Raw genomic sequence first — 120,631 nt, forward strand, 5'->3', positions numbered from 1 at the left:
TTTTATATAGTTTCTCCCCTCTTTTCACTCTCTTAATTCTATTTTATTTATTTCATCTTAATTTAAATCATTATACTTATATCCTTTGTCTGTCCTGTTTCAGCTGTCTATTATCTTTTCTCATTAACACAAAATTTATCCTGTTATCAGTGATTGGAATATGACGCCTTTATATCTTTCCCCTAAATTTAACACTTAATATAATACATAACTTTCATTCGGATTCTGCTTAGTACATTCTAAAACTATTTTAATATAACTATATAGTATAATTAAAACAACAATCCATACCAATTGAACTCTATCATTAAAATTAATATTCATTTAAATCTTAAACATTTTACACATTCCTTTTCAAATAGGTATCATGCTTCTATGGGAACAGTTATAAATTTTACGTAGTTACTTCCCCCCCATTTCATTTATATTTTAAAACATTATGTAATTAAAATGTTCCCATTCCTTCTTAAACCAATTCTCTCATATTTCATTTCATTTATTTTGTTCAAGAAAAAAAAAGTTTCACTGAATTACATTGAATATTTTATCCCATTTTATAATCATATGTTATTCCAATTTTCTAACATTATTTTTAATACAAATACAACAATACAGTCTTATGTACCTTTGCAGAATCTCATTTTCAGTTATATTTTACCCATTATCTCTAAATAAATCCTGTTTCTTTACATCTTGTTTCAAACCTTTGTAGCTTCTCTTCCCATCCTTCCTCCCTTGCTTCTTCATTCTGCCCTTTTTACCCCCTTGTCTCTCCATCTCCATTTCCCTCTTCTGTATTCCTCTTTTCTGTTGCATTCTAACATTATATCCACTTCTCACCTTATTTTTCCCTTTTTTGGTTGTTTTTTTAGGTCTTAAATTCTCCATTCTCTTTCCCCCCTTTCCCCTTTCTTCCCCAGATAACGTTACTTGTTCATTAAAGATGGCTTCTTCTTTGTCCCAATCTTCTTGTTCTTGTAGTTTCTCATATGTAGAAATCACCATTTCTAAAAAATAAAAAACGGAGCCAAAAGAGCCCTTCCCTTCTTGTTCCTCTTCTTTATATTTTTTGAATTCCATTTTCAGTTCATCCACAAGTGATACCATTGTAAAAAAAAAATTAAACAACCACCCAAGTGTTTTTAATCATTGAAATATAATTTCCAAAAGTCCCAGAGTCACCAAGCAGTCCAAATACACACAAGCTGTTTCATTTAACACTTTCTTCTTTTTTCACATTCTCTTCCTGGGGCTACAATTCAGTTACAAAGTTCCAATTAAAATGTATCTTTTAGAAGTCTTGTTACAATTTAACTTTAGATTCTTTTAAAATTCCAAGCAGTCTCCTCCAGCCAGATCTTACTCTTATTCTTTTCCTCTCCCTTCCCACTTACAGCAAGAAACATTTTTTTCAGTGATCAGAAATCTTTATTGTCCCCTTGGCTTTAATTTTCCAGTTTAATTACCTGCTGTTGCCAAAGCGGGTTTTTCCAATTTCTCATTCATCTGCTGTCACCGTAAGGAAGGAGAATGAGAAAAAACAAACTTTCCCTTTTCACTTTCATTCGCTGCTTCCGGATCTTTGGGAGCGATGTATCCTATTTTAAAATTTAAATTCCAGGGTATCTTGAATGTTGCTTCTTATCCCGGTCAGCCAAAACTTTCACTTCTTAGCTTCCTCCTGCACATTCTTTTCCGGATGAGTGCTTCTTTGTGGCGGCCATTTCTGACCGCTGCTCTACCGCCTTCGGAAAAGGGAGTTAAGCCAGCTGGGGAGGAGAGGTTCGGCTCCCCTCAAGCCTTGCTGGGTCTCCCCTATCTTCAGTCACCTCTACGGGGTGACTTAGCCCCGAAGCCGGGTGGCTCGGGGCACTCCAGCGGCAAGCGCAAGCAGAAACCGCGCACGATCGCGGATTCCTGCTGCCGCCGAAGCCCTACAAACCGGAAGTCAATTCATGCATGCAACTTCTTGTTACACTGATGTTGCTATATATTGATTTAAGCAGAAACAGATAATGTATAACAACAATGTAAAAAGAAGTTACCTGTCTCATTTTTGGTAAGTTGTTTTTTTATTTATGTATTTATTTATGATACGAAAAAAATAAAAAAAAATAAAAAGCAACTTACCAAAAATGAGGCAGGCAACTTGACTAGCCAGCTACGCCGGAGTCCTCCTCCTTAGTCTTCAATGAAGACTAAGGACTGGCTGGCCCAGGAGTCGGCACTCAACCAGGCGGTAGTGGTGGCAGGAGAAGGTAGGTGACCAGCGGGGCTTGCTGCTTTGCTTCCTCATTTACCAATTGGGGATGGGAAGGCAAGGCAGCAACCCTTGGGCCATGGTGGGCAAGGGAAGATGGTGCCAGCCTAGCCAAGATGGCAGCCGCCATGTGGGCAAGGCAGCAGTGGCCGGCCCAGGAGTTGGTACTTGACTGGGCTGGTGGCGGTGGCAGCAGCAGCAGCAGCAGGAGGTAGGGGACCAGCAGGGCTTGCTGCTTTGCCTCTTCACTTACCAATCAGTGGTGGGGAAGACAAGGCAGCAACAATGGAGGGCCATGGTTGAGGGAAGATGAGGTGAAGCGGGTGAGGCAGGGGGCGTCAGCGAGGGTGATGGGCATCCCGGGAGTCAGCACTCAACCGGGACTGGTGGCGGCAGGTAGGTGCCCGGGTTGGAGGTCGTACTTACCAATCCGTGTCTTTGGAGGCTGGGGTAGGTAGTCCGAGTGGGCGAGGACAGCTAGCAGCGGTGGCAGCCAGGGCTTATGTCGTCTTTAATGGCAGCCAGCGCGGCAGTCCAGGCAAGACAGACAGGCTGGCCTGGGAGGCAATCCAGGCAAGGTACAGCCTGGGAGGCAGACTGGCCAGGCGAGGGCGGTTAGCGGCGGTGGCAACTAGGGCTTGCGGCTTGCCCTCACTCACTCAGCAGGGAGGCAGAAGGCAGGCAGCGACGGCTGGCTGGCTGGCTGGCTGGCTGGCTGAGCTGCTGTTGCTGCTGCTAGTGGTGGGAGCGATGGTGCCGGGCAGGAAAATTTTTGTAGGTAGCACACATGCGCTATATGTCAGGGCGAGCAGGGGGAGAATGAGACAAGGATTTTTGTGCATGCGCAGTAAAAAATTCAGGGTTTTTTAGTGTAGGAGCGGTGGATAGGGATGGGGGGACGGGGATAGTGAAGGGAGGGGCGGGTGGGGGAGAATGAGGCAATGATTTTCACTCACGTGCGAAAAATGTTGTGCATGTGCAGTAAAAAAAACACGGTTTTTGGCCCATAGGAGCGGCAGAGAGGGGCAGGGCCAGGCAGGGGTAGGTTTTACTAGTTCTTACAACTAACATTAACAACCGGTTCTATAGAACCAGTGCAAACCGGTAGAATCCCACCCATGGCTACTTCTCCATACATGATTAACAATCAGTTGGACCATTCTGAAGTTACAGGCAGTTTGCATCTCCCTCATCTTGAGGAAGCTAGGCTGTCTCATACATCGTTCTAGTTGGCTGAGATGACTATGCAAACCAGCTGGCTGGTACAACAGAATGGGTATTCTAAATAGCACAAACCATTTTATGGAATCTAAATTGCTTTCCTAATCTTTTCTCCAAAAGTTAAGAGTTTTATTGCAAGGAAACACTTCATAGCAAATAACACAATTTGGATTCTAGCTTTGGTTGTTATAGCAACAAATGATGTGGAAGAAGTCTTTCCTTCCACTTTTTGGAATTGTGCTGAAACAGTCACCTCACAGCTAGCCTTTTTTGAACAAATTATTTCAATGATCCTATAAGTAAGTTCTGCATTTATGTTTCTCTCTTTGAGGAAGATGGACTGTCTACAAATATGAAAAATAAAATAAATTGATGCAGTCAACAAAACTGGATACAGAAGCCAAACAACTCTCAATGCATTTGAAAAATTAAAACTGTTTCAGAAATCTCTGGTTCATCTACCGATCATAAAGTTATCAAATATCTACACTGTTCAAAAAAACCAACAAAAATACATTAGGTACACAACGTACATAATGAAAAGGAAGGGGTCAATGGCTAACAAAATCGCTTAGATATTTCTGTTTTCCTACATGGTACCAGGAAATAAAGTTTCAGAATGACCCACAAAGGCAGAAATCTGCTTTTATATGTTACATTCAAACAAACTAACAAAAATATTCTTGTCAAAATATGTTCTTTAGGCAGGCTCTGTTACAGCTGTAAGTTATTCAGTGGCTTTAAGTGCAAAACTTTGGCAGTGTGAAAAATACAAAAATTTATCAATACTAGAAAGTGATAATAATGTGAAGTCTGATCCTGCAAGCAATGTGGTATACACTGATTTCATTGCAAAAGGTCAGATATTTAATTACTGTCTGTGTGATATGTATATTATATACAATATAAACATATGGTATCAACACACAGAAAGCATGTCCAACTTCTAATATATGTATATAGAATGGCTCTTCAATAAACTTGAGTTTTTCATTTTGAGGTACATTATTTACAAAATGCAGCTTTAATAAACAAGAAGACAATCACATCTGAAGATTAAATAATGCATCTATTTAATGCCTTTAGAAAATGGGTATTTGAATCCAGGTGAATTTAGCAATGACTCTTCCAGAGGGGATTAAAGTACATCCACCCATCGCCCTGAAAAAAATTACAAAAATTGCAGATAAGCATCTATATTAACGTAAGAACTTGTCAAAAATATAATAAAATATAATAAGATCTCTGTTAAGAAAATATCGACATCCAAAATATTTTTTGACATTATTTTGGCAATACTTTCTCATGAAGTAAATTGAACACACTACTTAGTTTTAAAAAATTCAGATTTTTGTTTTTGATTTAATCTTTTTAGCATCATCATCTTAACAGAAAACTTAAAAAAGAAAGTAGAAAAAAGAAATCTAGATGTTCAGCATAATTATAATAATGACTAATAATACAGCCTGCTTTAAAAAATCTTAATATAAAAATAAGCTGCTATACTGGAAGTATACTCCATGAATACAATCCACTACAGAACAATATCTTAGCTTTTCATATTTCACTTTTGCTTCTCTGAATTAAAGATACTCCACTGTTTCATCTTAAGCTACGACTGCTAGATGTAGGTTATACAAAAACTGGATGATTGGTTCATTTCTTTACTGTCATTTAATGGCTGTTGAAAGTTGTGTAGTCTGGCTCTCATAGACCAATTTAAACCTTAATGTTCTGGATTTAGTCCAAATTTAGATGTAGGATGTTCCCAAACTTTTTCAGTCCACCGCCCCATTGGTGCTACAAACTCATCCTCAGTGTCCCCCACCCGGGTGTGGGATTCAAATTTCTGTGGGCATGGCCTAATTTGAGGGTGTGGCTTGCTGGTCATGTGACTGGGTGGGCGTGGCTTGCTGGTCATGTGGCTTGCTGGTCATGTGATTGGCTGGCGTGGCTTGCTGGCTCGGCATGGCTTGCTAGTCACATGACTGGGTAGGTATGGTTTGGTGGTCATGTGACTGGGTGGGCATGGCCAGGTGACTGGCAAACAAGTGGTCCTCACTTAATGGCCGGTTGCTTAGCAAGTGTTCTAATTTATGACTGGCCTCCCCAGAGCTACTTGACCTGTTTTTGGAGTTTTGACAGCCATGCACACACATACACACACATTCCCTTCTAACCCTTCTAACCCTGCTGGAGCAGGTCTTTGGACTAGAATCGACAAACCATCTCTGATTAGATTCTAGTAGTGCCAATTCTTGCTGATTTGTTTTATTTGTATTTCTTTATTTTATGTTGCTGAATTGCATTGCCATGTGTGTCCCTTCTTGTGCACAACCCAGAAGCTTTTGTGATTCTTTGCAACAAAAATTACCGACCTCTGGCTTTGCTCTACTTTTCAAATGTGCCGCCACTGCCGTGTTCTAGGTGCCGGCCCCACAGGTCCACCCCATTGAGCCCGCTGCACCGGAGGGACCTGCCCAAGCAAGTCCGAGCGGAGCAATGCACCAAGTCAATGGGGTGAGCCTGAGAGAGGGAAAGAGAGAGAGAGAAAAGAAAGAGAGAGAGAGAGAGAGAAGGAAAAAAAGAAAGAGAAAAGTGGAGATTTCCGGTTTGCAGTGCTTCGGGGCAGGCAGGAATCTGCGATCGTGCGCGGTTTCTGCCTGCGCTCGCTGCTGGAGTGCCCTGAGCCACCTGGCTTCAGGGCTAGCCACCTCCGTAGAAGGTGGTGAAGACAGGGGGGATCTGGCAGGGTCGAGAGATATCGCACCTCTCTTCCCAAGCCGGCTAAACTCCCTTGTCCGAAGGCGGTAGAGCGGCAGTCAGAAGTGGCCGCCACAAAGAAGCGCTCAGACGGAAAAGAAAGTGCAGGAGGAGTTAAGAAGAAGTGAAAGTTTTTTTGATGACTGGGACAAAGAAACAATGAAGGTACCCTGGAACTTAAAACTTGCAAAAGATACATCGTTCCCAGAGATTTACAAGCGGTGAATGAAAGTTAAAAGGGAAAGTTCTATTTTTTTCAGTCTCCTTCCTAACGTTGACAACGAACAGAAAAAAAAATCTCTTTTGTTCTAAGTGGGAAGTGAGAGGAAAAGAACTGGAGCAGGATTTGGAAGCAAGGAGATTGCCTAGAATTTTAAAGAATCATTAAATACTAACAAGACTTCTAAAAGATACATTTTAACTGGAATATTGCAACTAAACAGTAACCCCAGAAAGAGAAAGTGAAGAAAGAAGAAAGTGCTAAAAGAAACAGCTTATTTGGACTGTTTGGTGACTTTGGGACTTTTGGAAATTATCTTTGAAGGACTAAAAACACTTGGGTGGTTGTTTTGAAGAAGAAAAAATTTTCTCTCTACAATGGCATCACTTGTGGATGAATTGAAAATTGAATTCAAAAAATACAAAGAAGAGGAACAAGAAGGGAAGTACTCTCTTGGCTCTCTTTTTCAATTTTTAGAAATGGCGATTTGCACCTATGAGAAACTGACTGCGCAACAAGATGATTTGGACAAAGAAGAAGCCATCTTTGATGAACAAGTAACTTTATTTGGGGAAGAAAGGGAGAAGGAGGAAAAGAAAAAGGAGACTTTAAGACTTAAAAAAACAACCAAAAAAAGAAAGAGAAAAGTGAAAGAAAGAAAAAGGGACAAAGAAAGAGAGGGGGATGGAAGGAAGCGACAGAAAGAAAAAGAAATAAAGATGGAGGGAGGGAGGGAGGAGAAAGATAATGAGATATCTATTCTAGCCCAATCACCTGCTCCAGCAGGGTTAGAAGGCAGTGTGTGTGTGTGTGTGTGTGTGTGTGTGTGTTCTTGTAATTTACCAGTACATTTTGGTTTTTTGCCTTCTTCAGAATTGGCACTGTAATACATTGGGGCAAAGCAATTTTTAGGGTGGAGATCTGGTCCAATGGATCCTGTTTAAAGCCTCAACAAAATGTGAGATCTCCCTGATAGTCTTGACCATGTTTTGACAATTATTTCATTGGAGATGGATCATGCTGACTATTATTTAAGATTCCAAAACATTGACGAAGAAATGGGGAGAAACCTAGCAGAACTAATGGTAGACTTGCTGGTAAGGGCCTTGGAGGTGACCAAAGAAAAGTGATGACTGATATAGATGAAATATTTAGAGGAGAAACCAGATATGCATTGAGGAATAAGCTACCAAGAGAGGTATATGTTAGGTTCACAAAGAAAGCCATAAGAACAGAAATCTTGCAGAAAGAGAGATGATCCATTGAAATATAAAGGGAAAGGAATAACAGTTTTGAAGCAAATACCAAGAAAAGTAAGAGATTTGAGAAGGAATACAGTTGGTGGCAAAATGTCAAATTAAAAGAGGGATCAACTTCAGATGGTTGATATCAGAGGGAACAATGGTGACATGGCAGAAACAGAGACACAGAGACACAGATTAGATTCCATAGAGAAAGCGCATCATTCGAGAGGAAGAGGAAGAGAAAATGAGGGAAACAGAAGAAATTAAGAAGCAGCAAGAGAGAGGAATTGACGACAGCGGAGAGGAAAAAGAACAAGAAGAAAGAGTAAGAAGAGAAGAAGTGAGACCAAAGGAAGCATAAGACATAAGAATGACAAGAGCAACTAAACCCTATTATAAATAAAGACATAGGAGAAGAAATAAAGAATGTCAATTAACATAAATGGACTGAATTCAGCAATAAAAAGAAAAAGGATATTTAACAAACTAGAGAAACTAAAACTGGATATAATTTGTTTACAGGAAGTACATATTAAAAAGCAACACAATAAAGTATTGGACTATCCTAAAAATGGGAAACTATAACCTCCCTAGCACAACAAAGCAAAAGCGGCATAGCGTTATACATTAATGACACAATAAAAACTAAACAAATCTTTCAATATTATGAGGGAAGGGTGTAAATGGTTGTTATGGTTAGCTGGCAGCAGTGAGGAGGAGGTTCCTGAGGAGCCTGTGCTAAGTGCGAGTGAGTGCAGGATGATTCACAGAAAAGCAGCAGAGGGCCACTCAGGAGTAAGAATGCCAATTAATGGCCCCTCCCTTCAGGGAATATAAGCCTGGTTTCAAAGGGTTTTTGCTCTGTAGAAGGCAAAAACGTTCTAAGACGCTCTAAGGACCCAGCATTGTGTGTACAGATACTGGCTTATCTGAAGAATTCTGTCAAGGCTTTTCTGGTTGGACTAATTGGCTGCCAGCCATCTTTTATCTATCTATCTATCTATCTATCTATCTATCTATCTATCTATCTATCTATCTATCTATATTTATTTGATTTGTCAATCGCTTACAAGATACAGGTATAAGAATAAACATAGTTTTGAATACATGAGATAGATACTTATATAAGAAAAATAAAAAGAAACAATAGGACAGGTATGGTAGGCACGATTGTTGTGCTTATGCACGCCCCCTACAGTCCTCTTAGGAAGGGGGTGAAATCAATAGTAGACAGACTCGGGTTAAAGTTTTGTGGTTTGGGGAAGAGTCAGGTAGAGTATTCCAAACATTGACCACTCGTTGCTGAAGTCGTATCTTCTGCAGTCAAGTTTGGTGCGGTTAACCTTGAGTTTGTATCTATTGTGTGCTCTTGTATTGTTATGATTGAAGCTGAAGTATTCATTTGCAGGTAGGACATTACAATGTATGATTTTATATACTATATTTAGATCGGACCTGAGGCAGCGTAGTTCTAAGTTTTCTAGGTCTAGAGTTTCAAGTCTGGTGGCATAAGGTATTCTGCAATGAGTAGAGGAGTGGAGAACTCTTCTTGTGAAATATTTCTGGACTTTTTCAATCAGATACATGATATGGCTTCCAGATTGATGAGCTGTATTCAAGTATAGGTCTAGCAAATGTTTTGTACGCTCTAGTTAGTGTGATATTACCAGAGAAGAAGCTACGTAGGATTAGATTAACAACTCTTAATGCTTTTTTGGCTATGTAGTTACAGTGGGCTCTAGCACTTAGATCAGGGGTGGGCAAACTTTTTGGCTCGGGGGCCGCATTGACTTTTAAAATTTGACAGACGGGCTGGGTCAGCACAAGATTTTTTGGGGAATCGCCCCCACCCTTTCCCCTCTTCTCCTCCTTCCTCCCCTCGGAGGCCCCCTGAGTCAGGAGTTGCTACCGCGCGCACGGCTCCACGCGGCTCCAGTCCCACGTTGCCTCGGGAAGGGAAAGGCAAAAAGGAAGAGCCGCGGTGGTGCTTTGCAACAGCAGCAGCGGCACCGGAGGCTCAGGCTCAGCGGCTCCTGCTTTTGCCTTTTCCTTCCCAAGGCAATGCGGGACTGGAGCCGCGCGGAGCTGCGCCGGCGGTAGCAACTCCTTATAGCCCCAGCTGGACACCTGAGCGGAGCCCGGGCGGAACTGCCTGTTGCTGCTGCCGGAGCACCGCCGGGTTGCCTCCCTCCAAGCAGCCCGCCCGCCCGCCAGGCTTCCCTCCGCTGCGCAGCTCGGGGCCAGGCGCAAGCGCCCATGAGTTAAAAGGAAGCCGAAAGTTCCTGGGAAGTTGCTCGGGTTTCCGGGGCTTCCAGGCTTCCAGGCTTAAACTTTGCACAGGCAAAGTTTGCAAGCAGGAGCGTCTTCCCGCCGAGGAGCGGGAAGGATTCTGCCTGGCGGGCAGGTGGGCGGGCTGCTTGCAGGAGGTGACCCAGCGGTGCTCCGGGTTTCCCCTCCGCCGTGCGGCTAGGGGCCAGGCACGAGTGCCCGCGAGTTAAAAGGAAGCTGAAAGTTGCTGGGAAGTTGCTCGGGTTTCCGGGCTTCCAGGCTTAAACTTTGCACAGGCAAAGTTTGCAGGCGGGGAGCGTCTTCCCGCCAAGGAGCGGGAGAAGGTTCGCCCGGCGGGCGGGCGGGCTGCTTGGAGGAGACGACCTGGCGGTGCTCCGGGTTTCCCCTCCGCTGTGCGGCTCAGGGCCAGGCGTGAGCGCCCGTGAGGAAAAAGGAAGCCGCAAGTTGCTGGGAAGTTGCTTGGGTGCTGGGAGCAGGCTTTTAAAGTGCCGCCCGAGCAGGACCACCGAGCCGGGAAACGGGGCACCAAGGCAGGGCAAGGCTCTACCAGCAGCAGCCTAACTTTAGGTGGCTCCAAGCAGCCCGGCTCCAGCAGCCCGCCCGCCGCCGGGCGGAACCCTTCCTCCTCGGCTGGAAGACGCCCCACCTGCAAACTTTGCCTTTGCAAAGTTTAAGCCCGGAAAAAAAAAGGGGGATCGGCGGAGACTCACCTTTGGAGAGGTCGCACTCGAGGGTGATTTCGAACTCCCAGCCGAGGCCTTTGCAAGGTTCTTCTTTTCTTTCCTACCCCGAGAACGCTTTGCACTGTTTTCCAGCTTTGGGGGCCACACGGCGCAGGGCCCAGGGGCGGGCCAGATTGGACAGACCAACGGGCCGGATGTGGCCCGCGGGCCGTAGTTTGCCCACCCCTGCCTTAGATCATACCATGGCATTCTATTGCATCAACATTAGTCATGCTAGTGTGGGGCAGTCCTGAGGATTAGGAGTAGCAGTGGGGATACATCCAGGTTCATGTCTTCTCTCAGTCATGGAAATGCTCACTAGATAATTGATCCAATTTTTTTGGGCAATATGTAAGACAGAGCATTTATTGGTTGAGATTTGAAGTTGCCATTTGATTAACCATTCTGATACATAGTCGAGGTCTTTTTGAAGGGTAGTAGTATTGTCTGTGGTGTTGAATAGCTTTACATCATCAGTGAAGAGAACGCAGTTGCTCTTAATATGATCACAGAGGTCATTTATATAGAGTATGAAGAGAGTTGGTCCTAAAACACTACCTTGGGGGACACCACTGTTGACAGGTACAGAATTTGATAGGACACTCCCCAATTTCTACCATTTGTTGTCTGTTTGACAGGAATGTTTCTATCCAGTTATGCAGTTGTCCAGAGATACCATAAGATTTTAGTTTTAGTAGTAGTTTGTCCTGTACCACTGAATCGAAGGCTTTACAGAATTGTAGATTGCATCTATTGCTTTGCCTTGATTGAGTTATGTTTTTGCAGTGTAAGAGTTGCAGATTACAGGATAATTTTTTTCTGAAACCAAATTGTTTATTAGAGAGTAGGTTGTTTGCCTCTAAGTGGAGGATAATGGATTGGTTAATAATTGATTCCATGACTTTACAGGTGACGCAGCATAAAGAGATTGGTCTGTAATTTTCAACTAGGCTGGGGTCTCCCTTTTTGAAAATGGGGATTACCATGGCTTGTGATCATAGGTTTGGCAAGGAGCTGGTCCTGAGAGATTTTTCAAAGATTATGCTTAGAGGTTTGGCTATGGCAGTGGATAGCTTTTTTAAGAAGTAGGCACATATTCCATCCGGTCCAATAGATAGGGATGGTTTTAGATTGCGCAGTGCTTTTTCAACAATGTCTTCTGTAAAATCGATATGTATTAGATCATTGTAGTTGTCTGTGGTTTGACTAGGAAGTACTGGGCTTGATCCATTGCTGTTTACAAATACTGAGCCAAAGAATGTGTTCAAGAGGTTTGCTTTGATGGTGTCGTCGTTGCAGTCTTTTCCATTAGGTCCTTTCAGGGGTGGGATGGACCTTGAGTCTTTCAGTTTGTTGTTTACAAAATTGTAGAAAGTGCAGGTGGAATTTGTCCGTAGAAGGTTTTCCTCTTGTTTAATGTGATAATTAGTGCATTCAGTTTTCATCTGGTGGCATAGATTTTGAAGTTGGCAATGTGACCAGATTTGTTTTTTCGCCAAAGTGATCTCTTTTTGGATTGAAGCTACCTTATTGTTATGGGTAATCTGTTTATCCTGGTTTTGGGAGTTGTTATTGGTACATATAGTTTGATGGCTCTTTTGATTTCTAGTAAGAATATGTTGTAATGGTCTTCAACAGTATTGCATCCAGTGAATAGAAATTTCCAATCAAGGGAAGAGAGATAATTGATTATAAGATCATAGTTGCCTTTTTTGAAGTTATAATTGGGGATTTTGTCATTGTGATGATTTTTGTGTGGACGTATGTTGAGACAAAAGTCAATCGTGTTGTGGTTCATGTTGGAAAAGGGTTTTTTAATTTGTATTCTGTAAATTGAATTTAAACTATTGCAGAAGATGAGATCAAGGCAGTTGTTTAGCCTAGTATTGTTGGTTACTAGTTGTTCCAGTCCCAGATTTGTTACAGCATTGTAGAAAGTTGCATGTATGGGTTCAGTTGTCCATTCGTTTAGGGTCCAGTTAATATGAGGTAGATTGAAGTCACCAAGAAAGAAAAAAAGTGTGTGGGCAGGATGCTGCCCATGTTAGTAGTGTATTTAGCTTGTTTACATGTTCGATGTCATAATCAGGGGCTCTGTAACATAGTAAGAACCAAAATGTGATATTTAAGGTCAGTTCACAGATAATGGTCTCAGGAAGAGCAAGCTCCTGGGTAACTTGGATGTTTTTTAGATGTAAGGACTTTTTATAGAAGATAGAAACCACCTCTTCTACAGATTTCATGATCAGATCGGTAAACATGATAGTCTCTTAATGAGGTAATGGAGTCAGGGAGAGATGCGTTGAGCCACGTTTCACAGACAAATATGATGTCGAATTTAGCCGTATTTAGTAAGAGGAGAAATTCAGGTATTTTATTTACAAGGCTTGTTGCATTGAGTAGATTGCATTTAAGGCCAGTTGTAGTTTGAATTGAGGTAATTGGGGGTGTGCATGCCTAGTCTTGGGTGGTGGTGGATTGGTTGAAGTAAGGTTGGATACTGACTTGTTGGTTGTGTGACTTTCTTTTGATACTGTCTGCATGGTAATCAATGTACAGGTCCTTCTCTCCATTGTCTAGACGATTTTTGTGTTCTGTGCGTAGTATACGGGAGCGGGCACATTGCTGTAAGGTTAGGTCAGGATGAGATCAGAGGCTTTTATGGTTGGTGTTGTTTTTGGCGAGTGAATTTATAGTATAAATGAATTTACATTTGCTTAATTCATTTTTGCAAATGACCCTGCAGAAATGTGGAGCCACAGAGCCATCTCTGTTTTTGAGCTCTCGGCCAATGCGGGAAATGTCAAGTATTTCATCAGGGGAGATGGTTTATGCCTGATAGTCACTGATGATGTTGTGGACAATTGTGATATCATCGTTATTGATGTCCTCTAGACCAAATAAGATGGCATTGGGATGCTTTCGTTCGCGTTCAACAGCTTCTCTGACGAGGATTGGGATATCATTATTTGTTGGATTTATGTTTTTTGTGGATTAGGTTGCAGTTGTTGGTTTGTAGCTATTGGATGTTCAGGTTTGTGTGTTTGTCTTTTTTTTTTTCAAGGTTAGTTAATCTTTCATTTAAAGTATTCAGGGATGCTACTATGGTGTCAAGGGATGATATTCACGTTTCTATGGAGTCAACTCTTTCAAACAGGGCTATAAGTTTGTCCAGTTTGGGTTTGCATGGTGGGCAGAAAAATGGAAATGCATAATTGGATGTTTCTAGGAATTGAGTCATTTGCTTGAGTAATTCCAGACAGTCATGATGAGCATATTTTTCACATAGAGAACATTTGATGGAATTTTCATTAACCTTTAGAGTTACAAAGCATATAAAGCATGTGCAGGAGTCTTGTGGTTCATTGGTGGGGATTTTTTTTTCTTTAGGTTATGATTTGGTATTGGATTTCTTTACTGGCATGGTGGGTTTGTTGAGATAGTATGTTGATTAAATTGCTTAATAAAACAATTTTGGGTAATCCATATAGCCAATATCACACCAATTAATCAATTACAATAATCTCTCTAGTCAAGTAATTATGCTAAGCAATAATCAGCCTAATTAATTAATTACACTAATTGTTAAATACACTGTTCAATTAAATTCACTGAATCACTAATTTACTAATCAATTAAATTACATTAAGCCTGATTTTTTTTACATTAATCAGTAATCACACTATTTGCATTAAACACTCTAATCACACTGATCAATTAAAACAATAAATCAATTAAACAATTGATAAATTAATTATTTTTAGAAATTGATTATCTAATCATTGATATAGCTATGGAGGTAGAATTAGAAAATGCTTTTTTTTAAAATCGCTGGTTGAATGTTGAAATTCTCTCTTTAGGGGGGGGAAAACACAGCCTATGGAGATGGCTGATTTAAAGTGTTTGCTGGATTTGCATTTTGTCATCAAAAAGGGGTGAATCACAGCCAGTTTCTTCCTCTCAAAGATTAATGACTTTGGAGCTTTTGAACAGTTTATATTTTTACTATGTAGACTCAGATTTGTATTGAGCATTCACTCCTGGCTTCAATATACTTCTGCTTCTATCACAGGAAATAAAATCGGTTCCAATCTTCACAGGAGTTCAGTTATAACAGTACTTCCCTACTTATTGGAAGTCCAAAGTTACTGTCCTTTTAAAGACGGTGTCCAGAATAGCAATTTGGTGAAGAGGGAAGAGGGAAAGAGGGGCAGTGGGGGGGAAGCAGTCTGCTTCACCTGGCTGCAAACATCTGAAGACCGACTCACAGCTCTCAGTGCTCACTGCCCTGCAAGGATGGGATGTATCTCACCGTCTCACTGCCCTGCAAGGATGACTGTAGAGCCCCCGGCACTGGAGAGCCCCACCGCCTTACATTCTAGCAAGGATGGGTCGAATTGCAGATCGTTGAGTGCTTTTGAATAGACTGCTTTTGAATTTAGCGCTTTCTGAGGATTGAGCTCTCCTCTAGCATGCTGGTCAAGGATGGGAAGAATCGGAAATAGCCGAGTACTTTTGACTTGAGCATTTACTGAGGAATGGAGCTCCCTTCTGGCTTGCTGGCAAGTCTCGGGCGCTAGGCTTTCCACCTTGCCGGCTGGACCTGCAGGGATTAGAAAGCTTGTCGCCTGGAGCTGCCCATGCCCGCTGGAGCTCCTCAAGCTGCTGCTACTGTCGCCGCCATCTCTGTTTCAATCTACAAATCTACAAAGAAGTTTATTTGTGGATTAAAGCTGTGAAGGTTTGAGTTACTGAGTTTGTCTGTGTTTGCTCTCTGGGAACCTGGCTGAGTCAGAACAATGGTGGAAATGACGATGAATTGTAAGCAGACACTACTAGTGGCAATATACGCACCAAATGAAAATCAAGAAGAATTTTATGATAAATTACACAAGAAAATATTGGAATTTGAGGACGAAAGTATATGTATTTTGGGAGATTACAATGCAACAGTCGATGCGGAAATGGACTATAAAACACAAAAAATGAACAAAAAAATGAAAACACTACCAAGATCTTTCTTCAAGATGATGGAGGAATTAGCAATCCAAGACGCATGGTGAGAAATACACCCAAAAAACAATCAATATACATTTTATTCAAATATATATCTGTTTTGGTCTAGGATTGATATGGTGCAGGCATCTACAGATTTCATTACTAATATACAAGAAATAAGTATTGAAACGAATATCTGGCCAGACCACAATCCGATAAAAGTAATATGAAAGGGACAACAAAAGAGGTCAAGGTGGACAATGAATAACCTAATATTGAAAGAAAAAGAATTTATAAGATATATGGAAAAAGAGTTGAAATTTTTCTTAAATGAAAACAAAAGAGAAAAGACTTCACTACAAAACGTACTAACTATAACATATGTGGGAAAGAGAAATAGAAAAAAGAGGCAGACACAAAAGACTTTAGAAGAAAAATATAAAAAATTGGAGAAGAAATTGCAAAGAAGCCCACAAAGAAAGGACGTACAAAATAAGATGAAATTAATTAATATTTGTCCATATTACCCTCATATCCAAACAGGTTACTCTAAACAGTTGTATAATTATGAAAGACCTTCAAAACTCAAAACTGAAATGTCATAAAGATATTCAGATGCAATGACTGAACATTTCTGTTGCCTATTATCTTTCCCATTACCTCTTTGATAAAATATTTTGGTTTCCAAAGTGTGTTGGTTGTTCCTCGTTGCCTCTCCTCTTTTCGTTGCTTCTCCTCAAGGACCTGCTTATGTTCTGTTGCCGCATCAATGTTACCTTCCTTCAGGGCAGCAGTGACATGTTGCCATAAATGCCTTAGATAGAGAAAGAAGGAGAAGGCTTGATTTGAAAGCAAACCTGTTGTAAAAGAGCTATAATCTTGCCTGTTGATTTGTATGGAAGGAAACTTGTTGACAAAGTCCACTGAAGCCCTGAGGAGATAGGATAAAGCCAAAACTGCCAGTGTGGAAACACTTTTTCAGAAAAGTTCAATTAAGCACAGCACTCCAACAACTTTGTAAAAAAAAATCAAATTTTATATGGTTGGACTTCTGCTTATCACAATTTTTATTTACTTATTTAGGAGGTATATATGCCAGCCTATTTTACATAAGTATCTGAGCAGCTAATAATGGAAAACAAAAGCATTTAGTTAATTTAATTTAAAAAGCCCCTTTTCTTTTCTTTGAACCAAAATGTTTAAGAGTAGATACTAACTCAAGAGACTTCTACAACATTTTCCAGAACTATTTCTTTTTTCAAAAGTTTTTTTGAGAATCAAATAAGATATAGCCCTCAGCTTTACCATCTGGAGCACCTAATAAAAATAGAGAACATGAATGTAAGAATAAATAAAGTCTTATATCTGCTTGCTACAATCTGAACATTTACAAACTATTCTGTACATTGGTGATTAAAATGAACTACAAGAAATTAATAAACTGTATAAATCATGAACAATACTTATATTGAAAACATACAATTAGAAAAGGCTAAATGTTTTCCCTTATCAACTGTTTTATTTAGAACTGTCATAATTCTGTTCCCTCTGGAAACTTCATACAATCTTTTGACACTTTGATATGGCTCAATTTATTCCATAGCAATTAATAAAAAATATTATCAATTCACCTACAATTAGTTCAGCATGCTCTTATGTATTTTTTAAATTCCTTATGAGTTGCCCTTACTCATAAAAAAATCCACAAGAAAGTAACACTGAGCCATTTTGGCTTAGAGCATGGACAATTCTCAATACTATTCAGCATGCAGCAATTGTGTATATCTGGCAAAACAAAGGAACCCACTTTTTGATCACTAGTTGCCTTAAATACAATTAAATACAATTTGATGAGATTTCACCAAAATAGTTCCACCTTGATTCAAAGGGGCCTTGTTTTGATATTGGTCTGATCTTCTTCCGGATTATGGGTAATTTGGTGATATCAATTATTTTGGTTTCACCATTGCTATATGTGAATTCCAGAATGCCATTCCACTCTCCTTGTGCTTTACACACTATGGTATTGGTTGGATTGTGCTTCACCTCTGCTGTAACCCTGGTATAAATAATAAAGATTTAAGGTTACTGACATTTGAATATACCTAAATACTTCACCGTAAAACATTCAGAGAGGTGAGCATAGTTGCTTATTATGATTTTACTTTTTAAAAATATATGCCACATATACTTTTGAAGTAGACAGCATTCTTAATATAAGTTCAGTATGATTTAACTTAAATAAAAAAACAGAAACAACTCTTCATTCCAAAATATTGATTACATAGTGATCTAATGCAATGGAAAACAGAACAATGAGTTTCACACTTCACAGTATTCTGGTTCAATTGTGTCTTTACTTCACATCCATGCACATTTATATATAAAAAAGTTTTTAATACACTACTCAAAAAAATAAAGGGAACACAAAAATAAGACATCCTAGATCTGAATGAATGAAATATTCTTATTAAATACTTTGTTCATTACATAGTTGAATGTGCTGACAACAAAATCACACAAAAATTATCAAGGGAAATCAAATTTACAACCCATGGAGGTCTGGATTTGGAGTTACACTCAAAATTAAAGTGGAAAAAAATACTACAGGTTGATCCAACTTTGATGTAATGTCCTTAAAACAAGTCAAAATGAGGCTTAGTAGTGTGTGTGGCCTCCACATGCCTGTATGACCTCCCTACAACACCTGGGCATGCTCCTGATGAGGTGGCGGGTGGTCTCCTGATGGATCTCCTCCCACACCTGGACTAAAGCATCCCCCAACTACTGGACAGTCTGTGGTGCAACATGGCGTTGGTGGATGGAACGAGACATGAGGTCCCAGATGTGCTCAATTGGATTCAGGTCTGGGGAACGGGCGGGCCAATCCATAGCATCAATGCCTTTGTCTTGCAGGAACTGCTGACACACCCCAGCCACATGAGGTCTAGCATTGTCTTGCATTAGGAGGAACCCAGGGCCAACCGCACCAGCATATGGTCTCACAAGGGGTCTGAGGATCTGATCTCAGTACCTAATGGCAGTCAGGCTACCTCTGGCGAGCACATGGAGGGCTGTGCAGCCCCCTAAAGAAATGCCACCCCACACCATTGCTGACCCACTGCCAAACTGGTCATGCTGGAGGATGTTGCAGGCAGCAGAATGTTCTCCACGGCGTCTCCAGACCCTGTCACGTCTGTCACATGTGCTCAGCGTGAACCTGCTTTCATCTGTGAAGAGCACAGGGCGCCAGTGGTGAATTTGCCAATCTTGGTATTCTCTGGCAAATGCCAAACATCCTGCACGATGTTGGGCTGTAAGCACATTTGTGGCTTGCTGGAGGTCATTTTGCAGGGCTCTGGCAGTGTTTCTCCTGTCCCTCCTTGCACAAAGGCAGAATTAGCGGTCCTGATGCTGGGTTATTGCCCTCCTACAGCCTCCTCTACGTCTCCTGATGTACTGGCCTGTCTCCTGGTAGCGCCTCCATGCTCTGGACACTATGCTGACAGACACAGCAAACCTTCTTGCCGCAGCTTGCATTGATATGCCATTCTGGATGAGCTGCACTACCTGAGCCATTTGTGTGGGTTGTAGACTCCATCTCATGCTACCACTAGAGTGAAAGCACCACCAGCATTCAAAAGTGACCACCATCAGCCAGAAAGCATAGGAACTGAGAAATGGTCTGTGGTCACCACCTGCAGAACCACTCCTTTATTGGGGATGTCTTGCTAACTGCCTATGCTTTCCACCTGTTGTCTATTCCATTTGCACAACAGCATGTGAAATTGATTGTCAATCAGTGTTGCTACCTAAGTGGACAGTTTGATTTCACAGAAGTGTGATTGACTTGGAGTTCCATTGTGTTGTTTAAGTGTTCCCTTTATTTTTTTGAGCAGTGTATTTTAAAAAATCACAATTGCAGAATTGTAAGCAATAAACAATAGACCAATCTATATTTTGTGCCTTACTATTTTAATAGTTTAATTCAAGGAGAGAGCAAAACTTAGTTTTGATACCTGTGTAGTTTTCCTCCATAAAATGGCTTGGTGTGGAATGTGACTGTAGCAGAATAACCACTCTTGGCACAGTGAATATTAACTTTGCCTCCAAGCTCCACCCAAGGAATAGTAAGTATAGAACGCGCATAGGCACAAGGTAATGTGAATATATATTCTTCCCCATGTTCCAAGAGATAAAGAATGCCTATGGATATGAAGGGAAAAGAAGAGATTAGCATTCAGAAATTTGGAGAAGCATGATCATTGTTAAAATGTATGCTTAAACAAAACAGTTTGAGAAAGATGAAATATTAATCTTCCTTCTAACTTCTTTCAAGAAGGAAAAGACTGGTGCAGGTAATGATAATGAATTTTTGCAATTGAGGTTTTGTTGATTCAACTTTAGCTATTGTGCTAACCATTCAATCACACTACTACAATGAATGGTGGTTACATGGATTTGCAGAAATCAAGGGACTGTAATATGACAGCTTTGGAATTTTGTCTATCATGGTTGAATAACATTTTATAATCATATGAATATCCATTATTAGGATGTAATATCATACATGACATAGGACAGGGATGGGCAATTTATATAAATATCTAAAGAGCATCAGCTTGCACATCCTTACAATAGGAAATTCAAAGGAGATATCTTGAATATTAGAATCAATTTAACAAATTAGAGATACTATCAATCCTATAGGGCTAATTAATCTCAGAAGGTACTGCTGGATATTTAAAGACTATCCTTCTGTGAGGTATTAGAAAATTTCATCTTTTCCCCTTTGCAAACTATAAATGAAATTACTCATACTACTTGGAGGACCCTGAATAGATTGAAAATTGGAGTGCCTAAATGTAAAATCAACATGCTAAGTGGAGATTCTGAGAAGATAATGTTATCTATGTGGAGATTCTTAGCAGATAACAATGCTATGTTAATGTGGAGAGACATGGAGCCTAATTCATCTGCTGGTGTGTCAGCTACTACTAAAAATATGCACCAAAAATGACTTTTTTAAGTTTGATCTAGACACAGAAGAAGAGGAATATAAGAGGAGGTGCACTATATATAAGAAATAATTACGATACACCTTTATAGAAATGCAACAGAATGATGAAAACTTCTTGAATGCATTTGGATTAACTTAAAAGGAAAAGGGAATGACATTGCCATAGGTGCATGCTACAAACCACCTAACTAAACAGAGGAAATAGATGAAATATTAGCTAATCAGTTAGCCACAATGTGAACAAAAGACACCTCAATAGTAATGGGACACTACAACTACCCTGATATCAACTGGGAAACATCAACTCTGCAGCTAATGAAATATCAAATAGGTTCCCAACGAACCTAGCAGACAGCTTGTCTCCCAAAAGGCAGAGAAGGAACTAGAAGGTCAGCCACACTGGACTTAATTTTCACTAACAGAGATGAAATGATAGAAGCAGTCGAAGTTATAGGAACCTTAAGTGAGAATGACCATGCAATATCAGAAATTAACATAATGCAAGCTCAAGCAATAAAACAAAGTCAAACTAGAGTCTCGGACTTCAAGAGAGCTGATTTTAATAAACTTAGAGAGTGCTTGGGAGGGATTCAGTGAATGAAAATCCTCAAGAGGAAAACAATTCTCATGGGAAATTTTGAAAAGTGAGGTTATAAAAGGCCAGTCCAACACAACATCAATGAAGAAGGATAAAACCAGCTTGGCTGCACAAAGGATTATCTGATAAACGAAAAGACCAAAAAAAAAATGTAAAAAGTAGTAAGAGAAGCACATAATTAAGGCAGAATATCAGTATACAGCCCACACCTGCTATGATGAGGTCAAGAAAGCCAAGGCTCAGAAGGAACTAACGCTTGCAACCAATGTAAAATATAATACAAGAAGTCCTTTTCAACATGTAAAAAGCAAGGAAAAAATCAAGGAAACAATCAGTCACTAATGGGAGAAGATGGCAAGGATAGAAGCAATGGATGCAAACTACTTCAAGGAGAGATCCAACCTAGAAATAAGGAGAAATTTCCTGGAAGTTAAAGCAATTCATTAATGGAGTTGTTAATGCTCCATCTCTGGAGGTTTTTAAGCCAAATTGGATAACCATTTGTCTGGGCTATGGACCGGTACCAGTCTTCAGTCCATTGAAAACTGGGCCGCACAAGTGGTAGGCAAATATGGAAAGCTTCATTTGCATATGAGCAAGAGCTAGGCTGCACATGCGAAACCATCCCTCCCTCCCCTCCCCACTGTTGCCGTCACTTCTACTGCAGCCAGAACAGTTCGGAACAATTAGTATAAGCTCCCCTGTTTGAGCAGGGGGTTGAACCAGACTCCAAGGTCCCTTCCAATTCTGTTACTCCATTCTCTATAATGTTTTACATATATCTACACATTTTTTTAGAATTGAATATTAACACAAACTGTACATCTTATTCACTGACAAAACAAAGCACAAATCAATACTTATCCATTTTTCCCTTTTCTGACTATACATTCAATATATTCCCACTCAACTCTTATCTAAATAGCATTTCTATTAATTTTTGTGTTTGGAGGCTGAATGTTTTGCTTCTTTTATTCTAAATAAATTGTACGGAAGGGGGAATAATAAGAAATCTTCAGGTTTTCCTTTATGTCTTTTTAATAAATAAGCATGCTATATAAAATGTAATCTGTTTGTGACACTTCTTACCTTCACCTACCATAGAAACACCTACAGACATCCCCATGAATTTGCTTTTGGTCCATACGTGAACATTCACACATACTTTCCTCTCTTTGCACTCGCAGTAAAAACTGGTTACTGGTGGATGATGGGACACTTGTTCAGCTACAAATCTTAGCCTATAACCTTCTGATGAAGCTTTCCCCTTGAGACCACAAGAGGCAGTGTTTGCTCTCACTGGTTTTACTCTGTCCTTTGGCACATTCCAAGAACAATGAAATGTTTCTCCAATTATTGGATTATATGGCTTCTTGGCAACAACTCCTTTTCGGCCTTCATAAAAGGCTGTCAAATAGTACTCCACAAAGGAGATGATTCTTTCCTCAGGAGTGGTTCCGCACGAAATTGATAAAAACAGGTCTGGATGGGCCAAGAAGTTTGCAAACATCTCCAGCAGAGACCTCTTCTCTAAAATAAAGACTGGAAGGACTACCTATATTGAACACAGTAAAAAGAAAGTAATCATTTCATCATAACTACATGAGGAAAAGATCAAGCTAGCAGCAATTCTTTGCAGAATGCAAACATCAATCTTTTCTCCCCTTTTCAGAATTCAAGAATAAAGACAAAAGAACAGCTCCTGTGTTATAACTAGACAATTATGCAAATCAGTCTATTTCTCCAATCCTTACTAGACCCTCAAATAACAAAATTATATTATTCAAACTGCCTATTTTTTTTGCTACTTTTCCACTTAAGTAGCGAATTAGACAACTACAGGTAGTTCTCAACTTACAACAGTTCACTTAGTTACCATTCAAAGTTACAATGGCACTGAAAAAATTGACTTATGACCATTTTTCACACTTATGACCATTGCACCATCTCCATGGTCAGACATTTGGCAAGTGGTTCATATTTACTTATTTTATTTTATTTGTCAAACATGTACAAGATAATAAGTATAGGTATGAACATAAACATGAACAATGGAAGTAAATACAGATAAATGGGGACAATAAGACAGGGATGGTAGGCACGCTGATGCGTTTATGCACACCCCCTTTATGGACCTCTTAGAAATGGGGTGAGGTCCACAGTAGAGTATGCGATTGAAGCTGCAAGGGTTTGAGGCTGTAACAACAGAACCGGGTAGAGCATTCTAGGCATTGACCACTCTGTTGCTGAAGTCATATCTTCTGCAATCAAGTTTGAAGCAGTTTACCTTGAGTTTGTATCGATTGTTTGCCCGTGTATTATTGTGGTTGAAGCTGAAGAAGTCATTGACAGGCAAGATGCTATAGCAGACAATTTTGTGAACTATGCTTAGATCGGACCGCAAGTGCAGATTATCCAGGCCCAAAATTTTGAGCGTGGAGGCATAGGGAATTCTATTGTGAGTGGAGGAGTCAATTCAAATACCTCTGAATCCTCTCAATTATGTTAATGTCCGATATACAGTGCAGGTTCCAGGCAGATGAGCTGTATTTGAGAATTGGTCTGGCAAAGGTTTTGTGTGCCCTAGTTAACAATTCAATGTTGCCGGAGAAGAAGCTTTGCAAAATAAGGTTAACAATTCTTAAAGCCTTTTTGGCAATGCTGTTACAGTGAGCTCTGGGGTTTAGATCGTTTGAGATAAGTACTCGTAGGTCCTTAACAGAGTGAGGGTAGTCTGCGAGATTACTTCTGCCTAACTTGTATTTGGTGTTCTGATTTTTTGCGGGCCAATGTGTAGGACAGAGCATTTATTAGTTGAAATTTGGAGTTGCCAATTGCATGACCATTCAGTCAAGGTTGCTTTGTAAAGCAGCAGCATTGTTGGTGGTGTTAAATAATTTTACATCATCAGCGAAGAGGACGCAGCTGATTTTAATGTTGTCACATTGATGTAAAGCAGAAAGAGTGTGGGTCCTAAGAAACTGCCTCGGGAGAACCACTATTAACTGGTGCTGGATTTGATAGGGCCTTCCCTATTTTGACCATTTGTTACCTGCTGTAAGAACTAAGTTTCAGCAGTAGTTTGTCGTGCACCACTGAATCAAAGGCTTTGCAGAAGTCTATGTAAATTGTGTCTATTGCTTTACCCTAGTCTAGATGTGTGGTCCACATGTTTCTGCAGTATAGAACTCCTAGAAGATTACAGGATACATTTTTCCTGAAACCCAACTGCTTGTTAGAAAGTAGGTTTTTGTTTCTAATGTAGAGTGATGGATTGGTTTATAATTGATTCCATGACTTTACAGGTGATGCAACACAGTGAGATTGGTCTGTAATTTTCTATCAGACTAGGGTCTCTTTTTTAAAAAATAGGTATGACCATGGCTAATGACCATAAGTCCAGCAGGGAGCTGGTTCTAAAAGATACCTCATAGATTGTGCTTAGAGGTTCGGCTAGGGCAGTGGCAAGCTTTTTCAAAAAGTAGGCACATAATCCATCAGGGCCAATAGATAGGGATGACTTTAGGTTATGTAGTGCTGTTTCAATGTTAACTGCTGCAAAGTCAATATGTAATAAGTCATTACAATTTGTTGTGGTGCAACTAGGAAATGGGGGCAGCAGCCATTGCTGTTGACAAAGACTGTACTGAAGAATGTATTAAAGGGGTTGGCCTTTGTAGCTTCATCATTACAGTCTTCCCCGTTAGGCCCTTTTAGGGGTGGGATAGATTTTGAGTCTTTACGTTTGGCATTAACGAAATTATAGAAGGCTCGGGAAGAGTTCGAGTTTAACAACTGTTCCTCCTGTTTGCAATGATGATGGTACATTTGACTTTTATCTGGCAGCATAAGGTTTTGTACCAGGTTTTAAAGTTAGCTACATAGCCAGTTTTGTTTGCTCACCAAAGAGACTTTTTCTTGGATTGTAGCTTTCTTATTGGTATGGGTAATTTGTTTTTATTTTTGGCTTTAGGGGTTATTTTTGATACGTATAGATTAATGACTCTATTGACTTCGAGCAAAGAAGTGTTATAATGGTCTTCTGCAGTATTACAACCTGTCACATCCACCTCCCTGAAGCTTAGCATTGGTTCCCCACAGGGCTGTGTGTTCAGTCCCTACCTGTACCCACTGTACAAACATGACTGTGTATTGTCTGACCCATCCACTGTGATCATTAAGTTCACAGATGATGCTACTGTATTGGGTTTCATTACAGGTGGAGATGAAACAGCGTATGGGGGGAGGTTCAAAAATTATCCTCATGGTGCCTAGAAAACAACCTGCACCTAAACATCAGCAAGACAAAGGAGATGGTGTTAGACTTCCAGAAGAAGAGAGAGGAACCCACCCCACTTTACATCGAGGGGGGCTGTGTGGAGAGAGTTTCCTTCTTTAAATTCCTGGGAGTCTACCTAAGTGAAGATCTCACCTGGAAAATCAACACAATCCAGGTGGCCAGAAAGGCCCAACAGACTCCATTTTCTTAGAATCTTGCAAAAGAATAAAGTGGAACAATGACTGATGACCTCCTTTTACCAGTCCACAATAGAAAGCGTCCTCACATATTGCATTACGTTGTGGTGTGCTGGCTTGACAGCCATGGATAGAAAGACATTACAGAGGGTGGTGAGCACAGCACAAAACATTGTGGGCTGTTCCCTGAGACCACTAGATGACATCGCTAGGGCTCGCTGCCTTAGAAGAGTGAGGAAAATTCTCAGAGACGACTCACATCCGGGTCAGCACTTCTTCACTCTCCTACCATTAGGTAGGAGATATAGAAACATAGCCAGCCGCATCAACAGGCTGAAGAACAGTTTCCACCCGTGGGCTGTCAGACTTCTGAATGGAAAATAACTTCATGTCAACATAGTATGACAGACTTGCGAGGCCAGCGCGTTGTACAACAAGATCACATAGTGTAATAAGATTGGGACTGGATTAGGGACTTCTGTCCTCACTGTGAGTTCTATTGATGGGGGTGCATGAAGGGAGGTTCAGCCAATCTCATTGTACACATTGTACAATAAAGGTAACAATAATGGTAACAATAAATAAAACTTGTGAAAAGGAGGTGCCAATCAAGAGATGTGAGGTCAGCAGTTATGAGATCATAGTTGGATTTTTTATAGTTATAATTTGGAGTCCCATCATTATGATCCTCTTTGCAAGGACACAAGTTGAGACAAAAATCAATCATGCTGTGATCACTGTTGGAAAAAGGTTCTTTAACTTGTAGGCCATAAATTAAGCATATGCTATTGCAGAAAATGATATCTAAACAATTGTTGAGTCTAGTATTGTTCGTTACCAACTGCTCCAGCCTCAGAGTTGTAACACCATTGTGCAGGGTTACATGTATAGGTTCAGTTGTACATTCATTTAGGGTCCAGGTAATAAGAAGCAAATTGAGGTCACCAAGAAAAATAAGGGGGTGAGGGCAGGAAGCGTTAGAAGTGCAGTTTGCTTGTTTGTATGACCAAGGTTGTAATTAGGGGCTCTCTAACTTAGCAAGTGTGGTATTTAGGGACAGTTCGCAGACAATGGTCTCAGGAAGAGCAAGCTCCTGTGTATCTTTTTCAGACCTAGGGACTTCTTATAGAAGATAGCAGCACCACCCCCTCTACGATTATCACGGTCAGATGATAGTCACTTACTGTAATAATGGAGTCTGGAAAGGATACATTCAACCATGTCTTACAGACAAAAATAAGTTTGAATAGGGCTGCATTTAGAAGCAGAAGGGATTTGGGCATTTTGCATTCAAGGCTTCTTGCATTTAGTAATTTACATTTTAGGCCAGTAGGGGTGGACCTGAAGGAAGTTGGGGTATGCATGCCTAGTTTTGATTGTTGGGGGGGGCAGCTGTTGGGACGTGGGCCACTGTCCTGCATTTGATACAGTCGGTGTGGTAGTCTATGTACAGATTAATTTCTCCTTGGTCCTGGTATTGTTTGAGCTCTGAGCTGAGCTCACAGGCGCGGGCACATTGCATTATGGATAGGTCAGGCCACAAACAAATTTTCCTATGGTTAGTGCTACTTTTGGCGAGCGAGTTTATTGTGGAAATGAATTTGTGTTTGCTGATTTCACTCTTGCAAATGACTCTGCAGAAACGTGGGGCCACCAAGCCATCACTGTTCTGCTGTCGCGGGAAACATCAATGATTTCATCAGGAGCGATGGTTGATGCCTGGAAGTTACTGATGATGTTGCGAACCTTTGCAATGTCGTCGGATTCTTTGGTGTCCTCAAGTCCAAATAAGATAGTGTTGGGATACTTCTGTTCATGTTTAATCATGTCTTTAACAAGGATGGAAATGTTACTTGCAGGGTTAGTGGTTTCCAGCAGCTTGGGTTGTTGGGCTGTGTCATGATTCTGGGATACTGGTGCTTCACTTTTCTGCATTTTTTCCTTTTCTTCAAGGGATGCAAGACATGTTTCTAAAGTGTTCACCCGTTCAAGCAAAACAATAAATTTGTCAAGTTTGGGCTTGCAGGATGGGCAGAATAGTGGAAATGCAAACTGGGAGCTTTTTAGTGATGTTAATTGAAGAAACTGGGCTATGCCTTTGGTTAACCCAAAGATGTTTTATTTATGAATGGCTGCAGTCATGTGATCCCTTTTAGCAACCTTCTGACAAACAAAGTCAATTGGGAATCCATATTCACTTAACCATCATATTACTAATTTAACAAATGCAATGATTCACTTAACAACTGTGGAAAGAAAACTCATAAAATGGGGCAAACTTAATAAAAGTCTCACTTAGCAACACAAATGTTGGGCTCAACTGAGGTCATAATTCAAGAATTACCTGTAATGAATTCTTCTTAGATAAAGAAGAACATGTATGGCTCAACATGTATATGCTGAGCACTGATGATGTTAGCTAGTTTGGGTAATGAAATGTCTGCAAGAAAACAACCAAGCTGAAAGATGCTAAGAATTTGACAACTGTTTACTGATCACATTTATAATTGTCCAAAGTAACAGAACAGCTTGATTTAAGTTAATTAAATTTCAGAAGAACCTGCCAATTCCAGCAGGTTGGCAGGATGGATGTTTTCAAGAAATCTGTTCATCAAAGAATGGCAAATAGGTGCAGTGTTTCATTACTGAGAAAAAATCAGTTGACTGTAGTGTCCAGGAATCTCCAACCTTTCCAGTTTTGCGGACCAGTGGTGGGGAGAGGGGATGGTTCTGCATAAGCAGCAAGTGAGCGCACTTGCACAGCTCCATTTACACAAGCGGCAGGTTCATACACCCACACAAATAGAGCTTCCCACACGAGAACAAGGGTCTGCCACTTGCGCAAAAGGAGTTTCCCATACAAGCACTAGCAACCATCACTCCCACAAGTAGAGCTGAGGGCAGTGTGCCCACCATTTGTGCAGACCGGTTCCAAACAGGCCGTGACCCAGATTTTGGGAATCCCTGGCTTAGATGATTCAGTTTGTTCAATAACAAATATAGGCTTTTTTAAAATAAATAGAGATTTCAGCTAATACTTTACTTTCAGATTTTTAGTAATCAGTTACTATACTTTCAGATTTTTAAAAAACAATCTAATTATTACAACGAAAATATTAATAAGCGCACATAATTAGCTAAGTATATTTAAATCTATTAGTGAGATAATTAAAATTAATTCTCACTCTGTTGCTACCATATTATTCATTCTGATTAAGATGTTAACAGATAATAGATTAAGTTGGAAGGGACCCTGTAGGCCATCCAATCTAACCCCCCGCCCAAGTAGAAGACCCTACATCATTTCTAACAGATGGCAGTCCAGTCTCTTCTTGAAAGCCTCCAGTGATGAAGCCTCCCACAACTTCTGAAGTTGTTCCATTAATTGATTGTTATCACCATCAGAAAATTTCTCCTTATTTCTGGGTTGAATCTCTCGATCAATTTCCATCCACATTCCTTGTCTGGCCTTGGGTGCCTTGGAAAAAGACCCCTTCCTCTATGTGACAGCTCTTCAAGTATCGGAACACTGTTATCATGTCTCCCCTGGTCCTTCTCTTCACTAGACTAGCCATGCTCAGTTCCTGTAATTGTTCTTCGTGTGTTTTAGTCTTCAGTCCTCTAATCATCCTCTTCTCTGCACTTTTTCTAGAGTCTCAACATTTTTTTTATAGTGTGGTGACCAAAACTGGATGCAGAATTCTAGGTGTGGTCTTACTAAGGCTTTATAGAGTGGTATTAGGTCTTCACTTGATCTTGATTGTATCCCTGTGTTAATACAACTGAGGATTGCATTGGCTTTTTTGGCTGCCGCTGCACACTGTTGGCTCATAATTAATCATAATTAGTGGTTGTCCACTAAGATTCCAATATTCGTCTTACAGTTACTGCTATTAAGCCTGGTTTCACTCAGTCTGTATGTGTATTTTTGGTTTTTCTTGCCTAAGCGTAAGACTTTACTTGTCTCTACACTGAATTTCAAGTCTGTCAAGATCAGTGTTCAAGTCTGTCAAGATCCATCTGGATCCTGAGTCTATTATCTAGAGTGTTAGCTATTTCTGCCAGCTTAGTATCATCTGCAAATTTGGTAATAAGTTCCCCTTCTACTCCTTCATCTAAGTCATTAATGAAGATATTGAAGAGTACTGGGCCTAAACAAACGTTGTGTACCCCACTGCTTACTTCCCTCCATGTAGATGTAGACCCATTAAGGATTACTTGTTGAGTACGGTTTGTCAGCCAGTTATGAATCCATCTGGTGGTGATGCTATCTCACTTCTTCCTAGTTTGCCAAGAAGTAAGTTGTGATCTACTTTGTTGAATGCTTTACTGAAATCTAAGTATATTATGTCCACAGTATTTCTCTAGTCTACTAATTTAGTCATGTTTTCAATCCTGTCCTCAATCAGCTAATAATATTTAAATATTATTTTATTCCAGCATGTGTAAGCAAAATTACACATGTTGTTTATGTCTCTACTTCAATTAGCCCTTTTCTATTAAATTCATTATATGAGATCAAGCCAATGAGCTCTTTCTTTTCATGCATTATTCAGGAAAGTGGTCTCAACACTTTTGCATTCAATTTCTTCACTGATCAAAATAAATTATTTGCTGACCTTTCAATATTCCAAAGCATATTCAAGGGAACAGACCAATAAAATGAGAGCTTTTTTCAGTACTCTATTTTTTTTTGTAAAAATTTTATTTGGGTTTTCACAAAACATAATACAAATAAAATATCTTTTTTTGAGAATAGCATGGTCCCGGGTTATCACTTCTCCATACAGACACAAAGTCAATTTCATATTCGTCTTTGTGTTCTATTCCATATCTTATTACTATTTTAACATTTTCTCAATAATTTTTCCCTTCCCTTAGTTTTCTCAACCTTGCTTTTAATTATCTCATTCCTTTCTAAATTCAATTATATATATATCTTTTTCTAAGTTTCAATATCTTTCTAATCATAATATTTATACTTTTTTCTGTCCTGTTTCAATTTCATATTTTCTTTTCTCATTAAACAAAATTTTCCCCTGTAGTTACTGATTGGAGTATGACACCTTTGTATCTTTTAATTTTTGTCCATTCAACTCTTATTTAAACTTCAATTTATGCCTTTACAATTATAATATTCAATATAACACATAACTTCCAGTCAAATTCTGCTTAGTACATTCTTAAAATACACACCAAGTTCTTAAAGAGAAAGTATATTTTTAACAATAATAAATAAAATACTTATTCTATTCCAATTCAGCTCTATCATTAATGTTAGTATAAATCTTTGACATCTTTAACATTCCCTTCAATAGGATATCATACTTCTAGGAACACTTATAATATTTCCATAATTTTTTCATATTTCTTTCATATTCCTCTTCACTTAAATGTTTATAACTCATTAATAATAATTAAAATGTTCCCCTTCTTTCCTAATTTCATTCTCTCATTCTCTTTATTTCATTTATTTATTAAACATTCCATTCCATTACAATGAGTATTTTATCTATCATTTTAATCAAACTTGTTTCATATTTTCTAAGTTCATTTCTAATTCTAATATAACAATACTATCTTATGTACCCTTGTAGAATCCCTCTTTCAATTAAATTTTCACCCATTATCTCTAGGTCTTCTAAATAGGCTTATACCTTTAATCCTTGTATGTTTTCCCTGTTTCTCTATATCCTGTTTCTGTCCTTTATAACTTCTTTTCCTTTCCCTCTTCCCCCTCTTCTTCTCCCTCCCCTTTTGACCTCTTGTCTCTCTAATTCTAATTCTCTCTTCTGTAATCTCTCTTCTGTTTCTTCCTAATATTGTAATTACTTTTCAAACTATTCTTTTTTGGTTTTTTTTCAGATCTTAAATTTTCACTCTCTTCCCCTTTCCTTTCTTTTCCCCACATAGAATTAGTCATTGAAGATGGCTTCTTCTTTTTCCTGCCCTTCTTGTTCTACAGGCATTTCTTGTTGTTTCTCATAGTTCAGGATCTCCATTTCTAAACATTGAAATGCGAAGCCAAAAAAAACCCTCCTCCTCCTTGTGCATCTTCTTTCTGTTTTTTAAGTTCCATTTTCAGTTCTTCCAAGAGTGATACCATTTTAAAAACTTTTAAACAACCACTCCTTTGATTTTAGTCTTTTAGATCCAATAACCAAAAATTCAAAAATCACCAAGTAATCCAAATAATCCAAAGCTGTTTCTTCTTGCTTCTTTTTTCCACATTCTCTTCCCGGGGTTCTATTATCTTGTTACAAAGTTTCAGTTAGAATGTATATTTTAGGAATCTTGTTAAAGTTTCACTGTTAATTCCTTTTACTTCCAGGTGGTCTCCTCCATTTTTCCAGATCCCACCCTTTTGTTTTTTCCTTTTCTCTCCTTTCCTTCTTTTAAAAGTTTTGAAAACCCAGAAGTCTTTATTATCCCTTTGACATTTTATTTTCAGCTTAAATGCCTGTTAATGTCAAAGTGGTTTTTGTCAGTTTCTTACTTAAATCTCTTAGTTGTCAATATGGGAAGGAAAGAAAAAAAAAATCCTTTCCCTTCCCTCTCTCATTTCAGCTTAAATGCCTGTTAATGTCAAAGTGGATTTTTGTCAGTTTCTTACTTAAATCTCTTAGTTGCAAATATGAGGAAGGAAAGAAAAAAGAAAACAAATCCTTTCCCCTTCCTTCTCTCATTCACTGCTTCAAAATCTTCTTTGGGAGCAATGTTATTCTTTATAGTTCAAATTCCAGGGTACCTTATGTTGTTGTTTTTCAGTTCGACCCGGTCAGCCAAAACTTTCTCTTCTTATCTTCCTCCTGCACATTCTTTCCGGTCCCAGTTCTTTCTTGAGGTGGCCATTTCTGACCACTGCTGCAACCGCCTTCGGGAAAGGAAGTAATGGCCAGCTGGGGAGGAGAAATGCGCCTCCTCAACCCTGCTGGCAGTCTCCCCCACTTCACCACCTCTACGGGGTGGCTTAGCCCCAAAACCAGCTGGCTTGGGGTGCTCCAGCAGCGAGCATGGATCGAAATGGCGCATAATCATGGATTTTGATCCGTCGCCGAAAAAGCTCAAACCGGAAGTCTCTTCAGTACTCTATTATTAATGCACAGATTAAATGCTAGGCTTCTAATTCTTTATCTCTTACTTTCTAATATATAAGACATTTTTCCAATAAAATATCAAAATTAAAACATTTTAAAATATATGAAAACTAGACAAAATATATGTTATTATTTTTATATTTTATATAAATAGCTAATGTAGAAAAATTATATGAGTAGTCAATAGGCAGACTAGTTAATCACAGCTAAGAATTGCATTTGGTTGCCACTGTAGCAACTCTTATTGATTGGAAAGATACATATGAGATCATAGCACAAACATAAAGCTATCCCAGTCCTGAATCCTCTGGCAATTGTTGAGGAAAAGGAATATTTTTTTAATGTATTCAAGTTCTAATGAATGTACCTTTATCTCATTGTTTCTGTTTTTGGCACAAAGAGAGAAGATTAGTATTCAAAGAATTCACCCCAAACTACATTTTTACAGGCTTTCTGGCTCAAAGAATTGGGATGTGTGTAAATTTTGATGCAAAGTAATGATTTTGATCATGTGTGAAGGATGACCACATGTACCTTACTCTGAGTTCTTGTCTTCTATGGATCAGATTTAGATTGTTTTCAAAGGTTCAAGTTCACTGTGTCTCTGGATAAATTTTTATTCTATGTATCTTGGATGTCTTCAAGCCTCTCGTTGAAAAATCATAGAAGTTTAAAAACAACTTTCTAAATCAGTAAAAATTGTGAATTTGAATGATCTGACTTTTTAATAAAACAAACTGTTATTAGTTTAATTAACCATCTCATGGCTTTGAACATTCTTCTTTGACTATGAACTTAAATGTTCAGTTACATATCATTGGTAATCCAAAGGGTTAAAATAAAATTTTCACATGTCTAGCAAGCTGAAAAGATACAAAGTACATATGGAACATTTACACTATATAAGCGTATAGATTAACAATGAGGGAATTATCAAAAGCTACAAAATTAGAAGTGTATTCTATAGAAAAACAGTTTTCTTCATTTCCCACAAATAACGTGTTTCATTACTTCTTCTTTTTTAAGCAGGAGTTCAACAAGCTAGTTTACCATTTTCTGTGATTTTTTTCCCCCGTAGAAGTGGGTATATCTCAATAGCAGGGATCCAGCTATTTCCCAACAGCAACTGGAAACAGATACAGTATACCAGAAATATTAAAATATTTTAAAAGCCAGTTTTGATTCTCGGACTGTTAATTATGAAGAAGAATGATTACTTTCACATTATAATGAGACTAAATGTAAAAGCTTTCTATCCCTGAAAAATACATTACCTGTTTAAAAAGTTAAGGTTTTGTAAATATACAACTGAAGCAAAAATTGGGAAAGCAGTAAATATCATGATAGCAAGTATCACAGATACAGAATAAAGTCAAAAAAATAAAGTCATTTAATTACTAAAATGGTCCAAGCTACATACCCTAGTTAGATCCATCCCAAGTCTCAATTGTGAGATAATATGAAGGATTATACTACGCTGATCATCCAAGTCTCCTAAATCATCCTCTTCATTATCTTCGGTGTCTGTCACCTCATCTTCAACCAGAATCACTTCACGAGCTGTATGCTAAAAAATAGAATATAGTTAGTATTCTGGACATAAATAGAACAATATGGCATATATTCAAATAAGCTTATTGTGGCATTCTTTAAAAACACTAAGATTCTTTCTAAATAGTCATGCAAAACAGAGCTCATGCTTTCTATATATATGGAATGGGACTACAATATGTTGACCAAAAATCTTAGAAAGTGTGATTCCAACATATTTTAAGGAAATATTTTAACTTCAGGAAAGGTTAATTAAAAATGCCCAAGAATATTAATAGTTTCTATGCTATAGGGCAGGTGTGTCATACTCAAGGCCCAGAGGCCGGATCTGGCCTGTGGGGTGCTTAGATCTGGCCCATGAGGTTGCCACTGTAGCAACTCTTATTGATTGGAAAGATACATATGAGATCATAGCACAAACATAAAGCTATCCCAGTCCTGAATCCTCTGGCAATTGTTGAGGAAAAGGAATATTTTTTAATGTATTCAAGTTCTAATGAATGTACCTTTATCTCATTGTTTTGTTTTTGGCACAAAGAGAGAAGATTAGTATTCAAAGAATTCACCCCAAACTACATTTTTACAGGCTTTCTGGCTCAAAGAATTGGGATGTGTGTAAATTTTGATGCAAAGTAATGATTTTGATCATGTGTGAAGGATGACCACATGTACCTTACTCTGAGTTCTTGTCTTCTATGGATCAGATTTAGATTGTTTTCAAAGGTTCAAGTTCACTGTGTCTCTGGATAAATTTTTATTCTATGTATCTTGGATGTCTTCAAGCCTCTCGTTGAAAAATCATAGAAGTTTAAAAACAACTTTCTAAATCAGTAAAATTGTGAATTTGAATGATCTGACTTTTTAATAAAACAAACTGTTATTAGTTTAATTAACCATCTCATGGCTTTGAACATTCTTCTTTGACTATGAACTTAAATGTTCAGTTACATATCATTGGTAATCCAAAGGGTTAAAATAAAATTTTCACATGTCTAGCAAGCTGAAAAGATACAAAGTACATATGGAACATTTACACTATATAAGCGTATAGATTAACAATGAGGGAATTATCAAAAGCTACAAAATTAGAAGTGTATTCTATAGAAAAACAGTTTTCTTCATTTCCCACAAATAACGTGTTTCATTACTTCTTCTTTTTAAGCAGGAGTTCAACAAGCTAGTTTACCATTTTCTGTGATTTTTTCCCCGTAGAAGTGGGTATATCTCAATAGCAGGGATCCAGCTATTTCCCAACAGCAACTGGAAACAGATACAGTATACCAGAAATATTAAAATATTTTAAAAGCCAGTTTTGATTCTCGGACTGTTAATTATGAAGAAGAATGATTACTTTCACATTATAATGAGACTAAATGTAAAAGCTTTCTATCCCTGAAAAATACATTACCTGTTTAAAAGTTAAGGTTTTGTAAATATACAACTGAAGCAAAAATTGGGAAAGCAGTAAATATCATGATAGCAAGTATCACAGATACAGAATAAAGTCAAAAAAATAAAGTCATTTAATTACTAAAATGGTCCAAGCTACATACCCTAGTTAGATCCATCCCAAGTCTCAATTGTGAGATAATATGAAGGATTATACTACGCTGATCATCCAAGTCTCCTAAATCATCCTCTTCATTATCTTCGGTGTCTGTCACCTCATCTTCAACCAGAATCACTTCACGAGCTGTATGCTAAAAATAGAATATAGTTAGTATTCTGGACATAAATAGAACAATATGGCATATATTCAAATAAGCTTATTGTGGCATTCTTTAAAAACACTAAGATTCTTTCTAAATAGTCATGCAAAACAGAGCTCATGCTTTCTATATATATGGAATGGGACTACAATATGTTGACCAAAAATCTTAGAAAGTGTGATTCCAACATATTTTAAGGAAATATTTTAACTTCAGGAAAGGTTAATTAAAAATGCCCAAGAATATTAATAGTTTCTATGCTATAGGGCAGGTGTGTCATACTCAAGGCCCAGAGGCCGGATCTGGCCTGTGGGGTGCTTAGATCTGGCCCATGAGGCTGCCCTGGAAACATCAGACCAGCCCACGGTGACTCGGCCTGGCCCTCCTGAGCTCCATTTTTGGTGGCAGCATGCTGGAGCAGGTCGTCACAGCCAAAAATGGAGCTCAGGAGGGCTGCCTGTGCCCTTTCCAAGCTCTGTTTTTGTTGGCAGAGTACTGCAGGAGGCTGTCACAGTGCAAAACAGAGCTCGGAGGGCTGCCTGCGTGGAGAAGGGGGTAAATGCAGCCAGGCACCCCTTTGGGGAAGTGGGGCTGGGCTCAGCTGGGCTGTGGGATCCCAGTGCCCTGGAAGTTCATGGGCCAGGCTGGGCATTGGCCCTCCACTGCCTAGGGCTCTGGACAGTCTGTGCTGTCATCCAGGGGTCCTCCACGTGGCCTGAGAGGGACAGTAAGAGTCTAGAGAACAAGGGTTTGGCACTCTCCCTGGTCTTGCCTTCCTCCACTGGAAGACAGTGGATCCCCCCAGCCCTACCTGGACCAACAAAGTGCACCTGACATGATTTTAACATTGAGCTGGCCACACCCACACTGGCCCCCCAAAGTCAAACACAACCCGGATGTGGTCCTCAATGAAATCGAGTTTGACACCCCTGCTATAGGTTCATAAAAAGAATCAACAGAATGGATCTGAGCTTTACTAATAAAATCATCAAACCTCTAAAATAAATAATTGGATTCATATCAATAAGTATAAATATATTTTTCCTTCTAAACTATCTGAGATGAAATTAATATACTATATAAAGAACCAAATACCTAAAATAATAGAAAAAATGAATTTGTTATATTTCCTTGAAAAAATAAACTTAAAAATAAACAGAGAGGGCGGAGCTTGCGTCGCAGCGGTACAGCATGCAATCTTTAAGCTCTAAGATCACTGCTGATATCTTCATTGCAGAACGGTCCCAACGGACATAAATCATCCCGTAGAGACGGTGATAGAGGAGGGCACATCCTGTCGATCCCAGGGGCATTGCAAAGTCCCTGGTAGATCCTGGAGAAGCCCTTTTTCCCCACAGTGGAGAGGCAGCCATTAAAGCTGCTGAAGCTGGGACTGCTCCGGAACGGAAGAAAGCTGGAAAGACAGTGTGTCAGTTTGGTGAGATAATTTTCTACTTATTTTTTTCTGGAGAGAACACCATAAAAGACTAAAAATTAAATTTAAAAGTGAAGATAAAAGAGCTCAAGCGGCGAGATTAAGCACAAATTAAACCTGAAGTTTTTTTTTTCTTTTTATTGGAACTTTGGATTTTGTTAAAACTTTTTAACTTTTAAATTGGGCTGGTCTTCCCTTTTTAATTTTTATTTTTTTCCCTTCAAAACAACTCTTTGGAAAAGTTTTTATTCTATTGCTTCTTCTTTTTAATAATTTTAGATTCTTTATATTTTTTATTATTCCTGATTTTAATATTAGAGGGGAAGGAAAAGGGAAATAAGTAGTGCTGCCACCTGGAGGCTTGGATACATTGTTTTCTTTTCTTTCTTTCTTGTTGATACATTTGCTGTTACATTCAAGGACTCTGTGCTTTTCATTGAAAAGATAGTGGGAAGAGCATGTAGATTGTTTGCAGGTGCTCTTTTGTGGAACTACTGATAGCTGGAGTCTGGATTTGAAATTGAAGAAAGAAGATTGAAGTGACTTTGAAAAGAGAACTGGAAATTTTGTTTTTTGATTTAGTAAAGAGCCTTGAACATATAGTGGCAGTGCTTTGCTTGTTGACAGAATTGCATTTTCTCTTCCCTTTTTTTTCTATTCCCCCCCCCCCGTTGGATTTTTAAGACTACTTCCCCCCCTCCCTTTGTTTTACCTCTTTGGCAAGGGGAATATACAGATCTCTGTCTTTTTAAATCTTTTCTTAATTTTTTTATTTTTTCATCCTTTTTTCATTTTATATTTTTTTCCCTTTTTTCCTACATAATTGGAACCAATTGGATTAAGGTATTCAAGTGCCTGAAGATTTTTCACTTCCCTCTTTTATATTATTATTATTAATATTATTATTATTATTATTATTATTATTATTATTATTATTATTATTATTATTATTATTATTATTATTATTATTATTATTATTTACTGGAGTGGCAATTGGCTGCTCTTGCTTTTTCTTTTCAATTTTTCTATTGTACTTTAAGATGAACTGAAAAATACCAGCCTCAGCTTTTTCAATCCCGAATTCTTCTTCCCCACCATCTGGAGGACAACGATCAATACAGGGGATGTTACAACAAGAGAAGGAGAAAGAAGTGACACTGCAGATTATTATGCAAGGAATTCAAAAGATACAAGTAAAAACAAATAATATTGAAAAGTGAACAGAGAATATTGAGCAAAGAACAGAAAAGACGGATGAAAAAATAGAAAATATTCAACAGATGATGATGCAATACGAGGACAGAATTAAGAAAATTGAAGAACAAGATGTACAAAGAGATAAGAAGATTGGAGATATGGATACCTGATTGAGTGAAGTGGAAAGAGATAAGGGCAGATCTCTGCAATCATTGGGATGGGAAATTGATAGATCAGAATTCTATCTTAGATTTCAAAATATAGAAGAAGAAAAGGGTGAAAACCTTGCTGAAATGATGACAGAAATCCTGGCAGAAACATTAGAGGTAACTAAAGAGAAGATGATGGATGGAATGGACGAGGTTTTTCGTGTTTATACAAGATATGCAATGAGAAATAAACTGCCAAGGGAAGTTCATATCAGATTTACTAAGAAAATAATAAAATCACAAATACTGCAGGCGGTAAGAGAATAAACACTAAAGTACAAAGATAAAGAAATAGTGGTACTGAAACAGGTACTGAGAAGAGTGAGAGAGATAAGAAGAGAATATTTATTTTTGACCAGACTTACTTAAGAGAGGAATAAATTACAGATGGCTGATACCCGAAGGTCTCATGTTTACCTGGCAGGAACAAAGACACAGAATTGATACAGTTGAAAAAGCGGAGTTATTCTATCTAGAATATTTTAGAGGAAGGGAGGAAGATACAAGAAAAGAAGAGTCGTTAATTGAATTTCAAGAGGAATGTACAGCAGTAATTGAAAAAGAGAAAGGAGCCGTAGGTGGTGTACCCAGAGAACAACGAGAACCAAGATCTACTAGAGCAACAAATCCTTCTTACAAAGTCTAAAATGGATGAGAAAAAATTGATTACAATTAATATAAATGGGTTTAATTCAGCTATTAAAAGAAGAAAAGTATTTCATAAGTTAGAGAAATTAAAATTTGATATAATCTGCCTACAAGAAGTGTACATATTAAAAAACAACATGATTATATATTGAAACAACAAAAATTAGGGAAATTATTTACAGTGTTAACACATTGTAAAAAGAGAGGAGTGGTGTTATACATTAGAGATACAATCCCTGCAGAACAAACCTATACAGATGATGATGGAAGGATTTTGATGGTGGAGATAATGGACAATAATCTAAAGACACTTTTAATAGTAATTTATGCTCCAAATGATAATCAAGAAGATTTTTACAGGAAATTACATAAGAAAATTATTGAACTGGACTATGTTAATATCTGTCTGATGGGAGATTTTAATGGAATAATAAATAACAAAAAACAGCAAAGAAAACTAGAAAGACATTGCCAAAATCCTTCTTTCGAATGTAGATGAGATAAACTTAAAAGATGCATGGAGAGAGAGAAATGCGGGAAATAAACAATATATCTTTTATTCAAATAGACATGCATCATGGTCTAGAATAGATATGTCAACAGAATTGCTTTCTAATATACAAGACATTGAAATAGAAGCAAGTACTTGGGCAGATCACAATCCAATAATACTTGTATGGAAAGGACAAAAAAGGAGATCTAGATGGACTTTAAATAATACGATATTAAAGGAAAAAGACTTTAAACAGAAAATTGAGAATTTACTTTTTTCTTTAAAGAAAATACAAAAGAGGATACATCATTACAGAACCTCTGGGAAATGATGAAGGCTTATACAAGAGGTTTGATAATGGACTATACAAGGAAAAGAAATATAAAACAGAAAAAAATATTTAAAATATTGGAAGATGACTACAAGGAGTTAGAAAAAGAACTACAAAAATTTCCACAAAAAAGGACATTAAAATTAAAATGGACATAACTAAGCATAAAATGGGGCTAATGGAAAAAGAAGAAATAGCAAAAAAATAGAAATGCTAAGCAGAACTATTTTGAAGATGCAAATAAACCAGGCAGATGGCTAGAATATAAATTGAGAAAGGAAAGAGACTCGAGAAGAATAAATCAATTGATAAACGAACAAGGACATGTATGCTATGGAAATGCGGAAAAGAAAAAAAATATTCAAGATTACTATGGAAAACTGTACCATCAAGAGAATGTTCAGGAAGAAAGAATTCAACAATACTTACAGGAAGCAAATTTGCCCCAGATACCCAAAGATATTGAAACAATGTTAGAAAGTAATATAACAATGATGGAATTAACAGAAGCTTTAAAAAAGCAAAACATCGGGAAAGCACCAGGTCCGGACGGTATGCCAGTGGAATTTTCTAAGACATTCCAGGAAACATTGAATCTTCACTTATTAGAAATTATGAATGAAGTTATGACAAAGAAGAGAATACCTGAAACATGGTCAGAAGCATATATAACACTTGTACCGAAGGAGGACACAGACCCACAGCAAGTTAAAAATTACAGACCTATATCACTATTAAATTCAGATTATAAAATTTTTGCTTCAATTCTGGCAGAAAGACTGAAAAGATATTTAAACAATTGTATTCATCCTGATCAAAATGGATTTCTGCTGAAGAGACAGATTAAAGATAAGATGAGAATAATTTTAGATACACTGGAATACTATGAGGCACATCCCGAAAAACAAATGGCTCTGATGTTTATAGATGCACAAAAAACCTTTGATAATGTGAATTGGCATTTTATGCTGTTATAATTGGACCAAATGGGCTTTGGTAAAAAATTTACTCAAGCCATCGAAACGATATATCATAAACAAACTGCAAAGGTTATGATAAATGGAGAGTTAACAGACTTTATAGATATAAGAAAAGGGACCAGACAAGGCTGTCCACTGTCACCTCTGTTGTTTGTGTTAACACTGAAAGTGCTGAATAGGAACATCGGAGAAGAAAAAGAAATAAAAGGAATGAAAATTAAAAAAGAAGAGTATAAATTTCAAGCTTTTGCAGATGACCTGGTATTTATATTAGAGGATCCATTGGAGTCTGCACCTAAACTGATAGAAAAGATAGAAGAGTATGGGAAAGTAGCAAAGAACATGTTAGTAAGACGAAAGAAAGAATTGGAGGAAGTTTTGGGGATCCAGGTCACAAACAAGGTTAAGTATTTAGGGATACATATAACACCAAGATGTAGCACACTTAAGGAGGACAATTATCTCAAACTTAAACAACAGATTGCGACAGACTTGATAACATGGGAAAATTTACAATTATCACTGATTGGGAGAATATCTACAATTAAGATGAATGTATTGCCCAGAATCTTATACTTATTCCAGACAGGGAAAGAATTTTTTGAAGATTTAAACAAAATAGTGCTAAAATACATTTGGCAGGGGAAGAAAGCGAGAATAAAACTTAAATTGTTACAAGATGCAAGAATAAGAGGAGGATTTGCTTTGCCCAATTGGGAATTATGCTACCAAGCAACAAGTCTGATGTGGGTAAAGGAGTGGATAACATTAAAGAATACTAGACTTTTGAATTTAGAAGAACATGACTTGCTGTTAGGATGGCATGCCTTCCTCTGGTATAAGGGAACTAAAACGCAGGGGTATTTTAGAAGACATTATATTCGAGAAGCATTGTTTCTAAACTGGGAGAAGATAAAAAAGCAATATTATTTAAAAATTCCACTATGGTTATCTACTATTGAAGCTTTTTCCTATCCAGTAATATCTAAAAAGGAACAAACAGTTAGATATGGTGAGATATTGAATGAAAAGGGTGAACTTAAATCTATGCAACCGTTGGAAGAACAAGGTGTAAAAATGAATTGGTTTTCATATTTGCAAATACAATCTAGATTTAATAAAGATGTTAAAACAGAAGGTATCTATGACAAGTTGATTTAGGTAAAATTTTGACAGGTACTGATGAAAAAGTAATAAAAAAACTTTATGGACATTTGCTAGAGTTTAAATTAGAGGAAGAACAAGTAAAAGAAACAATGATTGCGTGGGGGAAAAATTTCGGATATGGGATTGACTTAGATAAATGGCAAAAATTGGTCTCAAAATTATAAAATGACAATGTCAATTGCGTATACAGAAAATTTGTATAAGTTGTTTTACAGGTGGCACTTACCCCTGATGAGAATTGCGAGGATGTTCAAGAATAAATCGGATAAATCTTGGAAATGTCATCAGATACCTGGTTCATATTACCACATGTGGTGGACATGCTCGGATGCAAAAAGATATTGGACTATAATCCACACGTGGTTGGAAAAAATGACAAAACAACACATAGACTTTAAACCTGAGATATTTTTATTGGGAATTATACTGGAAATATATTGTAAAGAATTGAAATATTTGATTGTAAATGTTTTAACAGCGGCTAGAATTGTATTTGCTAAGAACTGGAAAAATTAAAAAATACCTATGCAGGAGGAAATTATTAAGAAAATCATGGACTGTGCTAAAATGAGTAAATTGACATTTAAAATTAGAGAACAAGAGGATAAACAATTTTATATGATATGGGATTTGTTTTATCAATGGTTAGATAAAAAGACATGGTAAAGAAATAGACTAGTAAGCCTTACAATAAAAGTTAATAGATTGATATAGAATACAATATAAAATATATAACCATTGTATGAATGTATAAGATTAAATCATAATGAAAATTAGAATATCTCATATAAAATGATGTAAAAATAGTCAAATGAATGTTTAATAATTGATATTATATAAGCACAAGCTAGATCGATAAGGTGAGAATTTATATAACTTGTGAGTAATGGTAAAAAAAGGATAGCACAAAAGATTGTAACCAACTGACATACTGTATGTATATAATTGAAAGATGTTTTTATGTTTTTATGTTTTGTTCATATGTTTGTTGTAAAAAAATAAAAACTTTGTTTTAAAAAAAATAAAAATAAACTCAGCTGTGTTAAAAATAGACCAATACCAGGCATAAGATTGTAATGTACTCTTTTGTCCTATATTGAAAATAATGAAATGCATATCTATTCAGTTTTCACAGGCTAGTGTCCCATATACTAGGTTGATTGCAGTATTTTTAGAAACGTGCTTATTCTGTCAACCTATCCAACTGAACAATCAAATAATTGACGGCTTGAATATTTCTGAATAATGATTCTGATCTTGGAATGGAAATTCCAAATTTATAAATTAGACTTACTTTTAAATAACATTTATTGCTTCTTGATGACAAATTTTATGTATGACTTCTTAAAGTAATTATAAGGCTGCCATGCAGAGGAAGGCAGAGAGTCCTCGACTTATGACAACAATTGAGCCCAAAATTTTGTTTGCTAAGCAAGAGCGTTGTTAAAGTGAGTTTCGATGCATCTTACTCAATCCATCCTCTAACAGTGGATGTCAATCACTGTGGATCACATTGAGATTTTGAGAGCAGAGGCCTGCCAGATTACTGGTGATTGACACACTCATAAGGGAAGGGTAAGAGTATCTCTCGACTTACTGTATGTCCACCATTGAGCTTGAATCTCCATTGCTCAGTGAGACAGCTATTCAGTGAGCTTTCACCTACTTTATGACCTTTCTTGCCACTGTTGTTAAGTGAATAGTTGCAACTCTTAAGTAATTCACATGGTCGTTAAGTGAATCTGGCTTCCCTATGGACTTTGTTGGTCAGGTCGCAAAAGGGGATTACATGATTCTGGGACACTGAGACCGTCATAAGTCAGTTGCCAAGCATCCAAATTTGGATCACCTGACCATGGGGATCCTGCAACAGTCATTAAGTGTGAAAAGCAATGCCAGAATTCACACAAGACTTGGAGAAGTAATAATAGAATCAATGAACACTTCTGATGGTTGGAATGTCCTGGGGTCACGTGACGTGACCTCCCTTTTGTGACCATCTGACAAGCAAAGTCACTGGGGGAGCCAGCTTCGCTTAACTATTGTCTGACTGACTTAAACAACGATCCACTTAACAGCAGTGTTAAGAAAGCTTGTAAAATGGCTCCAAGCTCTCTGAACAGCTGCCTCTCTTAGCAACAGAGATTCAGGGAAGCCAGATTCACTTGGTGACTGTGTGACCAACTAGCAACCATTCAAGTTAAAACCTCACTGGAAAAAGGGACTTATTATTGTTTTTCACTGAATAATACTTAGAAGGGATTTTGGAGGGGACTCTATACCATTTCAGAGAAATGGCTATCCAGTGTTTTCTCAAAAATCTCCAGTGTTGGAGCACCCAGAACTTCTTGAGACAAGCAGTTCCACTGGTTAATTGTTCTCACTGTCAAGAAATTTCTCCTGAATTTTAGATTGTTTCTCTCTTTGTTCAGTTTCCATCCGTTGCTTCTTGTTTTGCCTTCTGGTACTTTGGAAAATATATTGCACCCCCTTCTTTCTGGCAGCCCCTTAAAAGCCTGTTGCCTATCACACCCAGTCACATGTCCACCTAGCCATGCCTACCCAGTCATATGACCACTTAGCCACGACCACCTAGCCACAACACAGAACCAGTAGTAAAAAAATTGAATTTCATCACTGGACAGAGGGATATTCTGTTAAGCTTTCAAGATTCTATTACTATACTCTATTATAATAATAGAGTTCCAAACATCCAGAAAATGTCTGTTCAATGCTAGGCTGGCAGGAGACTGGAGGAGGGTAAGGGTAAATAAGGGAAAGGTAAGGGAAAGGGAAAAGATAAGGGAAAGGGAAGTTCTACTTAATTCATTGAATTTCTCATTGTCATAAACTTTCATCTTCTTTACAAAAGAATAAAAAGGTCACATGGTTAGCTCCACACACCACCAAGTGATTACCTAACTGATACCTAGAAGTTATCCTGAGAACCATCATACATAAACTCCCAGATGTAATCTGATTTAAGAATTTCCACATTTATACATATTAACCATCCATTACTAAAATCCAGTAATTATAGCAGGTCTTTCTTCCATAACAATTTTATGTTCCATAACATAAAATTTGAGTGTAGCATTGTCATATCACAGAATATAGAAATTAGAACTTTGACTCCTGTACAAATTACAAACTAGGAGTTAATTTTTAAAACATCTAAATTGATTAAGAATATAAAAACAGATTAAATAAAATTTACTTAGTTTAATATACTTGCAATACTAGTTTGCTTTGGGTAATTTTACAAACATTTTGGAATTTATATATATTAAATATATAAAAATCATCTTAATGGTTTGGGGCATCATGCTTTCATAATCTTACATATGTGTGTGTGTGTCTGTCTGTGTCTGTGTGTTTACATATTCCATAACTCTGGAACGTCTCGAGCAATTTCAACCAAACGTCGTAGACAGATAATAACTTACCCTCTGGAAAAAAATACTGTGGGGGTAAAACACCCCTAACACCCCCTGGTGTGTGTGTGTGTGTGTGTGTGTGTGTGTGTGTTCCAGCATAATTCTGGAACTCCTGGGCTGCTGAAATGAAAAGGAATGAATTATATCTATAGTGTCAAATCACAGTACTTTTGACATGATAGTTGCATTTTGGATTCAAGTTCTGTTAAGATACAGCCTGTTGTGCCTTAAAATAGCTTCTACTGTACAGCACAGTGGAGTTGCCATGGTAATGGCTTCACAGTACTCCACAAGGGGAATCCCTCTAGTAAGGGGGGATTGGTTCTTAAAAAAAAAAAAAAATAAAGGAACTTCCTCTGGTAAGGGAGATTGGTTCTTTAAAAATAACACCCTAGACCCTCAGCTTGAAGCAAAGAGGGGAAGTTGTCAGGAAGGTGCCTGCTAATGCAGATAATCACCTCAAAAGCTGTTATCTGTAGAATTTTTCCAAGGCTGTTGGCTAGGGCAATTAGGTCTCCAATTCTCACCACAGAGGTTGAGGTAACAGGGCAAGGCCCAAGTGTCTTTTTCTTACATTTATTTTATTGTATTCCATAATAATATATTTCATTGCTGTAAGGATGCCTCTAAGGAAATTGGCCAAGTGCAATCAAAGGCTACAAAAAGAAAACACCAGTGTAGAAAAGAAACTCCCGAGGAGAGGAATAGAAGATTTGCGACGCTGTGCGCAAGAGCTGCTAAATCTAGAACTTCAGAGACAGTACAACAGGGTGAGGCCTGACTAAATAATAAGTGTCATGCCCTTGTTGGAGTCTGATTCTGAGGGGGAGATTGAGCAGCTGACAGGGAGTGGGAGTGTGGCTCTGGTGGCTGTGGAAGAAATGGGGGAATGGCACAGTCTGGCTGGGCATTCAGAGGAAAACCCAGGACCATCCCCTCTTCATCCTAGGGCATGCAGGGAGGAACGAAGAAGGGAGCAACGTGGCTTATGAGAGAGAAGAAGGCCCTGATCCCTTTCATTAATTGCAGCTGGGAGAAGAGGATATAAGTGGGGCATTTGCACACAGCTCCTTGCTGGGAGCAAAGCATGCATTATCTTGGCCAAGGCTTATCTGAGTTTTGGTGTCTTCCCAACTGTGGGTGCTGCATTATCCTTTGAAAGTCTGCAATTTATCATCCTGGCCTGCTGTGTTAATTACTTCAGTGTGTTTTATGTTGGTTTTTTAATTTCTAATTATATTTACTTTGGGATTTGGACTGCATTTCTGCCCTTCGTAGACTGTTTTTGAAGAATTTGTTATCCAGCCAAGGAAAATTGGACATTGGGGCCAAATTGGAGGCATTAAAGGGAAATTATTCTACTTTTGTGACTTAGTTATTTTTGTGTCACGCCCCAGGTCATCACAATAAGAGAGATAGAGTTACTACTTCTAGAGCTTCAGACAGTACAACAACGTGAGTCCCGACTACAGGATAATTGGGACAACGGGAAACGCTCGGTTATCAGCTATTAGAAAATAAAAACAGAAAAGTATCCCTAAAATAACTATGCAAGCAAGATTATAATAGTAATTTTAGTTGCAAACTACAAATGTCAAAATTAAATTATATAATGTGATTTCTACCAGCAGATGTGCAGCTATTTAATATAATTTAGCTCTACTTTTAGTTTAATTGACTATGAAATCATTTTCACAAAACACATCTTTCCCAGGAACTTTTTAATTGACTATGCAAATGTTATGTTTGATTGCTCCAAATAGCAATAAATTGAGAGCAGTATCATCCTGCCAAGTTATTTATTTAGCTGTCAGTTGCAGGGTAACAGCATCTCACGAGTATGTTGCCCATAAAGGATTTCATCTCTCAAACAATAGCAGAAAAGATAAGTAAGAAAGCCTTTTATATCTGTTAACAATCAATGTACCATGCTATTTAATCTTCTCAGATACACACTGTTGACACAATATGTTTATTATTTAATTTGCTATAAATGTTTGTTTTTATTAATTACAAAGCACAACAAAATACTGATTCACACAATCCTCTGCTTAAAAATGCATATAACTTAGCAGTGAAGGTTCTTTGACACTTTAATTTACTTAATTTAAGGGTTCTTATTCTTTTGATTAGACAGATCAAAATAAAACCAGACTGGTTTAGATATAAATTATCAGTAAATTTAAATGAGTCTTTCTCTTTTTGTTATTTTCCTCTAAATATTAGAAGACAGAACAATGCAATCATACCTAAGAACAACACAGCTATACTACTCACCTGAGCAGAATATGGAGGTGTCCCTGGGAGAGAACTTGAATGGCAAGAGGCCATATAAAACTCTAACACCATCAGGAAGAAGACTGCGCTAAAATGCTTTGGCCTGATGTACTAGGATTATCCCACATTATTTTTGATCCCTTGGAAAATTGGTTGGGCTCTAACAATGAAAGCAATGCCTGCAATCCTGACCAAGTAGATCAAAACAGAAAGTTACAAATGTTTCAATAAACTGACAAAGCAGAAGAAAACAGGTAAAGAACAAGGACATCAGAATAATTAACACAGAAATTAAAGCTACAGGTTTGATTAAGAAGCTAAATGATTTTGCAATGATATGAGAAACAATGATGAAATAAAGGAGAAAGGGATGACAAATTATAGGGGGAGGAATAGGAAAATTAATTTTAAATGACTGCTAGAATAAAAAGCAGAGCAAGACAAAAAGTTGAGCTAAGATATGAAAAGAGAATAATAGTCACACTGAGAAGCTGGTCTGTTTAAAAACAAAAACAGGATACTTTTATGGGCAGGATGAGTTGCATTTATGCTGTCATAATCATCTACAATGATGTATGCAAGTCATAAGTCATTAGTGTTTCTTGTTCAGGATTGGATCTGTTGGTTAAATTGTATATACACACAAACAGGAGAAGATTGAATTTTAAAAAGTAGTTTTTTTCAGAAGAAGTGCTATGGAGAATAGAGAAACCATAACATATTTAGAAATTATTGGTAAGATAATGGGTAATAAATAGAAATTTATTTATAATACACCATTGCAAATGTGATCCAATCACAAAAATAGCATATAAATAGTAATCACAACTATAATTATAAAAATAAATAATACACAAGAAAAATAGCACTGTACAAATGGTAAAATCTTAGATTTATTAACATGATATCCCTACTGTCTAACTTTTCTAATAAAATTTATAAAATCACTTTATGATCCAACTTTGCTAATTATCATTCTCAATTACTGCTCATAAATGCTTCCACTAATTCGACTTTTGAATTAAACTATAGTTTAAGTATAGGTATAGTTTCAAAAAGATAAAAAAGCATCTATGCAAATATTTTGTAAATACAGAATAAAACTAATGCACTAAAAAGGGGGGGAGGGGAACAGCACTGGATAAGGAAACAGGATTTGTCTAGTGGTTTTTTTTAAAAAAAAGGAAAATATGTCTGAAATTTGAAAATGGTTTTTCTGTTTTTTCCAAACTCTTATTTTCAATCTAAAAAGCAGAAGAGAACCATCAACACAATTTAGCATCCTAAAAGCATTTTCTTTTGCAAACATTGTCTCATTTCAGCTGCACATATCTTGTGATTACAGTTATTTATTCAATGTTTGCTAAAATAATTATTTAATGAAATATCTGCATCAGTGCTTCTCATCATTACCAACTTTAAAATGTTGGAACTTCAACAGTATAAGAAATTCTGGTGGGGAAAAAAGGGCAGAGCTGATGTCACAGCAAGAATGGCGAGCTTTCACAAGACTCTGTGTTAAGCCACCATATTCTACCTGACAGGAAATCCAATTGAGTCCAAACCACCTAGGAGAGATGGTGGAGGCAGAGGGGGAAGTTTCACCGATCACAGGGAGTCTGCAAACTCACTGTTTGATCCTGGAAAACCTCTCGTCCTGACAGGGACGGCCATTAAACTAGACGGACCAAGGCTGTGACAGTTCCGATGAAAGAGCAATAAAGGAGATGAGCAGAAAACAGCATATGTGATCTGGGTTAGCTACTGTTAACTTCCAATTCCTGTTGAGGAATTTACCCCAGAAATTAACATCTTTCTGAGGACAAGACTCTAAAAGAGAGGAGGTGGTTTTTATTCACCTCTCTGGAATGGCGGCAACTAAATACATGAGCTGCTGACAGAAAAGAAAGTATTTGGTAAAAATAGATAATTAACGGGTTGGAGTTCCAGGTGGCTTGCTTGTGGACATCTTGCTAGGTTTTTTTTATATTTAAGATACTTTTTGATACTTAGTATATATTGTAATCCAAAAGAACTTTGCAGAAGCTATGTTTGACGTAGATTCAGGTGAAAATGGAGAGAGTAAGGACACCATCTGCTGGTGGAACTGCTCAAGCACAGGGAGAAGATTTTGAACAGTCTGATGCAATACAAAAAGCTTGCGTTCCTTGGAATTAAACTGAGCTGAAAAAACTAATTGGGTGTTGCCCTGTGGAATTAACATCTGCAAACTGTTTTCACTGGATACTTAGAAACAGACAGGGAAAATATAGAAACTTGTCCTTGAGATCATCTGACTTTTTGGGGATTATGAATACATTGGACAGTGAAATGTGGACTTAACTTGAAGCTAATTGGAGACTTTTTGAACTGCTAAACAGAGGAGACATGCAACTACTGTTTTTTTGTGGGCATTGTGGATTACCAATATCATTTCCTATAAGAGGAATATATGATTGAAGAGACTATTTAGACATTTTAGACATAATCTGTGTGGACTTTAGAGTTAAAACTAAAGATAAAGATAGTGAAATTAGGATTAAAAGGGAAGGAAAAATTGTGGGGAAAAGAGCATTACTGGTTAATATTAAAAAGGGCATGAAGAGGGAGTGAAAAATCTGGGAGAAATTTGAAGGGTGGCAGGGTACACTATAGAAAGTTGCTGATATATTGATAAAATTCAAAATGTCAAATTAAAATCTAACTGGATTAGGGAAAAACACTGAATCAGCTCCATCATCTTCCCCATCATCCATCTCATCATCAGCAACATTAAACCCTTCAAGCCAAAGTTCAATAAAAAGCTTAATTCAATAGGAAAAATGAATACAACTCAAAAAGAGATGCAAACATTGTTCCAATCATTACAAGAGGTCATAACCAAGAACCATACTGAAATAAGGACTGTGAGATGAGAACTGAGATGGGAGAGATTAAGGGAAAAATGCAAAGTATGGATGAAAAACTGGGGACTTTTCAACAAATGTTACCCAAAAATGAGGAAAAGATTAAAATAATTGAAGAAAAATTAGAACAAGCAGAAAAAAACCCAGAGAAAATTAATCAGAGACTAACACAGGCCAATAAAGAACTCGAAGGACCAGCCATTCAGTTGCAAATGAAAAAGGCTGAACACTTCTTGAGGTTTCAGAATATCAGGAAAGGGGAATAAGAAAATATAGCTAAGTTGATAGTAGACCTCTTGGCTCAAACATTACAAATAACAATACATGAGATGAGGGTGGAGATAGACCAAGTGTTCAGAATCCACACTCGCTATAATAAAAAGAACAAACTCCCAAGGGAGGTACACGTAAGATTTGTGAAAAAACAATAAGAGCAGAAATTCTCAAAAAAATAAAAGAAGAAACCCTGAAATATAAAGGAAGAGAGATTGTGGTGCTAAAACAAGTACCCAGAAGAGTTAGAGATCTGTGGAAGCAGGACAGTTGATTAAACATCAAGTAAACTTTAGATGGTTGATTCCAGAGGGAATTTTGGTTACCTGGAATGATAGAAGACACAGATTGAACTCCCTAGATAGTACATATGAATTCTACAACTATTACTTTACACCACAGGAGCAACAAACAAGAATAGAGGAAGAAGAAAATAGAGGACAAGAGATTTAATGACAGATGAAACTACGATTAAGCAACAAGAAAGAAATGAAGTTGAACAAAAGAAACAAGTAGAACAAGAAGGAATAAGAACAAAGGAGCAGAGACAAACAAGAACAACTAGAATGGCAAAACCAACTTATAAGTGACACAATGAGAGAAGAAACACTATCAATTAACATTATTGGACTAAACTCTCACATGAAAAGGAGACTTTTTACAACAATGCAAAAAATTGACTTAGATATAATTTGCTTACAAGAAGTACATATCAAAAAGACAATACAATAAACTCTTAGAGTACCCCAAAATTGGGAAACTATACTCATTGGCAAAAGAGTGGGGGGTGGTCTTATACATCAAAAAACAATAAAAGCCAAATCTGTATATGCAGACAAAGAAGGGAGAATATTAATGGTGGAAGTAACAATAAATTACAGATACTTTTGACAGTAATTTATGCACCAAACAACAAGCAAGAAGATTTTTATGGGAAATGCCAGGAGAAAATTTACAGAAGATTACATCCCAGAGTTTTAAAGGAGCTGGCAGAAATAATCTCAGAACCACTGCACCATATCTTTCAAAAATCCTGAAGCACCGGGGAACTACCCGAGGACTGGAAAAGAGTTGATGTGGTTCCTATCTTCAAAAAAGGAAAAAAAAAACAAATCCAGGAAACTATAGACCAATCAGCCTAACATAAATACCTGGGAAGATACTGGAAAAGATAATTAAAAAACAGATCTGCCAACATCTAGAAACAAGTAAAGTAATAACTAGCAGTGAGCATGGGTTTGTTAAAAACAAATCATGCCAAACCAATCTTATTTCATACTTCAATGTAGTGACTAAATTAGTACACCAGTGAAATACTGTGGACATAATATATTTAGATTTCAACAAGGCATTTGACAAAGTAGACCACAACCTACTTCTTGGTAAGCTAAAAAAAAAATGGAATAGATAACACCACCACTAGATGGACTCGCAACTGGCTGATAAACCATACTCAACGAGTAGTGCTTAATGGGTCTAAGTCTACATGGAGGGAAGTAAGCAGTGGGGTGCCACAAGGTTTTGTCTAAGGCCCAGTACTCTTTAAAATCTTCATGAATGACTTAGATGAGGGAATTAGAAGGGGAATTTACCAAATTTGCAGATGATACTAAGCTGGCAGGAATAGCTAACACCCAAGAAGATAGGCTCAAGATCCAGATGTATCTTGACAGACTAGAACACTGGACCATATCTAACAAAATGAAATTCAATGTAGAGAAAAATAAAGTCCTACACTTAGGCAAGAAAAAACAAAAGTAAACATATAGACTGGGTGAAACCAGGCTCAATAGCAGTAACTGTGAGAGGGATCTTGGAGTCTTAGTGGACAACCAGCTAAATATGAGCCAGCAGTGTGCAGCTGCAGCCAAAAAAGCTAATGCAATCCTAAATTGCATTAACAGAGGGATACAATCAAGATCAAGTGAGGTACTTGTTCCGAACTAGCAGGCTCGTAAGCCTGCAAACCTGACTGGCCCATCCACAGCAGGCTCGTAATCCTGCATACTTGATTGGTCCGTAAACAGCGGGTCGTGATTGGTCACTCCGGGCTGATCCGATTGGCTAGCTTACGGGCTGCCGCGATTGGACGCTCCAAGTGCGGCAAGCTTAAACCTTTGTCATTGGACGCTTTGACAGCAGGCAGCTCTATAAAAGGAGCTGCTGCTGCCAGGCTTATTTCGCTCTGTTCTGAAGTCATTAATAAAGAGTTGGAGTCACTATTCGATGCCTCGCCTCCGTTATTACGCCCATCCTCCAGAATACAACACTGGCGACGAGGATGGGATGCGGAGACGATAGAGCTGACTGAGCACTCACAGAATATTGACAGAGCACGTGGCTGAAGGCGCACAGATATTGGCAGAATGGCCAGCACCGCTATACCACCCACCCCGTTTGACCCAGCCAGCGAAGATTGGGACTCGTATATGGACAGGTTTCAAATGTTCCTGGAATCTAATAATCTGAAGGATGCTACACCTAGCAAGAAACGTGCGGTTTTCCTAACGCATTGCGGACCCGCCGCTTTCAGAATGGCAAAGGCACTTGCAAAACCAGCTGAAGTCAAAACGATGGACTGGGATACCCTTGCTCCCATCCTCCAGGCCCATTACGCTCCAGCAGTTCCAACCCTCATTAGAAGACACGAATTTTACCAGAGGGACCAACGGGAAGGTGAGAACATCGGGGACTTTGTAGCTGATCTAAGAAATTTGGGTGGACTATGTGGCTTCGTAAATCTGGAAGAAGCCATGAGAGATCGGATTGTCCTGGGTCTAAGAGACCCCACTGTCCAAAGCAAAATTATGGCAAAGGGAGACATCACCCTCGCAAATGCCATAGCAGATGCCACTGCAGCGGAAGCTACCCGCAAGTCAGCAGCCCGAATGTGCCGAGCGAATGGGGCCAACCGCCAACCCACTAGCGACGCAGCAATATCCTCAGAGAGACACACAACAGCCGCCCACCATGAAGACATCGAGTCCTCATCGGAAAGTGAGGAGGAAGAAGTCAACAGACTCAGATCAGAGCGCGAGCAGCGAGACCAGCGAGGTCGTAAATCCAATTTCCAATGCGCCGGATGTGGGGAAACCACCCACGATCAGACTGCAGGTTCCTAGATGCCATCTGTCGTTCCTGTGATAAAAGGGGCCACATTGCTAAAGTGTGTAGGAACAAACGAGGATCCAGCCCCAAGAGGAAAGAAAATAGTTTCCGGCAAGCATCAGGCACCCCACCAACAAACCGGGACCGCCCAAACAACCAGTGGAGCCAGTACAACAGAAACCGAATGTTTGCTGGCACAACCAGACGGGAAGAGGCTCATCAGACCATCACCATCGGCCACGCTTCATCATTGGATGCAAGAAAAATCCGGGTAAAGGTCACCATTGAAAATCGACCGTGCATCATGGAAGTCGACTCTGGGTCTTCCCTATCCATGGTCTTCTGGAAAACCCTCAAGCAGCTGATCCCTGACATCCGCCGCCAGGATCTCAGCACTCAGAGACTTATATTAAAGGACTACCAGGGCAATCGAATCCTGGTTGCTGGTTCCAGTCACGTCCAAGTCTCATTTAAAGACCACACTGCAATACTACCTCTCACCATCGTTGACAGAGACCGGCCCAGCTTACTGGGGTTGCAGTGGTTCGTGCCATTAGGAATCGAAATGGCAGGCATCAACCAGACTGTAGACGAAGACTGGGAGGCGGCTTTTGTCCGGGACTTTCAAGAAGTCTTCACTGAGCAATTAGGCAAGTACAAGGGGTCCCCCATCTCGTTTAATCTCTGCCCTGATATCGCACCCATTCGCCTAAAGGCACGCTGAGTTCCCTTTGCTATCAAACCAAAAATTGACGAGCAATTGGACAAATTAATAGCACAAGGCGTGTTAGAACCCATCGACCACGCCCGATGGGAGACCCCAATTGTAACCCCCATAAAACCTGACGGATCCTTGAGAATCTGTGGGGATTACAAGGCCACCCTAAACCACGCGTTACAGCAGAGCACCTATCCAGTGCCCGTGTTCCAACACCTTCTTCACTCGCTTGGGGGCGGAAAGGTATTCGTGAAGCTTGACCTGGCCCAAGCGTATCAACAGCTGCCAGTAGACGCAGAAACTGCAGAAGCCCAAACTATAGTCACGCACAGGGGTGCGTTCAAATGTAATAGACTCCAGTTCAGAGTAAACGTAGCACCTGGCATTTTTCAAAGCTTGATGGAAAGGTTGCTGCAAGGCATAAAAGGGGTTGTGCCCTACTTCGATGATGTATTGATAGCCGCCCCTACAAGAAGTCAGTTAGAAAAATGCCTGAGAACTGTCCTACAAAGGTTCAAAGATGCAGGCCTGAAGGTTAAGAAAGAAAAGTGCCAGTTATGCACTGAGAGGGTTGAATTTCTTACTTACCTTCTTGATAAACAGGGAATTCACCCTACTGAAAAGAAATTGGCTGCCATTAAAATTGCCCCAAGACCAAAGAACAAAACAGACCTCCAAGCCTTCCTGGGACTCATTAACTTTTATAACATCTTCCTACCCCAGAAGGCGACTGTTGCTGAACCCCTGCATAGGCTCCTCGACAAGAAGGCTTCCTGGGTTTGGGGACGTCGAGAGGAGCAGGCTTTCCAACAAGTAAAAGATCTTTTAACATCAGATGCAGTGTTAATCCAATATAACGAGACACTACCATTGACTGTGACTTGTGACGCCTCACCTTTTGGGGTAGGAGCCATCCTGAGCCACATCCTACCAAACGCTACAGAGGCGCCTATTGCATTCTTTTCAAGAACTTGTCTAAAACTGAGAGAAACTATAGTCATTTAGATAAAGAAGCCCTCGCTATTGTATCTGCGATTAAAAGGTTCCACGAATACGTGTATGGAAGATCCTTTTCCATAATCACAGATCACAAGCCCTTGGTTGGCATTTTGGCAGGGGACAAACCAACTCCCCACATTCTATCGCCAAGGATGACACGATGGTCGGAGTTCTTAGCCGCCTATGACTACCAGTTGAGACATCGACCAGGGAAAACCATTCCCCATGCTGATGCTTTAAGCCATTCTCCATTACCTGAGTTCCTAGACGACCCAGCTCCTACACTATCCACGCTACAAATCGAGATGCTTCCCTCACCTCCACTAACTGCACAAGTTATCGCCTTGGAAACAAAAAAGGACTCTTGTTTGGCACGGGTCCTCAGCTGGGTGGAGAGGGGATGGCCAGAAATCGAACCCAACAACACTTTTAAACCCTTCAAGAACAGACAAACAGAACTTTTCTCCCAAAAAGGGTGTGTGTTGTGGGGAGACCGAGTAGTCATTCCAGAAAAACTACAAAAGAAAGTCCTAAAATTGCTACATGATGGACACCCGGGCATCGTACGAATGAAAGCACTGGCAAGGAGCTACACCTGGTGGCCAGGTATGGACAGACAAATTGAAGCCTGGGTTGCCACCTGTAGCAAATGCCAAGAAACACGTTCGCCCCACCAAAAGCACCACCAACGGAATGGGAAACGCCTAGGGGTCCATGGTCCCGCATCCACATCGATTTTGCGGGACCTACAAAAGGACATACTATCCTGATAACAGTAGACGCCTACTCGAACTGGCTCGAGGTTAACAAGATGAAGACCACCACCACAGAAGCGGTCATCAAAAAATTGAACAGACTTTTTGCAACGCACGGGTTACCAGATGTCTTGGTTTCCGACAATGGCCCGCAATTTACCCGCCTTGGCGTTTGAACAATACCTAGCAGACCGGGAATACGTCATGCCTTGACATCACCTGCTCACCCGGCGGCTAATGGCAGGGCTGAACGAATGGTTCAGTTCACCAAAAACTTTACACAAATGGAACAAGGAAACATCCACGACAAAGTCACCAGGATGCTTCTCCTCCAGCATATTACACCAAACAGCACCACAAATAAAAGCCCAGCCGAACTCCTGATGGGCAGAAAACCAGATCGCATCTAGACCTCCTACACCCTGCCTACACTCCAGAAAAGCCCCTGGGTTCCAGCAGCAAACACCGCACATTTAAGGTAGGAGACCCCGTTTTGCAAAGAACTTTACAGGTGACCCGTTGTGGATCCCTGCCAAAATAACACAAATTACGGGCCCCCGCTCCTACCGGTTAGAAACCACAGATGGGAGACTGTGGAAGCGCCACATCGACCAACTGCGCTCAAGGTTGACAACAACCCCTTCACAAACCCTGAACTTGAAACCAGAGGGGAAGGAAACCGAGGGTTTTGAAAATGAACTAACACCTGGTTCAGTAAACACAACCCCACAACCAGTACAGCAAAGCCCAGCATATTCACCAGCTGAAGAGGAACCTTGGCAGATGGTCATCTCTCCAGGTAACAGCAGCCGAACAGGGTCAGCGAGTCCAGAGAACCCAGACAACAGGAACGAAGGAAGCGTTGAAGGTATCCCCGAATCACCTCCAAGGATACCCAACGTAGAAGCCAGGTCACCTTTACAGCCAAACCCAGCAAGCAGTCCATCAGAACCAGAATCCGAACAAAGACATTTTGAACAACGTAAATCAGGTAGACAGGTGCGAAGACCTGCCTACCTGCGTGAATACATCACCCCACCCCTGAGACGGAACCTAGAGGGGAGGGTGTTCCAACTAGCAGGCTCATAAGCCTGCAAACCTGACTGGCCCATCCACAGCAGGCTCATAATCCTGCATACTTGATTGGTCCGTAAACAGCGGGTCGTGATTGGTCGCTCCGGGCTGATCCAATTGGCTAGCTTACGGGCTGCCGCGATTGGACGCTCCAAGCATGGCAAGCTTAAACCTTTGTCATTGGATGCTTTGACAGCAGCCAGCTCTATAAAAGGAGCTGCTGCTGCCAGGCTTATTTCGCTCTGTTCTGAAGTCACTAATAAAGAGTTGGAGTCACTATTCGATGCCTCGTCTCCGTTATTATGCCCATCCTCCAGAATACAACAGTACTAATATCACTCTATAAAACCTTAGTAAGACCACACCTAGAGTACTGTATCCAGTTTTGGTCACCACATTATAAAAAAGATGTTGAGACTCTAAAAAGTGTGCTGAGAAGAACAACCAGGATGATTAGGGGACTGGAAAGTAAAACATATGAAAAACGGTTACAGGAACTGGGCATGGCTAGTCTAGTGAAGAGAAAGACCAGAGGAGACATGATAGCAGTCTTCCAATATTTGAGGGGCTGCCACAGAGAGGAAGGGGTCAAGCTATTTTCTAAAGCACCTGTAGGCCAAACAAAGAACAATGGATGGAAACTGAACAAGGAGAGATTTAACCTGGAAATAAGGAGAAACTTTCTGACAGTGAGAACAATCAACCAATGGAACAGCTTACCCTCAGAAATTGTGGGAGTGTCATCACTTGAGACTTTCAAGAAGAGATTGGACTGCCATTTGTCAGAAAAGGTGTAGGGTCTCCCGCTTGGGCGCGCGGTTGGACTAGATGACCTACAAGGTCCCTTCCAACTCTGATAATTCAGACAGTTTTCTGTTAAAATTGCAGAATTGGACTACAAAAACATTTGCTTAATAGGAGATTTTAAATACAATCACACATGTAAAACTAGAATACAGAAGTAGTACAGGTAAGGAAAATTTTACCAAAATCTTCCTTTAAACTGGTGGCAGAAATGAACATCCAAGATATATGAAGAGAAAGAAACTCAGAGAAAAATCAATATACATACTACTCGGACAGCTCAATCCTGGTCAAGGATAGACAGGGCATGGATGACACCAGAACTAAGCAGCAATATACAGGAAATAGAAATAGAACCAAATATATGGGCACACCACAATTCAGACAGGATTAAATGGAAAGGATACAAGAAAAAGTGAAACGGATGTTGAATCAATTCATATTAAAAGACAAGAAATTCATACAAACAATAGAAAAAGAAATGATATTCTTCTTCAAAGAAAATAAAAAGGAAGAGACCTCACTATAAAATGTATGGGGCAAAGCAAAGGCATACTTCTGAGGGCTAGCTATTTCTTATACAGGAAGGAAAAATAAAAGAAAACAACAGCGAAGAACAGTGGAGGGAGAATATAACAGATTGGAACTGGAATTGTAGAAAAAACGAAGAAAAGAAGCTCAAAAACCATATGGAAATAATAAAACACAAACTGACCCTACTCGAAAAAGAAGAATTAGCATGCAAAATTAAGAGTATAAAACAAAACTTTTTTGAAAAAGCCAATAAACCAGGAAGATGGTTGGCATATAAATTTAAAAAAGAAAAAGAAAAAAAACAGATACAAAGCTTGATAGATGAGAAAGGTACACTACCACATCAAAATGACAGCAAAATAATAATTCAGAACTACTATGAAAATCTGTATGATCAAGATGATAAAATAAAACAATATCTAGAAGAGGTCAGATTACCGAAAGTTTCTGAAGAAATAAGATCTACACTAAATGAAAGGATAACAATGTTTGAATTAACAGAGGCAATTAAGAAACAGAAGAATAATAAAACTCCAGGACCAGATGGCTTAATGGCAGAATTCTATAAACAATTACAAGACACACACACCCCCGGACTGGTACTACTGGAACTTTATAATGAAGTCTTACTAAAAGCTAAGATATCAAAATCTTGGATGGAAGCAAATATCACCCTCATACCAAAAGAAGATGCAGACTTATCGCAGATTAAAAACTATAGACCCATCTCACTTTTAAATGTGGATTCTAAAATTTATATATCAATAATAGCTGAAAGATTGAAGAGATTCCTAAATGAAATTATACATTGGGACCAGAATGATTTCCTGCCAAATAGACAAATCAAAAATAAAATGAGAATAATTCTGAACACATTGGAATATTATTTCAATTATTTCAATTTTCTGTTGAAATATCAATGGTGCCGATGTTTCTTGACCCACAGAAAGCATTCAACAATGTAAACTGGCAATTCATGATACTGCAGCTAAAATATATGAAATCTGGGGGAAAATGCATCAATATGATCAAGGCAATATATACAAAACAGACTGCAAAAGTGTGAATGAGGACATAACAGAAAATATTAATATTAAAAGATGCACAAGACAAAGATGCCCATTGTCCCCCTTATTATTTATTCTGACTCTGGAAGTGTTAAATAGAAATATCTGCCAAGAAATAGAAATATAAGGCATGGAGATCAAAAAAAAAAAGAACAATACAAACTACAAGCTTTTCCATACAATTGGTGTTTATTATGGAAGAACTGCAAAAAATGAGATCCAAACTAATAAAGAAAATAGAAAAATTGTGATGTTGCAGGACTGAAAATAAACAAAGAGAAAACTAAAATCTTAGCTAAAAATCTTACAAACGAAAAGAACAAATATTTAATGGAAAAGATAGATGGCCAAATAGTTAAAAAAGTAAAATATTTGAGAATACATCTATCAGCAAGATGTGTAACTATAAAAGAAGACAATTACTTAAAAATAACACAGCAAATTAAATTGAATCTGGAAAAGTGGGAAAACATGCAATTATCACTGTTAGGAAGAATAGCCACCATTAAAATGAATATCTTACCGAGACTGTTGTACTTGTTACAAACAATTCCAATAAAACTAGACAGGAAATATTTCGAGGAATTAAATAGAATGGTAACCAAATTTATATGGCAAGGCAGAAAGGCAATAATTAGGTTGAAATTAATGCAAGACTGTATCAATAAAAGAGGTTTTGGATTGCCAAACTGGGAAGTATAATATCAAGCAGCTGACCTTATCTGGCTAAAAAAATGGATAACCCTGAGACATAGACGATTACTTGTACTGGAGGGACATGACTTACAACTGGGGTGGCATGCCTTTCTATGGTATGAAAAATATAAAGCACATAAATACTTTCAGGGACACTACATTAGAAATGCCCTCTCAGTATGGGCAAAAATCAAGGAAAAATACTATTTGAAAATACCAGTCTGGCTCTCCATGATGGAGGCACTAACACACCCAAATGTGATGGACATGGGAAAAATTGTAAGATACAAACATATTTTAAATGAGAAGGGGGAATTGAAAAACAAATAGGAATTGAATAACTAAGGAATAAAAGGTGCATTAAAAACATATACACATATTATCCTCAAGTGAATATTGATTAATATATTACTACAATATTAATTCCCACCCCTTCTGAATCCCTTTTTTAAACAAGTAAATTTATTTGCAAATTATTGATGCATAGTATGTCTCTACATACTATATTAATGACAAAATAATTAATAAGATAATAATAAAAAAGACAAAATTAAGGTTTCAAAACTCTTTGTTAACAAACTATTATTGTAAACCACTCATAGAAAATTTACCATGACATCTTATCTATCCCAAATCATCCCAAAAATTAAAAGTAATTCTTCCTGGATCAAATATCCACATTTGCTTCTTAAAGCCATCTCTTATCCATTATTGTCTAATTAAGTATAATAAATTTAGTCTCCACAACGACTTATCTTACCACCAAAGTCCAGATAGAAGTGATTTTCAGTTAAGTGTAGTAAATCCATTGTCCAATTTCCCTGAGTCTTTGTAGGAAAAAATAATTTGTCACTTCCCTGTTCAGTCAGACTAATATTATGACAAAATGCAGATTTAAGCCTCAAAGAGAGTGTGGAACAAGGGTCAAACTCTATTTCATTGAGGGCTGCATCAGAATTGTTTGACCTCAGGGGGCTGGGTGGGTGTAGCCAGTGTAGCCAGTGGCCAGCATGACATAACTTGTGTTGGGGGTTGCTGTGCTGGCCTGAGTGCTCTGCAAGTGAAAACAGGCTCCTGAGCTCCATTTTCGGCTGTTACGGCCTTCCTACAACTCTGCCAGTGAAAGTGGAGCTGGGGGTGGCCATGCACGGCCCTCGCAAGTTCCATTTTTGCTGGCAGAAGCATCACAGGCCAGTCCTTTGCTATTTCCAGGATGGCCCTGGGGACCAGACCTAAGTACCCCGTGGGCCAGATCCAGCCCCAGGCCTTGCGTTTGACACCCCTGGTGTGGAATCAATTCAGTTCTCTGGCTGTAGGAATATCTCTTTGGTTCAAATCAAAGTCCTTTTGTACATCTAATAATCCAAAACTAAATGTCTCTGCATATTTAGTTATCAAGCATTATCATCTTCTCAAACTTTTGAATAAAACTTTCAACTAAAAGCAGCAAGTTGTCTTGTCATGTGAGCCATTTTTGCTCTGTGTAACTTGATCAGGGACATACAAGTACAGGTAGTCCTCAACTTACAACAGTTCATTTTGTGACCATTTGAAGTGATAATAGCACTGAAGAAAGTGACTTAAGTTGGCTTTTCACACTTAACCATTGCAGCATCCCCATGGTCATGTGATCAAAATTCATATGCTTGCTAACTGACTTATATTTATGACAATTGCAATGTCCTCAGGGACATGTGATCATCTTTTTCAACCTTCTGACAAGCAAAGTTATTGGGGAAGCCAGATTGACTTAACAACCAGGTTACTAACTTAACAATTGCAGTGATTAACTTAACAATATCCAGGAGCACAGTGATTCACTAAAAAACATCTAAGAGCACTAGTGGCAAGAAATATAATAAAATGCAGCAAAACTCACTTAACAAATGTCTCAGTCAGTTACCGAAATGTTGGGCTCAATGGTGGTTGTAAGTACATAAAGAGTTCTTAAAAGAAGTTAAGATGATGGGGATGGCTGGAGAACAGTCACCAGGTTTACTTGGCAGGAATTAGAAAGAGCCAGCTGTATGAGAGGCTACTAGCTCTTGCAGGTCATTAACATGACGACAATCAGGGAAATTCTATCAGTCAAATGTCTATAACTTATCGTATTTTTTGTTCCATAAGATGCACTCCCCCCCCCAAAAAAAATGGGTGGAAATGTCTGTGCATCTTAGGGAACGAAAAATAAGGGCCTTGGCGGCGGGGTCATTTTACAGTGCTGAACCCTGCCTCTTCTGTCTTTGCCATTGCCCATTTTCTTCCTCTAAACCTCTAAACCTAGGTGCATCATATGGTCAGGTGCGTCTTATAGTGCAAAAAATATGCTAAGTGCTCCTAGATGCCAATGCCATTCATAATTTCTGAAGAGTTTATTTTCTCAAAATGAAAGCAATAACTCCCATCTTCAAGTGTCATCTCCAATCAGCACAACAATTTATATAGCAGAAATAACTGGACTGTCTCCCAGGAGTCACTTCAAATGAGCCACAAAATTTCAATCCAAATTCATAATTCAAAACAATTCAACAGAAAAGAGGACTTTAGCTTTAGCTTGATATTTTTCTATTGTTACCTGCTTCTCTGTAGTGTATGTATGTAAAGGATTGTCAAAACATTATCCTACAATTAAACAAAATTAATTATGTCTGCAAATCCAAGGGTCAATCACTAAGATTTAAATATTCAAACAATAAGATTTTAAGAATGCTTAAGATTGAATCCTGGGGGACGGAGGTGGGAAGACTCATTTACTCCCTCATCTCATATTACCATTTCTTTAACATTTATCTAGGCAGAATCTTCAACCTCCAGTGTGCAGAAAGCAGCATTCTGCGGACCACTAGGAAGTGAGGTGTGCAAGTGAGCGAAGCCCCATCTGGGCATGTGCAGGATCAAGGCAGCACATTAAACCACACACAGCCTGGTCTGCAGAAAAACCACTGGAGCAGGGTGAGTCCTTTTTTATTTAGACCCTAACCTTAAAAAAACAGAAAGAAAATCCAGGAAAAGAGACTCTTAGAACTATTTCTTAAAGTGGCGAACAACCATAGAAAGAAAAATCCTAGACCCAAAAGGAACTAAGAAGAGAAAAGCTAAAGACCTTTTAAAACATAGAAAATAGGATTTTTAAACTGGGTAAGTGTTGTTTTGGAAAGGCATTATAAAATGCTGGAACTATCTATTTGAATAGCCAACTATATCTATTTGAATAGCCATTTTCAAAATTGAACTAAAATTGGATTAATCAATTTATCAAGACTTGAAACAACACTGAAACTTAAGCTGAGGCTGCCATCTACTGGTGAATGGAAAATATTCATACCCCTACAAGCCTAGGAAAATTCCTGATAAGAGAAACAAACAACATTTATCTGGAGGATTGTGGTGATACTTACTGTTCTATAACTATCTACTTTATGATTACTGGAGACTCTATTGTGAGAACAAGGAAGACTCTTAAGTAAAATAAAGTGACTTTTGATCTGTGGAAGCTACCTGGACTATTTAAATGGAACTGATTAATAATCTTGAGGTGTAAAGAACTATGATTATTGAACTTTCTGAGGAGCAACATTGGACTTGAATATATTGTTTTTGGACTATTGAGTAATAGGACTTATTAAAATAAGACAAGATGCTCCATCAGGGGGAAATGAGTAAGATTTCAAAAGAAATGGTGTTGATGTTTCAAAGCGTTAGAGATACTATGACAAAGAATCACAGAGAGATTTTAAAAAAAACCTATTGCAAGGCATACATGGAAACATAGCTAATATGCTACAACTGATAACGAATGAAGATCAAAGAATCCAGGAGAGAGAGGAGACAGCAGAAAGAATGGAAGAAAAGATAGAACAGACAAACCAGCAAACAAAGCAAGAAGATGAAAAGACGATAAAAATAATAATGACTGATGAAATAAACCAACGTGGAAGATACTTTTGAAAGGGAGATAGAGGTTTGGGTGGACACTCTGGAGACCTGGCAGCTTAGGAGGATAGAGATGGGAGAAGTATTCAGACTGAATAGTGAAGACACAGATACTAATAGAGACAAAGATCCAAGAGAGGAGTCTGAGAGACAAGCTAAAAAATGAATAAGAATTGAAGTATTAAAATGAATGAGAGATGATGGATAGAAAGGAATTATTACTTTCCTTTTTTCTAATATAATGATAGCCTGATTAAAAACTAGAATAGAGGTAGAAATAAGAATACACACCTTTATATAAAGCAATAGTTAGATGGAAAGATTGGAGGTTGAAAAATGATACTATTGGGTATGTTTAAATAATAGGATGGTTGATATTTGAATGGTGTATTGTGAATTTGAACAACCAAATAATGAAGGACTATATCTTAATATAAACATGTGTAGTAACACTAGGATTAGTAATGGTGGCCTGACTAGAAGCTAAAATAGAGGTAGAAATAAGAAACAGGTGGAATATTAGCAGATATAATTTATATATAATAGAATATAAGTAATAATTAGATGGAAAGATTAGAGGTTGAAAGATAGTATTACTATGTATCATAGATTAATAATATCATTGGCATTAAAATGGAACATTGAAATATTGAATAACTACTCTAAAACAATAATGGATATTAATACTAGGATTATATAAGTGTGATGATGATGATGATGATGATGATGATGATGATGATGATGATGATGATGATGATGATTATTATTATTATTATTATTATTATTATTATTATTATTATTATTATTATTATTATTATTATTATTATTATTAGTGACATTCACAGCCTTTGGGGCTGGTTGGTAGCTCAACAGCTCGAGTCCTAACCAAGGACCTAGAAACTATTCAGGTAGTGTCGGAGGATATAAGCTGTTCCAAGTAGGATTGTTGTTGTTGTTGTTATTATTATTATTATCATCATCATTATTATTCACAAAAATGACAGTGTATACAGCAAATGAGATAACTATGCTGGGTTTCGTATCACAAATCACTAGTCGAACACTTCCCAAGTGTTTAGGACTGTGTGATGTATCGGCAGATTATGTGAGCAGATTCCAGTAAAGTGGCCTTCTGCAGCTGACCAATGGTGATTTTGTCAGCACCAATTGTTTTTAAGTGCTTGCCTAGGTCTTTAGACACAGCACCCAGTGTGCCGAGTACCACTAGAACCACCTGCACTGGTTTATGCCAGAGTCTCTGCAGTTCGATTCTCAAGTCCTGATATCTGGTGCTTTTTCAAGTTGTTTCTCGTTGATTCTGCTTTCACCAGGTATGGCAATGTTGACGGTCCACACTTTTTTCTTCTCCACAATTGTGATATCTGGAGTATTGCATTCCAAAACTTTGTCAGTCTGTATTCGGAAGTCCTACAGTAGTTTTGCATGCTCATTTTCAACCACTTTTCAGGCTTAGGATCCCACCAGTTCTTTGCTACAGGCAGATGGTAGTTGTGACACAAGTTCCAGTGGTCCATCTGAGCAACTGTGTTGTGACATTGTTTGTAGTCAAGATTATTATTATTATTATTATTATTATTATTATTATTATTATTATTATTATTATTATTATTATTATTAAATCTTTAGTGAGATTCACAGCCTTTGGGGCTGGTTGGTAACTCAACAGCTCGAGTCCTAACCAAGGATCTAGGACAGGGGGGCAAACCACGGCCCGCTGGCCACATCCGGCCCGCTGGTCTGTCCAATCCGGCCCGCCCCTGAAAAAAATAGCTGGGCGTGGCGTATTGCCCTGTGCCGCGTGGCCCCCAAAGCTGCAAAACAGTGCGGAGCGCTCGGGGTAGGGAAAGAAAAGAACTTTGCAAAGGCCTCGGCTGGGAGTTCAAAATCACCTTCGAGTGCGACCTCTCCGAAGGTGAGTCCCCGCCGATCCCCTTTTTTTCCGGGGCTTCCAGGCTGGTTTGCAGGCTGGACCGTCTTCCTGCCGAGGAGCGGGAAGGTTCCGCCTGGTGGGCGGGCGGGCTGCTTGGAGGAGGCGACCCGGCGGTGCTCCAGCAGCAGCAACAGGCAGTTCCGCCCGGCTCCGCTCAGGTGTCCGGCTGGGGCTGTCAGGAGTTGCTACCGCCGGCGCAGCTCGCGCGGCTCCAGTCCTGCGTTGCCTTGGGAAGGAAAAGGCAAACCAGGAGCCACTGAGCCTGAGCCTCCGGTGCCGCTGCTCCCATTGCAAAGCACCGCCGCGGCTCTTCCTTTTGCCTTTCCCTTCCCCAGGCAACATGGGACTGGAGCCGCGCGGAGCCGCGCCGGTGGTAGCAACTCCTGACTCAAGGGGCCTCCGAGGGGAGGGGAAGGAGGAGAAGAGGGGGAAGGGGGCGATTCCCAAAAATCTTGTGCTGACCCGCCCGTCTGTCAAATTTTAAAAGTCAATGCGGCCCCGAGCCAAAAAGTTTGCCCACCCTGATCTAGGAACTGTTCAGATAGCATTGGAGGATATAAGCTGTTCCAAGTAGGGTGGTTTTTTGTAGAATCAGGGCATTCAAGTCTGATAAATTCAGGATTTCCAAATAGTAAGGCAGCCCTTTAGGTATTGCTCCAAGGGCTCCAATTACAATTGGGATAACATATGATTTCTTTTTCCAAAGTCGCTCAACTTCAATTTGTAAGTCCTGATACTTCGTGACTTTTTCCTGCTGCATGTCTACAATTCGTGCATCACCAGGTATTGCAATGTCAATGAACCAAACCCTTTTCTTCTCAACTATTGTTATGTCAGGTGTATTGTGGGCCAAATGCCTGTCCATCTGAATTCTGAAGTCCCACAAGATCTTGACTTTTTTATTTTCCAGAACCTTCTCAACCTGATGTTCCCAGTAGTTGTTACTATACTCAAATCCAAACTTTTGGCATAGTTTCCAGTGAATGATTTTAGCAACTCGGTTATTATTATTATTATTATTATTATTATTATTATTATTATTATTATTATTATTATTATTATTATTATTATTAATAATAATAATAATAATAATAATAATAATAATAATAATAATAATAATAATAATAATAATAATAATAATAATAATAATCGCAGAGTCAGCCAGATGTTCAGACTGGCATTTTTGTTCACCTATCGAGTCCTTACTAAGGACCTGGGATAGGCAAATCTGGATGTTTGATGGTGTTACAGATATTGCCGCAGGATGAAAGCTGTTCCAAGTAAAGCTACCTTCTGCAATTGACTGATGGCAAATTTGTCAATGCCTATGGTTTTCAAGTGGGGCTCCAGTTATTTTGGGACTGCACCCAAGGTGCCTATTACTATTGGTACTATCCTTGCTTGCCTTTGCCATAATCGTTCTATTTCTATTTGTAGGTTTTTGTATTTTGTTACCTTCTCCAGTTCTTTCTCTTCTATTCTGCTGTCTCCAAGCACTGCCACATCCATAACCAGACTTTTTTGTCTTTCTTATTGACAACTGTTAAGTCTGGGTGTTATGTGGCACGTGCCTGTCTGTCTGGATTCTGAAGTCCCAGAGCAATTTAGTTTTTTCATTTTCTATGACTATTTCTATTTTATGATCCCACCAGTTCTTGCTTACAGGCAAATTATATTTCTTGTAGATCTTCCAATGCACCATTGTTGCTACTTTGTCATGCCGCTGCTTGTAGTCAGTTTGTGCAATCTTCTTGCAGCAGCTTATCAGGTGGTCCACTATTTCTTCAGGTTCTTTGGATAGACAGCACTTACTGTCTGTTCCTGTCTTCTCAATTCTGGCTTTGTATACATTTGTTCTTAAGGCTTGGTTTTGCGCAGTCAGAATTAATCCCTTGGTGACTTTCTTTAACTTTCCTGCTCTTAGCCATTGCCAGGTCTTGTCATTATCTGCTTTCCCTGCTATTTTTTAATGTACTGGTCATGTAGTGCTTTGTCTTCCCATGCCTCCATTCTGTTCTTCATTTGGTCTTGTAGGCCAGTTTGGTCTCTCTGGTAGCCAGCAAGCCTTCCTGGCATATTAACTTTGGTTAATGAAGACACACTAATGAAGAAGTGCATCTTCTTCACTGTCCTTCAAAGATATCTTCCAAAGCCCCTTTTTCTTCTTCAACTATCTGATGTACTTGCAACATTCCACGCCCACCTATTTACCTTGGTAGGTAAAGTTTGCCAATGTCGCTGTGAGGATGAAGAACATGATTCATTGTCATTATTTTTCTGGTCTTCCTATCCGTTGTTTTTAATTCTGTTTGAATCCAGTTCACTATTCCAGCTGTGTATCTAATGACTGGTATTGCCCAGGTGTTGATTGCCTTGAAGGTATTTCCTCCATTGAGTTTGGACTTTAAGATCTTTTTCACCCTCTTGATGTATTCACTTCTATTTTTTTCTTGACTTCAGTATGCTTGATGTTGTCAGCTTGAAAGATACCCAGGTATTTGTAGTAATCATCTTCATCCAGACTCTTAATGTTATTTTCATGGGGCATCTTGATTCCTTCAGTTTTCACTATATATTTTTTTTGTAAATTTTATTTGAGATTTCACAAAGAGAAAAAAAAATACAAATAAAACATCTTTTTTGAAAGTAGCGTAATCCCGGGTTACATTTCTTCGTACAGACACAAATTCAGGTTCATGCTCATTTTTATATTCTATTCCATATCTTATTACTATTTTACATTTTCTACATAGCTTCCCCCCTCTTTTAATTTTCTCAATTTTATTTTAATTATCTCATCTCAATTCAAATCATTGTATTTATATTTTTTGTCTGTCCTGTTTCAATTATCTATTACCTTTTCTCATTAAACAAAATTTCTCCCGTAGTTACTGATTGGAGTATGACGCCTTTATATCTTTTCCCTAAAGTTATAACATTCAATATAATACATAACTTCCATTCGGATTCTGCTTGGTACATTCTTAAAATACCCACTGTATTCTTAAAAAAAGAAAAAAAATATAAATGTATATAATTAAAACAACATTCCATTCGAATTCAATTCTATCATTAATATTAATATTCATTAAAGTCTTAACATCTTTAACATTACTTTTCAATTAAATATCATACTTCTATGGGAACAATTATAAGCTTTCCATAGTTAATTCCACCCCCCTTACTTATATTTTATAAAACATGAACTAATTAAAATGTTCCCGTTCCTTCCTAATTCATTTTAATTTTATTTTATTTCACTTATTTTATTCACAAACATTTCACTAAATTGCACTAACTATTTTATCCCTCATTTTAATCATACGTTGTTTCCAATTTTCTAAAATGTTATTTCTATTACTAATATAACAATACAATCTTATGTACCTTTACAGAATCCCTTTTTCAGTTAGATTTTCACCCATTATCTCTAAATAGGTCCTGTTTCTCTATATCTTGCTCCGGTCCTTTGTAACTTCTTTTCCTTTCCTTCTTCCCTCTCTTCTTCTCTCTCTCCTTTTTACCCCCTTGTCTCTCTACCTCTATTTCTCTCTTCTGTATTACCCTTTTCTGTTGCTTTCCAGTATTATACTTATTTTTCAAATTATTATTTTTTCTTTGGTTGTTTTTTTAAGTCTTAAATTCTCCATTCTCTTCCCTTTTTCTTCCCCACATAAAATTGCTTGTTCATTAAAGATGGGCTTCTTCTTTGTCCCAGTTTTCTTGTTTTGCAGTCGTTTCATGTTGTTTCTCATAGTTCCAAATCTCCATTTCTAAGAATTGAAAAATGAAGCCAAAAGAACCCTTCCCTTCTTGTGCATCTTCTTTGTACTTTTTAAGTTCCATTTTCAATTCATCCAGAAGTGGTGCCATTGTATAAATTTTTAAACAACCACCCGATTGATTTCAGTCATTCAAATATAATAACCAAGAATCCAAAGATCACCAAATAATCCAAATACACTCAAGCTGTTTCTTTTCATTCTTTTTTTTCACTTTCTCTTCCTGGGGTTACTATTTAGTTACAAAGATTCAGTTAAAACGTATCTTTTAGAAGTCTTGTTGAAGTTTTACTGTAGATTCTTTGTAATTCCAGGCAGTCTCCTCCCTCTTCCAGATTCTGCCCTTATTCTTTTTCTCTCCCTTCCTGCTTATGAAAAAGAAAATTTTTAATGTCCAGAAATCTTTATTATCCCTTTGGCATTTTGTTTTATTTTCAGCTTAATTGCCTATTGATGTCAAAGTGGATTTTTCTGATTTCTTATTTAAGTCTCTTAGTTGTCAGTATAGGGAAGGAGAGAGAAGGAAAAAAAGCCAAACCTTTCCCTTTTCACTTTCCTTCGCTGCTTCCGACTCTTCTTTGGGAACGATGTTATTTTTTGTAAGTTTAAATTCCAGGGTATCTTAGTTGTTGCTTTTACAATTTAACCCGGTCAGCCAAAACTTTCACCTCTTATCTTCCTCCTGCACATTCTTTTCCGGTCAAGTTCTTCTTTGTGGTGGCCATTTCTGACCACCGCTGCAACCACCTTCGGGAAAGGGAGTAATGGCCAGCTGAGGAGGAGAGATGCGGCCTCCTCGACCCTGCTGGCAGTCTCCCCATCTTCACCACCTCTACGGGTGGCTTAGCCCCAAACCAGCCGGCTCGGGTGCTCCAGCGGCGAGCCCAGACAGAAACCGCGCACGATCGCAGATTTCTGTCTGTCGCCGAAGAAACTTCAAACCGGAAATCAGTTTTCACTATTTTTCCTTGTTTGATAGTGAGTGTGGCACAGTTGTCCAATCCAAACTCCATTGCAATATCTTGGCTATATACGAACAGTGTTGAGCAGCAATTCTATTTCAAATGGTGTTTTTCCATACAGCTTCAGATCATCCATGTAAAGGAGGTGGGATAGTCTGGCAGATGTTTTTGATGTTTGATAGCCATGGCCTGGGTTATTCAGTGTTGTTGACAGAGGCACAATGCAATGACAAATAGAAGTGGTGATAGTGAATCTCCCTGAAATATTCGTCTTTTGATTTATTTACTATTTATTTATAATTTTTATTTTTATTTTATATTATTATTGTTGTTGTTGTTGTTGCTGCTGCTGCTGCTGTTTGTATGAAAATAAATTATACCCAGAGGCCACACTGTTTATATAGTGATACTGATGTATATTTAAAAATACAAATCCTTTTTTAAAACATAGTCTCCTATCTTCCTAAAATATAAGCTTCAGAAGAGAATAACAAAGAAGGTATTCTAGAAAGCTGTTATGTAATTAAATAAATTTATCAAAATGTTATTTTGGAATCTTTCAAGATGTAAACTAGACATTGATATGATTAGTCCAATCCTCCCAAGCAGCATATTCTAATTTGCTGATAAACCAACCATATAAACTATTATGCCTAGATACAAAACCTAAACCAAATTGCTGTATGACAGTATCCCACCCCAAAATATGTGCAAAGCCTTCAAATATAGTTTATAAATGCTGTTTTAATTATATTCATACAAGACTTACCATAGTTTCATCTTGTATCACAGATGGTATGACTGACAATGATAGACTGGCGCTTGCTGTTGTTAAAGAACCAAGGGCACTATTTTTCAGCATCTCTGTAGAATTTGACTTTGATCCATGCCATACTAGGATATTTTCTAAAACAAGAAAAAAGTAATCTGCAATATCTTTCCTACAACATGCATTCCAGGTATTCAATGTGATGATGGGGGAATGACATAAAAAACCTTGATAAGAAATATCTCTTTCAGCATATTTCTATCTGGATACATCTCTGTGGAACAGCAGATCTCTCCAGAAAGTTTTAAGAGACATAAGGAAATTGTAATTTTAAAAGTTCCTGCTGCTGCCCTTTATAAGAACCTATGTACATATATACTTTGAACCAAACCAATGCCATGTTTAATAATTGCCAAGTGCAGAGTATAAAAATGATACCCAGCATGATGCAGAATATATCTGAGAACCCACAATGTGGTTGTGCCAAGTACAGAAAAACTGAGGAGTTCATGGGAAGAGCACTTCGCTGATGAGTTACTTTTTCACAAAACTTATTTTGCACATAGCTATAAAAGTGTTACAAACCAGCCTCTGCCATGGACATGCCATGGGAGAACACAGCATACATATCCGTTGTCTGTCAGAGGGACATTACATGTTTACTCCTGTAAGTATTTACCTTTAATAAAGGTTGTGATTATCACATTGGCTTTTGGGTCCTCTTTCTTAGACATCTCTCATGGATATAATCTACTGGAGGGCTTTTGGGCATTAAATAGCAAAGGTAGGCTTTGATGAATCAAAAACAGGAACGCAAAGGAAACAGGACAAGAACCTAGACAAAAATTTCTCCTGCTATTTTTAACCCATCTTACTTTTCTTTTGTCACTGCAATTATCAAAATGTTTCTATATTTATCTACTTTTCTGAGTATCTGTTGTAAATGACAATCTTCCAGTAAAATTATTTCATACTTGGTTCTTTTGAAATCAATAAAAACTCAATTTTTGACTGGTATGTGGCATTTAGCAGTTTAGTATTTTTACCCAGGCTAACACAGATGCTCTGGTACTTTTTTATTTCAGTGTGCTATTAATCATCTAAAATTGAATCTGAATATATTTATTTACTTTAAAAATTATCTTAACGTTTCTTTATAAAAAATCTGCTGGCACCTGAAATTTCTTTAGTCATTTGGCGTTCATAGCAGCAACCACAGCCAAGAATCTGCTTCAAATAGAACAATATAGGCATAGATGAATGAACAAACTGTCTTTTAGCTTAAAAATAAAGTTGAAGCAGTTTCTACTCCAAGGAGAAGACTATCTGATTATCCAGAATTTTACAAGTGCCATTTGTTCACACTGCACTGTTTGTGATGAAACAAAGAAAGAATTCCAGAAGCTTTTGTTTTTGCTTGCCTAGTGCTTTGTGCCTTAAAACATTCCAATGGCTTGAAACCAAAGCAAATATCACTGCTAGATCTTTGTGACTTTACTTTAAGCGATCTACAGAGGTAATGCTGTTGGCTCCAGAGTCCCGGGTTTACTGTGTAAAAAACCTCAAGCTCAAAATAATTCAAAGCATACATAGACAGGAAAGAAATATCAACACAGCTTGAAAACAAAGTTTCATTTAAAATGACACAACTGCTAAGTCTAAGAATATGACTCAACTCTACTGTAGGAATTCAATCAGGTAGGTTTGACATCTGATTGTTTATACTTATAGAATCAAAATTTCATATGCTGAGCCAAACTATACCAGTGTGATCAACTAAGTAAGAAATGCTTACATGTTAGGGTTTTCTTTGAATAGTAGAATTTCAGATTCATATGAGAAACATTGGGGTTTTTTTGTCATGCATCTCAAATACGAATGTTGTTTCAAATTGACATGGTTGAAATTCAAAACTATTGAAAGACTGCTACTTTAGAGTGGTGCATTTCTTTGATTTAAAAAAAGAATGAATATATTTTGAATCCAAGATAGCAGACAGACTGGGCCTTGTGGACTTGCTTAGGTTCCAGCAGCTGGGGAAATCTCCCATGGGAGCCCTGGGAGGTTTTGGCCACAATCTTGAATCAAAAAGCAGCCAAAGCCTATAGCTTTTAAGAAGAGATTGGACAATCATTTGTCTGAAATGGTATAGGGTTTCTTGCCTTAGCAGGGGGTTGGACTAGAAGACCTCCAAAGTTCCTTCCAACTCTGTTATTCTGAAATGATTGTGCCCATGCACCCTCTCATGGCCCTATGCTCCCAAAAATCCTTGTGGTTTGCAGAGGAGGTGAGGGTGCTGAAAAAGCCCAAATGACTGCTAGAGTGCCACTGGAAGAAAACTCAGAACAAACCAACTGGATATAAGTCACAGCCACTATTAAGGCCTACATGATGATGGTAAGAGCAGTGAAACACCACTATTTCTCCATTCTTGTTGCATCCACAGAGTGTTGCCTGATGGCCCTGGTCCCTCCTTGGGAAGGAAAGCTCACACAAACACTCACAGGGCTGTCAAGCATCTGATAAAATTGCTCAGATCTGTTTAGTTTGAGATCACACACGGAGCAGGTCCATTAGAGATACCCAGGGAACAGACTTGCCTAGTTATCCAGGAACAGTTTGACCCTATTGGACCTGAGGTAATAGATAGGTTCTTTGCAGCTGTCCTTGTTAGATCCTTGTACCTTCTGGATGGTAAAAGCCCTCAGAGAGCAACCAGCAGGTGAGTCCAGGCAGTGATTACATCATTGCAGGAGGGGTATTTCTGGCATCATTTAATGATGCCTCGATCCACCCCCACCTCAAGAAACCATCATTAGGCCCAATCTGCCAGCACAATTTCCCATCCAGTTTATCACCTCTACTTTTTTAGGAAAGGTGGTAGAAAAAGTTATTGCACTGCAGCTCCAGAGGGTCCTAGATGAAATAATGTGGACATCCTTCAGCTGGGTGTCAGCCTGCAAAACAACTTCAGCTGAAGCCAAACTTATTTCTGCTTCATTTCTTGATTGCCATTCAAGGGAGAGGGGGAGATCATGGGGGGGACTCAAGAATGGGGTGCCTCAGCTGGCAAGCCATAACATCCACCAGCCACCGTGAGAATCAAGGTTATGTCAATGGACACCTGTTGAGGTTTACTGGGAAGCTACATCTGGACTAAGATTGGCCCATGTAACCTGAGAGACACAAGGGGGTGGGGAGGTCTTATTCTTTTAACTATTCCTAAGCATGGGAATAATTTAGAACAGGGGTCCCCAACCACCAAGCCACGGACCAGTACCGGTCCGTGGATCACTTTGTACTGGGCCGCAAATAAAAATAAAATAAAAAAATGGCGGCTTTCTTCCCCTTCAGTGAATGCTGCTGGGATCAGGGATCAAGGACACAAATGAAAGAAGGGGAGGGAGGAAGCAACCAAAGCCTGTCCTACTCTCCGGCTCAGTGGCTTCGGTTTCCTCCCGCCTCGTTCCTCTCTCAGTCGCTCTCTTGCTCCTCCACCAGCCCAGGAAGAAACTGCTTCAAAGAAGCCGGCAGGGTGGCTTTTCCTGTTGGCGCAGCTCCTCCAAAGCGCCCGTTCACCCCCACCCCGCCGCCCTCGGTTCAATCCAGTGCTCCGTTCTGCCTGCCTGCCTGCCTTCGTTTCTGGTAGTTTCGGAGCAGCTTCGGCTGAGAATAATAACTATTCGCCTCTTTTACTATTTTCAAAAAAGATGCTTTACTTGTATTTTGTATGTGTGAAAACCCAAATAAAAGTTTATTTAAAAATTTTTTTTTGCTAGACCAATACTCGAATACAGTTCATCAGTCTGGAACCCACATTACGTATCTGATATTAACACAGTTGAGAAAGTCCAGAAATATTTCACAAGAAGAGTTCTCCACTCCTCTACTCGTTGCAGTAGAGGAGTCTGGAGGCATACCTTATGCCTCCAGACTCAAAATTCTAGACCTAGAAAACCTAGAACTATGCCGCCTTCAGTCCAATCTAAGTATAGTATATAAAATCATACATTGCAATGTCCTACCTCCATCAATGAATACTTCAGCTTCAACCATAACAACAGAAGAGCAAACAATAGATACAACTCAAGGTTAATCGCAACAAACTTGATTGCAGGAAATACGACTTCAGCAACAGAGTGGTCAATGTCTGGAATACTCTACCCGACTCTGGTTTCTTCCCCAAACCCCAAAAAGTTTAACCTTAGACTGTCTACTATTGACCTCACCCCTTTCCTAAGAGGTCTGTAGGGGGCATGTATAAATGCACCAACGTGCCTATCATCCCTGTACTATTGTTTGTTTTATTTTTATTTTTTATTTTTCTTATATGTATCCATGTATTCATAGCTATGTTTTTACTTATACCTATTATTTTGTGAGCAATTGACAAAAATAAATAAATAAATAAATAAAAACATGGCCTCTCCTTTGTGGGGTGCTACAGGATTTGGTATTCTCTGCACTCTTTTTAAATATCTATATGAAATTGCTGGGTGAGATCATCCAACACCATGGGATGAGATATTATCAGTATGCTGATGACATCCTGGTGATGCTGTGGCTGTTCTTTCCCAGTGTCTGGGGTCTTGATGGAGGACAACAAGCTTGTCAGTTGAATCCTGACAAGACAGAATGATTGTGGGTGCAAGATACCTCAGGATCCAGTGGTTATCATCTTTAATTCTGGATATGGTTGTACTACCCAAGTGCACAATCTGGAGTTCTCCTGGACTCATGACTCCTGCTCATAGAGCAGTTGTCAGTCATGGCTAGGAGGGCCTTTGCACAACTTTATGTGCAACTTTTTCACATAAAATTTTCATCCTTAAGTGGATCACGAGATGCTGAGCACAGTGATATCTCATACCCATATCTCAGTTGGATTACTGCAATTTAATCTAATGAAGTTACCCTTGGAGAATATTCAGAAGCTATAGTTGGTACAGAATGCAGTGGCATGCACAATTCTGGGGGCCTTTAGGGTGTCACATATAACACTGCTGTTACACAAGCTGCATTATTTACCAGTTTCTTCCAGGTCCAATACAAGGTGTTGATTATTACCTTTGAAATGCTACATGACATGGGTACAGCGTATTTGAGGAGCCATCTTACTCTAATGGAACTGGCCCACCATACTTGTACCTATCAGCTAAGGGATTCCAGCAGACAGGAAAATAACATTTGTACTGTGACCTTGACCCTGTGGAATACTCTACTCCCACCCATTTGGCCTTCTGGAAGGGCATTAAAACTTGGTTTTGCCAGTTGTCTTTGGACTCCAAAGGGGCACTCACTGCTGGAGGTGGTTGATGTGGTAAGAAGACTTTATCTCCAAATACCATTTTCTTGATTCCAGTTTTTCTGCATAGTTTTAAATTTTTAATTTATTTTCTATTTATCTTTTTATGTTCTGTAAGCTTCCCAGAGTCTATTGGGGAGGTGGACAGTATCTCAGATGGATGGATGATAGATGGATGGATGGATGGACGGATGGACAGACAGACATATATAGCAGTTAGACAGGTACAATTACCTCATCATTAAAAAAAAATTAAAAGCAAGAACAGCTAAATAACTCCGTACCTTCACATAGGCATTTAGAACTACAATACATTGATTCAACATCTTCATTATAGTTCTTTGAATTAATCTAATTTAAAAATAATGCTTTGGTACAGTATGCATTCATATATTATTGGTAAAAACATCTTTATGATTTTCTCTCCCAGGTATATGTATAAATACTGTTGAAATGACTTTCGTGTTATTCTCAATAAATTTTAATATTGGCATAGTTTGTTATTCACTGAGATTCCATGATCCCCTTTTGATATATTTTGATTAAAAACCACATGAAGTTTTCATCTACTGTAGCTAGTCATATGGCAACTACCATATGAGCAGTAAGGGACAACAAAAAATAAAGTAAGAAACCAGCCAACTACACACCTGAAAGCAATGTCCTGTTCCGGGCTACACTCACTTGGCTTATATTCTGTTGAAGCAAATGCAGACATTCTCCCAGGCAACTGAGAGCAGCAGCAGAAGTAGCTTTTAAAAGCAGCAAGTCTTGATCAAAGGCAGAAAGAGGACCAGAACCTGGAAGGGATTCAATGCCTTGCACAAGGTTCTTCTGTTGTCCTTCCACTTGGGCCATAATCTGCAAGTACATATTTTATTCAAATTTATATAAATACAAAATCTAATTTCACAAAAAGTTAATTCCATGGCATCCCATTCTCTGAGATGCGATATAATGTTACCCTTTTAAATGGGTATAAAAAGTAAAATAAAGTAGAGTGAAAATAGACTAATTGATAAGAAAATATGAGTCCTTTATGAAAAAGTAGCAGAAATGAGGATAACAGAAAGTTATATAACATGAATATACTAAAAGCTAGAGCCCACTGCAACTACATAGCCAAAAAGGCATTAGGAGTTGTTAACCTAATCCTACGTAGCTTTTCTCTGGTAATATCACACTACTAACCAGAGCATACAAAACATTTGCTAGACCAATACTCGAATACAGTTCATCAGTCTGGAACCCACATTACGTATCTGATATTAGCACAATTGAGAAAGTCCAGAAATATTTCACAAGAAGAGTTCTCCACTCCTCTACTCGTTGTAGAATACCTTATGCCACCAGACTTGAAATTCTAGAACTAGAAAACCTTGAATTACGCCGTCTTCGGTCTGATTTAAGCATGGTATGTAAAATCATACATTGCAATGTCCTACCTGTCAATGAATACTTCAGCTTCAACCATAACAACACAAGAGCACACAATAGATACAAACTCAAAGTTAACCGCACCAAACTTGATTGCAGGAAATACGACTTCAGCAATAGAGTGGTCAATGTCTGGAATACTCTACCCGACTCTGTAGTTTCTTCCCCAAACCCCAAAAACTTTAACCTTAGACTGTCTACTATTGACCTCACCCCTTTCCTAAGAGGTCTGTAGGGGGCGTGCATAAGCGCACCAACGTGCCTACCGTCCCTGTCCTATTGTTTCTCTTATTCTTGTATTTTTCTTATATGTACCCATTTCATGTATTCACAACTATGTATACACTTATACTTATTATCTTGTAAACAATTGGCAAATCAAATAAATAAATAAATAAATAAAAGATGGTTGTAAAGAATGTACTGAAAGAGTACACTTAAAGAAGGAGAGAAAGGGAAACTTTGATGGAAATAAAAAGTGCAATGAAATATGTAGAGAAAGTTAAACGTGCCCATAATAAAACGACTAAAAATAAAAATAAAGATTCATAATGACTTGGGATGAAATGAAGTGAGAAAATGCTACAAGGACTATTACAAAGATTTTATGACAAATACAGTGATAAACTCATAAACACTTTGAGAAGATTGAAAAAATAGGGAAGTTTTTTTTACTATTCTTTATTATAATAGTAAAGAGTAGAAAACTGTTAAAATATGGATATGGTTTGCTTATGGAGTATATTGGACAACTGGTATAATGCAATAAAGACTGCATCTTGGTCTAACAATTGGGAGAACACTGTTACTAGGTAGAGATATTAGTTTGTCCATTACCCCTAGAAAGTGTTTCTCAGAATCAAAATGTATACAAAGACTATAATTAGATGCATATAGAGTCCAAGGGTGGTATGACGAACCTTATACTTGCATATTGTTACAATAAATCCATCTTTCCCAAAGTTTCATTGTATTGTTTTTATTGTTCATTTGTGTTCATTTTTGGGTGTTTGGATTTTTAGGGAGTACTTAATAATATAAGATTATACTAAAAGCAGTGCAACAGAAAATGTATAGGAATCTTTATTTTTTTAAAAATCAGGTTTTAGATTGATCTTTATTTTCAAAACTTATCTGGAACAACATAGATTCTGTAAGCATCTTTAAATGAAAAAGCAGATAAAAGTGAGCAAGGTGAGAACTAGACAGGTAGCAGAAAGCCATCTTAACAGTCTTTCATCTGGTAAATGGATGCTTTCTTATTGGCTGTCTCTACATTAGCAATTATTTTGGCTATAGACAGCTTCTTATGAGAACATGCATGATATATTCTAAACTAAAGATCATCACCAGCCAACAGAATCAAATAATGCCACTCATCTTCACCCTGAATTAAAACAATCACAACTGACACAATAGCTACTGCCTTGACATGTTGCTGACATATTTAATCTAACCTCAACTGCCAACATTGTACTACTAACGATAACATGCTACAAAGCCTGAATTTAAGTAGTCATAATATATAGCTTTGATTTTTAAGAGAGGCAACCTAACCAGTACCCTAACAACTTTAAAATTTCAAATCCAATTATAAGGTATGTTAATACACCTTATAGGAAACTGGACTAATGGAAAATAGCAAAGATACAACATTTATACAAAAGAGAATTGCTTTACCCAATTCTTAGTACATTATGTGCTAGGTTTGAAATTCGACTGTTATGTTATATACCATGATGTATCAAATCCTTTTTTAAAAAATCCCATTATATTTAAAAATTTACCATCTATAACCTCAATGTTTTGCCTCTTTATGAAGCATTCAAACCACAGTTCCATTAGCAAAAGCTTTCACAGTTGAGGCGTTCCCTTTTAAAAAAATAATTGCTATATACATGTTTAATATTACATGTTTTTACATGTAGTTGGAACATTTGCATGTAAACATTGGAAAAGTGAGGAAACTCCTACAGATGAAAATATAATTTAAAAATATTAGATTGTGTGAAAATGGATAGGTTAACATTAAAGATATAGGACAAAGAAGATACAGAATATTTTTTAACCTGGGATTTATTTGTTATGGTTAGATAATAAAGGTAGAAATTAAAAGTTGGAAGAATACCATAATATATAAGAATATTATTATTACTATCATTATGTATATGTAAATTGACTCAGACAATACACTATTTATTAAGCACTTATATATGTTAAAGAAAAATGTATAAATAAAATTATAAAAAAACAATAAAATTAGTAGCTAGCTTTTAAGAATTTCAACTATTTAGACAAATTATTAGTATTAAATTTTTATAGTATTCTATAGTACCAAGAAGAAAAATATATAAATGAATATCTAATCATGTACTCCATAGATTACATCACATTTTCACCCGTAGAAGAATTTCACATAATTCTTACTTCTCTGACTCCATGAAGCTGGCAGGGATACTGAGGTTTGGTTTTTCGGGCTACCACAGGGGATTTGTGATGTGTAATGGTGACAACTGGAGGCCCACTCTGATTTACAATTTTTTGAGAATTGAGAGATGTGGAGTTAGTTGTTCCAAGGGGCAACAAAGTCAAGCTTTTTCCTTGTGAGGTCAAAGTGCTCTAGAAAAATTAGAGAGTTAAAGTAAAATGATATGCAAAATGAGGATTTCTCCTAAATAACAAAAACATATTTGTATTTGTGAAGAAATGAAAGCATTGTTGTTATTTATTTTTCTAAAGTAATATTTTTATTGGTGTGGCATTCAAAATAGTCAAAAAACAAGACATCTAATTCAATAAAATAAAATGTAATCTAAAATTACTGTCAATTAAATGTCAAAAATCTTGTTAAAGAGGAGTCTTGATCTTTTCTATGACCTCTTGATGAAAAGAATGGAAGTTCAGGTATTTGATAGTTTGACAGCCATATACCCAGCACACTTTTGAAAATAGCAATCAGGTTTCTGCTGTTGTAAAAGAATTCAGCTTGAAGTTCAGAGAGGCATGTGAGATCAACTCAATTCTAAATCTGAATTCTAAGTCTATAGATCTCTACGGAGATTCTCAATCATCCAGGTCATGGTTGTCCTAAAGGTGTTTTTTCAAGAGGCAATTAAACTTTCTGGTTTTTCTTTGAAGATGTTCTGCTTCTCATCCAAGAAACAGACCTGAAGAAGCTTCTTGGATGAGAAGTGAAACGTCTTCAAAGAAAAACCAGAAAGTCCAGTTGCCTCTTGAAAAAACACCTATGGGACTAAGTCTACAGAGTTCATATTTCTTTCCAATGAATCTACTGCTTTCAGAACACATTCCTTTTTTGAATCTAATTTATCTATGATTAGATGAATCTGAATACTTTCCATAACCATTATTATTTCATCAAACTTTTTTAAAAAGCTTTCAAATAAGTACTGCATATACTACACCAAACAATCTTTTTTTCAAATGTCAGCCACATTTGCTTGTCTGTAACATGATACATCATTGCTTTGTTTAACTTGGCAGCAATAGATAACAAAACAGGAATCTTCAGAATGAAAAACCAACTAAAAAAACCAGGATATTTCTGGATATTTCAATCAAAAATTAATCCTTCTTGCTTAAAAGTCTGTCTGACCAATTTGGCCCCCATCTTCACCTGAATCTTCAATAAATCACTAGAGATGTGCTATGTTCCTTCTTGCTTCAAATGCTCTACTGTCATCCCAGTGCCAAAGAAGCCCTCCATCAGGGAACTGAATGACTACAGACCAGTTTCTCTAACATCTGTAGTTATGAAAACCTTTGAAAGTTAGTGCTGTCCCATCTAAAAACCATCACGGTTCCACTGTTAGATCCCATGCAGTTTGCATACCGAGCAAATAGATCGACAGATGATGCTGTTAATATGGCTCTGCACTATATCCTACAACATCTCCAAATACCTTCGCAAGGGTCCTCTTTGTAGACCGTTCAGCATTTAATATCATCATTCCAGACATTCTTCTAACTAAACTAAACCAGCTAATGGTACCTGAACATACTTGTAAGTGAATCATAAGCTTCCTAACCATGAGGAAGCATCAGGTGAAGCTAGGCAGAATCACATCTGATACCTGTACAATTAGCACAGGGCCCCCAAGGCTATGTCCTTTCTCCACTTCTCCCTATATACCAATGACTGCATCTCAAACGATCCATCTGTTAAAATACTGAAGTCTGCAGATGATACGATTGGTCTCATTCGAGATAACGATGAATCCGCATACAGACAGGAGGTTGTACAACTTGCCTCCTTGTGTAACCGGAACAATCTGGAACTGAACAACTCAAAACTGTAGAAATGATGGTAGACTTTAGGAGAAGCCCTCCCATACTACCACCTCTTACAATATTAGACAACACAGTATCAACAAAGTAAGGTTTTTAAGAACCCAAAGTGTTCCCCCAATCGTGAGTCATGGCTACATTTCAATACCATCAGTCTTAAAGTATTGGATACATAAATTTTGGTTCCCTTCCAAGCCAATTTTGGTTCCATTCATTCATTGTCAAATCAGTTTGATGTTCAACAAACCATGGTCCTGCTTTCAATTTGGTTGTCAGTTTGTCTTCTAGGCATCTGGGACTGCAGTTGGCTTGGCCTTGGGTGGTTACTTGGCCTGCGGGTTGGGCTTCTGATATCATAGTTTGCACTACCACTTCCCGGCGACTGTCAAATTGGGGTTTTCTCAACAAGGCACCTGCCAATATGTCCCCCCAGGATATATTTCATTTAAAGTTGAATCTCTTGAAGTATTGAGCCCAGAGGACTTGTTTAAGTGATAGATTCCGAGGTGTCTTTAGAGCCTCGAGGTTCTTATGGTCAGTCCACACCTCAAAAGGCTCCTTCACTCCTTCCAGGAAATGCCTCCAAGATAGTAAAGCCCATCGCTTGGCAAACGCCTCTTTTTCCCAAACCGCCCACCTACACTGTCAACTTTTTGGACACATAAGTGCAAGGCATTAGCTGGTCTTGAGAGTTCTTCTGGAGAAGAATTGCTGAAACAGCCACATCACTAGCATCAGCTGGGATTATAAAAGATTTGGTAGGATCTGGGTGCCAGAGGATGGTCTCAGCGGCAAATAGGCATTTTAATGTTTCAAAAGATTTTTGACAGTCTATTGTCCAAGCAAGGGGTTGATTGGGTTTTGGTTTGGCTGGGGAAGGCCCAATTTTCAGTAACTCTGTTAAAGGGAGGGCGACCTTGGCAAATGAAGGAATAAATTGTCTATAGAAATTTGCAAAACTCAAAAAGCTTTGAAGTTGCTTACATGTTTTGGGGGATTGCCAGTCTAGCACCTCTTTCACTTTTCCACGGTCCATCTCAAACCCCTGGTTAGACACTCAGTAACCCAGGTAATCCAATGACTTTTTATGTAATTCACATTTTGACAGCTTTACATTTAACTTGGTGGCTAAAAGTTTTTTCAGTACTTGTCGGACCAATTTGACATGTTCTTCTATGGTTTCACTGAATATAAGAATGTCACCCAAGTAAAGAACCCCTTTGTATAGGTGTGGATGCAATACTTCATTGATGAGTTGCATAAATACTGGGGGGGGGGCTGGATTCCAAAAGGTGTGACTTGGAATTGGAAACTACCCAGAGGGCAGTTGAAAGCAGTTTTCCATTTGTCTCCCTCCTTTATGCAAACTCAGTAGTAGGCTTCTCTCAGATCTAGTTTGGTAAAGATCTTGCCTTTAGACAGGTGATTTAATAAGTCCTTCATGAGGGGGAGGGGATACATGTTTTTTATGCACACTGCATTCATACCCCTAAAATCCAGACATAATCTTATGCCGCCATCTTTTTTTTCTTTAAACAATACTGGGGCTGCCAACCTAGATTTGGCAGGTTCAATGAAACCTCTGTCCAAATTGTTGTTGATGTAATTTCTCAACTCGGTCATTTCAGCTGGTGTCATGGAATACATCTTTGGTTTGGGCAGTTTTGCCCCAGGTTCTAACTCTATGGCACAATCAGTGGCTCAATTGGGGGGGGAGGTGTTAAAATGTTGCATTCCTCTTCAGAAAACCTCAGCCAAATATCTGTATTCTTTAGGGACTTAGGGCTTGCCTGGAGGATAGTCTGAAATGGTGGCTGCTGGTTGGGGATCTTTGTTGGGTGGTAGTTTCTTTGTGGGAGGGAGGGGGATAATGGGCCAACCCCTATTATGATTTTTTGGTATCCCTCTTCCCACTTGATGCTAGGGGCCATTTATCCAGCCAAACAAGTCCCACTATTATAGATTCCTACACTTTTGGAGTCACTACAAAACATATAATCTCGCTGTGTCTGCCCATCTCTAGTTTGATTAGCTCTGTAATTTGAGTGGTGGGAACTCCTCCACTTAAAGTTCTGTCTACTTGTTCAAACCTGATTGGGCATTTCAGGGCTTTAGTCTTTATTCCTAATTGTTCAACGATGGGGAGGCCAATAAGGCATCTGTAACACCCGGTATCTATTACTGCTTCTATCTCCCGTGCCCCGTATCAGGCACCACCAACTTCACCTTAACTGTAAAAAGGATGAATGGCCACATTCACCATGGGCCCCTCTTCTTCATCTGCCTCTGAGGGGAGGATTTCTTGGGCCGGAAGTTCCTTGCTCCCTTCTGTGGGGAGGGGATCTTCAACATTTTACGATAATTGGAACTCTTGGTATAATTGGTTAGTCCAGAGATAAACTGCTTAATGGACAATGGGTAATTTAAGCATAGATATCGATAAGATGTGTGTATTCAAATTAAGGTAGGAGAATTGGATCTTGCAGACTGTCAAAAAGGATATTGTTTGTTTTTAAACGCATCTTTTTTTTTTCTTTTTTCTCTTTCTCTTCCTTTGTTTCTTTCTTTCTTTTACATCTCCTCTTCTCTTTTCTTTCCAGTTTGTAAGACCGAGTGTTCTTTTTTTGTTTTTTCCTTTTGTGTATGTAATGTCGATATGTTTTTAATTGTAAATTTAATAAAATTTATTTAAAAAAAAAAAAAAAAAAAAAAAAAGAAGCAGCTTCAGCAGGTCTGGTCAGAGGCCGTCTGGCCACCGTTGTCTTAGGAGGGCCTTCAGAGGGTGGGTTGATTTCTCACGTGGGTTGATTTCTCAGTCCAGCCTAAGAGACATGGCATATCAATCCTATCTGTGGTATTCCTCTGATGTTGCAGGATTTTTTAACTTCTGGGTCAATTGCATTCTAAAAGTAGTGCAGAAGTATTCTGTCAGGCCAATTCCTGAGATTGCTTGCAAACCTTCTAAAGTTCCATACAAAGTCTTTTAAGGGTCGCTTGCCTTGTTTCATTTCCACTATTTTGTCTTCACTTTCCCCAATTCTATCAGGATTCTCGAACCTAAACCTAGAATTGAAGGAAGGCATTGATATCCTGTAGTTCTGGTGCTTCCTCTTAGTGCAATTGAGCTACCCAATCTGAAGCATCACCCTCATTCATTCCATCTGTGATTGTGGAAACCAGGTCATGATGTTGCATATTGGTTTCCAAATTGATCCGTGTGGGACCAGATTCGAGTAAGGAAATAAGCAGAGTATTCATGCTGTCCGTCAAATCTTGCTTTGAAGAGACTTCCGGTTTGCAGGGCTTTGGTGGCAGGCAGGAATCCGCGATCGTGAGCGGTTTCTGCCTGGGTTCGCCGCTGAAGCGTCCCAAGTCAGTTGGCTTCGGGGCTAAGCCACCCCGTAGAGGTGGCAAAGAGGGGGGAGATCCCAGCAGGGTTGAGGAAAGGGAGTTTACCCTTTCCCAAAGGTGGTAAGATCAGCGGTCAGAAATGGCCGCCTCAAAGAAGCACTCATCTGGAAAAGAAAGTGCAGGAGGAAGTTAAGAAGTGAAAGTTTTGGCTGACTGGGATAAGAAGCAACAACTAAGGTATCCTGGAATTTAAATTTTAAAAAAGATACATCGCTCCCAAGGAAGATTCGGAAGCAGCGAATGAAAGTGAAAAGGGAAAGTTTTTTTTCACTCTCCTTCCTAACGTTGACAGAGAACAGAGATGAACGAGAAATCGGAAAAACCCGCTTTGGCATCAATAGGTAATTAAACTGGATAATTAAATGTCAAGGGGATAATAAGGATTTCTGAACACTTTAAAAAAAAACTTTTTTTGCTGTAAGTGGGAAGAGAGAGGAAAAGAATAAGAGCAGGATTTGGAAAGAGGAGACTGCCTAGAATTTTAAAAAATCTGATTCAATCCTAACAAGACTTCTAAAAGATACATTTTAACTGGAACTTTGTAACTAAACAGTAACCCCAGGAAGAGAAAGTGAAAAAAGAAAAAAGTGTTAAAAGAAACAGCTTGTGTGTATTTGGATTGCTTGGTGACTTTGGGACTTTTGGAAATTATATTTGAATGACTAAAAACACTTGGGTGGTTGTTTGGAAAAAATTTTTACAATGGTATCACTTGTGGATGAACTGAAAATGGAATTTAAAAAATACAAAGAAGAGGAACAAGAAGGGAAGGGCTCTCTTGGCTCTGTTTTTCAATTCTTAGAAATGGCGATCTGTACCTACGAGAAACTACAAGAAAAGACTGCGCAACAAGAAGATTGGGACAAAGAAGAAGCCATCTTTAACGAACAAGTAACTTTACTTGGGGAAGAAAGGGGAAAGGAGGGAAAGAAAATGGAGACTTTAAGACTTAAAAAAAACAACCAAAAAAGGGAAAAATAAGGTGAAAAGTGGATATAATGTTAGAAAGCAACAGAAAAGGGGAACAAAGAAGAGGGAAATGGAGGTGGAGAGACAAGGGGGTAAAAAGGGCAGAGAGAAGAAGCAAGGGAGGAAGGAAGGGAAGAGAAGCTACAAAGGTGTGGAGCAAGATGTAAAGAAACAGGACTTATTTAGAGATAATGGGTAAAAACTTAACTGAAAAAGTCATTCTGCAAAGGTACATAAGATTGTATTGTTATATTTGTATTAGAAATAATGTTAAAAAATTGGAAACAACATATGATTAAAAAGTGGGATAAAATACTCAGTGTAATTCAGCGAAACCTTTGTGAACAAAATAAATGAAATGAAATAAATGAGAGAATTGAATTAGGAAGGAATGGGAACATTTTAATGACACAATGTTTTAAAATATAAGTGAAGTGGGGGGGAAATAACTATGGAAAGTTTATAAGTGTTCCCATAGAAATATGATACTTGTTTGAAAAGTAATATGTAAAATGTTTAAGATTTAAATGAATATTAATATTAATGATAGATTTGAATTGGTATGCATTGTTGTTTTAATTATATTATATATTTATAATTTTTTCTCTTTTTAAAATATAGTGTGTAACTTTAGAATGTACTAAAGCAGAATCTGAATGGAAGTTATGTATTATACTAAGTGTTATAAATTTAGGGGAAAGAGATAAAGACGTCATACTCCAATCAGTGATTACAGGAGAAATTTTATTTAATGAGAAAAGATAATAGACAGCTGGAAACAGGACAGACAAAGAATATAAGTATAATGATCTGAACTGAGATGAAATAAATAAAATAAAATTAAGAAAGTTAAAAGAGGGGAGAAGCTATATAGAAAATGTAGAATGGTAATAAGATATGGAATGGTATATAAAATGAGCATGAATTTGAATTTGTGTCTGTACGAAGAGATGTAACCCGGGATCAAGCTGCTTTCCAAAAAGATGTTTTATGCTTTTATGTTTTGTTTGTTTATGTTTGTTTTTAAAAATCAATAAAATTAAAAAAAAAATCTTGCTTTGAAAGCCACTTGATTTGGTGGGGGGGTTGGCATAGCAGCTGCAGGCTGAGCTGGAATGTGTTGAGCTGGCTGTGAAATGTAGGGGCCCTGTAAGGGTACTCCAAAGGGCGATTGAATTGGAACCTGCTAAGCAGGGCCTGTTTATAGAATTCTTCTCCGGGTTGGGAAGAAGCAGGGAGTTGTAGTCTGCTGCCTATGCAGATCCCTTTGTTGAGAAGGGATTGCTGCTTCTCTTTGGGTCCAGGGTGTTCCCGAACCAAGTGGTGCAACGGGTGCTGGATAACTGGATACACTGGCATTGGGCCCACCCTTGACCAGGATAAAATCCCCACCCTGGAGGAATACTCTCTGAAGGGAGTAATCTCCTTGCTGGTTGTGGAGGGTAAGGAATTGGGGTTTGTAACGTACCCAATGCTGGCTGTATCTGCTGTCTCTCCCATGCTGCTTGGGTCTGCTGGGCTGGGGTGATCCTTAGGTAATCTCCAACCACTGTCGAAATTTTGACTAGGGAAAGTAAAGGTGGACTGCATTAAGACCCAGCTTGTCTGGAGAGGTTGTGGCTGTGATACATAACTTTCTACCTTAAGTGGCTGGAATTGCTCTGGGATCCTTGCCAACAACTGGCTTTGGGATGGAAGCACCAGGGTTCAGTCTTGGGAGTTGTTTGATTCCAACGTTCCCTCACTTCTTCACTCTGTATCATGGGCCACCCTCAGAGGGCTGGAGAAGGAAAGGCATTCAGGCAGATTCTCCTCCAGTCTCACCTCTGGATTCAGCTCCATCTGGCAGCTTTTCCATGAATCTGTCTCCTGAGGCTGGTTGCCTGATCTCCGTCTCTCTTCTGCAGCTTCTATCACTTGAAAAAATTCTTAAGAAGCGGGGCTGGGGGCCTCAATTAGTTCTCTGGTGTCAATCCCCCTAGACCCTTCTGTAGCTTCTTCCCTTCATCTTCACTGAGTCTTTGCACTGCTCCAATTTTGGAGTCAGTGATGGGGGCTCAGCACCCCTGACAGCCCCCTTTTGGGGTGCTGGAGTTTGTAGGAGTTTCGGGATGTCAGCGTTCCAGCAAACCTCCATTCCAATCAATTACTCTGAGACAGACATATCTCAAAGGTATCTTTATTTGGATAGTAAACTGGCACATCTGTTGAATCCCGAAATTGAAAGTTCCTTGCAAAAGTCAAAACCACAAATCCATCCCCCCTTAGCCATCACATCACATGGTCCAATCACCATCCGCCCTAAAGTAAGATTCCCATTTCCTTATACGCCACACTCAGTGACCTTGAACCAAACCAAATAATTTTTATTTTATACTCAAATGAATTCCTCCCTCCCACTTTCACAGACCCAACTGTGGCAACTTGGGAGCATCAAATCTCAATACGGCTTCCAAAGCTGACATTATCACTCTAGATTATATGCCCACAAAACCTTGAGACCTAGCTTTACCACCATTCCAGAGAACCTGATGGCTCCACAGAAGTTGATTATATGGTTTGTATATTTTAATTTTATAGCATTTTAAATTTGTAATAATTTTATATGTCTACAATTATTTTATATATTTGTTGTTTTCACTGATTGTTGTATATCACTCAGTCACTTTTTGTATAATGGCCAGGTACATAAATATGATAAATAAATTATACAATGGCCAATGGTTCTGTTATTTGCAATTATTAGATTTAAAATAGCAAAATAATGTATGTTTTGAACATTGTTAGACTGAATTTGAAATAGAATTGTATACAAGTGATAAGCATATAATTGCTAAAACATATAAACTTTTATTGACATGTGAAACAGAAGATCAAGTGAAGTAATGTATGATAAAGAGGAGTAAAAATTTGATTACAATATACAGATGGGACAATGGGAAATATATGGTAGAAAGAACTGAAATTCACATTACGTTATCATCTTAAAGAGAATTTTATAAAATAATGTATTGTTGGTAAATATTACCAAGTTATCGTGAATATATAAACACATCTCAAATTTGTGTTAGAAATGTCAACAAGAAGAGAACATTTTATCATGTTTGATGGATTCATAAAAAAGAAAATTCTGGATTTAAATACATACACTGATGTAGATAACAAACAGTTGGGGAAAAAATCATGCAACTTTGTTTTTGTACATAACATACAACCTCAGAAAGTGGCAAAATAAGCTGCAGCTCTTTAAAATATTGTCTATTTTAGAGGAATACCAGAAGCTTCCTCCACTTCAACTATATTGACTAAAACACTAATCTCTAAAAAAGGCTGTATCATAAGACATTTAGAAGAATTCTACCTAATTGCTTTATACGCTACTAGCCAATAACCCAGTGTTGCCCGGATATTTCTTTATCCCAATCCTGTATTAGACAGGAAAATCCTGCAGTCGGGACTCATGCTGTTGTACTATCTATTGCACAGTTCTTCTATTCCTCCACAAGAGGGAGCCCTGTGAAGCCATTACCATGGCAGAAGCCATTTTAAGGCACATACACACTCCAAGCCACCCTGTTAGGGGTGTCTTACCCCCACAGTATTTGTTTCCAGAGGGCAAGTCATCTATGTACCAAGTTTGGTTGAAATTGCTCAAAGTGTTCCAGAGTTATGCTGGAACATATAGATAGATAGATAGATAGATAGATAGATAGATAGATAGATAGATAGATAGATAGATAGATAGATAGATAGATAGATAGATAGATAGATTTATTTATTTATTTATTTATTTATTTATTTGATTTGCCAATTGTTTACAAGATAATAAGTATAAATGTATACATAGTTGTGAATACATGAAATGGGTACATATAAGAAAAATAAAAGAATAAGAGAAACAATAGGACAGGGACGGTAGGCACGTTGGTGCGCTTATGCACGCCCCCTACAGACCTCTTAGGAAAGGGGTGAGGTCAATAGTAGACAGTCTAAGGTTAAAGTTTTTGGGGTTTGGGGAAGAAACTACAGAGTCGGGTAGAGTATTCCAGACATTGACCACTCTATTGCTGAAGTCGTATTTCCTGCAATCAAGTTTGGTGCGGTTTACTTTGAGTTTGTATCTATTGTGTGCTCTTGTGTTGTTATGGTTGAAGCTGAAGTATTCATTGACAGGTAGGACATTGCAATGTATGATTTTATATACCATGCTTAAGTCAGATCGAAGACGGCGTAATTCAAGGTTTTCAAGTTCTAGAATTTCAAGTCTGGTGGCATAAGGTATTCTACAATGAGTAGAGGAGTGGAGAACTCTTCTTGTGAAATATTTCTGGACTTTCTCAATTGTGCTAATATCAGATACGTAGTGTGGGTTCCAGACTGATGAACTGTATTCGAGTATTGGTCTAGCAAATGTTTTGTATGCTCTGGTTAGTAGTGTGATATTACCAGAGAAAAAGCTACGTAGGATTAGGTTAACAACTCTTAATGCCTTTTTGGCTATGTAGTTGCAGTGGGCTCTAGCACTTAGATCATTAGAGGTGAGTATTCCAAGGTCCTTTACAGAGCTTGAGTCATCAACAAGATCTTGACTATTCAGCTTGTATTTTATTTTCTGATTTTTTTTTTTGCCAATATGTAAGACAGAGCATTTATTTGTTGAGATTTGAAGTTGCCATTTGTTTGACCACTCTGATACATAGTCAAGATCTTTTTGTAGGGTAGCAGTATTGTCTGTGGTATTGAACAGCTTTACATCATCAGCGAAGAGAACGCAATTGCTCTTAATATGATCACAGAGGTCGTTTATGTAGAGTATGAAGAGAGTTGGTCCTAGAACACTGCCTTGGGGAACACCACTATTGACAGGTACTGGATTTGATAGTACGCTCCCGATTTTGACCATTTGTTGTCTGTTTGACAGGAATGCTTCTATCCAGTTATTCAGTTGTCCAGAGATACCATAGGATTTTATTTTTAGGAGTAGTTTGTCGTGTACCACTGAATCAAAGGCTTTACAGAAGTCTATGTAGATTGCATCTATTGCTTTGCCCTGGTCGAGTTGTGTCGTCCATATGTTTTTGCAGTGTAAGAGTTGCAGATTACAGGATAGTTTTTTTCTGAAACCAAATTGTTTATTGGAGAGTAGGTTATTTGTCTCTAAGTGAAGGATGATGGATTGGTTAATAATTGATTCCATGACTTTACAGGTGACGCAGCATAAGGAGATTGGCCTGTAATTTTCAACTAGGCTTGGGTCTCCCTTTTTGAAGATGGGGATGACTGTGGCTTGTGACCATAGGTTAGGCAAGGAGCTGGTTCTGAAAGATTTTTCAAAGATTATGCTTAGAGGTTTGGCTATGGCAGTGGATAGCTTTCTTAAGAAGTAGGCACATATTCCATCCGGTCCAATAGATAGAGATGGTTTTAGGTTGCGTAGTGCTTTTTCAACATTGTCTTCTGTGAAATCGATATGTATTAGATCATTGTTGTTATCTGTGGTACGGCTAGGAAATACTGGGCATGATCCATTGCTGTTTACAAATACTGAGCCGAAGAATGTGTTAAAGATGTTGGCTTTAATGGTGTCGTCGTTGCAGTCTTTACCATCAGGTCCTATCAAGGGAGGGATGGACCTTGAGTCTTTTAGTTTGTTGTTTACAAAATTGTAAAAAGCACGGGTGGAATTGGTGCTTAGAAGGTTTTCCTCTTGTTTAATGTGATAATTGGTGCATTCGGTCTTTATCTGGTGGCATAAATTTTTGTATCGGTTTTTGAAATTGGCAACGTGACCAGATTTGTTTTTCCTCCAGAGTGATCTCTTTTTGGATTGAAGTTTCCTTATTGATATGGGTAATCTGCTTTTTTGTTTTGTTTTGGGAGTTGTTGTTGGTACATATAGTTTGATGACTCTTTTGACTTCAAGTAAAAATATGTTGTAATGGTCTTCAACAGTATTGCATCCAGTGAATAGAGATTGCCAATCAAGGGATGAGAGATCGTTGTGTATAAGATCATAGTTGCCTTTTTTGAAGTTACAATTGGGAATTACATCATTGTGGTGATTTTTGTGTGGACGCATGTTGAGACAAAAGTCAATCATATTGTGGTCGCTACTGGAAAAGGGTTCTTTAGTTTGTATTCCGTAAATTAAATTCAAACTATTGCAGAAGATGAGATCGAGGCATAGAAGAGGAGAAGATTACATCATCATCATCATCATCATCATCATCATTATTATTACTATTATTATTAATTAGTATTAGCGTATGACATTGTTACATTAGCCAGACTACAATGCTATTGCAGAGTAGTAGCTTGGCTGCCAGTTTACCAGCTCTGTTAGGTACATGCTTGAGTATTTCCCACAATGCACTGCATGGTTCAGCTTTAGTTCACTGACCCTCATCCAATCAATTATAACACTCAAACCTAATTCAGATTTTCCATTGCCATATCTTAATTTGATGCGAGACACTGAACAATATCTTATTTCAATTATCCCTTAACAATATTAGGTTCTAACAATAATAAGTCTTTATTGATTAGCCCTTGGGCCATATCAAAGTGCAAAATTCCAGCAACAATTTGTTACTAGAATTTAATAAAAGCAATTCAAAATGAAATTTGATAAAATACTATTTAAAATGGAACTTGATAAAATACAATTTAAAATGGAATCTAGACAAAACATGATTTAAGATGAAATAGTAATAAAATACAATCCAAAATAAAATTGTAATAATGTACAATAATTTAAGATATAGATAAAACATAATAACATTATATTTCGGAGTCGCCTTTGCAATCTACCCCAATCAATCCCACATATGCAGATCTCAACTGAATCATTTTCTTTAAATACTGTGCTACTTTAAATGTTATTTTCAAGTTCTGGCCAGACATAAGGTAAGTTATTTTGATATGGATATCCCAATGGATCATTCATCTGATATATACACCAAGATACCTGTCTCTCATCCTCTTATACAGGCAACAGTCAAATAGAATGTGAGCCAGGTCCTCTACCTCTGCTGCTCCGCAAATGCAGAGAGACTCATTGTATGGTATTGCATGAAATCTCCTGCATCTAACCATTATGTCAAGCTGTTCAAATCTCGCTCTTGGGAATATCTCCCTAAGATGTTTTGGGAGTTGTGACTTCAAGTAGCTATCTACTTGGAAAGTACATTTGTATTTATTCAAGCATTTCAAGTTACCTACCTTACTAAGGATAGCTATATCAGTGTGTGCATCTATATCCTTAATTCTTTTGGCAGCTCTTTTTTTAGATTGTTCTCCTGTTACACAAGAGATGGGAAGACCAGAAAAAGGCGGAGCCTCCTCGCTGACGGACCGTAGATTGCGACTCTCTGCGGCTATGGTCCATGCTCTTTCGTTGGAGAGCCCTGATCATTACGATTAGGGGCGGAGTAAGGGGAAGCCGCAAGCCAAGTTGAGGGGAGCTGCATCTCCCCTCCTGGGCTTGGTCTTTTTCCCCCCCGAAGACGAATGCAGCGGTGGTTTAAAATGGCCACCCTGAAGAGGAGGACTCAGCTGGATTAAGCTTTGTGCAGGAGGGAAGAAAGAGGTAGATAACATCTTAACCGGGACAACTGGGCAATACAACTAAACAAAAGTACACCGGGATTAAGGTAACATGGATTTTTTAAAGAAAAGTGAGCGGCAAAATTACAAAGGGACAGGAAAAAAAATAAGAAAATATTTTTGACAGCTAAGCGGGGCTTCGAACCGAGAAAGGAAGAAGCTGGAACTAAAGATTTAACTAAATTGGACTAAAATATTTTGGCAATAAACAGGCAAAAAATAATAATAATAAAGTTTAGAAATTGGAGACTGGACTGTGCTGGAATATTGAGGTTCGAAAAACCCTAAACAAAAAAAATAGGGGAAAAAGGTGAAGACTTTGTATAATGGAAAGTGCCACCTTTTGACAAAAACTTGAGCTCAAACAAAAGTGAAAGCTTCCTGTTTCTGAATGAACTTGTGTGGATATAACACTAAAGAAATATTTGAAACAAAGTAAGAATCTTAGAAAGTGAAAGCAGAACCAGAATAAAGAAAAAAGGAAGGAAAGACTGACTGTGGGATTGATTGATGTTTTTGGTACTATAGACCCTGGGCTGGAATAATTGAGAACTTTAGAAAATTGAAAGAAGAAAGAAGGAAAGTAAAAGTGGTTTTTTTGTGGACTTTAACAATTATAAAACGCAAGAGTGTGCAATGATGATATCTCTTCAGGAATTAAAAATAGAACTTAAAAATATGAGATAATTACTACAGGAAAGAGGCAAATCACTTTGCTCTGTGTTAGAAAAAATGGAAATGGCGATTGAAGAACAAGAAGAAAGAGCTTCAGAGGAGGAGGAGTCGACTCAAGGAGAAGACATTTTAAATAGACAATTAACACAAAGAACACTACAAAGAAGTGGGGAAAGAAGGAAGGTTTAAAAGTTGAGATTTAAGAAGGCAATCAAAAGGGGGAATACCTGTGAAGTCGGGAAAGGCAGAAAGACCCAGCAGAAAAGGGGAAAGAAAGATATCAAGAAAGAGAGGTATATAAATTGGAATGAGAAAAGATATGGGGAAAAGAGGGGGAGGAGAAGCAATAAGAAACAGGTGCATGAAATAAAGAAATATGGAAATAGTAAAACTTTGAAAATAAATTGTTTTTTCAGAGATAATGGTTGATAAATTTAAAAAGGGGATTCTGCAGGGTAACAAGGGGTAATAAGAATATTTCTGCAATTAAAAATATTTAGAAAATAGGGTAATATAAATACTGATAACTTTTATTAAAAATTAAGGGGGGGAATATGCTGCAGAATCCAAATGAAAAGATGTAATGATTATTATTGTAACTTCTTAAAAATAATGGTTTATTGGGAATTAAGATGAGGAAATAAAGGTATATTTTAATAATTGAGGTGTCACACTCAAAGCAGTAAAAGGGGAGAAACCTATACTTGTTTTTTGTTCTTTAGTGTTAAAATTTGTATTAATCTAGAATTTATAAAAATAATGTGTAATGGAAAGGAAATATGACAGACTAAAGAACCAACTAAATTAATAAATTAATATAGACTATTAAAAGCAAGGAGAGACATTGGTAACCCTTTTTTATTATTATCATTATTATTATTATTAGGCAAACACATATTGTTTATCTTTATTTTTAAAATAGATATTAAAGGATTATATTTGAAATAATTGAAATGAAACAAAAAGATGTTTTGATTGAGATTAATGAAAGAGGCTAGAATTAATGTGTTTGTTTCTTTCCTTACTGAAAATTTGGAATGGAAAAGGTAATAATAGAATTAAGTATGCATATATGAATGTATAATTGCTATCATATTTGTATGTAAAGGTGATGACCTGGAAATATGTTGTCCACTAAAAAGAGATTTTTGTTTTTAATGTGAAAAACTGAATAAAATTTGTTAAAAAAAGAGATGGGAAGACCACAGCTTCTTACAAAATTTGTTAGTTTAATGATCCAGGAGATTTGTGATTGTAGTTTTATTTGCTCTAGTAGGCATAATTTGGGTACTCTATCAGTCTTCATTTCATTAACTTTACACCAGTAGTTATAAGCTCTAATTTTAGATAATGCCTGAATCGTATAAATTCCCAATTCAGCTCTAACTGCTGCAGCAGATGTTCTTGGGTCTACACCCAAAATACATCTCAAATGCTGGGACTGTGTTTGTTCTAGGACTGTGGTTGAGTAAAGACCCCAAATGTCTGCTCCATACAAGGGCATTGTAGTAACCTTAGTCTTGATTAATGGGACTAGGAACCATGGATAACTATGTTTTTTTAGTTTGAGCAATAAATTCAAATGGGCTTTTGCTCTAAATGTACTCCGTTGATGATGGCAGGCCCAAGATTCAGTCTTGAAAAAAGTTACGTCCAAATATACAAAGGAATTAACCTGTTCAATTGGTTCACCATCCAATTGCCACCTATGTCTCTGATGGTTTCTTCCAAACACCATTATTTTTGATTTAGATTTACTAATGATTAGAGAGTTATCCTGGCAATAAGAGCTAAATCTTCTTAATAGCCTAAGTAATCCTACGTGTGTGTATGATAATAAAATCATATCATCAGCATAAAGCAATCTGTTACAGTATTTAAGATCGGCATGTGTACCTTCATTAACCTGCCAAGTCATTGATGTACAAGTTAAATAATAATGGGGCCAGGATACACCCTTGCCTTATCCCTTTATTTGTGCAAATCCTGTTAGTCAGGTCCCCGTTAACCCCATACTTATTTTATTTATTTTTATTTATTTATTTATTTATTTGATTTGCCAATTGTTTACAAGATAATAAGTATAAGAGTATACATAGTTGTGAATACATGAAATGGGTACATATATGAAAAATAAAAGAATAAGAGAAACAATAGGACAGGGACGGTAGGCGCATAAGGGTGCGCTTATGCACGCCCCCTACAGACCTCTTAGGAAAGGGGTGAGGTCAATAGTAGACAGTCTAAGGTTAAAGTTTTTGGGGTTTGGGGAAGAAACTACAGAGTCAGGTAGAGTATTCCAGACATTGACCACTCTATTGCTGAAGTCGTATTTCCTGCAATCAAGTTTGGTGCGGTTTACTTTGAGTTTGTATCTATTGTGTGCTCTTGTGTTGTTATGGTTGAAGCTGAAGTATTCACTGACAGGCAGGACATTGCAATGTATGATTTTATATACCATGCTTAAGTCAGACCGAAGACGGCGTAATTCAAGGTTTTCTAGTTCTAGAATTTCAAGTCTGGTGGCATAAGGTATTCTACAACGAGTAGAGGAGTGGAGAACTCTTCTTGTGAAATATTTCTGGACTTTCTCAATTGTGCTAATATCAGATACGTAATGTGGATTCCAGACTGATGAACTGTATTCGAGTACACCCTCAAACAGGTACTTGTGTAAAGGACTTTAATCAAAGCCAGGAGTCTGGGTTCTATGTCATTTTACTCCATAGTACGTCTCTATTTACCATATCAAATGCTGCTGTAAGGTCTATGAAAGCAGCAAACAGGGGTCTTCTCTTATAGGCATATTTGGCAATTAGATGATTCAAGACAAAGCAGTTATCAATAGTAGATCTGCCTTGTCAAAAACCTGCTTGTTCTTCTGTGAGGATGTTGTTTTCCTCTACCCAGATTTCAATTCTGTTCAAAAGGTACCTAGCATATATTTTTGCTACAATGTCAACCAGGCTGATGGGCCTATAATTACTAGGATCCTTTATATTCCCTTTTTTATATATGGGGACAACTATTGTCATCTTCCACCCATCTGGCATATGGCAGGTGTTATTTATGTGTGTAAAAAGGCCTGCTAATACAGGCCCCCACCAGTTGGGAAATTTCTTAAATAGTTCTGCTAGTAGAAAATCCTCCCCTGGGGCTTTATTGCTCTTTAAACTTTTAATGATGGACTGTATCTCCTTTTCTGAAACTGTTGGCCAAGGGGTGGGGGGGGAGTTCTAGGGTTTATTAAATCACTGTTTAAAAATAATTTCTTTACCGGTTTGGTGGAGACAAACAAGCACTGATAATAATTCTCCCAATCCTCAGCAGAGATTGGTATGTCAAACGCAAATCTCTGTTCCTTCAGGATACCTGCTACAGAATGCCAAAATAATACTGAGTTATGACTTCTGGCAGCCAACTCAAGTTCTGACCAGATTGAAATGGCAAAACATTTTTTCTTTAATGTTATAGTTTTTTATATTCCCTTCTTGTGTGCAACATCTTAGCTTGTATATAGGCAGTAGGGTTCCTTTGGGCAAGCCTCATGACTGTCTTCAATTTCTTTTTCAGTTGCTGGCAATCTGAATCAAACCAGTGAGGTCTACCCACTTGGGCTCTTTTTGTAGCAGGTTTAGTTGTTAGATGTTTCTTCAGTATGTTACAAAGATTGGAGAATGCATTGTAGGCTGACATCCAATCAGTAGTAAATGACTGGATTGTTCTAGCCCACTTAATAGCATTCTCTGTTTTAAGGCATTCTAATATTGCCTTAGTATCAACCTTAGCCCAAATTAACCTTTTATTTTGAGTCACTTCTACCTTTTTAGTAAGCCATCTGTCAGCCACGTTATATGGTCTTAAATCTGAGTGGCCTCGCAATGTCACACTTATAGGCTGATGGTCGCTATTGTGGCTAAGGTGTATTGTGACCTCCAAGAAGAGGTCAGCCTTATCTCTAGGCACACAAAAAGATCCAGTACACTACTTGAATTAGTTGAGTGGTGTGTATAAGGGTATATATAATTCTTATCCTTACCTCCCAAAATTTGGAGATTACCCTTAAAAATTAAGGAGACTAGGAGCAAACCAGCGGCATTACTTTTACAATCTCTCGAGAGCCACTGAGGATGGTTTTCAAAGAACTCCCCTGGGATTCCCTTCTTCTGGGCAAGCTCATACAAAGAGGGACACAGTCTAGCGTTCAGATCTCCTAATAAAACCACTATGGACTGAGGATACAATATTGCTATATCTTCTAGGATGACTTCCAAGCACATCCAATATTCGGAATTATAGTGCTGGGATGTGCTTGGGGGAATATACACATTTACCAATATTAACTCAAACTGGTCATATTCAAATTTGACAGCTAGAAAGTACGGATACTTATCTTCCTTATATAATTTCTCTCCCTGCCATTGCAACTCTTGCTTTATAAGAATGCATAGTCAACCAGAGGGTCTCACTTTGTTCTTTGTTTTTTGAGCTGGGAAGGCCCATCCCTTAAAGCCTGGCAGTTGTACTGGTTCGTCCACTTCAGTTCTTGAAGGGCTATTACATCAAATCTAGAGAAAAAGCTCATTAGTCCATTATCAATTATCCCTTTCCAGCCCGCTATGTTCCAGGTCACCAACTGTATGGGGTTCTCAGAAGCAAGATGATCTGGCTTGGTTAATTGGCTGGATGGTAAAGATGTCAAATGTCAACTTGACATTGGAGCCAGATCAATATCATCTAAGCTTCCCATATAAACACAATTATTGTCAGGTTCGATATTTCTCCTCATGGGTTGCAGAACTTGTTGTTGCCCCTCTATATCTTGGTTGCCAGTATGCCTTTGCTCTTGCTTCAAGAATGATTTTTTTCCCCAATGGGCAGGTACTCTGGTTTAAATCTATAAATGTAGATTTATGTCCATTTTTAGAGTGGCATAGCTGAGGATTCATCTTGTGGAAAGCTGTTATGGGAGATTCTAAATCAGGGGTGGGCAAACTTTTTGGCTCGGGGGCCGCATTGACTTTTAAAATTTGACAGACGGGCCGGGTCAGCACAAGATTTTTTGGGAATCGCCCCCCCCTTCCCCCCCTTCCCCTCCCCTCGGAGGCCCCCTGAGTCAGGAGTTGCTACCGCCGGTGCGGCTCCGCGCGGCTCCAGTCCCGCGTTGCCTCGGGAAGGGAAAGGCAAAAAGGAAGAGCTGCGGCGATGCTTTGCAACGGCAGCAGCGGCACCGGAGGCTCAGGCTCAGCGGCTCCTGGTTTTGCCTTTTCCTTCCCAAGGCAACGCAGGACTGCAGCCGTGCGGAGCTGCGCCAGCAGTAGCAACTCCTGACAGCCCCAGCTGGACACCTGAGCGGAGCCCGGGCGGAACTGCCTGTTGCTGCTGCCGGAGCACCACTGTGTCGCCTCCTCCAAGCAGCCCGCCCACCCGCCGGGCTTCCCCTCCGCCGCACAGCTTGGGGCCAGCCACGAGCGCCCGCGAGTTAAAAGGAAGCCGAAAGTTGCTGGGAAGTTGCTCGGGTGCTGGGAGCAGGCTTTTAAAGTCCAGCCCGAGCAAAGTTTAAGCAGCCCGCCCACCGGCTGGGCGGAACACTTCCCGCTCCTTGGCGGGAAGACGCTCCAGCCTGCAAACTTTGCCTTTGCAAAGTTTAAGCCTGGAAGCCCCAGAAACCCGAGCAACTTCCCAGCAACTTTCGGCTTCCTTTTAACTTGCAGGCGCTCGCGCCTGGCGGAGGGAATGCTCCAGCCTGCAAACTTTGCCTTTGCAAAGTTTAAGCCTGGAAGCCCTGGAAAAAAGGGGGATCGGCGGGGACTCACCTTCGGAGAGGTCACACTCGAAGGTGATTTCGAATTCCCAGCCGAGGCCTTTGCAAAGTTCTTTTCTTTCCTACCCCAAGAGCGCTCTGCACTGTTTTGCAGCTTTGGGGGCCACGCGGCACAGGGCGTATTGCCCAGCGTATTCCCCAGCGATTTTTTTTCAGGGGCGGGCCGGATTGGACAGACCAATGGGCCGGATGTGGCCCGCGGGCCGTAGTTTGCCCACCCCTGTTCTAAATCAATTAAAGATGGAAGCTGGTGTTTGTCAGCTTAGGGGGCACTGTGTGATGAAGCCCTTTGTCTTTCAGCTGTTTCTCAGAGGTTGGGTCAGTCAGTGCAGTTACCTCACAGTCAGCCTGTGTGACAGTACCTTCTTTTACTGTTAAAATAGAGGCAGTTTGTTGATTAAATACATTGTCACAAGATTGCGTGGTGAGTAGAGCCAAATTAAATAGAGGCTTTGCTGTAGATTGAGTTGTTATCAATGCCTCTTTTAGGTCATCCAATCTTTGAATGATGTTAACTTGCTCAGGTTCTAACAATGCGCTGAATAAGTCAATCAACTTTTCCTCTGGCATATCCTCAGCAGTTCCTACAGCTGTGGGTAACACAGTTTTTATATTGCTTCTTTGCCTTCTCGGGGTCAGTTCAGTTGCAGCAGCCTCAAGTTTAGCAATGTGAGAGCTGTTGCAATCTAGATTTAAAACAACAATTCCCACTTGGTGATGCTGTTTCAGGAGTGGGCACACTTTTTCTGAGCAAAAAACCCTTATTGGAATTTTTTTTAAAAAAAAACAAATTTTATTAATTTTTGAAGACAAACAAAACATAGGACATAAAAGCATAAAACCTCCTTTCTAAAAATTACTTATAAGTTTTAACAAGGCAAATAAAACATCATTTTTTAAGGCATAGTTCCACATTGTCACATTTCCATTTAAGCACATATATACCTTTTCCAAATTTCTCATTATTTCTCCCTTCACTTTTATTCAATTATATTTCTTTCTATCAAGGTTTTATTAATTCTCAATCAAACATAAACACACAAAATACAAAACATAAAACAAGACATAAAAAGATAAAACCTCCTTAATTATCATTTGTACATGTCTTTTCCAAATTTCTCTCCCTTTAGTTTTATTCCTCCAAGGTTTTATTAATTCACAATCAAACATAGCTAACCAAAACACAAAACATAAAACATAAAACTTCTTTTGAAAAGTGGCTTAGCCCGGTTACATCTTTTTACAGACCTAAATCAAATTCATGCTCACCTTATATACCATTCATATCTTATTAATCATTCTATATTTTCTATATCACTTCTCCCTTCTTTTCACTCTCTTAATTATATTTTATTTATTTCATCTTATTTCAAAATCATTATGCTTGTATCTTTTGCCCGTTCTTTTCCAATCATCTATTTATCTCTTCTCTTTAGCAAAGAATTTCCCCTGGAATCACTTTTAAAGTGTGACGCCTTTCTATCTTTCCCCTAAAGTAACACTTAAAATAATACATAATTTCCATCCTGATTCTGCTTAGTACATTCTACATGTTGCATTTTAAAATAAAAGAATAATAAACTTATAATATAGTTAAGTATATAATTTCCATTCTAGTTCTAATTCTAATTAATACATTATTTTAGAATAAGAAGATGAAATAGTAAATTTATAATAACATTAAAACAATAACGAATTAAACAATAACTAAGCATTAATCATTTTACACATTCTCTTTAATATTTTATTAAATATTGAGATCTATCATTATTAAACATTTTAATATTTTAATATTTTGTTAAATCTTATAATATTCCAATAGACTATTTCAAATGCAAATACTACAATATTATCTTATGTACTCTTGCAGAATCTTTCTTTAATTATACACTATCCTTTATCCTTTATCTCTAAAAAAAATCTTCTTTTTGGCATCTTGTTTCAGATTATGGCTTTTTTTCCCTTTTTGCCTCCCTTTCTTCTCCAGTCTGGTCTTTTTGCCCCCCCCCCCCAACCTCCACCTTTTTAACTTCCCCTCTCCGTTGTAATTCTCTTTTCAATTGCTTTCTAACATTGTACCTTTTTTTCACCTTATTTTTATTTTATTTTTTGGTTGTTTTATTCTCATTTTTCCTTTCTCTATTCCTATTTTCTTTCTTAATCAAACTTTTTTGTCCATTAAAAATGGCTTCTTCCTTTTCCTCTTCTTCTTCTCCTTCTCCTTCCTCAAGTATTTGCTGGTACGTAGAAACTGCCATTTCTAAAAAGTGGAAGACAGCTCCCAAAAAATCCTTGCCATTTTGTTCTCTTTCTTTTAATTTTTCATATTCCATTTTTAATTCATCCACAGATAGTGCCATTGTAAATTTTTAAGAACAACCCAGATGTTTTTACTCTTAAAATAATTTCCAAATGTCAAAGTTATCAAACAATCCAAACAGACAGAAATTATTTCCTCTTCTTCTCTTTGCAATTTTTCCTCCTGGGGCAAAATCCCAAATATATTTTAAAGCCGTATTACAGTTAGTTGCTGGTCTTATAATCTTCAAGGCGTCTCCTCCAACAAATTTTTAAAGATTTTTTTTAGTCCTCTCCTTCCCACTTATAACAAAGAGCTTATTTTTACCTTAAAGAAACAGGTTTTTCTGTGCTCATTTGCTTTCTCCGTAAGGAAGGGGAGTGAACTTTCCTTCAGCACTTTCGCCGCTGTAACAATCTTTTGGAAACAAATGTATCAATCCACAAGTCAGGTTTCCAGGGTGTTTTAAAAGTAACTTAATGTCCCGGTTCAGCCAAGAAAACTTCTCCTTCTAAAAAACTTCCTCCTGCACAGTCTTATCTGGTTGAAGATTCCTTTGTGGCTGCCATTTCTGGCAGCCGCTCCACTGCCTCAGGAAAAAGGATGGGGAAGGTGGGTGCGATATCCCCAGACCCCTGCCCGGATCTCCTCTGTCTTCCACTGCCCCTTCGGGGTAGCGACAACCCCCAAATCCAGTTGGATCAGGGGTACCTCAGCAGCGAGCGCAGAGGGACCCGCAGAGAAGCGGATTCCTGCCGCCGCCGAAGCCTTGCAACCGGAAGTCACCCTTATTGGAAATATTGAGAAGGTGCTCAGAAGGGGCTTCATTCTGAAAAGCATGGAGGGTGTTATGGGTTGCTTGAACAATAGGAGAATTCTCATACATTGCATTCTTGCTGGCAGCCACTCTACATGTAGTAGATCTATCAGAGTGAGTTCACAATGGAGCAGCTGGCGCAGGGACAGCCTAATAGCTTTTCTATTACGCTATTTACTCTCTTGTCATAAATTTGCAAGGTAACCTAGTTAGTTTGCAGACTGTAGTTATGTTGGTCATCTCTTAGGCCTTTACCTGATTGAGTGTTTTCTCTATATGTGTTCAAATTTTTGGGAGGAAAACGAGGTCCTCCGCTAGTTTCATTTTCTGAGTTAGCCTCCCGTATCTATCCATGGTTATCCTCCAAAGTCCTTCTACAGTATTTGAGTGACTCCTAACAAACGTTGCAATAGATTCTTTCAGGCAATCCACCTTATTTATGACAATTGACAAAAGATCATACATTGAGTTTACAGTTTGAGCTGTAAGCAAACATTGTCTAGAGAGGAAGTCTGTCACATTTTCCTTCTTTAAATTTGTTACATCTCCCCCCAGCAAAGAAGGCTTCTGCTGGGCTCCAAGAACAGGAGCCACCCTCCGAGAGGGAGGAGGACAGCTCTACACACTGCTTATCTTCCAGTTCGGTTTGTAAGTCCCATTCCAATGAATCACATAAATTAAGTTTGTCTGACAAAGTGCCTGTGAATGAGTTACTCACTGGAACAGACTGTCTGTTTGCAATATAATCTTCCATTTTCTGCTGCTTCAAAGGCTTGGATAAACTCTCTGCTGCAGAGTGCTGTCTCATCCTTCTTTTCCCCATTCAGGTTTGTCAAGAGAGCAGCTGATTGGATATTTATCAATCGCAAACTGTTGTTGAACAAGCACTTCTTTGAGCTGCCCTTTGGATTATAAACACATTTGAAGGATATCCTTGCTGCCACCTCCAAAAAAAGATGTGTTTTCTTAAGATATGTGGATATCAACTCTGGCGGTGAAAACTAGAGGTCGGCTGAGCCAGGTTCTAAATAAAGAAAAGTATGATGAAGAATACAAACATGCAAGAATATCAAGGAAAGAATATCTATGTGAAAGACTATTTGTTTCTGTTGAGAACCACAGAAATTACCTTGGAGTAATAAACAAACTAAATTAATAAAATATGAGTTCAGCCTAGGGAAACAAGAAAGTGTGATTCAGAAATTAAAGTTCTACATTAACTCTTTTTGGTATAAAAGGCAGGAAAGGGAAAATGCTGTCTGGCATTCAAAATGTAGTTTTTATCATTTATATTAATACAGTAACATTCTAGTAAATATTGTGGAGAATTTCCAACCTTGCTTACATCAAAGGGTTGACATCAATCATCCACAGAAAGTTTGAGTCAAGATATGTGCATATAACATCACTGCTCTATGAGCTATACCAGGTGCAATTCAAGGTGCTGATTGACACCTATGAAGTCTTACATGGTACAGAGCAGGTTACCGCTAGGAACCATTTGTCTCCAATCTTTTCTGTTCATCCCACCAGATTTGATAATAGAAGAGATCCAAAGCTGCCCATCTTAAGCAGTGTCATCTTGCAGAATCCATGAAATGCCTTCTTTGTCATGCAGAAGAGTATTTCCCCTGAGATTTGCAAGGCTACAATCCTGTTGGTCTGCAAGGCTTTAAAGAACTGACTTTATTCTTAAGTATCCAATCTAAAGGGTTGAGTGAGCCCTGTTTCTATTAATCTGACTGTAAAAATAAAAGGTTTTATTTGGGCATCTGGTGAACTGAATATTGATTGTCAGCATCTAACAATCTAAACAATTAAAAATAATAACTATTTTGTTTACTTAATGTTAGTAGCCCAGAGTTAACTGCTGCATGGTGAGAGGCCATATAAATTGTTTAAGTAAATGCATAAAAGTAAACAGGCAGAAGAGATTAATGGAAAAAAGACAAGAATAAAATGAAAGAGCATAATAATCCCTTATGATAAACAAAAATAAAATGATGGTATTTTAATAATATTCAGCAATTGAACCTGCTAAAATGGTATTGGTAAAATGAAATGCCTTAACTAATTAATATGAACTGGGGAAAAGTGAGAAAAAGGAACACAGTAAATACCATGTTCAGAAAACTTGAGAATAAGAAATAGTAATACCATAGCCCTAGAAATATTTAAATTAGATTACAAAAGACCATGGCCACCCAGTTCAAAGGAGTTTTAGCTAAAGTAGTGAATCCACACTCCCTTTCCTGCCCTTTCAACTGTAGACCTGCCAAATGAAATTTCTGAAGGTAACTTCCAAGAAAAAGTTAGGGTTTTCTTTTTATAAAGAAAGAAAACTTAATTATTTTCATTTGTGGAACCAATTCAGTAATAACCTTAACTGTAAAAAGATATGGTAATTCTTTCTAGAAAGACAATAGGATGTTGAAATGTAAAGATACTAATTCAATCTTAGAACAAAAAACTATGATCCTTGTACTACATAAGAATTTTATAACTAAAGGCATTCCTACAGGCAATGCATATATACAATGCAAATTAATCAAGCCAAGTAGTATATACATTTATTTATTAAACAAATAAAATAAGGCTTCTTGCAGGTTATATAAAATATTTTTAAATTTCTTAAATTATTCATAGAATACACTTGTAATAAAATTTAAAAAAATGATCAAACACATGAATAAAAACACATTAAAGATAGCATTATAAAAATAAAGGGTCTTTAAAACTTCCGCTTGATAGTTTCTAAAACATCACAAAGAAGGGAGTTAGTCTGATCGCTGAGGAGTCTTATGGTTTCAACCCCCTAACCCCCCAGAATTATGAGTTTATAACAGTGGTCAGTTCAGAAATAGTTGAAACGTGGTCAGTTCAGAAATAGTTGAAATGGATAGATGTTTTGAAGATATTCAGGCATTAAAGCATAATGCTTACCTAAGAAGAATCCTAGAATCTCTATCTGTTCAATTTAATCCAACAGATCAGGCATGCTGCAAAACCTGTAAGCCAAGGAGTGTTCACTGGGCCTTTTCTACAATAGCCCTGTACTCTGTGGATTTTTCTCACCTAAGGGATTAGAATGCTCCCCTTTCATGAGGCTCTAAAAATAGAGCTAAGTTCCCAAGCCTGGGGCACTGCATGGTCAAGGACCCCCTTTCCTGGCCTTATTGTTAACTGGCCAAGTAACTCAGCTGCTGTGTTTATTGATTTTGAATTATTTTATTGTTTTTTATTATTTTAGTCATAATAGATTGTTGAACTATACGCCATCCTGTGTCATTGATTGAGATGGATGGCAATAGATAGATAGATAGATAGATAGATAGATAGATAGATAGATAGATAGACAGACAGACAGACAGACAGACAGACAGACAGACAGACAGATGGTTGGTCAGTCTTATACAGAAGGTTAAAACCAATTCTTTGAATTGCACACATAAACCAATCAACAGCTGGCAATAGAGTCTACAAAACATGCTATATGATTCCAATATTCGGAATCAGAAAATATGTTGGCTGCTGCTAACTATAATTTCCAGTTAGTCTGTAGCAAATACAGTGCATAACAGAAGGCCAACTGGGTGATGATGAGGGCATGAGTTACTGTAGCCAGATCCATCTGCCCCAGGTAGGATTACAAATAATTTACTAACTGAAGCTGTATGTAGACCTCTGTGGCCATGGCTTACTGTTTCAACAGACATGATTCAGAAGGACCCCAAATTATGAAGAAGTTCCCTGATGGGAAATGCTTGCCTGTCAAGGAACAATTCTAGTGGTGATCAATGCCCATTTTATCAAAATTATATCCAATTTACTAGAGTTGAGTTTTCAGCTAGACTCTGGTAGCCTTCAAGTGCTGGGAAAGAATATAACAGCATCCCCACCCACCCCAGGGCAGCAATGTGCATTGGATATCATCATTGTACTGATGACCTCTCCTAGTTATCTCATATAGATGTTAAAGAGCAGGGAAGAGAGGAATTGTCAGATCCGTGTATCTGTCATTTCTTCAATGAAAGAAGAAAAGGGGGGGGAGACTGATAAAAAAATCCTTCTTGATGTAACCTGAATATATTTAATCTTACATCGAATTTGTATAACCTACATGATACAATGGAGGGATGAAACCCAGATGGCCGGAAACTATCACTTCTGAGAGAGACAGCCAGGAGATGAAGAGACCATAAAAATTCCACAGCGAGATGTGTCCTGGGAAACTCTGGAAAAGATCATTCTAAAAAGGGGGTGGGGAAAATTAGGTATGCCCTGGAAAGCTCTGAAAAAGATCATTCTAAAAAGGAGGTGGGAGGAATTAACATGTTGGCTCTGTTTTACTAAATGCACATCAAGATAAGGGAAGGGTTTTTAAACTCCCTTATCTATCGCTGCATGCCTGAGAGACCTTAGACGCTGCTTTTAACCCCTACATGAATTATCTCATCTCAGTAAAGGATTCCTTTTGATATGTTTTGATACGTTTTCAGAAGTTCATTCTAGTTGATTGAATGGGAAAAGTTCTGTAGCCTGACATAAAGCAGTGTCTGCAATAGAGTTCAGTCCGGAGAGGAAATTTTTTTTAAAAAAAAAAAAACTTCACTCTACCGAGGTGACCCTGCAAAAAAAGAAAAATGTCTTAGGACACAAGGACCAAGGGGAAGCTGAATGCTGGGGAGAAACGTCGACAATTACCCAGCCAGATACTGACTTGGTACACTCCATTGAAGATAGTGAAGCTGCCTATGAAACCTCCACAAAGCCCCGGTGGTCTATAGGCATAGCAAAGAGAGACAGCTGGGATGGAAGAACCAGGGGAGTAACCATCACCCGGGGTAATCGTAAACCCAGATGGAAATTGGAGCTGGAGGTCCTATCGGATCAAGAAGAATAGGACTAGGAGCCACCGGCCAACGACTGACTGAGACGGTACATAAATCGCCTTGTCAGGGTAGCCCTGGAGAGCCTCGAGGTGACGGATGCACCAGGATGCCAATGCAGGAGAGTGAGGGAACCAGAAAATGAGAGAACCCGAGCCGCCACCCCGGATTCAGCTGAGAATGATCGGGCAGTGGGACAAGCTGAAGAACCAGCAGCCGTACCAGGTACCCAACCCCTAACTGCCTGAGAACAGGGGATTAACCCTGGCCAACACAGAGACATACAACTGCAGAGGAAGGTCCCACCCCTGGGAGTAAAATTCGATGGAGACCCCAAAAAACTGGGATTTTTCCTGGTGCAAGTCCTCACCTACATGCAAGAATATGGGCAGAATTTCCCAAACCAGGGATCCTGAGTACAAGTCGTCACCCTGGCCCTTGAAGGGGCAGCAGCCAGATGGATGGTGACACTCCACAATGTCAATGCCCCAGAATTAAGGAACCTTGACCACTTCATAACGGCCCTACGCCACCGCTTTGAAGACCATCTCGCAGATAGAAAAGCCGGAGACCGCATCAGAGTCGTAAAGCAAGGCCATTGCCCAGTAGCTGAATACACCGAGGAATTTTGTGACCTAGGAAGCCAAGATGACTGGCCAGAAGATATCCCAGTCTGTTGGTTCAAAGATGGGCTAAATGAAGACCTATACGCTGCCTGCCTGGCCCGTGGGGCCCCAAACCTCCTGTATGAATGGTACATGATGGCAGAGGAAGCAGAGACAGACATGACTCGTAACTGGTACAGCAGAGGCAAGTTTTGGAAAAAAATCCCCACCCCAGGGGAAACGGGAAGTTTTCAAACCCCAAACCACCATCACTCCAAGAACATCTGTTTGCTTTAAGTGTGGAAAGGAGGGACACCATGCAGCAGAATGCCGTTCAAAAACCCCTGCTAGAAAGCCAGACCACCCATCAGGAGGGAAACCTGGAACATCCAGCCCTCGAGGAAAGGAGACTGGCCTGAGAGGCCAAATAGATGTGGGATTCCGATCCCCTCCAACCCAGAGGAAGAACCCCCAATGCTCCGAGGGGACCTGAGCCAGTCCCAAAGTGATCCAGAAGACGACCCGCTAGTAAGCAACCCAATTGAACCAATTACTCTACCCCTAAGACTGTTTATCCCCAGCCATGGGAAGGGGGAGGAAGTTGCAGCATTGCTGGATTCAGGATGCACCAGATGCCTAATAAACCCCTCCCTTGCAGAGAAATTGGGAATCCAACTGAAAGAAATGGAAAATCCCATCGCTTTCTGCCAATTAGATGGAACTATAGCAGGAGGGGAGCCAGCTAGGTTTACCACAAAACCATTGAAAATAAGACTAGGGAACTATAGTGAGATGCTCACATTCATTGTAGCCCCAGGAATGGAAGAGCCGCTAGTCCTATGCCTCACATGGCTTCAGAAATGGAATCCAAAAATAAATTGGAGGAGAGGAACCGTACAATTCCAGAGAGATGTATTATTTACAAATAGCTCAGAGGAAAGGATAAAGAAAGGAACAGAGAACAGAGAGTCAGCCATGACCGGACAGTCAGCTGAACCCATTAACATCCCCAACGAGTACCAGGATCTGGCCCAAGCATTTAGCGAGGAAGCTTGTGATGAACTCCCACTCTATCGTGCCACAGACTGCGCTATCAAAATCCTACCAGGGGCTAAACTCCCAAAACCACAAATGTACTGCATGTCTCCCAGACAACTAAAAGAACTCAGAGCATTTATCAATAAAATTTTTAAAAGGGACTTCATCGAACCCACCCAACCAAAAATAGCTGCCCCATTGTTATTCCATGAAAAGAAAGATGACTCCATACATTTGTGTGTTAATTACAAAAAATAAAATGCGATTTGCACAGAGAATATGTATCCACTCCCCCCTCATGAAGGACATGTTAGCCCACCTCTTGAAAGGAAAAATATTTTCAAAGTTATACCTACGAGAGGCATATTACCGCATCAGAATAAAGGAAGGGGATAAGTGGAAGACAGCTTTTAACACCCCATTGGGATGCTACCAATTTAAAGTGCTCCCTTTTGGACTGCAAGGAGCTCCTTACATGTTTATGCAATTGATCAATGAAACCCTTCATGAATTTTTATATAAAGGGGTTCTAGTGTATCTTGATATTTTAATCTACACGGAAACAATGAAAGAACACATCAAGCTACTCCGTGCAATCCTCGCAAAACTCATAGACGCTAAACTATATGCAAAACTCTCTAAATGCGAATTCCACCAAGAAAAAATTGACTACTTGAGGTATAGAATATCCCACGAGGGAATAGAGATGGACCCACAGAAAGTAAAAGCTGTCATGGACTGGGACCCACCTCATACATGCAAGCAACTGCAAAGCTTCCTGGGGTTTGCAAACTTTTATCGCCAATTCATTCCAGCTTTTGCAAACATTGCCCTCCCTATCACAAACTTTTTAAAAATGAAGGGGGGGGGGGAGAAACCCAAACCAAGGCAACCCCTTATCTGGACAATGGAATGCCAAGTGGTATTTGAAAAACTCAAACATCTATTCTCAGCAGAACCGGTCCTTAAGCACCCAGATCCCGAACAACCTTTTGTCATCCAAACAGATGCTAGTGATGTTGCAGTTGGAGCAGTCCTCCTCCAAAAGAATGGAAATGGACAATTACAACCATGCGCTTATACATCCAAGAAACTGACGGAAACCGAGCAAAGATGGGCCATATGGGAGAAAGAGACATATGCATGGAGACATTTCCTGGAAGGAAACCAAATCCCTTCTGAAGTATGGACTGATCACAAAAATCTGGAAGCCCTGAGAAATCCACGGAAACTCTCCGAAAAACAAGCAAGGTGGGCTCAATATTTTAAATGGTTTAATTTCACTCTCAAATATTTTCCTGGGAGAAAGAAATTCTTAGCAGATGCATTGTCCAGAAAACCCCAGTACAACAGCAAAAAGATTGAGGTTATAAAAGCAATGGTCCAACTGACCCAACTAGCAGCCAAAGTAATCATCCAGGCACAAGAGAAAACAAAATCATCCCTGACTGAAGACACAACGACGTAAATATTTAAGGAGGAACCACTTGACGACTGGCTCCAGGCTAACAAAAACACTTGTTTACTCAAAGATGGACTGGCTTGGGTAGAAAACAAACTTTATGTCCCTGCAAGCCAGAGAATGGATCTCATGAAACTCTGCCATGACTCCAAAATAGTGGGACACTTTGGGTTTGTAAAAACTCTGCACCCCATCAAAAGACAAATTTGGTGGCTGTCTCTCAAAAAAGACATTGAAAACTATGTTGCGAGCTGCCCCACCTGTGCTGCTGCAAAGAGAAGACAAGGAAAATATCCTGCACTTTTACAGGCAGTAGCAGACCCTTCTGCATCCTGGAAAGAGATCTCTATGGACTTTATAGTGGAGCTTCCCGAAAGTGCTGGAAATACTGTCATTTGGGTTGTAACTGGTCTTTTTTCCAAACAGGTTCACTTTATTCCATGCCAAAAGATCCCAACTACCAAGGCATTGGCAAAGATGTTTCTAATACACATTTATCGCCTTCATGGAGTTCCCCAATGGATTATCTCAGATAGGGGTGTTCAGTTCACATCCAAATTTTGGCGGGCATTTTTAAACCTATTAGGCTCCACCCAGGGGTTGTTGTCATCAAGTCACCCCCAGACGGATGGATCGACAGAGCAGATCAACAGTGTATTAGAGCAATATTTAATAACTCAGTCCATAGTAGCATGGGGTTCACCCCATTCCAGATAGCCACGGGCCAAGAATTCAACCCCATGCCAGAACTACCCACCAAAGATCCTGAAATCCCCTCCCTTAAACAGTGCATCAATAACTTACAAGCCATGTGGCCAGTGGTAAGATTATCTTTACAGGAAGCTAGAGCAGTTTTTAAAGCTCAAGCAGACAAAAAATGCTGCGATCCTAAACCTTTCAAGATTGGGAACCGTGTATATTTGTCTACAAAATTCTTAAAATCATTACAACCCTCTAAGAAACTAGGGCCAAAATTCATTGGCCCATTCCCCATCTCCAGAATTATTAACCCCATAACGGTAGAGCTTCGACTTCCCAAAACACTTAGGCAGATTCATCCAGTATTTAACTGTAGCTTGCTTAAACCGGAGATCACTTCAAACCTCAGATCCCACCCCCCACACCTCCAACTCCCATCATGGTACATGGGGAACAACATTTTGAAATTAAAGATATCCTTGATTCGCACACTCACCATGAATCCACACAATATTTAGTAGCTTGGAAACACCTTCCTTCCTCAGAAAATGAGTGGGTAGCCAAACGACACGTAAAAGCACCCACATTACTATGAAAGTTCCACCTAAAATACCCTGATAAACCTGTCCTAAATTGCAAATGTAACACATGATTTTTTATTTTTCCAGGTAGACCTATCTGTTTTTTAAGGAGGGCAGCATATCAGATCCATGTATCTGTCATTTCTTCAATGAAAGAAGAAAGGGGAGGAGACTGATAAAGAAATCCTTCTTGATGTAACCTGAATATATTTAATCTTATATCGAATTTGTATAACCTACACATGATACAATGGAGGGATGAAACCCAGATGGCTGGAACCTATCACCTCTGAGAGAGACAGCCAGGAGATGAAAAGACCATAAAAATTCCACAGCGAGATGTGTCCTGGGAAACTCTGGAAAAGATCATTCTAAAAAGGAGGTGGGGGGAATTAACATGTTGGCTTTGTTTTACTAAATGCACATCAGGATAAGGGGAGGGGTTTTAAACTCCCTTATCTATCTCTGCATGCCTAAGAGACCTTAGACGCTGCTTTTAACCCCTACATGAATTGTCTCAACTCAATAAAGGATTCCTTTTGATACATTTTGATACGTTTTCAGAAGTTCATTCTAGTTGATTGAATGGGAAAAGTTCTGTAGCCTGACGGGAATGATCCCTACAGCATCCCACACATTGGGGTCACTGAGCCAGCCTCTCATTATCTACCATCCACTGAAAAATGAAATGGCAAAATAACACTCAATATTGCAGATAATCCAGTAAGGTATTTGATAATACCAAAAGCGGCTGAAAGGTCCAATAAGAGCTAGAGGGGAGAGAGGGATAAGCATTATCCCCATCCAAATCTTGAAAAAAGATGAAGAGAATGACCAATATTGTATCTATATGGAATGCAGGATATTGCTTTATAGTGTTGTGGAAATTATCTAATGCCACCAACCCAACAACATTTCCAATAATAGGCAGATTGAAGACAGATCAGTAATTCACCAACACCACTGGATTCAGAGACAGCCTTTTTGGGAGGGGGATTCTGGAACTCCCCCTCTCATAATATGATGAAAAATTCCCACATCCAAATGGCCATCACTCCATCCATTTCCTGAACAAGCCAGGAAATGCATGGGTCCAGACAAAGTACAATTATGATAGCACCCTTCCCCTCTTCCTCAGTGGTCACAGATAACAAAATAAGCAACTGCTTATCACCACTTTCAGAGTAGGACTTTGCCAAATCCAACTATGAGCAAAATGCCGCAGAAGCTGGTCACAGCAACTTGGCAGAACATCACATGGCTACTTTTCCTAAAAGGAAATTTGCTACCCTAGACAAGGATGGACAGCAACTCATTAAGGGAACAAGAGAGAAGAGTGTGTCTCTTTTCACCTTTCATCACAACAGAGGCCCAAACATAGAACATAGCAGTGCTCAGCTGGATTTGCTTCGAGTTTTCCTCTACTGATGCTCCATATTTCATTTCTGGCATTTCGTTTTCTCGATGCCCTCAGTCAAGCAAAGCAACCCCCAAGCTCAGCAATGAGGAAGAAGTTACACAGAGGAAATCCAGCACCCAATTCATCTCCTGATACCAGTTGCTCATCAACAATTAAATAAAACTTCCTATCAAAGATCTGAGAAAATATTCAACAACCCTCTGAAAACCAATTAGATGAATTAGGCATTGGTCCTACTGCCCTATGGAGACTACTAGTCACAATCAGATCTAAGGGGATCTGACCATCGCAACAGGATAATAGAAATTCCCTGTATTTCTGGTTAATGTAATAATTGCTCAGATGTAAATTGAACATGCAGAATGTATACATCTATCATCAAATTGGTATATAAATTCCCACATTTTACCTGAATCAGCTACTAAACCTGGCAGACTGAAGTGACCCAGCACCAAAAGGCAAGCTTCTTCAGTACCAATCCTGAGACGAGCTCAGGGAGGGAACCTGCCAGGCAGCAGGGTGATTAGTATACAAGTAGGACCCCTACTTGTCTCTCCAGCCCAATGTGGTAAGGCTAATACAGATACTAGTCAACTTACGATAACAGTTGAGTTCTACATTTCTGTTGCTAAGCAAGGCAGTTAAGTGAGTTGTGCCTCATTTTACAACCTTTTTGCACAACTGTTAAGCAAATCATTGCAGTTGTTAAGCAAATTTGGTCTCACCCATTGATTTTTCTTGATCGCTTGACCCCTGGACAATGCAACAGAATTTGGTTTCCTCCATTGACTTTCCTTGTTTGGAAGCCAACTGGGAACATTACAAATAGTGATCACATAACCCTGGACAATGCAACTGGCACCTGAATTTTGATCATATGACCTTGGGGATGCTACAATGGTCATAAGTGTGAAAAACAATGGTTGTGTCATTTTCAGTGTTATTGTAACTGGTTGTAAGACGAAGGTTAGCTGTAGCTTGAATATCCAATTGAACTATCTGTTGCAAATCTGTTGCAAACTACAACAAATCTTGTATTTCAGAAATATGACTTGAAAAGTTGTTTTAGAATGCTTCAAGCTGCATCCAAAAGGTACTCTCTTTATTACTGCAAAGAAACTGGCACAATCTTTCACATTTACAAAAATCTATGTTTATTTTAAATAGATTGTTTCATAGCCTGAATATAAATAATTGAAATCCTTAAAAAAATATCATGTTACATTTGTTATAGCTAGCCCATCTTTCCTAAGGAAAATATTAAGACATCAATATACACAACTAAATTCTACGAAAAAGGTTTTATTTAGTTTGATTGGAATTGTCTGAAATAAATATAGACGTTTGGGTAGTATATTCATCTTGATTGAAGCAATCCTACCCAATAATGAAAGCTGCAGCTTGCTCCAACCTTCTAATTCTTTCTTAACTTGTTGAAGTAATTTGTTGTAATTGTTTTCTTTAAGCGATTTACTTTGTGGAATTAGCCATATTCCTAAATATTTGACTTTTTTTGTCACCTGTATTCCCATCAATGCCTCTAACTCTTTATTCTGATCATCTATTAGGTTCTTGGTCATTAATTTTTTTTTTCCTGTTTATTTTGAGTCCTGCAACTTCACCGAATCATTCTATTTCTTCTAATAAGATATATCCTTTTTCTATGGGGTCCTCCAAGAAGAAGACCATATCATCAGCGAATGCTTGTACTTTATACTCTTCTGATTTTATCCTCAATCCTCTGATTTCAGAGTTTTGCCTGATACATGTCAGAAGTGATTCTAAAGCAAAAATGAAAAGCAGAGGGGAGAGAGGGCAGCCCTGTCTAACCCCTTTTTCTATTTTTATAGGACCAGTTTGTTCCCCGTTTATTAGAATATTAGCCTGTTGGGTATCGTAGATTGTAGTTATAATATTTTCGAATCTGGTGCCGAGCTTCATGTTGTAGATTTTTTGGACTAGAAAATGCCAATTTAGATTATCAAATGATTTTTCAGCATCTAAAAACATAAATGCGAACTGTTTCTCCGGGTGGGCTTCGTAAAATTCTAAAGTGTCTATCACTGTTCTTAGGTTATTCTTAATTTGTCGAAATGGGAGAAATCCGTTTTGATCTTTGTGGATGTATGAATTTAAAACTTGTTTTAATCTATTAGCTATAATAGAAGAAAATAGTTTGTAATCTGCATTTAGTAGTGAGATCGGTCTATAATTATTAATATATCTATGATCTAAGTCCTCCTTCGGAATCAGCAAAATTAAGGCTCCCCTCCATGAGTCCGGCATCCTAGCTGCTAAAAGTACCTCGTTAAATACTTCCAACATCAGTGGTCCAATTTGTTCCATGGTTATTTTATATAATTCTGCCGGAATCCCATCTGGTCCTGGCGATTTGTTGTTCTTTGCCTCTCTATTGCTGACTTCAATTCCGACCATGTAATATTTTTATTCAGTAATTCTACCCATTCCTCTCCAATTGCTTTATCATTCGCTTCTTCTAAATATTTCCTTATTTTATCCTTGCTAATTTCTTCCTTTTTATATAATTTTCCAAAGTATTTATGGATGATCTCTTTCTTCCTCTCTATCTCATGATGCAGATTGCCCATCTCATCTATTAATTGGTGTATCAGTCTCTTTTCTCTCCCTTTTTTGAGTTTATGGGCTAACCATTTCCCTGGTTTGTTTGCATGCTCAAAGTAGATTTGTTTAGTTATTTTCAGGTTTGTCTCCAATTTTTCTTGTTCGAGTAGATTCAATTTGTGTTTGGTTGTTATTAGCTGGTTTTGTGTTCTTTGATTTTTGGGATTTTTTTGTAGTTGGGCTTCTAAATCCTTAATTTCTTGTTGTAAATTGTTTTGTTGGGCATACTTTCTTTTATTTCTCATGGCATTGTAAGAAATTGTTATTCCTCTTATGCTTGCCTTCATTGTATCCCATATATTTTGTTTTGAGGTTGTTTCGTTATTATCTTCCTTTAAAAAAAATTAATTTCCTCTTTCAACTTGTTGATATACTCTTCTTCGTTTATTAAATGAGTATTTAATGTCCATCTTTTCTTTGGTTTTTTTCTGTCTCTCCAAGTTATTTGAATTGGATTGTGGTCGGCCCATTCATTTGGTAAAATCTCGCTTTCTTTAATTTCATTTACTAATTCGCCATTCATCCAGGCCATGTCTATTCTTGTCCATATTTTATGTGGGTTAGAATAATAAGTAAATTGGTTGTCCTCTGGGTTTAATTTCCTCCATATGTCTACTAAATTCAGTTTGTTCATCATATCCTTACAAGACTTCAAAAATTCCCTTTTTCCTTTTTTATTCTTACTCGCATTACTATGATCTTTTCGATGGTCAACAATAGAGTTGAAGTCGCCTATCATACAGATGTTGCTTATTTCAAAGCCTATTATTTTTTTGGTGGAGGTCTTTAAAAAATTTACCTTGGTCATCATTTGGAGCATAAATTACTACCAGTAAGAATGTAATAAAATTGATCAAAATTTGTACAACCAGAGTTCTTCCTTCGGGGTCGGACCAAATCAGCTCCGCTTTTAAATCGTCTCTCACATATATTGCAATACCTTTCTTCTTGTGCTTATCTGCTGGTGCCGTAAAAAACTTCCCACCTCTGGTCATCCCTGTCCTGCCACCGGAAGTTTGTTTGTGTTTATTTTCATGGTCATGGTCATGATGTGCACTGAAGATGGGGTTTGATTTTGTTGTACGAGGTGCAATGACAATAAATTAAACTAAAACTAAACTTAAAATGTGTGGCTGTCTTGATTGGAAATGGAAGTTTCACCCTTAATTCACTCTCCTGTGAGTGAGTGATGCTGCTCCAAGCTTGATACTACATATAAGCTAACTGCTCTTTCATAAGGTGATCTGATTATTGCTTTTGAGACCATTTCAGCCGTCCATACAGCTTGATGCTTAACTTCCCACCACAGTAGACCCCAAAGTATATCAGGAATGACCTCTTTCTCTCTGGTGTCCTGTTGAGGAGCACTTGTTCGGGTTATATCTGATGCCCTCCGGATTTGTTGGGCTACAATTCCTAGCTAACATGATTCTCTTGAGTATGAATGATATAGTTTGGGAAGTGTCTGGCCAATGAAAGGCTAGGTGGCAGAGTGAATTAGCAAAAGTTTTCCTAATGAGTTGTTCTCTTTTCTCTGCCCTTTTCAGAAAAAAGCAGGCCAATAGTGAAGATTTGTGGACCCATCCTCCTGGCAGTGTTCTTTCCCCCCCTATTTATGTACATGTTAGATAATACTGTGTAGTGAATAAGCTGGATCTCAGACCTTACTAACTTTGCAGTACGAGAATGAAAACAGCTCCAATTGGCATTAGAGCGTCATTGTAAAGTATACACGATGTATAAGAGTCAAAATCGTTTATTTGTTATTGTTTTCATTTTTAATATAGTCCAAATCTGTCTTGTGGCTAGACTTTCACAACAAAATGTAGGAGGTTCCATTGAAGGACAAAAGAAGTAGGCATTCCATAACAAACTGATTGCAGGAAAAATTGAGATAACATTGCCCACAATGGAGAGTAAATAGAAAGATATATGTGTATATCTCTCCAGAATATGTGCACTGAGCTATTC

At 38.4% G+C, this 120,631-nt stretch overlaps 1 protein-coding gene across 1 annotated transcript; it reads right to left on the bottom strand.

The window, feature by feature from the left end:
- Positions 1-3,374: 3,374 nt before the first annotated feature.
- Positions 3,375-86,981, bottom strand: OSBPL10 (oxysterol binding protein like 10). The gene is made up of 10 exons (XM_026681345.2): positions 86,853-86,981; positions 81,843-82,034; positions 78,629-78,839; positions 72,674-72,810; positions 36,013-36,159; positions 22,425-22,890; positions 19,737-19,923; positions 17,594-17,776; positions 16,378-16,531; positions 3,375-4,642 (listed from the first exon to the last, which is right to left on the bottom strand). Exons 1-10 carry the CDS (start codon positions 86,979-86,981, stop codon positions 4,595-4,597), a joined length of 1,854 nt encoding a protein of 617 aa, XP_026537130.2. The 3' UTR covers positions 3,375-4,594.
- Between the last annotated feature and the right edge of the window lie 33,650 nt (positions 86,982-120,631).

The sequence above is a fragment of the Notechis scutatus genome, chromosome Z, assembly GCF_049901735.1.
Source record: "Notechis scutatus isolate UNSWTSFEM ecotype Mainland chromosome Z, rNotScu1.2, whole genome shotgun sequence".
Classification (NCBI taxonomy): domain Eukaryota; kingdom Metazoa; phylum Chordata; class Lepidosauria; order Squamata; family Elapidae; genus Notechis; species Notechis scutatus.

Bases quoted from the DNA above. Each gene is read 5' to 3' on its own strand.
- OSBPL10 (XM_026681345.2), bottom strand. From the start codon at position 86,981: ATGAATACTCTGCTTATTTCCTTACTCGAATCTGGTCCCACACGGATC. The intron at 36,160-72,673 runs GTAAGTCTTGTA...TTCTATTTTTAG, and splicing joins TGATACAAGATGAAACTATG to CATACAGCTCGTGAAGTGAT. The intron at 22,891-36,012 runs GTATGTAGCTTG...TGTTCAATATAG, and splicing joins TTGGGATGGATCTAACTAGG to GTAGTCCTTCCAGTCTTTAT.